This window comes from Coregonus clupeaformis, chromosome 28 (genome assembly GCF_020615455.1).
Source record: "Coregonus clupeaformis isolate EN_2021a chromosome 28, ASM2061545v1, whole genome shotgun sequence".
Classification (NCBI taxonomy): Eukaryota; Metazoa; Chordata; class Actinopteri; order Salmoniformes; family Salmonidae; genus Coregonus; species Coregonus clupeaformis.
Genome location: NC_059219.1, coordinates 21177727 through 21318073, shown reverse-complemented (window position 1 = coordinate 21318073; position 140347 = coordinate 21177727). Strand labels below are relative to the sequence as shown.

Genomic DNA, 140347 nt, shown 5'->3' with positions numbered 1-140347 from the left:
CTTCCTCTCTCTCCTGCCCACCATTCCCTCCCTCCCTCTCTCTCCTGCCCACCATTCCCTCCCTCCCTCTCTCTCCTGCCCACCATTCCATCCCTCCCTCTCTCTCCTGCCTTCCATTCCCTCCCTCCCTCTCTCTCCTGCCCACCATTCCATCCCTCCCTCTCTCTCCTGCCTTCCCATTCCCTCCCTCCCTCTCTCTCCTGACCCCCCATTCCCTCCCTCCCTCTCTCTCCTGCCTTCCATTCCCTCCCTCTCTTCATGTCTTGTTATTTCTAGAGTTCTCTCCTTTATCTCTGGAGACACTTCAACAAATGAGTCCAGTCAATTTAAGTACAGTCTGTTCTTTCATCTCTCTCCTTATCTCTTGTGTTGTTTTATGATGGTTTGTTAGGCCACCTACATAACATTCACTGATTGTGTAAGTCATAAACATTATGTTAACTTATATTACACAGTATTAATGTCCTCCTCTCACCTTTCCTCTCTCCCTCCCTTTCTCTGCATTTTCCATTCGTCTCCCCCTCCATCTTTCCTCCTTCTCCACATTCTCACCCTTTCTTCATTCTCTTCCATTCCTCCCATCCATCTCTCCCTCTCTCCTCTCTACACCCCTCCTCTCCCTTCCATCCACTGTTTCCCTCTTTCTTTTCTCTTCATCCCAGTTATGACATGTGCCTTCGGGAGCCTCTCCTCATCAACTGCTGCTTTCAGCTCTGCCGGGGCGGAGTCAAGCCCATGGACTTTGGTCTCTGTGACAACCAGCCCCGCCCCTTCTCAAAATGGCCACCCGGGTCTCCCCAGAAGGATGTTCTCCTTCCTGTCTGTGGCCTGGGGCTTTGTGTCTGACGTGGACATCGAGAGTGAGAGGTGTGTGGGTTTAAGTTAATGGGTGGCTGCGGTGCCGAATTCTCTGGAGTCCTCTTCCCGATAGCTAAACAACCGAATCGTCTGCACATGTGCGGGATTCTCTATTTTACTGTTCCCTCTGCTGCCGCACCGTATCAAACACAAGCAGAACACTGATGGGCAGTGTTTTTCCATCATCATTGGAAACATTGGCTAAGCAGGAGGCAGACAGGCAGTCAAAGTAGTAGTTGAATGGTCGGCTGCCCAGGCAAATTTCAGTCATCGTCAAATCGTGCAGTACTTGCATGATCATTAAGAAGCGAAATTACAGTTTCATTTGTGGTTTAAATACAGATTTAGTTTTTGTCCCAATGCAATGTGTAGACTGCTTCCTACTAAGCTACTGCAATATCCTTAGTTACAACCGACAGAGAAAGTTGTCGCCTACATCCTAAATTAGAATACTATATATATATATATTTGGAATGCTGGTTCAAATAGCTGCAGGTTTTATATCAGCTGTTCAGAAATATGAGGCAGAGACGTAGGCTACATCATCATGTCCATCAAAATGGTTGATAGGAAGGGTTCAGGATGAGTGAGTGAGAAATGTAAAGGGAGGTGGATGTGTGTGTAAACTAAAACCATGGGCAGAACGTGATTGGGTTCTTTAGCTCTGGGGAAGAGGCTTCCAGGGGGACGGGACAGGGCGGTTACCTTCGGTCGCTCAGCCAAGTCCTTAAGTTAAGTAGATGCAATCTTTCACTGTACTACCTTAATCACACTTATTCCTAATGAATAAGTCGTGTTTTATTCTCTGGTGTTGCCCTGGTAACTAAATGTTGTAATGGTGTGCTGTTGCAGGTACCGGGGTCTGGGCTCGGCACGGTTCACCCTGGGCACTCTGGTCCGCCTGGCCTCCCTGCGCTCCTATAAGGGCCGTCTGTCCTACCTGCCCCCCTCCATAGTCGCCACATCCCCAGACGCCAGCCCTCCGCCCCAGCGCAGACCCCTGTCCCGCAGCATCACTGAGGGCCTGGAGGGCTTCTGCCGCACCCCCATCCACCGCACCAGCTCTGACATGGGCCTCAGCGAACAGAGGAGTCTGAGGAGGGTAGACACAGAGAGGGAGAGAGAGATGGAGAGGGAGAGAAGGAGGGAGAGGGCCAGGGGAGGGGGAACGGGGGTGGTCAGGGCGAGTAGCTTGGCAGAGGATAGAGAGAGAGAGATGGAGAGGGAGGTGGGGAAGGAGGGAGAGGCGGAGAGGTCAGGGACAAGTTCGGAGTCGAACAAAGGGAAGATTGCAGGATAGGGAAGGGAGGATGGGATGACGGGGAACATAGAAGAAAGGCAAGGTGAGGAAAGAGAAGACGGAAAGATAGAGCAGGACTCAGGGGAGATGGAGGAAGAGGAGAGAGTGAGGGATGGGGAAGGCTGCAGCGGCTCGATGGATGGGGTGATGGAAGCGAAGGAGGTAGGAGAGGGGTACGTGGTGGACGTAGGGCGAGAGGCCAATGAGGACCCAGAGGGGTGTTATTCGTACCCAGACAACCTCCAGCAGACCAGACAGGCTGTAAGGAAGAACTCTGCCCCCTCCAGCCAGATAGCAAATGCCTTCTTTAGCCAGCCCCTCAGCCAGGAGGCTGACCCTGTGTCTGGAGCCTCGTACAGGGCAGAAGAGATGGATCTGAACGGGACATACTTCCAGAAAGAAGCCTACCCGCTGGACATTGCCCGGGAGAGAGCCCTCACCATATCCTCTCCCTTCAGACACTCTCCTTTCTCCTTCAAGCCCAAAACGCTGGACCAGAACGCATCCCGCCCCAGACCCTTATCCCTCCTCCACCACCCTCACTCCAACTCCCTACCCCCCAAACTCCCCTCCCTGTCCCTCTCCCTCTCTCCCACGCCCCCTTCCTCCCCCTCCTGCGCCTCCCCCCACTCTTCCTCCTACCTCGCTCCGCGCCCCAACACCCCCAACTCCACCTCCCCTTCCCCGTCTCTCCAGTCCCCCTCCCCCTCCTTTACCTTTGACATTGCCGAGCCTGCCGGGCCCCTCAAGAACCGCCCCCCCATCTCCCTCCCCTTCAACCCCCCCAGGGATGACCTCCTGCCCCCTTTGGACCAGCCCTTGCCCACCCGGGACTGGGTGACCATCGAGGGGGACTTTGTGCTTGTGCTGGCCATCTACCAGTCCCATCTTGGGGCAGACCTCCATGCCGCCCCCCAAGCCAAGTTTGATGACGGGCTGATCCACCTGACGTTTGTGCGGGCAGGGATCTCCAGAGCCACCCTGCTCCGTCTGTTCCTGGCCATGGAGAGGGGGGCTCACCTGTCTCTCAGCTCCCCGTATGTGAGCCATGTCCCAGCCAGGGCCTTCAGGCTGCAGCCCCTCTCCCCACGAGGAACACTCACTGTGGACGGGGAAATGGTGCCCTACGGCCCGCTGCAGGCACAGGTAGAGAGAGCGATGGAGTGGGGAGGGCTGGAGGGAGTGTGTACAGTGAAGATAAAAGCAGTTACTAAGATTTTTTATCTGATTTCAAAAGCTTTTCTTTTTAAGTCTTTTCACTAACAATCCCAGCTCGTAAGTGCATGTAAATCCACTCCACATCTTATAGTACTGAACTGGTGGATTGTCTTTGGTACGATGTTACCCTCTGTATTTTGCCTGTATTATATTAAACCCTTGCTGATGGCCTATCACTTCAGTGCAACAAAAGCTGTGAGACTTCTGTGTTTATCTTTCATGTTTTCTTTGGTATATTAATAATCACATTATACACTTCTGAGACCTATCTTTAGTTCCCTTCTCTAAAGTATTATACTAATCACTTTATGGGTTTGTCTCCCTCAGGTCCATCCCTCCATGTCCCGGCTCATCGTCGGCGACTCTGGAGTGAAGATCACCTGATTCTGACCAGGGATTGGCTCATTTGATCGGCTGATACGGCGCTCTCTCCAATTAATAATCTCTGTTTCCATCTGTGTTCAGAGAAAGAGGAGAAAAAATCCTCTGAGAGACTGAAAATAGCCTGAATCATTTCTGGGGTTTAGTGGAAGGGATCACCTGCTGAGCAGCGCGTCGGGCAGCATGCGAACCGAGGGATTAATAGAGAATTTTTTTAACGGATGAAAACTAGCTTTGTTGCACAGCTGTTGGATTTCACTCCGTTTCCCCTGAGAAGCGTGAACCTGCATAGCCATGGGAAAAAAGATAGGGGAAAAACAAGTTGAATGTGTATGGGGGAGTGTGTATTCAGTGCACGTGTGTGGTGTATACATTCTAGTATGCACACATGGCAGGCAGAGATGCACATTTCCTGACCTTGCCTTACAGAGATGGAGAACAAAGAAATCTGAACTATCAAAGCTGTCCTAGAACCGTTCTAGCTCTAAATCAGAACTATCAAAGCTGTGCTAGAACTGTTCTGTTCTAAATCAGAACTATCAAAGCTGTCCTAGAACCGTTCTAGTTCTAAATCAGAACTATCAAAGCTGTCCTAGAACAGTTCTAGTTCTAAATCAGAACTATCAAAGCTGTCCTAGAACCGTTCTAGTTCTAAATCAGAACTATCAAAGCTGTCCTAGAACCGTTCTAGTTCTAAATCAGAACTATCAAAGCTGTCCTAGAACAGTTCTAGTTCTAAATCAGAACTATCAAAGCTGTCCTAGAACCGTTCTAGTTCTAGAGCTACTTCAGAGGGAGCCACACCCTCATGCAAATGTAGATCCCGTTCCGTTTTGGATCCTCCGTCCTTCCCTGTAATGCCTTTAAGTACAACTCCTGTGACTTTGCCCTTTCTGTCTTATATAAGAAGCCTAAACCTACGACTCTGCAAATCTCAATTCACCAGAGGAGGCTGGTGGGAGGAGCTATAGGAGGACGGGCTCATTGTAAAGACTGGAATGGGGTAAATGGAACGGTATCAAACCCATCAACCACGTTATTCCATTCTTCCATTACAATGAGCCCATCCTCATATAGCTCCTCCCACCAGCCTCCTCTGCCATCCAGGTATATCAGAGGGGAACGTCCACTACAGGAAAAACAAAGCAAAGCTGCTGAGCATACTGTGGTGTCAGTTCAGTGTGTATGAAATATCAGTGAACAGAGGAGGTTTATTAGCAATCCCATGGAGACAATTACTCCTAGAATAAGCCAGTAAAGTTGGATCAACATTTAAATAAATATAAAGCTCATTGAGTCCTTATTCACAGGTATTCCACAATAGTAGGATAGATGGGACTGTTGAACAGTAGCCATCATGGTGTATAGTGCATTTGCCTGTTTTTCTTAGCAAGAAGGGTGCATGATGATGATGACGATCTAGATTATGAAGTTGCAACACAGTGAACACGAGACTGTTGCTTGATCGAGTTTCTTGTATGTTGTCACGGAATCCTCAAAGTCTCACGAAGACCCAGAATGCTGGTTGTATTCAGCAAACAGTCACTTGTTCCACACGTGTAAACTGCCTTTTTACATACCTCTAAGTCTGTTTTAATGTATATAATTGTGAATCGATTCTGAAGTGTTGTGCAGTTGCAGAAACTCCACTCGATTTGACCTTTTAGATAAAGATTGCTGTTGAAAGGAACAAGTGAACTTGTCTTGCTGGTGTTATTTACTACATGACAAGCAGATAAAGTTTCCATAGGAGAGTTTTAATCTTCCTTTACGGACAACATAAACTCAGAAAATGATTGATTAGCTGATCACTGACAAGGCTGTGCCTCCCAACTCAAATCATAGCCTACATTTCAGAAATGGCTTTCTCAATGGGATGTAGCCTATATGTAGTATGTCTGTTGAACGGGTGTTTTAGTTAACCTCAAAAGTATAGGATTCTTATGTATTTGTGACCGGAACAAATTTAATATGTCAGGAATTTAATCTCATGAGCATGTATCAATCAGTTATGCCATGTTTGACTGCTCGGGTCTGTTTGGTCCACAGTACCCCCTGGCCCCTTGATATGGATTAGTCATGTCTGCGTAATTCAAGGCCTCTTGTGTTCTCTTGCCGGCTGATTTTGGGCCCTGTTCAAATACTTTTCAGATGCAGCCTTTCCTCCGTTCCTCTGAGTAATCCCTGATATCACATGACTTGATAGGTGAAGGCTATGTGATACAATCCTTGCTGATGCAGTGTTGCTGATCAGTTAGTTTATCAGTGATTACTTTAAGGAAGGAATGGATCCATTTTTAAAGTATTTCATTTCAAACGGGGCCTTGGTCCCTAGACCAAAGCTGTCCATCCCTGGTCATACAAGGTAAATTGACAGGATATACACCAAGCTTCCCTCTTTCTATGGCCTGATGATAAAACATTTCACAACACAAGACTGGATTGTGGTTCTGGGCTGGTGTCAGTGCATTATCACATTTTTGGGATATAATTACAAAACTATTTACTCTCAATTTTAAAAGACTCGCTGTGACAATTGAAACCTGATGTACTGCTCAGTGTCTGTGACCAGGGTTGGGACAACAATGTGTTAGAGCAATTTGATATGACAATGTTGGGGTTTGACTAGGGTTGCAAAATTCCGTGAACTTTCAATAAATTCCAAGGAATTTATAGAAATTTTGCAACCCTAGGTGTAAACCCTTGATAATGCCAGTAAGATGTATTGTCTATAGATGGATTTGCCTGTGATAAACTTGTAATTATTACTAAACAATTAAAATATATAATGTACAGTTCATAGTTATAAAGTGTTTTTAAAAATGTTTTGTTTTACCTTAAAATAATAAAGGTATCTTAGACAGGTTTCTATCTCTAGAAAATGTTATTTTTCTTGCATCAACCCCCTCAGGAGTACCAAACATGTTTTGTTGTTTATGGAAAAGCGTGGCGTATCTGTTTAGTACACGTTGCAATGATTTGCATTAACAGAGGGAAAATACCCCTACCAACAACATTCTTAGCATATTTATCTGTGGAGACCATTGTTTGAAACGTGACTTGATAACAATGTCTAACCCTAGCGCCTGTCCTCTGTTTTTAATAAGTCTCAGTCTGCTGATAAACAAGGAAGCTGATGCCTCACACTTTTCTTCCTTTCCTCCATCCCCCTCCTCTCCTCTGATTAATCTACCCCTGCCACAGTATCTTGATATTGCCACCCCCTGGCTCCTCCTCTTCCCATGGCCTCCCTTCCTCTCTTCTTTGAAGTAGGCTCTCCTTCTTTTTGATATCATTATCCCTGAACCAGCCTGAAACTCATACATCTCTGTCTCTGTTGCATCTCAGAGAGCCTGATCAAATACATTGAAATGCTACCTTCCTTGGGTAATCACTGAATTGACAAGGTTGGATTGTAAACACGTGAGAGGGTGGGAAGCTTGCCTTCCACAATACAGTCATTTCTGGATCACCCAAAGAAAGGGAGGAGAAAGGATGCATTTCCCCTGCTTGACACTCATCCATGGTGGGGGTTTTTATAAATACCAATGTCTCATCCCTTTGTGTTGGACATCTGTAAGGCAAAAACCTAAATTAGCAGATGTTTTCCCTAGGTCCAAATTGTATTTTGAGTACTTTGACACTCCAGAGTACATTACATAATCAAGTAGCTGCCCATGTGATCTGCAGGCCTGCCCTGTGAGATAGTTCACATCTCCTGATCTTTCCTCAGTGATGATAAGGAAGTAGGTGCTGAACATTGTCCCTCACCTAATCATTAAAGGCCCAGTGCAGTCAAAAACGAGATTTTCCTGTGTTTTACATATATTTCCACACTGAGGTTGGAATAATACTGTGAAAATTATGATAATGCCCTTTTTAGTGTAAGAGCTGTTTGAAAAGACTACCTAAAATTTCAGCCATTTTTGGTGGGATGGAGCTTTGGCCTTTCCATGGTGACATCACCATGTGGTAAATTAGTTAATAGACCAATAAGAAAGAGAGTTCCAAACTTCTTTGCCAATAACAGCAAGTATTACATTTTTCCCGCCCCACTCAGACCACTCCCAGACAGTCCAATCAAAATTCTTGCTGGAGAAATTGCTCTTTGCTAAGAAGTTATTTTAGTTTATTTTTGATCATTTTAATTGAAAACAATCACAGTAAGATACTTAATTGTTACCCAGAAATTATTTGATATTAGATAAAAACGGCTGCATTGGACCTTTAATAAAAACATACAGTGACCCCTTTTCCAGGCAGTTATTGGGAAAGAAACCAAGTTCTAGTAAATGGGCCAAATCAACCTCAGATGTTTGTGTCATAGATAAAAGGGGATTGTTATCCGTGTCTTTGGTTGTGTGGCTTCTTTCTGGGTTCAAAAGTTCCTTACAAACATGGCCGAAAGTGAGGACGTGTTTATTTATTAATAACAAAAAGTTAGCGTCACTTCCTGTACCACCACCTCCTTTGTCTGTGCACCGGGTTTCGGTACGCAAGGCTGGTTATTTATTTATTTCCTTTTTATTTGGAGGATATATTTTTAATATATATCCATTCTTTTTTCATTTATTGAATGACAGTCGAATCTGAAATATTTATGCCTAAAAGCAAAGCGCCAAAAATGGATGACCTGGACTACAGTAAGTCTACAAGCTATGCTAACGTCTTATAACAACACACTCAGCTAGCCAGCTAGTTGTAGCAGCAGGTATTTCACTACACAATTAGAGCACCAGTTGTCACGAAACAATATTAACGTTGCATGCATTATATTTCAGATTGTACTGCATGGTTGTCATCTTTGTTTGTTATACAACGTTTCTCATAAGAGAGTCCCATACAGTCACAGTCCGACGTAAGCTAATAATACAGTACTAGCTAACGTTAGCTCTCTAGTTAGCGAGGTTGTTAGCAAGCTGGCTAGCTCTTTTTAGTCTTCCTGTAGGAAGGTAGTTGTAGCTAACTACTCATTGTAGTCTGACCACTCATATCCAAATAGCTAGCTAATGTTATACATTACAATATTGGTTTCTATTTGACGTTAAACCCACCCACTGTCCGTCAAAAATCAAAGCATTGAATAAGCTAGCTCGTTAGTTATTCATCTCATTCTGAGGGGCGGGGTAACTGGGTTGTTGACGTGCAGATGTCATTTAGCTTCCTAAACACATGAATCCCATCGCGGCCTGGTGGCACTGTAGTGGCTTGTCACTCTACCGAGGGAATACTGTGGTTTGCAGCAGTGTAGCTATGCTGTCCCTCTGTATTTTTCAACTCCAGTCCAGGCAGGGGACCCAAAGGACTGCACATTTTTGTTCCAGGCCGGCACTAATAACACACCTAACCTGATACAACTAATTAGATAGTGGCTTGATAATTAGTCTAACCAGGTGAGTTAGTGCTGTGCTAGAAGAAAATCTATCTCTGAGCGAAGAAGCTACATAAATCAGTGCAGCCCTGATGACACGCCTAATCCATTTAGTTAGTTGAATTGAAAACATCTGAGAATTGACAATAGCTAGAGAGAAGTGTCATTTGGAATTGATACTCTTTATGACAAATTGTCCTGCATAGTTCACTTTTTTTTTATGCAGATCTCTTCTGTCCCCAACTAGTATTTTTCATGTCTAACCGCTCCCACTGTCACGTTAGAGATTGTCAGGATTCCATGGAATGTTTCAGTGAAAGCCCTGCAGCCAGTGTTTCGGCTGATTTAATTTTAAACTAGTTTTTCCTCTTATCTACTGTACTTTTGTTCTGTGTGGATAGGCTACTTCTATTCAAGACTAGTTGGTTTTCTGAGCTCTGTGAACTTGTCTTTATCGATGAATACGCTGTAAGGTTGAGTGCTCCAGTATATCAAGGCTGCAATGAGACAAACATCATCGACCGCCAAATTTTCCACAGAAGTTTCCATTTGACCAGACAAGCAAAATGGAGGAATTAGGTACAGGTCAGTGAGCGGAGAAAGGAGCAGGAATAGAGAGGGAGAGATGCAGAGGAAATTGAACAATTGTTAGGAACATTGGATTGGATATGAATCGTTTTGGGAAAACATGTATTTTACTCAAAGCTCTTATTGTTTTCAGTAGTAAACTCAAAGCATCTTGGAAATGCACTGTAGCAAACAGACTTAGAATTGACCTGAAATATTTCAGTATTCAAACTTAGTTCTCTCTGTCTCCACCATTTTCACCTTCTATCCCAATCTCTCTTTATTCTCTCACCCCTCTTCTCCCTCCATCCCTACAGTCCCGGTAGACCTGAGTCCAGAGGAGCGCTCTGAGCTGGAGGACATCCGCCGGAGGAAGGGAGCACTGCTGCAGGAGATCCAGAGGCTCAGAGACGAGCTCAGAGAGGCCATCATAGAGGTGGAGGGATTGGAGACTAGTACAGAGGGCAGGTGAGAAAAACACAGATTGTGTGTCCCTGAATATTTCAGTTCCATTATTCAGTGTGTAGCACCTCTCCACTGGTGTATCTGAAGTTGGTGATTAATTATAATTGATGATTTGAGAGAATCCATATGACAGCAGTTAGCCCCCGGTAATGCGTTGGGCAGACCGCACCACCCTCTAAGGAGAGCCCTGCGGTTGCGGGCGGTGCAGTTGCTGTACCAGGCGGTGATACAGCCCGACAGGATGCTCTCAATTGTGCATCTGTAAAAGTTTGAGGGTTTTAGGTGCCAAGCCAAATTTCCTCAGCCTCCTGAGGTTGAAGAGGCTCTGTTGCGCCTTCTTCACCACACTGTCTGTGTGGGTGGACCATTTCAGTTTGTCAGTGATGTATATACGCCAAGGAACTTGAATCTCTGCATTTACTCAATATTGCATCTATGGCAATTTCACTTTTAAGTTTATGTAAAAATAGATAACTTCCTATTGGCTCCTTCGACTATTCTCCTCTCCCTGCAACTTCCCCAGGTCATAGCTGCAAATGAGAATGTGTTTTCAGTCAATTTCGCTGTTAAAAGAAGGATTTGAAAGCGTTTCTAAGAGCTATTTTAGTTTGACTTCCCTGCTCTGTCCTCTCCATTTCACTCTAACTGTATGTATAATTGATGCAGAGTTATTGGGTTGAATATGATCCACTCCTTGTCTTTCCTCCCTGCAGTAAAACTCTACAGAAGAACAGGCATGTGGCCATGGGAAGGAAGAAGTTCAACATGGACCCCAAAAAGGTGAAAATGGGACATGGAATGGATACATTAATCTGATCAGCCTCTATACCACTCTTTCCCCCCCCAACCCCCTCTCTTTCGCGGTCTTTCTTGTCATCAATCTCTTGAGTGTCTTTTCATTGTAGTTTCTCTTTCTCTCCTCTCTCTCTCTCTGTGTGTAGGGTATTGTGTTCCTGGTGGAGAATGAGTTGCTCAGACACACTCAAGAGGACGTTGCCCAGTTCCTGTACAAAGGAGAGGGCCTCAACAAGACTGCTATAGGAGACTACCTGGGAGAGAGGTAACCATTCCCCCTCTCTACCATTCGCTCTCTTCTTCTTTGTTATTATTGGGCTGAACAGCATCAGAAGTCTACGTCCCTCTTCTCTCCTGTAGGGAGGACTTTAATCTCAAGGTTCTGCAGGCGTTTGTTGACCTTCATGAGTTCACTGATCTCAACCTGGTCCAGGCTCTCAGGTAAGCTGGGGTGTACTCTGTGATAACCTCTGACATTTAATAAAAACCAGTACATGCATTTCAAATTATCGAGGATAAAAACCCTACATAAGCGTCTTTGTTACCATGGCAGCTAGTGCTCTCTCTGACCTTTTGACCTCTGACTTTTGACTCCTGCAGGCAGTTCCTGTGGAGTTTCCGTCTGCCCGGCGAGGCTCAGAAGATTGACAGGATGATGGAGGCCTTCGCCCAGAGATACTGTCACTGCAACCCTGGGGTCTTCCAGAGCACTGGTACACACACCTACCGTCGTTACAACACAGAGGTCTGCTAGCCACTCTTCTCATCCTATGGTTCCTCTCTCTCCTCAGATACGTGCTATGTGCTGTCGTTTGCCATCATCATGCTGAACACCAGCCTCCACAACCCCAACGTGAGAGACAAGCCTGGATTGGACCGCTTCATCTCCATGAACAGAGGCATCAACGAGGGTGGAGACCTGCCAGAGGACCTGCTCAGAGTGAGTGAGGGAGGGGAACCTAGGGGCTATGGGGAAGGGCTAGGGGAGTCTCTGTGGAAGTGAGCTTGTCGTTGGCTCGTGACTGAGTGATTGTTCGTCTTTTTAATGTGTTTGTAGGGGTTCAGTTGCATGAAGCTCTAGTTCAGATGAAATAACAGTGTGTGTGTTATAGTGAATCTCCCTGCTGTTTGTCTCTCCTCTCAATGTCTCTCTCCGCTCTGTCTACCACAGAATCTTTATGACAGCATCAAGAACGAGCCCTTCAAGATCCCTGAGGATGATGGGAACGACCTGACACACACCTTCTTCAACCCCGACAGAGAGGGCTGGCTCCTCAAACTGGGTGAGTCGGCTGTGGCAACGCCGGGTGGTGGGAGGGTGTACTGCGGCTTCTCTCTGCCGATCACCTCAAGGCGGTTTCAAAACCAAATATGTATTATTTGGATGGCTTAAAAACATATTAACATTCTGTAGCCGTCTTGATCAGCCCCAGGGTTTTTGGATAATGAGTGTAAACTTGTGTGTTGTGTGCTCTCTCTCCTAAGGCTTTGTGCTGTTATGTGCCTGCCTTCATCCTCTCTCTCAGGTTTACACTAAAGATAATGATACACCGCCAATGTTCTGAGGCAATACTGCCACACTTGTTCTCCAGCAATATTGCCTAAACCATTGTCTGTGTATTATGGTCTTAAGACTGCCATTGCATGATGGGTAAATAGACAGAATTGTCCATACTGAGGGAGCTGCCCTTGGATTCTCATATAAGATCAGTTTGTGTTTTACTCCCTAAATTAAGTTTAGGATTGGGGGACAGTAAACTGATCCTAGATGTGTCTATGGGCGACTTCTACATGGAGCTTCCCTCAGTACCTCACTCTCTTGCATCATGGCAGTCTGAACCGTCTTCTCTTGCATGGTGGGGTCTGTGATCTGTTTGTCACTAATATCTCTGCCGTCTTCTCCCTCCCTCCCCCCGAAACCTCTGGTCCCTGTTGTCTCTGCTTCTCCCTGTGATTTCCACACTCTGCTGCCGCTTGTTTCTCAGGAGGTATGTACTGGGAGAATGGGTCCATGAGAAACAATATCATTCTTATGGAACCAAAATGGCCACCAGGCAGTATAGAATAAACTTTATTGTCCACATATGCCTTTTGACAGACATTAAAGATGTTACATATTACTAATATCTGCTAGTTATTACTGAGAGATGAATTGACATACAAAATCACAGTAACATTGGACATGTAAGGCTATACAAGCTGTCTGAATAACTGTAATATCCTGAAGGTGATGTGTAGTAATGGCATATTTACTTCAGTATGTGGAGCAGTCAAATGGAATGAGTTTGTCTCCAGTCCAGTTGGTGTTCTGCTAACCTCTAGCTACCACCCTGTCTCTCATGCCTCTGTGTTGGTCTGCTCGTATTTCAGGAGGACGGGTGAAGACCTGGAAAAGAAGATGGTTCATTCTCACAGACAACTGCCTCTACTACTTTGAATATACTACAGTAAGTCAACATTATAGCTCTCATCCGCTGCCAAAGTCCAAGTGCCACTGTAGAGCAATGTGATGGAAATGGAATCCAGTACAGAGAGGGTAAAGAGCTATGTAACAGAACATTGTAATGTGGATCAGAGTGTTGTATACTACAGTGTGTATGTCTGTTTTGTGTGTGTTCAGGATAAGGAGCCCAGAGGTATCATTCCCCTAGAGAACCTAAGTATCCGTGAGGTTGAAGACCCCAGGAAACCTGTGAGTCTGTTGTCAGTACATTAGAATGTCAACATAGGACATGATCACTGCACTGTTTCTCGTGACTCCTGCCCTTCCCTTCCCAGAACTGCTTTGAGTTGTACATCCCCAACAACCGTGGTCAGCTGATCAAGGCCTGTAAGACGGAGGCAGACGGCAGAGTGGTGGAGGGGAACCACAACGTGTACCGCATCTCTGCCCCCACACCCGAGGAGAAGGACGAATGGATCCACCACATCAAGTACGGAGTAGGGAGGGAGGCAGTCAGGAAGGGAGAGTAGGGTGGATGGATGGAGGGATACATTTAGAAATGCATCAGACTAACATTCTTCTATTCTGTTTCTCTTTCTTGCATCCTCTCTCCAGCTCTGCGGTCAGCGTGGACCCCTTCTACGAGATGCTGGCTGCCAGGAAGAAACGCATATCATTAAAGAAGAACGAGGAACAACCGTAGAACATTCCCTTCTTCCTCCCTCCTCTCCTCTTCATCTCCTCCTCCACCTCTTCATCTCTCATTCCAACATGGGACACAAGCCCTTCTCTCCTCCTTCCTAGATTCATTCCTCCCTTTTTTTCCCCCCCCTCTTTCTTTCTGTGTGGAGGACTCGTTGCTATCCTGTTTAAGAGACTGGCCAGCACACACAGGCAGTTCATTCCACTCATCCACTGCTGCTAGCGGCTGATCTGTACACTACCACACTACGAAGTGTCCACTACTACCCTACATACAACACAGTTAGTTCACTCACTCAAAGCCCCCTTCTCTTCACTACACCTCTCTCTTCCCGTCTTCTTTTGTCTGACGTTGAAGTGAACTGTGAAATAAATGTGTATTTTATTCAGGGTAGCAAGCAGGGCCACTGAACCTAAAACCACCCTCTTCTTCCATCACAAACAGGCTGCAACTTATCAGTCTGAAGTGACTTCCTCTCCTTCATCTAACTGATCTAACATTGGGGCAACGGACCAGTGTGTTTGGTTCCCACCGGTCCAGTTCTATCACTGTGTGAAGGACAGAATGCACGGAGGCTGAGGAAGCCACTTCAGCTTATTAAGGTCCAGCCCTAGTTTTCTACTGCTTTATTCTAACTGCTTGGCTCCAGGTTAGTATGTCTATATCGGCATTATCAAAGTAACACTTTAATACTGTAGCCTCTGTGTGAAGGAAATGACGCTGGTCATTACTGCGTAGCCTTAGACCATTCATTTTTCATTTACATAATTTAGCAGATGCTCTTATCCAGAGCGACTTACAAATTGGTGCATTCAACTTATGATAGCCAGTGGGACAACCACCTTTTTTTTTATGGGGGGGTGGGGGAGAATTTGTGTCATTCTCATGTTACATTAGTTATTATGATCGACCATCTACAGGAAATGTTCCCACAAACTGACCAATGAGGCAACAATTGAGCAGTGAACACTAAAGAAGACAACTCTTGTCAATGACCACTGGCGTTTCCTTCACAAGACAGTTAATACACTCCCTCATACAGACACTTAAACTGTTAAACCCAGGTCTATAATATGCTACAGTGGGTTTTAAGAAGTTACAACGGCAGCTTATTACAATGTATACTTTTTTTTTTTTTTTTTTAAGTACTTGTTAGTATATTTGTTTACAACACACAGATTTAATTTATTGTTTATTTTTGTTGTGTATGAGCTACTGTAGGACTGCATGTGGAGATGACTGGAGGGTTGTTCCCCCATACACACAGATGGATCAGACTCCTGTTAGTGTTGGGTGCATTTGAGAAAGATTGTTAGTGTTCCCTGTTGGCACAATAGAATCGACCTCCAATTGGAACATTTAGATTATTCAGGACAGGAGAGTGATTACATCACAAAACCTTTTGAATAGAAATGTTTTGTATAGAACAGGCATGGTTCTTTTGTGGTATGGTTCAGGGAATCCTGTCAGTTCTATACGTTCTATTTCTATCTGCACTGTTGGTAATTTGCACCATCCTGAAGCGAACCTCTGATATTACCCTCGTAAGAGCCTGAATGAATGAGGCTCACTGAAGCACAGTCGCCTGTAATGGCTTTCTTTCCACAATAACCATCATGGATATGTGAAAGGGCTGGATAGATGTCCTTCATAATACTGATGCCCATCCAATCCTGTCAGATCTGTGATCTTAAAGGAAAGCAAACTATGCGTGTTTATTGGGACATCACCCATGATAAATCTGAAACGACCTGTCTAATATGAGAACTGAAATGACCGTTCTGAAGTTGAATCATCAGCCAAGCCTGGAAAAGGCATCAGATTCCTCTTAATGTGATTGAAGATAAAAAGGCCAACAAACACGGAACACTAGAACATCTTTAAAGTATTATGGAATATCTGCAATATTCCAATGTATTTAATTAATAACAATGTTAAGGATACATTATGCCTGAATTGACTCGTAGATATTTCTCTTAATTTCATTAGTTTGTCATTGGATTTACATTTTATTAGACTGATGATTACGGAAAATGCAGAATTAGGATTGTCTGCTGCACTTTATCAATATTTTAGCGTTATACAGCCTTTAAAGTGCTGTACCTGTAGATTGGCAATACTATCTGTAGTACCCTCCAGTGGTGGCCTGGCTGTCCTGCAACGTCCTCACTGGTTGTGATAAAATACATATTTTGATCGCTCTCACAACTACAAACACAGAAGTTTTACTCAATGTGGTTTACATACGAAAGTCTATGTACAAAAAAAATAATCTCTTAGTCTTCTTTAGTTATTCTCTGAAAGTGTTTGGTGTGACACACACAGCAGTGAGCCAACCTACAGGTAGGGCTGCTGTACACTACATGATACTGAAACACAGTGGACCTATCTGGGTATTCTTGAAGTGCAAAGTTGCCAAAATGGAGTTGGGACATCACACTGTTCCAACTCAACAAAGAGACACACTTCTGTGAGAAAGGACACTAATTAATACTTCTGTCCCCCAGACCCCAACACCACTACTTCTGTCCCCCAGACCCCAACACTACTACTTCTGTCCCCCAGACCCCAACACCACTACTTCTGTCCCCAGACCCCAACACTACTACTTCTGTCCCCCAGACCCCAACACCACTACTTCTGTCCCCCAGACCCCAACACCACTACTTCTGTCCCCCAGACCCCAACACTACTACTTCTGTCCCCCAGACCCCAACACCACTACTTCTGTCCCCCAGACCCCAACACCACTACTTCTGTCCCCCAGACCCCAACACTACTACTTCTGTCCCCCAGACCCCAACACCACTACTTCTGTCCCCCAGACCCCAACACCACTACTTCCTGGTATACTGTTTGATTTAGTATTTATTTATTTTTGATTTACAGCAAGGTAAAGATGGATAGGTCATCTGTGCTATATGTAGCAAAGCCACGGTACACGGGTGCCAGTCAACTGTTGTTAAACAATAAACCACGGTACGCTGGTGCCAGTCAAACTGTTGTGAAATAATAAAATGTGAACTGAGACAATACTCCTGTGTGTTTCTGAGTGATTAGTACTACACTTTGTTTTCAAACGTTCATATCATATTCCCCAGTCCCATTGTGACTAGGGTTGCAATATTCCGGAAACTTTTAAAAATTCCATGGTTTCCCAAAATCCCGGTTGGAGGTTTCCTGGAATCAGGAAGGAATAAGCAGGAAATCCGGAATTCTCCAACCAGGATTTCTGCAAAACTGGGGAATTTATTGCAAGTTCCCAGAATCCCCAGGACTCCAGGGCCCAAAAGGTAGTTTTAGCATGGGCGGTGCCATCAACGACTTTCACCATTTTTAAGTAGTCAACTTGGTGGGACTTCCTATTCCTATTCCTAAATCTAGAATCGGCTTCCTATTTCGCAACAAAGCCTCCTTCACTCATGCTGCCAAACATGCCCTCGTAAAACTGACTATCCTACCGATCCTTGACTTCGGCGATGTCATTTACAAAATAGCCTCCAACACTCTACTCAGCAAATTGGATGTAGTCTATCACAGTGCCATCCGTTTTGTCTCCAAAGCCCCATACACTACCCACCACTGTGACCTGTACGCTCTTGTTGGCTGGTCCTCACTACATGTTCGTCGTCAAACCCACTGGCTCCAGGCCATCTATAAATCACTGCTAGGCAAATCCCCGCCTTATCTTAGCTCATCGGTCACCATAGCAGTACCCACCCGTAGTCTGCGCTCCAGCAGGTATATCTCACTGGTCATTCCCAAAGCCAACACCTCCTTTGGCCGCCATTCCTTCCAGTTCTCTGCTGCCAATGACTGGAACGAATTGCAAAAATCTCTGAAGCTTGAGACTTATCTCCCTCACTAACTTTAAGCATCAGTTGTCAGAGCACCTTACCGATCACTGCACCTGTACACAGCCCATCTGAAATTAGCCCACCCAACTACCTCATCCCTATATTGTTATTTATTTTGCTCTTTTGCACCCCAGTATCTCTATTTGCACATAATCTCTTGCACATCTAGCATTCCAGTGTTAATACTATTGTAATTATTTTGCACTATAGCCTATTTATTGCCTTACCTCCATAACTTGCTACATTTGCACACACTGTATATATATTTTCTGTTGTATTTCTGACTTTATGTTTTTTTTTTTTTACCCCATATGTAACTCTGTGTTGTTTTTGTTGCACTACTTTGCTTTGTCTTGGCCAGGTCGCAGTTGTAAATGAGAACCTGTTCTCAACTGGCTTACCTGGTTAAATAAAGGTGAAATAAAAAAATAAATAAAAAAAACCATAGCCGTCAGGACATAACAAGCATAGCTGATTGTAGATCAGGGCTTATGGGGAACCAGAGGTAGTGTGTTGAGTTGGCTAGAAATAAGTCCTGGGTTGTTTCCTGATTTACAACAATAGGATATTAATCAATGAAATTCTTCATTGGATGTCTTCAGATATTGATACGGTGCCTTTGTGCACTTCTGCTTAAGCATATCTCCACTGTATAGGTCACAGGAGGTTGGTGGCACCTTAATGTGGGAGGACAGGCTCGTGGTAATGGCTGGAGCGGCATGAGTAGAATAGTATCAAATACATCAAACACATGGTTTGATGCCATTCCATTTGCTCCGTTCCAGCCATTATTATGAGCCGTCCTCTCCTCAGCAGCCTCTGCTGCTATAGGCCACCCCATCTTTAGCGCTGGCTGCCCTGTTGTGGTGACCTGTGGGTGCTGTAGTGTGGCCCCATTGGGTTGCTGAGAGATTGATTGTGTGTGATGGGAGTTAGTAGTAGGCTATCAGCGGTGAGGAAAGCAGACAGGTCAAACTAGACATCAGGTGCAGTCTGAGGTCAGAATGGGATTCAAGAACATAAATTGATCAATAAATCAACATTCAAACAGCCACTTCAAGGTTTTTATTTACAAATAATATCAAAAAGTTTCTGATACGTGTGCAGTATTCACAGACAATGCTCTACTGATAGAAACACAGCCAGACCAATCAAACATTTCCAAAGCCACAATGTTATTACAACAAATCTTATATTAGCCTATATAACATTTTCATAAAACAGACATTTGAGAAATGTTTTATAAATTTGGCCTTCAAACAACAACAAGATTTCAAACAGAAAGTTACATAAATTGACAAATAATGTAGTAAATGAACACAAACAATATCTCTAAATAATAATAACTTGATTTCAGTGCATGTTAATTAATTGTAAATCTGTTGCTTATCTGATTCTTCGTCTATTAGGGGTGTTGTGACTTTACTGAAACGTTCCTCCTACATTAAAAAGAGAGGTAAAGAGAAATGTGGGGTAACTCCCTTACATTTCCACTCCCCTATGTAGCACAATTTAAAATACATTAAATCAAGCTTTAAAATGGTTTGTATATACATATAAAGACTCATAAAGCACATGTATTTGCTGGGAATTCATGTCTCAGCTAAATCATTGACATTTTAATCTGAAATCAAAACAATAACACAAAGCTAGAATCCTGAATTTAATCAATAACAAAGCGGCCTCCCCACCTCTGTTTTGGTATAAAGCCGATATGGGCCTGGAGAAATGTAACCACTCTCAAATTCATAGACAGAGCTATGGATGCAAGGACTGACCATCCATTATATCAACATTATAAGTTTGAACCATGTTGAGGCTATACAGTGTTTTGTTTACATTTACATTGTTTACAAACATTGGAGTAAAACAAGCTTCTATTTTGGGTTCTGATGGGGTATGACATTTGAACTAAGCTCATGAGGCATTTATAAGTTATATTCTTCAAGAATCAATGGGTATATATCATTAATTTATAAGTCCAAAAATGGATGTAACAACTAAAATGTACTTAATGTACTTATATCACAGGAAAACAGTAAAAAAAAGAAGAAACAAAACAAATGAATGAGTCTAACTTTTCTTTGCTATCTTTGGTATAGTAGCTGTATCTTTCAAGGAATCTTCTTTCAGAGAATCCATTGGTCAACCTCACTCTCTCCTACCTATGTAACCACTTTCAAAGTCAATTATACAGGCCCACTATAAGGATGCTGTGTACCGTAACAACAATATCTATTGATCTTCATCAACTATATGACAATATGTCATATTATCCTTGTTGTAACACTAAAACAGCAGTAACACTAATAAAGGGTCAAAATATAGAAGCTAGAAAAATATATACATATACAGGGCCATAAAGTATTCACACCGCTAGACTTATTCTACATTTTGTTGTGTTACAGCCTGAATTTAAAATTGATTAAATGTAGATTTTTTTTGTCACTGGCCTACACACAATACCCAATAATGACACATTTAAAAAATGAAAAGCTGAAATGTCTTGAGTCAATAAGTATCCAACCCCTTTGTTATGGCAAGCCTCAATAAGTTCAGGAGTACAATTCTGCTTAACAAGTCACATAAGTTGCATGGACTCATTCTGTGTGCAATAATAGTGTTTAACATGATTATTTTAAATGACTACCTCATCTCTGTACCGACATACAATTATCTGTAAGGTCCCTCAGTTGAGCAGTGAATTTGGCTGTTATAGGAGAAAACTGAGGATGGATCAACAACATTGTAGTTACTCCACCATACTAACCTAATTGACAGAGTGAAAAGAAGGAAGCCTGTACAGAATAAAAATATTCCAAAACATGCATCCTGTTTGCAACAAGGCATGTTGTGGCAAAGCAATTCACTTTTTGTCCTGAATACAAGGTGTTGTTGGGAGCAAATCCAATCCAACACATTACTGAGTACCACTCAAGCATAGTGGTGGCTGAATCATGTTATGGGTATGATTGTAATCGTTAAGGACTGGGGAGTTTTTCAGCATAAAAAAAATCAACAGAATGGAGCTAAGCACAGGCAAAATCCTAGAGGAAAACCTGTTTCAGTCAGCTTTCCACCAGACACTGGGAGATGAATTCACCTTTCAGAAGGACAATAACCTAAAACACAAGGCCAGATCTACAATGGAGATGCTTACCAAGTAGACGGTGAATGTTCCTGAGTGGTTGAGTTACGGTTTTGACTTAACTCTACTTAAAAATCTATGGCAAGACCTGAAAATGGTTGTCTATGATCAACAACCAATTTGACAGAGCTTGAATAATATTTTCGGTGTGAAAGTTCTTAAAAACTTACCCAGAAAGTCTCACAGTTGTAATCACTGCCAAAGGTGCTTCTACAAAGAATTGACTCAGGAGTGTGAATACTTATGTAAATGGAATATTTCTGTATTTCATTTTCAATACATTAGCAAAAAAGTCTAAAAACATGTTTTCACTTTGTCATTAAGGGGTATTGTGTGTAGATGGGTGAGAATTTGTTTTAATTTAATCCATTTTGAATTCAGGCTGTAGCACAACAAAATGTGGAAGAAGTAATCGGGTATGAATACTTTCTGAAGGCACTGTACAGTGGGGTAAAAAAGTATTTAGTCAGCCACCTATTGTGCAAGTTCTCCCACTTAAAAAGATGAGAGAGGCCTGCAATTTTCATCATAGGTACACGTCAACTATGACAGACAAAATGAGAAAAATAAATCCAGAAAATCACATTGTAGGATTTTTCATGAATTTATTTGCAAATGATGGTGGAAAATAAGTATTTGGTCAATAACAAAAGTTTCTCAATACTTTGTTATATACCCTTTGTTGGCAATGACACAGGTCAAACGTTTTCTGTAAGTCTTCACAAGGTTTTCACACACTGTTGCTGGTATTTTGGCCCATTCCTCCATGCAGATCTCCTCTAGAGCAGTGATGTTTTGGGGCTGTCGCTGGGCAACACAGACTTTCAACTCCTCCCAAAGATTTTCTATGGGGTTGAGATCTGGAGACTGGCTAGGCCACTCCAGGACCTTGAAATGCTTCTTACGAAGCCACTCCTTCATTGCCCGGGCGGTGTGTTTGGGATCATTGTCATGCTGAAAGACCCAGCCATGTTTCATCTTCAATGCCCTTGCTGATGGAAGGAGGTTTTCACTCAAAATCTCACGATACATGGCCCCATTTATTCTTTCCTTTACACGGATCAGTCGTCCTGGTCCCTTTGCAGAAAAACAGCCCCCAAAGCATGATGTTTCCACCCCCATGCTTCACAGTAGGTATGGTGTTCTTTGGATGCAACTCAGCATTCTTTGTCCTCCAAACACGACGAGTTGAGTTTTTACCAAAAGGTTCTATTTTGGTTTCATCTGACCATATGACATTCTCCCAATCCTCTTCTGGATCATCCAAATGCACTCTAGCAAACTTCAGACGGGCCTGGACATGTACTGGCTTAAGCAGGGGGGACACGGCCTTGCACTGCAGGATTTGAGTCCTGGCGTAGTGTGTTACTGATGGTAGGCTTTGTTACTTTGGTCCCAGCTCTCTGCAGGTCATTCACTAGGTCCCCCGTGTGGTTCTGGGATTTTTGCTCACCGTTCTTGTGATCATTTTGACCCCACAGGGTGAGATCTTGCGTGGAGCCCCAGATCGAGGGAGATTATCAGTGGTCTTGTATGTCTTCCATTTCCTAATAATTGCTCCCACAGTTGATTTCTTCAAACCAAGCTGCTTACCTATTGCAGATTCAGTCTTCCCAGCCTGGTGCAGGTCTACAATTTTGTTTCTGGTGTCCTTTGACAGCTCTTTGGTCGTGGCCATAGTGGAGTTTGGAGTGTGACTGTTTGAGGTTGTGGACAGGTGTCTTTTATACTGATAACAAGTTCAAACAGGTGCCATTAATACAGGTAACGAGTGGAGGACAGAGGAGCCTCTTAAATAAGAAATTACAGGTCTGTGAGAGCCAGAAATCTTGCTTGTTTGTAGGTGACCAAATACTTATTTTCCACCATAATTTGCAAATAAATTCATTAAAAATCCTACAATGTGATTTTCTGGATTTTTTTTTCTCAATTTGTCTGTCATAGTTGACGTGTACTTATGATGAAAATTACAGGCCTCTCTCATCTTTTTAAGTGGGAGAACTTGCACAATTGGTGGCTGACTAAATACTTTTTTCCCCCACTGTATATATAGTCCATTTCATTATCAAAACATTTTAATTCCATAGTAGTCATAACACAGTCTCTGGGAATGGGGGTCTTCAGTCTTTCAGACTAAAAGGAAGGCATAGTTTTAGAGTCAGGTGGTAATATTAAGTGGAGTGGATCCTCTATCTCATGTGATCTCATACCTCCTCTGGATCGGAAAAAAATCCTTCTTCGATAGGAGCACTTTTAAGTCTGTATGTGATATGGATCCATTGGTAATGTCATAATAGTTGGTTTCCCTTAGTGACAGGGGTCGAAGGGGTATTTGGTGACCCCTCCGTGGAGCTCCACCACGTTCTCAGACCAGGTGATGACGTCCCCACTGAGGTGGCTGTTGCAGGAGGCCAGGCTGTAGATGTCATGGGCCGTGAGGACATTAGACCACATCTGGAGGTCAGAGATGTCCCCCATAAACGCCTGCGTGGCGTCGAAACGACCTCCGAGTGTGTCCTGGAGGAGAGAGACAGGGTCATGTTAGGCTCATTCTAAAGTTAGGATTTGGACTTAAGAGAGGAGCCATAAATGCATTTAAACTAAGTAATGGGGTTTGTTTGTGGCTAGCTTTGGATCACAGGATGCTGCTGAGGGGAGGACGGCTCATAATAATGTGCAGAACAGTGCAAATGGAATTGCATCGAATGGAAACCATGTATTTGATGTACAGTTGAAGTCGGAAGTTTACATACACCTTATCCAAATACATTTAAACTCAGTTTTTCACAATTCCTGACATTTAATCCTAGTAAAGATTCCCTGTCTAAGAATGTGAAATGTCAGAATAATAGTAGAGAGAATGATTTATTTCAGCTTTTATTTTTTTCATCACATTCCCAGTTGGTCAGAAGTTTACATACACTCAATTAGTATTCAGTAGCATTGCCTTTAAATTGTTTAACTTGGGTCAAACATTTTGGGTAGCCTTCCACAAGCTTCCCACAATAAGTTGGGTGAATTTTGGCCCATTCCTCCTGACAGAGCTGGTGTAACTGAGTCAGGTTTGTAGGCCTCCTTGCTCGCACACGCTTTTTCAGTTCTGCCCACACATTTTCTATAGGATTTTGGTCAGGGCTTTGTGATGGCCACTCCAATACCTTGACTTTGTTGTCCTTAAGCCATTTTGCCACAACTTTGGAAGTATGCTTGGGATCATTGTCCATTTGGAAGATCAATTTGCAACCAAGCTTTAACTTCTTGACTGATGTCTTGAGATGTTGCTTCAATATATCCACAACATTTTCCTTCCTCATGATGCCATCTATTTTGTGAAGTGCACCAGTCCCTCCTGCAGCACAGCACCCCCCCCAGCATGATGCTGCCACCCCCGTGCTTCACGGTTGGGATGGTGTTCTTCGGCTTGCAAGCATTCCCCTTTTTCCTCCAAACATAACGATGGACATTATGGCCAAACAGACCAGATGACATTTCTCCAAAAAGTACGATCTTTGTCTCCATGTGCAGTTGCAAACTTTAGTCTGGCTTTTTTATGGTGGTTTTGGAGCAGTGGCTTCTTCCTTGCTGAGCGGCCTTTCAGATACTTTTGTACCTGTTTCCTCCAGCATCTTCACAAAGTCCTTTGCTGTTGTTCTGGGATTGATTTGCACTTTTCGCACCAAAGTACGTTCATCTCTAGGAGACAGAACACGTCTCCTTCCTGAGCGGTATGACGGCTGCATGGTCCCATGGTGTTTATACTTGCGCACTATTATTTGTACAGATGAACGTGGTACCTTCAGGCGTTTGGAAATTGCTCCGAAGGATGAACCAGACTTGTGGAGGCCTACAATTTTTTTTCTGAGATCTTGGCTGATTTATTTTTTCCCATGATGTCAAGCAAAGAGGCACTGAGTTTGAAGGTAGGCCTTGAAACAAATCCACAGGAACACCTCCAATTGGCTCAAATTATGTCAATTAGCCTATTAAAACCTTCTAAAGCCATTACATCATTTTCTGAAATGTCCAAGCTGTTTAAAGGCACAGTCAACTTAGTGTATGTACATTTCTGCCCCACTGGAATTGTGATACAGTGAATTATAAGTGAAATAATCTGTCTGTAAACAATTGTTGGAAAAATTACTTGTGTCATGCACAAAGTAGATGTCCTAACCGACTTGCCAAAACTATAGTTTGTTAACAAGAAATTTGTGGAGTGGTTGAAAAACGAGTTTTAATGACTCCAACCTAAGTGTATATAAACTTCCGACTTCAACTGTATTTGTTACCATTCCACCTATTCCGCTCCAGCCATTACCATGAGCCTGTCCTCCCCAATGAAGGTTCCACCAACCTCCTGTGCTTTGTATGTATGGTGTAGTAGTAGGTGGTAGTCAGCATTCATTATATAACAAAGCCTAGCTGTTGCTCTAAAGGAGACATGGTCAGGGTTCAAAGGTCAGAGGCTAGGATTACACAGAAATAACTCTGACCCTAACTCCACCACGATCACTGTTTCTGAGAGAAAGCTGATGCTAGTGAAGTGACTGCTTCTGTGGTTGGTTACAGGGCGAGCGCACTACAGTCCCTCTGCTTGGGCTGCGTTTACACGGGTGGCCCAATTCTGATATTTTGCCCAATTATTGTCAAGAGCTGATCTGATTGGTCAAAAGACCCATTAGTGGTAAAAAATATCAGAATTGGTGTGCCTGTGTAAACATAGCCTTAGAGTCCTAGACAGCCATGGCGCGATACATAAAGGGAGGCTACACTAGGATAAGGGACTCAGTCAATAATAGGTGAAATTATGGGCTGAGGAAGGAAGGGAAGGGAAGGGGGATGCCTAGTCAGTTGCAAAACTGAATGCATTCAACCGAAATGTGTCTTCCACATTTAACCCAACCCCTCTGAATCAGAGAACCGCGGTGGGCTGCCTTAATCGACGCCAACTGCATTGGCGCCCGGGGAACAGTTGTTGTTGGGGGTTAACTGCCTTGCTCAAGGGTGTTAATGAGTGGGGTCACAGGGAAAATGGCTGAGTGTGCACTTTTATTGTCTTGTGTAATGCAGAAGCTTTTTGTAGACACTTTTCTTTGAAGACTCAACAACCAACTGAAAGAATTTGAAGATGACCTGTTCCTGTCCGAGGATGAAGACCCCTCCAGGTTTGATGGGATGCCAAGCGGACAGGTTCTCCCCAGAGCCCCTCTTCAGCCCGTCCTGGTACGCCTCCCACTCACCGTCTCTCGTCGACCATGTCACACACACATGGTGCCACTTCCCATCGCTGATAGAAAGAGGCAGGGTCACCGCCTGGGGGGAAGGGAGGAGAGGAGGGATTGAGTACCACCAAGTTGACAGTACAAGGAGATAACTTGATACCTCTATAACACATCCCCTTCTATGGCTGTCATGCATCATCCAAGCGTTGGTGTAGTAATGATCTCTGCAGAGCTCTCCCTCATGAAAAAGTACTACTGAATTACTACACAAAACCTATTTGTGCAGTAGTGACTATGTAGAGACTTGTAGGGATTGTGTAGTGAAATGTGTAGTTTATGCACTACTCAAGATACACAAGTAGAGTTTTGTAGTGTTCAGTAGGAAAACAGTAGTGTTTCCAGTAGTAATCAGGTAGAGATTTTTACTACTTGATGTTGGTAGTAAATAAGTAGTCACAACACTACAGCCAGACAACACCGGCTTTTCGCTACCACAGAAGAAGACAAGACAGGAAGTAGTTGGTTGTTGTTAGCTAGCTACTGTTTTTGACAATCCCGAATGTAATCATCTTCCATCCTTCATCCTCCTGTCTTTCATAGATAGCCCTTACAGTGGGGAAAAAAAGTATTTAGTCAGCCACCAATTGTGCAAGTTCTCCCACTTAAAAAGATGAGAGAGGCCTGTAATTTTCATCATAGGTACACGTCAACTATGACAGATAAATTGAGAAGAAAAAAATCCAGAACATCACATTGTAGGATTTTTAATGAATTTATTTGCAAATTATGGTGGAAAATAAGTATTTGGTCACCTACAAACAAGCAAGATTTCTGGCCCTCACAGACCTGTAACTTCTTCTTTAAGAGGCTCCTCTGTCCTCCACTCGTTACCTGTATTAATGGCACCTGTTTGAACTTGTTATCAGTATAAAAGACACCTGTCCACAATCTCAAACAGTCACACTCCAAACTCCACTATGGCCAAGACCAAAGAGCTGTCAAAGGACACCAGAAACAAAATTGTAGACCTGCACCAGGCTGGGAAGACTGAATCTGCAATAGGTAAGCAGCTTGGTTTGAAGAAATCAACTGTGGGAGCAATTATTAGGAAATGGAAGACATACAAGACCACTGATAATCTCCCTCGATCTGGGGCTCCACGCAAGATCTCACCCCGTGGGGTCAAAATTATCACAAGAACGGTGAGCAAAAATCCCAGAACCACACGGGGGGGACCTAGTGAATGACCTGCAGAGAGCTGGGACCAAAGTAACAAAGCCTACCATCAGTAACACACTACGCCGCCAGGGACTCAAATCCTGCAGTGCCAGACGTGTCCCCCTGCTTAAGCCAGTACATGTCCAGGCCCGTCTGAAGTTTGCTAGAGTGCATTTGGATGATCCAGAAGAGGATTGGGAGTTTTGAGTAGACATACAGCAGTAATGTGTAGACTTTGTGTAGTAATTCAATAGTGAACATGTAGGTTTTAAGTAGTAGATACCCAAAAGCTCAGTAGTTACACAGTAGTCATTAAGGGATAATTATGTAGTGATTTAAATACCAGTATTGAAACGTCCCAATTTAAATCACTCATTACTATTTAAATTACTACATAAATCACTACTGCTTTGACTACACATCTCAACAGCAATCAAATAGTTAAACCTGTAGATCTTGTGTAGATCTTGTGTAGTAGTGCTGAGTAGTAACTGAGACCAAGATTGCAAATTACTGGGGGGGTTCTCTAAATAATGCAAATTGAACCACTCTCCTGTTTGTTTAAAATGTATTGGTAAATATGTTTTACAGTGGTAAATATGAAAATAAAAGCTTCCAAATGAAACAAACACCCCCACCTCTCTGTCATGGTTTAAACCATTTATTTATATGTGGTGGCGCTGTCCACTCAGTAGTGTTGAATTTCAGCCTCAGGTGAGTTCCTTTACGCATATATTTTCCTTTGTACTTCCCAGTTTTCGCCATTTGTTTGCCATGTGTCCTTGATAAAAATAGCCTTTATTCCAATGCATTAGATTTATCGTTGATTTATCATTGTTTGCTTTTGTCAGTCAGCTGTTTAGAACGCTCATTGCTTTGTTTCTCAGGTGTGCGCTGGTACTGGTGTTCTCCGTGGCCAGAAGTAGTAGACCATTTATTTAGCTTGATTATTTTCTATCAATATTTGTTTTCTTTCCTGGATCATTACATTTTACATTTAAGTCATTTCACGCCTTATCCAGAGCACCATCAGCTTCATCAACAGATTTCACTCGTATTAGAACCACACCTTTCCCACAAGCTACCTGCCGACAACTAGCCTACAGCTAGACGCCAATGTGCATCCAATCCATCCAACAAGACAGTAGGCCTATAATAATAATACGCCATTTAGCAGACCGTCTTCTTTTTCTCGAACCACTACCTTTTCAAGTCCCAGCTGACTACAACCCACTATAGGTGACTCTTTGGTTAGAAGAGGATCAATTATTAACGTTCGGTTAGAAGCATTCCATTTTGCAATGGCATAGGCCTACATTATTTTGGATTTGTGTGCCCATGAGAACTGTTTTCACGGCGAAACATAATGAAATGTTACGTAGGCATAGTTACACTTACAGTGCACTTTCCGAGATCTCAAAAATCCATGATTTGTACAGGGTTTAAGTTCAATGTTCTAATTCAATTGTTAAATGCTTAATAATGACAAATAACACTGTCATAAATGTCATTAATGTAAGGAAAGAAAGGTAGTGTTTATGTCACACGATCTGTGAAGACTCCAAGCATTAACTAATTAATTATGGACAACTCATGAACTAGCGTGTAAAACATGTTTTGATTCATTCAACCCATGTATTATATTGAATGTAGGCTAGCTGTTGTGTGTGTTGATGTGTGTAAAGTTGCCTCTGCTGAGAGGGTAGGCTACGCTGTTGAAGGTATAGGGAGAGTTATTTTTACCGATGGGCCTATTTGAAGTTCATGGTGATCGTCTTACACATTGTAGCCTAGTCTGGTAAATTGTGTTGGGGTGACCAGACCATCCCTTGACTTTTCAGGCAACAAAAAAAGGTCAATTTGTCATCAAGACGCATCAATTAATGTCGACCTAATCAATAGCAATCGCTGAATGTCATTAGGCACACTTTTTGGGTGTTTTGTAACATGTCTATTTACATTCATCAAATGGTGCGAGTATACATGCAGTTTGGATGCTGGAATTATTTTGGAGCAGACTAACATGCACAGGTAGCCTACTTTTTGAAGTGATTTGTTTGACAATCAGATGAAAATATCATGACTGCTTGTGTTCATGTCACATTAAAAGGTAATTCATTTTTACTGTTTAAATTATGTCTTTATTATTAGTCCCATAAAATAAATCGATAGAGACCCCCGAATGTCATGGTGTAATTCGCACTCTGGCTGAGACTCTCTCCACCTGCTGTCTAAGTAAGCTGCTTGCTGCTCTCTGACTTTGTGACGTCATCGTCACGCCATTAAGATGGATCACTGGTTTCAGAGAGTCCATTCAGTTAACCTTCGGAGTTACAATGCTCTTCAGTGTAGCCTAGTTATTAGATACTGAGCATCTGAGCCACTGAGTCCAACAGGCCTTCTGGGCTAAACCTTTGGCCACAGAGACATGGCTTACATGGCTTTTATCCTTAGGTGTTAAAGCCAAGAGAGTTATATAGCACGAGCACACACACACACACTCTGGCCATGTCCGAATACCCATTCTAGTACTATACTGAACAAAAATATGAACGCAACAATTCAAATATTTTACTGCTTTACAGTTCATATAAGGAAATCAGTCAATTGAAATTAATTCATTAGGCCCTAATCTATAGATTTCACGACTGGGAATACAGATATGCATCTGTTAGTCACAGATACCATTTTTTTTAAAGGTAGGGGCGTGGATCAGAAAACCATTTAGTATCTGGTGTGACCACCATTTGCTTCATGCAGCGCAACACATCTCCTTCGCATAGAGTTGATCAGGCTGTTGATTGTGGAATGTTGTCCCACTCCTCTTCAATGGCTGTGCGAAGTTGTTGGATATTGGTGGGAACTGGAACAGTCGTACACATCGAGCCAGAGTATCCCAAACATGCTCAATGGGTGACATGTCTGGTGAGTATGCAGGCCATGGAAGAACTGGGACATTTTCAGCTTCCAGGAATTGTGTACCGATCCTTGAGACATGGGGCCGTGCATTATCATGCTGAAACGTGATGGGGGCAGATGAATGGCACGACAATGGGCCTCAGGATCTCGTCACGGTATCTCTGTGCATTAAAATTGCCATTGATATAATGCAACTGTGTCCGTTGTCCGTAGCTTATGCCTGCCCATACCAGAACCCCACCGTGGGGCACTCTGTTCACAACGTTGACATCAGCAAACTGCTCACCCACACGACGCCATACACGTGGTCTGAGGTTGTAAGGCCGGTTGGAGGTACTGCCAAATTCTCTAAAACGACGTTGGAGGCGGCTTATGGTAGAGAAATAAACATTAAATTATCTGGCAACAGCGCTGGTGGACATTCCTGCAGTCAGCATGCCAATTGCACTCTCCCTTAAAACTTGAGACATCTGTGGCATTGTGTTGTGTGACACAACTGCACATTTTAGAGTGGCCTTTTATTGTCCCCAGCACAAGGTGCACCTGTGTAAAGATCATGCTGTTTAATCAGATACATGATATGACATATCAGGTGTATGGATTATCTTGGCAAAGGAAAAATGCTCACTAACATGGATGTAAACAAATTTGTGCACAAAAGTTGAGAGAAATAAGCTTTCTGTGCGTATGGAACATTTCTGGGTGACTTTTATTTCAGCTCATGAAACCAACAATTGACATGTTGCGTTTATATTTTTGTTCAGTGTAAATAGAATGCTGTAAATATAATGTTTTATAAATAGACAGAAATGTCTAAAATAGACTCCCACCATTCGTTCATTTTGGTACAGCGCGTCAATTTATCTGATTATCAGCTTTTGTCAAACACATGAGTCGGAAAAGACGAGTGAATTCTACTAGACCAAACGCCGAAATTAGTATGCAGTTTAGGTTTGTAATATGCTAGTATGGCTATTCAGACATGGCCACTCTCTACTCAACCCTCTCTCTCCGTCTCACCTTGTCATCCACCAGCAGCTCCATGGGGTTGTTGCCCCACTCGATCAGCACCAGTTCGTTGGCCTGTCCTGGTACAGAGTAGGAGAAGGGGGTCCCCAGACCCGGGCCTGCGCCCCCTTTTATCCACAGACACAGGGTCAGGGCGAAGATCTCATGGAGGAGGGTCCTCTTCACCTTCCCATACATGTAGTTGGTTCTCATGGGGAAGCCGATCTGGAAGGCATCAGGGGTCTTGGTCTTCTTCCTGCTGTTGGTACCTGTGTGGTGCAGGTTATTCAGTAGAGAGTCCAGTTTGTTGTTGGAGTGCAGGCCAGCCCTGGGCCCTGGTGTGCGATAACCCGTTCTCTGCAGGTAACCATGGCTATCTGCCTCGTTGTCGTGGTGCCCGTCATCATGGTGATCATCGTGGTGGTCGTCATCGTGACTATCGTCGTGATGCCCGCATGGTGACCGTCGTCGTTATGCCCGTCATCGTCGTGGTCTTCATGGTGCCCGTCATCGTGGTGATCGCTGTCGTCGTGATGTTCGGGGCTGCTGCTGAGGGCAGCAGTGGTGTGGTGCATCTGCTGCTCCAGAGCGCTGATCTTCCTCTGGAGGAGCTCCTTCAGAGAGCTGGAGTAGGTGGTGGACGTGTTCCTTGACTGCTGGGGAGGGAGACACAAACAACAATAACCTTATTTACTGTTGATTACGTACATTCTTTTTTTAAAATGAGAAACAGATTGAGAGATACCTAAGTGAGATAAGTCTTGCTCTTTGACAGTTTCTACATCGTTGACTTGTGTTCTCTCTGCGGGACTGTGACGATAGACAGATGGCAGGGGCAACGGAGGGTACAGATCTGAGATCAGTGTCAATTATCATGATCTCCACTGACAGCCTGATAATCAGGCCACAAACCTGGACGACAAAGCCTGGATTACGAGAGAAATCGAGAGAGGGAGAGAGAGAAATCGATAGAGAGAGAACAGGTAGGAATGACGTGCCCAGCCCAGCTCCATCCACCTACACTAACTTGACCCATCTACCAAGCTAACCTAACTCTCCCTACCAATCTTAAACTCACCCAGCTAGCTGGGCCCTGCTCATCTCAAACCCACCAAACCATACTAAACCAACCCAACCATACCAAACCCTACCAAGCGTACTCAAGCAGAATCCATTTAAACCATCAGTGCTCAATAACCTTGTCCAGTGTGCCCATTTTGAATTAGACAGGGTGATCATCCAACCCCTAAAGCCACTTCACTGTCAGGCCAGGACCTGTTATGCCAGGGATGCCAGTCTCTCTCTGTGCCAAGACTGTTCTGCTCCAGACAGTCAGATAGGGCTGGCAGTGTATCAGAGGAAAGGGACAATGGTGATCCTTGATTGTTTTTACCAAGAAAGGATTTTGATGCCAGGAAACAAAATGTAAAACTCTGTCTGCCTGTGGCAGATGGTGTCTCGCATGGCAGGGTGGTACTTTCATGTGATTAATTAACAGATGTATTTGTACTTCAGTCTTAATTATGCAGAGCGCTTATTCGGCTTGATTTGTTTAATTGACCAAACAATCCAATGACATGTGCATCACCTGACCTGAGACAATACAAGGAAGTGACACGTGGAAACACACCACACACCCCTCTTCTTCTCTCTCTCTCTCTCTCTCATAATAATATAATAATCTGCCATTTAGCAGACGCTTTTATCCAAAGCGATTTACAGTCACCCTCACTCTGTCTCTGTCACTCATCCCTCCGTCATTCTTTTATCTGTTTCCTCATGACCCCATCCTAACTCCATTATCTATTTTCTTTACTAAACGGAACTCTCTCTCACCTGCAGGTTATCCAGTCTCTCTTTTAAGGCCTGCAGCATCCTGCCCAGTTGCTCCGGCGACTTTGATGATGTCATATCCTCTGGTGTTGCGTGTTTATCCTTCCCCCTGTTGTTATGCCCACTGTCCGACCGGTGCCCCCCATTTACAGGGTAGTGCCCGGCTGCATCCAAGGCATGGTTGTTGTTGCCATGGTGACCATTGTCAGCGTAAGTCAGATGGCTGCCAGCCCCTCCGTGATGAGAGGGAGGTCCATGGTGGTCGTCGTGAGCCCCCATGCCCGGCCCGGAGCCCTCACACAGGGTAAGCTTGGCGGTCAGCTCCCTGATGGTCTCTCTCATATCCAGGATGGTCTCTTTCTGCTGCACCAGGCTCTCTCTCAGGTGTAAAATAGTGGTTTTAGCCTCCTCTGTCATCCCCCACCAGCCATTACTGTTCGGGGGCCCTACAGGAGGCCCGTGGTGCCCTGCCCCGCTAGGCCCAGGCCCCATGACTGGCCCCCCAGAGGGGAAGCAGGCAGGGTCGGTATCGACAGGGACGGGAATGCAGATGAACCGCGGGTGGCCTCCATAGTCAGGCCCTGGCATGGCACTGGCAGAGGTAGGGGAGATGAAGTGGAAGAGGAGGAAAGTGGAGAGGATGAGTGTTTGTAAGGGCGAGGGTTTAGAGATGCACTTGTGTCCCATTTTCAGAAGTCTTTGAATATGGTTTGAGGTTGAAGAATTGTCTGATGTGAGTAAGTTTATCTCTTTTGAATTAAAAGCAGCACGTCCCAGAAAAGCTATGGTCTGATACCTCTGGAAGTTTCTTATTTTATGGTGTGGGAAGAACCAGGAAAACACCTGCAAGAAAAGGATTGGTGTTTAGAATGCAGCTGAGTAACTTTTAGTCTAAGACAGCCCACAAAGTAGCAGAGACCGGTAGTTCCCCTTCTATTGCTGTGGATGCTGTTCTACAAGCCTGCAGTAGTAGGTGTGGAGGTCTGTACTGTACTGTAGGCAGGTCCAAAATGACCTTCATTCCATTCATACTTTTCTACTGCTCCTGTAGCCAAATTCTCCATTATTTGTTTTAACAGAGGCTTTACTTTGTACCAAAACACACTCACTCATCACACATTGTAGGCCACTACCGGGGTCTATGCAGTATCTGATCGTCGCTGATGTAGGCTAGATGAATCAGCTAGTTCGCTAAACTGTGCTGTCAGAACAAGCTAGTCTTCACTTGATTCGAATTTGTTCTGCTAACAAAGAGTCTAACTGCAGTTGCCCCTCTTCCCTGCCCCTGACCGTGAGACAACACATGCTAGCAACTCCAAAGTAACCTACTACTGGCGCTACTCATTTTAAACTGTTGGCAATTCATTGCATTTTAAGTTACAAAAGAGAGAATAGACTAAATAAAATAAAAAGTAACCACGCCCGTGCCTGTAGTGTAGTATTCCACCTGCAGGGTTGATGCATTAATTGGCTTTTGAGAGATTAATCAAGGGATTGGCCTGGAATAGAACAAAACTCACAGACGACCGAAAGCACGCACACCAGATCATTACAACAAAAATACAAAAAAAGAAGTAAATCAGTAAGAGATAAAGTGAGCGTCTAAGCCCTTCACATTATTAAGAATAGTATGTTCAGAAATTATGTCGTTTTTACTGGCTGCTTAAGAAATCTCTTGATGGTCACTCACAACTTGTCATGCCAGTTCGAGCGGCTGCTGCTCTTGTTTCTACGACCAGCCTGATAGCCAGTTTTCTACGCCACTCCCCTCCCACGGGGAAAGGTTGGCAATGATCTACCGTGGCGTTACTGTCTACCGTAGCGATCAGACACTCCTAATCTCCATTGGATGTGTTTTTACGGTACGGTAAATAAAGTTGTGCGGGAACATGGGGTGACAGCTAAAACCGTGATGGCCACCTGTCGCTCCCAATCCAGACAGTGTTTGACCCAGGTCACCAATGCAGAGTTCAACTGATCGTCATTCATATGGCCATATAGAGAGAGAGAGAGAGAGAGAGATAATATAATATAAGCTTGATGATGAGTTTGTTATTTGAATCAGCTGTGTAGTGCTAGGACCGAATTTGGGAAACACTGGCTTAGAGGAGGGCCAGATGGTCAAGCCACACAACCCTTGTCGCACCCAATCTCCATTCTTTGGCCCTTTTAACCTTTTATTATCTTTCACAGATCTCCCAATTAACCTAATTGCAAATACTTATTAGGCTGACGTTTTCCTCTGCTGTGTGTGTGTGTGTGTATATGTGGGTGGTGGTGGGGGGCTTTACTTTACAGTAGGCCTATGGGCACCATATGGTTGAAGTGGGCATTAAAGTCAGTGATTACTGATACATTTAAAGCTGACGGGCACATTAAACACTAATTAGAAAAGGGCTGACCAACAAAAACATAATATCTGCTCATATGGTGGCTACGTTTGCAGTTAAGTTGAGTTTACATCGATGTTGTTCTTAAACCCATACCGAAGGCAGAAGGAGACCGCCGAAGCATGACAATATAATTTCCAGGGTTGGGTTGTCAATTCCAATCTAATTGAGCAAATTTTTTTATTAAATGATTTGAATTCCAGTCATCTCCTAGATTGAAGAACAATTGACCCCAATCCTGACCTCTATACAGCACAACCAGAGTAGATCTGATATAAGGGTAAAAGTAATATCAATTGAGTTGAATTTCACTAGACATGTTTAGAAAGTTTGTAGATGACCACTCGGTCAGTCAAAATGTAATGATGGGGAACCATAGTAACGCTTGGAGTAATGGATAGAAAGCATCCCCTTGGAGAGAAATACACCTGTATCTAACATCAACCCCTTGGAGAGAAATACACCTGTATCTAACATCAACCCCTTGGAGAGAAATACACCTGTATCTAACATCATCCCCTTGGAGAGAAATACACCTGTATCTAACATCAACCCCTTGGAGAGAAATACACCTGTATCTAACATCAACCCCTTGGAGAGAAATACACCTGTATCTAACATCAACCCCTTGGAGAGAAATACACCTGTATCTAACATCAACCCCTTGGAGAGAAATACACCTGTATCTAACATCAACCCCTTGGAGAGAAATACACCTGCATCTAACATCAACCCCTTGGAGAGAAATACACCTGTATCTAACATCAACCCCTTGGAGAGAAATACACCTGTATCTAACATCAACCCCTTGGAGAGAAATACACCTGTATCTAACATCAACCCCTTGGAGAGAAATACACCTGTATCTAACATCAACCCCTTGGAGAGAAATACACCTGTATCTAACATCAACCCCTTGGAGAGAAATACACCTGTATCTAACATCAACCCCTTGGAGAGAAATACACCTGTATCTAACATCAACCCCTTGGAGAGAAATACACCTGTATCTAACATCAACCCCTTGGAGAGAAATACACCTGTATCTAACATCAACCCCTTGGAGAGAAATACACCTGTATCTAACATCAAACTGAACTTGAAATAATCTAATTTGTCTTGGAATGAAAGTCAATAGATCCAACATGAATGGTCATAATCTACACATGATTCAACAGAAATAACGTTTCCTTACCTGAGAACCTGTGTGTGTCCTGCTCCTGTTCTGTTGGTTAGTTAGTTAGTTAGTTAATCTACCTCACCTCATGCACTGATCAGATTGTGAGAGATTTACTCCAGTGGAGTGTTAACACATCTCTCTCTTCTCTCTTGCTCTCTCTCTCCCTCCCTATCTAAATCCCCCTCCATCCCCTCTTTCCTTGTCTCACACCTACCGTTCCACAGCCTCTTTCTCTGTAGGCTATACTACATGATGCAGGGTTGGGATCAATTCGGTCAATTCTGGAAAGTTCATATCAGGAATTGAAAAGGCAATTTAATTAATCAATGTGGATTTTTCAGTTGAGGAATTGAATTACGATTAATTTAGTGAACTGTTGTAGTTGAAATGGAAATAACCCCAACAACACTGGTGTTGGTAATACATTACATTATGCTCAGAAGACACCTACTGCATTTCTCTTTTCCCGCTGTGAACTTTACAGATTGTCATTCCTTGAAATTGACCATGTCCTCATCCACAAACACAAACACACACTCTACTATTTTTACTGCCACACACGGTAGTTCCCCTACATTTTAAACAGGATAACTGGCCTGATTAATCTGCCTGAATCCTCCAGGCAGTCTGACTGGCAGCCTATAGTCTATAGCCCAGCCCTGTCCAGCACAGAGCCTTCAGACCAACAGATGGCTGCTCGTATTCAGGTCAAAATGGTCAAATTCACACACTTATTAAGAGAACATCCCTCTTCATCCCTACTGCCTCTGATCTGGTGGACTCACTAAACACAAATGCTTAGTTTGTAAATTATGTCTGAGTGTTGGAGTGTGCCCCTGGCTATCCCCAAAAATTAAAACAATAAAAATGCTGTCTGATTTGCTTAATATAAGGAATTTGAAAATATTTGTACTTTTACTTTTGATACTTAAGTATATTTTAGCAATTGCATGTACTTTTGATACTTAAGTATATTTAAACCAACTACTTATAGACTTTTACTCAAGTAGTATTTTACTGGATGACTTTCACTTTCACAAGTCATTTTCTTTTAAGATATCTTTACTTTTACTCAAGTATGACAATTGGATATTTTTTCACCCCTGATCAAATAAAATACAATTGTATTTGTCACATGCGCTGAATACAACAGGTGTAGACCTTACCGTGAAATGCTTACTGTCACGATCGTCAGGGAGAGAAGTAGACCAATGCGCAGCGTGATGAACGAACATGTTACTTTATTTAATTAAAGCACGAAACAAAACAACAAACGACTCGTAACGTCCTTGGTAACAATGACCAACACGGAACAAAAACCCACAAACACAAAGTGAAAAACAGACAGTTTAAATATGGCTCCCAATCAGAGACAACCAGCCAACAGCTGAACTCGTTGCCTCTGATTGGGAGTCACTCAGGCAAACATAGAAAATGAAGAACTAGAACCCCCAACATAGAAAATAAACACATAGAATGAACACACCCTGGCTCAACAAATAGAGTCCCAGAGCCAGGGTGTGACACTTACTTACGAGCCGTTAACCAACAATGAAGAGTAAGAAAAAACTGCTATATTAACTAAAGGAAAAATAGTAACACAATAAAATAGCAATAATGAGGCTATATACAAGGGGTACCGGTACCAAGTCAATGTGCAGGGCTACGGGTTAGGCAAGATAATTGAGGTAATATGTACATGTAAGTAAGGGTAAAGTGACTATGCATAGATAATAAACAGAGTAGCAGCAGCGTATGTGAAGAGTGTGAAGGAATGTGAATGTATGTGTGTGTGTGTGTGTGTGTGTGTATGTGTGTGGCGTCAATATGCATGTGTGTGTGTTTTGGAGTGTCAGTGTAGTATGTGTGAGTGGGTGGTTAGAGTCCAGTGAGTGTACATCGAGCCTGTGCAAGAGAGTCAGTGCAAAAAATAAGATTAAATAAGAATAAAATAAGGGGGTCAATGTAAATAGTCCAGGTAGCCATTTGATTAACTGTTCAGCAGTTTATTGGCTTGGGGGTAGAATCTGTTAAGGAGCCTTTTGGTCCCAGACTTTGCGCTCCGGTACCGCTTGCTGTGCGGTTGCAGAGAGAACAGTCTTTGACTTGGGTGGCTGGAGTCTTTGACAATTTGTAAGGCCTTCCTCTGATACCGCCTGGTATAGAGGTCCTGGATGGCAGGGAGCTCGGCCCCAGTGATGTACTGGGCCGTACGCACTACCCTCTGTAGTGCCTTGCTTTCGGATGTCGAGCAGTTGCCATACCAAGCGGTGATGCAACCAGTCAGGATGCTCTCGATGGTGCAGCTGTAGAACTTGTCATGCCCTCTTCACGACATCTTGGTGTGTTTGGACCATGATAGGTCCTTAGTGATGTGGACACCAAGGAACTTGAAGCTCTCGACCCGCTCTGCTCCACTCCCCTCCACTACAGCCCCGTTAATGTGAAATTGTGGTGACTTGAGGAACCCTGGAGTTCCTCAAGGAACCATTGCTAGTCAATGATTCATATTTGCACCTTTGGTTAGTTGAGGGGTTCTTGGAGGAACGTTTAATGGTTCAATGTAGCAACGGGTTCCTGGAGGAACCCTGGAGTAGAGGCGTGGCTTAGTAGGGGCATGGCTTTAAGATATATATTTTTTTCGCTCCCCGTTAGAGTCAATGTCATTCCTGTTCATCTGTTCTGTTGTATTGTTATCACAGTTTTGTAGCTTCAAAGGTGTATGAGTTCCTCACGAGCCAATGCAAATCCCAAAGTTGGAATAGTTATCACTTTATTACTGTATGTAATCAGCACTGTTAATATTATTAATATTATATTAGAATATATAATATGCATGAATATTCAAGAAACATTTTAATTTGCAGTGTACAAACTTAACATGATGAACAGGAATGACATTTATGCTAAGGGTGACCAAAGATCTGGAAGCCACGCCTCCAATCTGATAGGCTGCCACCTCTACAATATAATATTAAAAAGGTACAAAATTGAACCACTCCCACCACAAAAAGTTTCCGGTTTGAACTTTTACACAGGGGTTCCTCAAATAACCTTTTTCAACTGGAAAGGTTCCGCCGGTGTGGCAATCCAAAAGGTTTTTCCAGGCACCTTTACTTCCAAGAGTATAGAGCAGACACACCATATTAACACTATTAAATACTGTGTCAAACACCTGTAACACAACATGCTAACACTGTAGATTAAGGTCTCAAACACCTCAACATACGGTATGTCACATTCAGTGGAGGCTGCTGAGGGGAGGACGGCTCATAGTAATGGCTGGAACTGAGCTAATGGAATGGCATCAAACACATGGAAACCATGTGTTTAATGTATTTGATACCATTCCACTCCAGCCATTACCACGAGCCCGTCCTCCCCGATTAAGGTGCCACCAACCTCCTGTGGTCACGTTACTGATTTAAATACTGTACTGTGCAGCCTTTCTCTCCGGGTCTATTAGGCTGTCACAACAGGTGAATCAGAGCGGTACCGTATGGGGTGTATCACTGCTTCAATCACATATAGTTAAATAGGACTGTCTATACACTCAATAAACCGAGCATCTGACCAAATTACGCAAGATTTTAGCTTGGGGTTAACCGAGATTAGTCTTCAACAAGTATACATTTATTAGCTTTCTAACTGATCATGATGATGTTGACGTCCTGGCTGTCTTGACTGTTTAGGGTACTAGAAAGCACTAGAAGCATCAGCACTTTCTGGGGCAGACATCTGGTTAACCCACTTCACACAGACACACACACACGCACACACAGACTACACCTGGACTTTGGGTTTCCAAACCAGATTAATAGGGTGAACACTTGAGGGTTCGCATTAGTTAGGGTTAAGTCACATGACATGTTTATGGGACTGAAAGAGGATGTTGTCATTCACTGGAATATATAATGGAGCAGAATTGAATTATAATGATAATTCATCATAGAATTGGAGAGGTGCTTTAATCAAATTGAATTTTCTGAGTTTCACATTTCCAAGAGAGACCAAGGTTGAATTGTATCTAATAATTACAGAGTTTGATCCACATGACAGTAGTATTCTGTAGATGCCTTACTATATAAAATGCCATCTGGTCAGGCCAGATTAGGCAGATTGAAGCAGAATCCCTCTCTGAGAGGTAGTGAACAACCTGGTTAGCTTCTATTATCCTCCAACACATGGCACACTCAGGGTGACAGTTCAGAGAATACCTCACACTCAGACATACACAGACACACACTGCACTGTTACAGACACAGAGACACACCACATTGCACTGTCACAGCCACACATGACACTGCACTGTCATAGATGACTGTAACAGAAATAGAGAGAGACACACACCTACATGCACATTATATCAATTCTGCCATAGAACATCATGAGAATTCTGGAACACCAAGAGAATTTTGCCATAGAATATCACTGGTGGAATTCTGTCATAGAACTTCGTACATAGAACCCACTGAGTCAATCCCAGTGTGAAGTGATGAGTCACTCTGATCTCCTTACATAATGAGAGATGAATACCTGGTTACATACTTACAGATGGGTTAGTGAGACAGTAGGTGACATTGACCTGTAAGCCAAATTCACAATCTGAGGCCTGTGTAGTATTTATAGGTCATGTGTTTGTTTTAGTCTTCTTTACCCTCCACCTTATAATAACAGACTGTTAGATCATGTCCTTAGATACAACTCTCACCCCGGGTCAGCCATACTGGTGATTGTGTGATATAATGAGTTTTTAGTATTTTACTAGGATCCCCTGCTAAAGCAGCAGCTACTCTTCCTGGGGTCCACACAAAACATGAAACATGACATAATACAGAACATTAATAGACAAGAACTGCTCAAGGACAGAACTACATATATGTAAAATAAGAATATACGCTTTCATACACTTATACACATACTGTATACTCATAATCATCATCAATGTTAACAACTATACCATTCATTTTTCCCATGCATTTTCCAGTACATGCTCAACTTCTACAACTGTTTTCTCTAAACCAGCCCTGATATCCTGATCTCACAGCACCAGTGTTCTGTAAACACCAGAGAGAATCTCACAACATCAGGAAGTTCCACGATATGATAACTGCAACCATCCCTGTCCTTGGTCCATGTGCCTTCAGCAGTCTGACACCAATATTATCAACAGATATGAACATTGAGTCTAACATTTGAGTCTAAGATACTCAACTTAGCAACAACAGACACTGTCAGAATCATGCGTTTACCATCCGTGTCCTTGGTCCTTCCATCTGATGTCAATACTATGCATAATCATGTGATGCCTAGATACTGTTGAATGTAAACACAACATACAGTATGAAAACGAAATTGGAAATGCAATAATCATGTGGAGTCCCCCCTGCTTTGGTTTGAACATCTAAATGTGGCTTTATAACAAGATACATGAGATTGGCCTTAGGGGCACATTTGACACACTGGGACATTGTCCAGGAAAACAGCTCTAGGTGACCCACATCTAGCGCCACACACGGTAAACTTCCTTCAAGTTCCAAGAAAGATGTCAGCCTCAGTAGAACGTGACACTGATGCAGCGGATGTGTGGATCAGGATATGAACGAGAGAGGGACAGAGGGAGAAATAATAATGCTGAGCTAGTAAGAGCTAGATAGAGAGAGAGAATTACACAGACCCACAAAGAATTAGAAAACAAATCCAATTTTGATAAACTCCCATATCTATTCGTTGAAATACCCCAGTGTGCCATCACAGCAGCAAGATTTGTGACCTGTTGCCACAAGAAAAGGGCAACCAGTGAAGAACAAACACCATTGTAAATACAACCCATATTTATGTTTATTTATTTTCACTTTTGTACTTTAACTATTTGCACATTGTTACAACACTGTATATAGCCATAATATGACATTTGAAATGTCTCTATTCCTTTGGAACTTTTGTGAATGTAATGTTTACTGATTATTTTTTAGTGTTTTTATTTCACTTTTGTTTATTATCTATTTCACTTGCTTTGGCAATGTAAACATATGTTTCCCCATGCCAATAAAGCCCATTGAATTGAATTGACTAAGAAACAGACAGAGGCAGAAAGAGCAAGATAAGAACAGAGAGACAGACTGAGAGGGACTGCCTTCTGTCAATCTCCTTAATAATATATGTTCTGCGTCAGTCAGTCTTAAATTAGGACTGAGGAAGTGAACAGAGACAAACCGCTTTACAGCTCAGATACAAGGTGCCAGGGCACCGGCTCACAAGACCAGACAATCAACCACCTATACTAGTAGGCCAACACCTCAATAGAGGTAGACCTAATGACCGAGAACCACAAACCCAGTTTCACATCTATTCCCACTGTAGTTACCAAATGGACCAATTCACGAGCAGGTTCTGTTCTGCAGTCAGGCCAATAGAATCAGGCAGAATGAAGCTACCCAATTCACCAGCACAGTCAATAGTGGCCAACAAAATAGTTCTGCGAATTGTACTTCTCTCTTTTACCTGTTGTTGGCCTTCTTACCCTATTTTTATGAACCTACCTGTGTTTATTTAATATACCCATGTGTGTAGTCTTGACATAAACTCTAGACATCTATTCTGTTCTGCTTGTTGCATTCCACTGCACTGATTATCGTCATACAACTGCCACCTGTTGGTTAGTGGTAGCTATTGCAACCCAATTAAACTGACCCCCAGCTATATGTTTAACCCTAACCCTAGCCACAACCACAACCTTAACACTCCTAACACTAACCCTAATCCTAAACCATTTTGGCATAACCATAACTCTAATCTTGGCATATGAATCACTTTTTTACCATGGATTTCCCTCAAGGAATTACCTCCAGAGGGTAGCACAGGGAAATGGGATCCCTTCCCTAGCCTTGCGTAACCCCAACTCTAACCATAATTTTGGCATAACCCTAACACTAACCTTTGCTTTAGACCGATCTTCAACCCTGGCTCAACTCCTTGACATACCAAACAGATGAATCACCTGAAAAGTATTGAATGGTTTTTGTATCACATTTTTGGCATTTTAAAACGTTTTAGCCAAATATTTTAAACTCCTATTGATTTATCACTCTCATCCAAAAACATGTTTAAAGTAATAGGCTATAGGCAACATGTTTAATATTATGTGAATAATAAACCAAAGGGCTACTGCCCACTTAAGAGAACGAATGGAGGGAATGTGAGAAGGGGGTGGCGGATGTAGGCCAATGATACGTGACTGCGGGGTCTGCCATCCCTGCTTTAAAACGTTTCAACTCATTATATACCGCTATTCAGCCCGGGTCCCGTTAGCTCATTGTTATTCTGCCGGAGTGAGAGAGAGAGAGGGATAGTGGGATGGTGAGCGAGAGACTGAAAGAGAGTGAGGACTTTGTGAGAGAAAGAGAGAGTGGCAAAGAGAGACAGAGATTGGTAGAGAACTGAGGCTTCTAACTGTAGGGCGTTTGAAGCAGTGGTCGGGGGGTTATTCGCGATGAATTTTCTGTCCGGGGTGTGCGCGTGAAGGCATGTTGCTAATCGGGTCGACAATGAGGAGAGGTACAGAACGGCACCAAAAGTCTGACGCCGATTTGTGTGAGCACAAATAAAGAGAGAGAGCGAGAGAGAGCGAGAGAGAGAGAGAGAGAGAGAGAGAGAGAGAGAGAGAGAGAGAGAGAGAGAGAGAGAGAGAGAGAGAGAGAGAGAGACGGGGGGGAGATTGTGATTTAGTGCTCTGGTGGGTGAAACAACCCCCCACTAACGAAGAGGAAAGCAATAGAAGAAAAGACCAAAAGGACAAAGCCAAACGGAGTTTTGGTCATCTGTTTCTTCAACAATGAGCTCAGAAAAGGTACGATTCTAGTTTGTATCAACTCTTTTGTTGCTTATCTAACTTTGAATTAATTGCGATGAGTTTTATGTGTAGGCCTAGAGATCAACAGGTGTTGCTAGGCTATAGACTGGTGATAACTGACTTGCCGAGAGAGTTATGTCTCTCATTTCTACCACTATCACAGGCTTTAATTTACCCTACAAGTCTTGTGAATTCGTTTAACTTGGTTTAGAGAAGATGTTTTGCATTTTAGTTATGTTTTCCAATAAAAGTCAAAGGTATAAACACTGAACCTATAAATCCTCCAATCTGTTTATAATGTTCCTGTTTTACAGACATTTGTTTATGATATTTCCCCCCTATGATATTACATCTCTGTCACATTTGTAATTGTTGCCAATACTGGTGGAATCACTTAAACTCATGCAGAGCTTGTCAACAGTTTTCAGTTGTTGAAGTTATATAGGCCTAGCAGCTGTTTTGGAAACATCTTTGGCAACAAAATGTAAAAATTGTATTTAAATAGCTACATTACAAATTGCAAAAGCCATTTCAGATACTGTGATTCAGTATTCACTATACAACGCATATAATGACAGTGTACTTGGGTACTGTACACATACATGATTAGATTCCTCAAGCACATATACATATTAGCCTACATCTTGCAGTGATGCTTTGTGTGTCTATCATTGTCTATATTTAATGGAAAATATAGGCCTATTTATTCATAGAACATCACTCAATGACCTTCTACGGCAGAATGAGTAGAGAATGAATGATCATGGGTGCACCTCAGCCACGCTCAAGGTCCTAAACGATATTATAACCGCGATCAATAATAGACAGTACTGTGCAGCCGTCTTCATCGACCTGGCCAAGGCTTTCGGCTCTGTCAACCACCGCATTCTTATTGGCAGACTAAATAGCCTTGGTTTCTCAAATGACTGCCTCACCTGGTTCACCAACTACTTCTCAGATAGAGTTCAATGTGTCAAATCGGAGGGCCTGTTGTCTGGACCTATGGCAGTCTCTATGGGGGTGCCACAGGGTTCAATTCTTGGGCTGACTCTTTTCTCCGTGTATATCAATGATGTCGCTCTTGCTGCTGGTGACTCTCAGATCCACCTCTATGCAGACGACACCATTTTGTATACATCTGGCCCTTCATTGGACTCTGTGTTAACAAACCCCCAAACGAGCTTCAATGCCATACAACACTCCTTCCGTAGCCTCCAACTGCTCTTAAACACTAGTAAAACTAAATGCATGCTCTTCAATCGAACGCTGCGGTCACCCACCCACCCGACTAGAATCACTACTCTCGACGGGTCTGACCTAGAGTATGTGGACAACTACAAATACCTAGGTGTCTGGTTAGACTGTAAACTCTCCTTCTAGACTCACATTAAGCATCTCCAATCCAAAGTGAAATCTAGAATCGGCTTCCTATTTCGCAACAAAGCCTCCTTCACTCATGCTGCCAAACATGCCCTCGTAAAATTGACTATCCTACCGATCCTTGACTTTGGCGATGTCATTTACAAAATAGCCTCCAACACTCTACTCAGCAAATTGGATGTAGTCTATCACAGTGCAATCCGTTCTGTAACCAAAGCCCCATATACTACCCACCACTGTGACCTGTACGCTCTTGTTGGCTGGTCCTCACTACATATTCGTCGCCAAACCCACTGGCTCCAGGCCATCTATAAATCACTGCTAGGCAAATCTCCGCCTTATCTTAGCTCATTGGTCACCATAGCAACACCCACCCGTAGTATGCACTCCAGCAGGTATATCTCACTGGTCATCCCCAAAGCCAACACCTCCTTTGGCCGCCATTCCTTCCAGTTCTCTGCTGCAAATGACTGGAACGAACTGCAAAAATCTCTGAAGCTTGAGACTCTTATCTCCCTCACTAACTTTAAGCATCAGTTGTCAGAGCACCTTACCGATCACTGCACCTGTACACAGCCCTTCTGAAATTAGCCCACTCAACTACCTCATCCCCATATTGTTATTTATTTTGCATCCCAGTAGCTCTATTTGCACATCATCTCTTGCACATCTATCATTCCAGTGTTAATACTAATTGTAATTATTTTGCAATATGGCCTATTTATTGCCTTACCTCCATAACTTGCTACATTTGCACACACTGTATATATATTTTCTGGGGTATTTTTGACTGTATGTTTTGTTTTACTCCATATGTAACTCTGTGTTGTTGTTTTTATCACACTGCTTTGCTTTATCTTGGCCAGGTCGCAGTTGTAAATGAGAACTTGTTCTCAACTGGCTTACCTGGTTAAATAAAGGTTAAATAAAAAAAAATGAGAGTGTGCATTACCCAACTTACCTTATAACACCATTTAACGGTGCTGATGTGTTTTAGTACATTGATTATACATTTGCTGTGTAATTCTATATTTGGCTATGTTGTCATTGCAAATGAGAATTGGTTCCCAATTGACCAACCTGGTTTGAATAACAAGAAATGTATGAACCTCTTCTTAAGTTGGACCTTGAGAATGTGCCCCTATCTGCAGATTTACTGTCAGTTTACCAAACCCCAATCCTAACCATTGTAAAGTCCATGGAGAATAAGAGCACTTCCTCCCAGCTGCCCACTGCACTGAGGCTAGGAAACATTATCTCCACCGATAAATCTACAATAATCGAGAATTTCAACAAGCATTTTGCTACAGCTGGCCATGCTTTCCATCTGGCTACCACTAACCCGGCCACCAACTCTGCACCCTCTGCTGCAACTTGCCCATGCCCCCCCCGCTTCTCCTTCACACAAATTCAGACAGCTGATGTTTTGAAAGCGCTGCAAAATCTGAACCCCTACAAATCAGCTGTGCTAGACAATCTGGACCCTTTCTTCCTAAAACTACCCGCCGAAATTGTCGCAACCCCTATTACTAGTCTGTTCAACCTCTCTTTCATAACGTCTGAGATCCCCAGAGATTGGAAAGCTGCCGCGGTCATCCCCCTCTTCAAAGGGGGTGACACTCTAGATCCAAACTGCTACAGACCTATATCCATCCTGCCCTGCCTTTCGAAAGTATTCGAAAGCCAAGTTAATAAACAGATCATCGACCATTTCGAATACCACCGTACCTTCTCCGCTATGCAATCCGGTTTCCGAGCTGGTCACGGGTGCACTTCAGCCACGCTCAAGGTCCTAAACGATATTATAACCGCGATTGATAATAGACAGTACTGTGCAGCCGTCTTCATCGACCTGGCCAAGGCTTTCGACTCTGTCAACCACCGCATTCTTATTGGCAGACTAAATAGCCTTGGTTTCTCAAATGACTGCCTCGCCTGGTTCACCAACTACTTCTCAGATAGAGTTCAGTGTGTCAAATCGGAGGGCCTGTTGTCTGGACCTATGGCAGTCTCTATGGGGGTGCCACAGGGTTCAATTCTTGGGCCGACACTTTTCTCCATGTATATCAATGATGTCGCTCTTGCTGCTGGTGACTCTCAGATCCACCTCTACGCAGACGACACCATTTTGTATACATCTGGCCCTTCATTGGACACTGTGTTAACAAACCTCCAAACGAGCTTCAATGCCATACAACAATCCTTCAGTAGCCTTCAACTGCTCTTAAACACTAGTAAAACTAAATGCATGCTTTTCAATCGAACGCTGCTAGCACCCGCCCACCCGACTAGAATCACCACTCTCGACGGGTCTGACCTAGAGTATGTGGACAACTACAAATATCTAGGTGTCTGGTTAGACTGTAAACTCAACTTCCAGACTCACATAAAGAATCTCCAATCCAAAGTTAAATCTAGAATCGGCTTCCTATTTTGCAACAAAGCCTCCTTCACTCATGCTGCCAAACATGCCCTCGTAAAACTGACTATCCTACCGATCCTTGACTTCGGCGATGTCATTTATAAAATAGCCTCCAACACTCTACTCAGCAAATTGGATGTAGTCTATCACAGTGCCATCCGTTTTGTCTCCAAAGCCCCATACACTACCCACCACTGTGACCTGTACGCTCTTGTTGGCTGGTCCTCACTACATGTTCGTCGTCAAACCCACTGGCTCCAGGCCATCTATAAATCACTGCTAGGCAAATCCCCGCCTTATCTTAGCTCATTGGTCACCATAGCAGCACCCACCCGTAGTCTGCGCTCCAGCAGGTATATCTCACTGGTCATTCCCAAAGCCAACACCTCCTTTGGCCGCCATTCCTTCCAGTTCTCTGCTGCCAATGACTGGAACGAATTGCAAAAATCTCTGAAGCTGGAGACTCTTATCTCCCTCAATAACTTTAAGCATCAGTTGTCAGAGCACCTTACCGATCACTGCACCTGTACACAGCCCATCTGAAATTAGCCCACCCAACTACCTCATCCCTATATTGTTATTTAATTTGCTCTTTTGCACCCCAGTATCTCTATTTGCACATAATCTCTTGCACATCTAGCATTCCAGTGTTAATACTATTGTAATTATTCTGCACTATAGCCTATTTATTGCCTTACCTCCATAACTTGCTACATTTGCACACACTGTATATATATTTTCTGTTGTATTTCTGACTTTATGTTTTTTTTTTTTACCCCATATGTAACTCTGTGTTGTTTTTGTTGCACTACTTTGCTTTGTCTTGGCCAGGTCGCAGTTGTAAATGAGAACCTGTTCTCAACTGGCTTACCTGGTTAAATAAAGGTGAAATAAAAAAAAAAAAAAAAAAACCATAGCCGTCAGGACATAACAAGCATAGCTGATTGTAGATCAGGGCTTATGGGGAACCAGAGGTAGTGTGTTGAGTTGGCTAGAAATAAGTCCTGGGTTGTTTCCTGATTTACAACAATAGGATATTAATCAATGAAATTCTTCATTGGATTTCTTCAGATATTGATACGGTGCCTTTGTGCACTTCTGCTTAACCCAATTAGGCCCACTCCAGTCTCCTTTTCACCTCATGCAACACCTGATTTACTTAACAAAAGGCACATCTCAATAGGTGATCCAGGTATGACATGACACAAGTGGTGGCCTTTCCTCTCTTGTTCTCTATTGCTCCTCTATTGTTCCTCAAGCAAGGGGGGAGGCCGATGACATCACCTCAGACCAATCCTCCTTACGAAAAACCAGATGAATTTCACGTGATCACATGTGAATTGTTAAGAAAACCACATGTGATCTTATGTGAAGTTAATGCGATAACATGTGACAACATGGAAAGCAATATGTGAATACATGAAAACATGATCACATGTGAAGTGTTCCAAAAACAAGTTCACGTGAAATTTCACGTGAAATCTGGATTTGATACATCATGTGTTTTTTCTGTAAGGGTATCTCCTTGAATGCCCTACTCCTTGACGTTTTCAGTTGTGTCTAAAAAGTACTATTTTGCTCCCAAAAAAATGTACCCTCAAGTGTGTGGACATTACTGTATTTATACTTCATATTCAACAGGAAACCTTTTTTTTTTTTTTATCGCTGGAGGACCTCTATAAGATAAGCTCAGAGCCTCCTTGAACATTGGTAACAATAGTTGTACTTGCAAAAAGTCCATAGGAGGTCAATTGTACTGTACAGAGTTGTAACCCATACATCTGTGGAATCAAATGATATCATCAGGTCTATTCAACAGCAGCCTGACCTGTCAGTGTTACCCAACACATGTCAGTCTGCCCAATGACCATCCACTGACATCAACAAATGAGCCAATGCATGACATGCTGCAGAATGCCACACACAGGATGTTGTCTGAAAGGAGCATGTGTGAGCCTTAGTGTTGAGTGAGGTCAGATGTGTGTGTAGGTCCCACACGAGGGCCACTGTGCTGTAACACTAGAGAGAAGAGGCTTGTGTGAGTGCCATTCATCTGGCGAGAGTACTGTAGGTTTACAAAATAGAACTTGAATGACTATAATTATTTCTAAGACGTTCTATGACACAGTATTAGTGTATGTCTAGTCTTAAGCATGAGCATGACACAAGCGTTGCATAAAGTGGTCTATATTACAAACCTTCTGATTGTGTCATGTAATATGTTAGGCATTATAGTGGAGCAGTTAGAATGAGCTGTTACTCAGTGTGCTATAGCTTGCAAGTAAGCATTTCACTGTACTGTTTACACGTGCTGTATCCTGTGCATGTGACAAATAAACTTTGATTTAATTGGATTATACTTCACAGTAACAAATGATGTTTTTTCCCAGTAGGTGCTCCACCACTGCAGACACCATGTATTATACAGTGATACCCTGGTGTATTTTGCTTAGGTCATGTGATCTGTGATACATCTGGAATCACTTCTGGAGTCGGAGTTATGAAGTTAAACGTAACCCCCCCCCCCCCATATGAAAGATAACTGTTACGTTCTCCCCTCGGGTGTAGCTCGTCTGAGGAGGAGACGTAAATGCCCGTGCACACAATGTAAACTAGATGGATGAGGAAGAAATCTGGGGTGTAACTAACTAAAATAACCAGACACAACAACCAGAACTCAATGTTAGCCCTCTGGGGACGTTTAGTAAGGTACTAAACAACATAATATATAACAGCCATAAAGAAACAGTAATAAAACAAAGACCAATCAAACAAACCGGGGAAGGTAAGAGAAGGGAATGTTTGGGAACGGGGTCCAAGTAATGAAAATAAACAAAAGGTCCCTCCTCTTCTACACACCTAATCCTTCCTAACACACTCTAAGCCTTAACCCGCTTTCCTACCTGTTACCACAAATACAGGGGTGACACCCGCCCGGCTAACCTAGTGTGTAAAACAGTGGGTTATCTACGTGTGAATGTACACCCATGGGCAGAACTACCTTTCCCTTCTCCAGGACCCAGGTAGGGTGGAACACAGCAGGAGGACAGACTGGAACACAAACAAAGATAAATCAAAACAACCAATAACCAAATCCTCAGACAAACAGCCAAACAAAAAGTGCCCCCTCTCTCTCTTGAGCTCACACGGCAAACAGTTTATATACTCTAGTCAATCAGTCACTCAACCACAGCTGCCAGGACTCCGGACCGAAGCCACGCCCACCATCGTCAGCCGCAACTCAGCACACCTGTAATAACCAGAACACACAAACAGAACAACCACTCTGAACTACACACACACACTACAAAGGAAGATTGGGAGAAAGAAAAACATGTAACACGTAACAATAACATTATGACCAAAACGTGTCTTAAAACAGTGGTCAGACCCTCCTTTGCTTTGATTCCAGGCCCTGAGGTTGTTTTTCCTGCTTCCATATGGATGTGAATAACACGGCACTTCTTAACTTATGTGATTGAGTCCACCAATTACTTTATCACTACCCTACGTTAGGGCAACCCAAAGGTTTCTGCTATCAGTTTGTGCCAGACCAGTCATAACCCCTCAGATAAGAACAATGGACTTTTCCAACTCCAGGCACAAGTGTCATGGCGCTGAATAAACATCGGACCACAGAGAGAGAACCGGCGCTGAACCGACCAAGCTGTTCGGCGACAGAATTCCCCCCAGGATTAAATGGCTAAAGTCTCGCTCAACTCAGCTTTTCCCCTTACAGCCCTCCTTTGTTATCCTAAAGAGATTACAGGAAAAATGTTGACCCATATCGGATAATGGAGCAGGACATAAAGTCAACATTCCCAGCCGTTAGCTCTGGAAGGTCACCCTCTTGATGAGGAGCAGCCGGGGTTCCCAAAGACTGGCTCAGGACCCACTGGTGGGCTGTGGTTGATTCCTCTTGGGTCACGGTATAGGACTTCTAGAAGTTTTGGGAATAGACTTAATACAGTCACAAACAACTCTAAAAGATGGGTCACAGCACAAACATGTTGGGTACGCAGGGTTGTAGTTTAGGGATAAGCAGTCTGGTCCTTGCCTCCTGTATGGATCGTAGACCACTGATGAATACCCTCCATCGCACTCTGTAGGGGTGAGTTGGATTTTCAGGTCACCTCCGACCACCTCGGCCTGAATATCTCTCCTCTTGGGTGGCTGGTTAGACTTCTCATAGAAGGTCTTTATACTTTAATTAATTTTATATTTCAGTCATTTAGCAGACACTCTTATCGATAGCAACTTACAGGAGCAATTAGGGTTAAGTACCTTGCTCAAGGGCACATTGACATATTCTTCACCTAGTCTGCTCTGGGATTCGAACCAGCGACCTTTTGGTTATTGACCCAACACTCTTAACCACTAGGCTACCTGCCAACACTTATTTCTCTCCATCTTTGTTTTTCCAGGGGCCTTCAGTCTGTTGTTGTAAAGCCTGATGTCCTAACATACAGGGGAGGAGACTACAATACATAAACATTCTGAAACACCATGTCTCGTTCAGATGAGGTCAACAAGATGACAGAAAACGTGTATAAGGTACAGTGTGTAGTGTTGTTGTCTCCAAGAGCAATGAATCAGTCTGTAGATGTAGTCAGGCGAGTGCCCTATATAACGGTTTTGTTGAAACTCAGTCTGCTAGCAGCAATGATCACAGACTGTGACTAAGTGGTTAGTTGAGGAGACATGAATATTGTCTATTGTTGTCATGTGTGTTGTAGGGGATTCTGGACCAGTTCAACCCCAGTCTGAAGAACTTTGTGACCATGGGGAAACACTATGAGAAAGCCCTGACAGGTGAGAGAGAGTGGTGTGGACATACAGTATACTGTATAATTAAGAAATAAGGCCAGAGGAGGTGTGGTATATGGCCAATATACCACAGCTAAGGGCTGTTCTTAAGCACGACACAATGCAGAGTGCCTGGACACAGCCCTTAGCCGTGGTATATTGGCCATATACCACAAACCCCAGAGCTGCCTTATTGCTATTATAAACTGGTTACCAACGTAATTAGAGCAGTAAAAATAAATGTTTTGTCATACCCGTGGTATACGGTCTGATAGACCACGGCTGTCAGCCAATCAGCATTCAGCGCTCGAACCACCCGGTTTATAATGTGTGGTATAGTATATCTAGTGGAGTTGTGGCGTTGGGTGGGCATGTTTGTTTGGACATTTTAATGATGCCTCTCTGGTGTCTCTGGCATAGAAGCTGCATTCCACCCAGGCCCAATCCTAAAGCCCATTTAGAGGGATAGTGTATAGAGGGTCTTTGTTACATAGTGCCGCTCACTGAAACGGGTTCTCCTCTCAGGAGTGACGGTGGCAGCTAAGGGATACTTCGATGGTCTGGTCAAACTGGGAGAACTGGCCAGCGACAGCCAAGGGTCCAAAGAACTGGGTGAGTGACTGGGTGTGTGAGAGAGAGAGAGAGAGAGAGAGCCGGTGGGGGGGGGGAGAAAGAGGGGGTACTAAGAGAGGTAAACTAAGGGACTATGGGAAAAGAAGAGAGCTAGAGAGTGGAGGGAAGAGAGAAAGTAGGGAGTAAGTGAGGGAGGGAGCTGAGAGAGAGGGAGAGAGTGGGATCATTGTTGAGAGATTAACAACACCACATGATCTCATTGTAATGCTGCAAACAGTCGGGGAGGGGGAGAGCAGGAGGGAGAGATGCCAGACACCACAAACTACTGTGCTGTGGGAGAGAGACACACACAGCCTTTACCTCATTGGCAGACCTACAGCTGACATCATAGTCTGAGAAGTTGAAAGATACAATCATTCAGTCAGATAACAGCTCCAGGTGAGATAAAATAATACTTAATTGATCCAACACCTCAGAGATAATATTTGACATACAGACAACATGAAGTCAAAACATATGATTTAAAGTGTTTTTTTCCCAGCTCTTTTATCCCGCTCTGTATCCCTGTGTTGATGATGTATTCTCTGTATCCCTGTGTTGATGACGTATTCTCTGTATCCTCTGTAGCTCAGCTGGTAGAGCACGGCGCTTGTAATGCCAAGGTAGTGGGTTCGATCCCCGGGACCACCCATACACAAAAATGTATGCACGCATGACTGTAAGTCGCTTTGGATAAAAGCGTCTGCTAAATGGCATATTATTTATTATTATTATTCCAGGAGACACGTTATTCCAGATGGCCGAGGTGCACAGGCAGATTCAGGTTCAACTGGAGGACGTGGTGAGTGTTTACCGTGTGTGCGTGTGTGGTGATATGATTGATTGTTAAATATTGTGATGCTGTATGAATGATGGTATAATATGATCTACAGTTGAAGCTGTTCCATTCTGAGCTGCTGTCCCAGTTGGAACAAAAGCTGGAGTTGGATATTAAATATCTTACTGTGAGTTTATCTATGTATTCTCCTTTAAAATATTTCCTTCTCTCTAAAATATTTTATTCTCTGTACAGCGCAACCCCTTTTCTGACTGTAACAATTTTTCTATCTATTGCTCTCTGTTTTCTCGCTCCGTTCTCTCTCGATCTCAGGCCACGTTGAAGAAATATCAGAGTGAGCGCAAGTCGAAGTCAGAATCTATCGAGCGCTGCCAATCACAGCTCAAGAAGCTGCGCAGGAAGAGCCAGGGCAGTCGCCATCCCAACAAGTACGGAGATAGGGAGATGCAGGTAACTGGCATCAAACTACACCATTTTGTGTCAATAGTGTTTTGTATGTAACGTTTCAAAGGTGCAGTTGTGTATTGGTGAAACACTTACAATGGTGTTTTGACACAGATATTTGTGTGGGATTTTCTTGGAAACACCACCAGGCTAAAGCATCTTACTCAGCATTACAAGGCACAGTCAAGTGTTTGTGTGTGTGTACGTATGGATGAGATTAAACAGCAATCTGTCTCAGCTGATTTGGCTTCCACAGTCCTTACTGAAGTAAAACTAAATGGATAGGGAAGAGAAAGAGGAGAAATCTTAGAAATGAGAAAACAGGAATTAAGAAGGGGGTGGACGATGGAAGAAAAGGTTAAGGATTTAGTTTATCGCTGCTCAGCAGACAGGATATGATGTCACTTCTTCCTCTTGGTCCCTCTGTTGTGCCTCTCCTTACAGTGTATTATAAAGGTCACATATCTCCTTCTCCGCTGCCTCTGTTATGCTACATCTGTGTATGTGTGTGTGTTTACTAACCTCTCTGTCAGTATGTGGAGCTGATGAGTCGTCGTCAGGCTGAGCTGGACACGCTGGTTGCCGTGGGTTACCGCTCGGCGCTGACGGAGGAGAGGAGACGATACTGCTTCCTGGTGGACCGCCAGTGTTCCGTCACCAAGCTGCTCATCAACTACCACTGCAAGGTACACACACACACACACACACACTCTCTCTGTCCCTGACCCCCATCCAACGGCCAACCTGCCTCTCCTCCTCCCTGTGTCCAGGTGAGAGAGCTCCTGTCACAGAAGCTGTCCTCATGGCAACAGTCATGCTCCCAGCCAACCAGACTACCTGAACGGGCACTAAACCTGCTGCGTCACACCGCCCCCCAGGGCTCTGGGGCATCTGGGATAGCTGAGCTCCTCCGACACGCCAAACTGGGCGCTGCACAGCCAGAACAGGTGAGAGCAAGGGGTTTCAATTCATTAGTAGGAATTCACAGACAAACGTCTGAATTACATGTACTTTATAAGACAAAGTGAAATGATTATAAGATTAGGGTATTCTATTATTTAGACAGGATTCAGATGGTTTTCAGTAATTTAGCAAAATTCCATTGTCTCTTCTCATCTCTCTGTCTTCTCTCTCTCTCTTACCATTTCTCTCTTTCAGAGGCTGTCAGTACAGGAGGTCCCACCCCTGTTGAATGGTGGCTCCCAGCAGCAGAGGCCCATCCGCTCTTCTTCCCAGAGTGACACCCCCCCTCCCCAAAACTCCCCCGGACCCCAGACATTCCGCTCCCTCGCTGCCACTGGAGGGGCCATTGGAGGTAGTGGGGCAGGCTCCACCCAGCAGACCAGCACGCCTATTAGTGCCTCAGCTATCCCCAATGCTAACAACAACACAAGCGCTAATGCTATCACTACTGCTAACACTCCCACTACTTCATCCACCTCCTCCATGGTTGGCTCCAGCCAAGCCCAGCAGTCCTCTCTCCTCCTGGCCACCAGCACCTCCAGCCTCTCCCCAAGTCTCATCCCCTCCACTGTGCTTTCTCTCAGCCAGGGCTCCCCATCCTACTCCTCCCTACAGGGCCTGGCCCTGCCGCTGTCCCTCAGTGCCCCTCACAGTCCTCCACTACCCCACAGTGCACCTCTCTCCAGAGCCATAACCCCCTCGCTGCATCACCAGGGGGGGCTAGGAGGAGGGAACACACCATTGCTGTCCCATAATCCCATGCTGATGAAGGCAGCGGAGATGTATGGAACGTCTACACTGCCGTTGCCTAGGAGACCGGTCAGCGAGGCCCGGGTGGGAGTGTTTATGGGTAGGTTTTGATACCCCCCCTTCACTTTTTATTCACCATCTTGTCCTTTTCTTTCCAAATGTGATGTCTATTTAATTCATTTCACGTTCCCTCTCTCCTCTGTCCCGCTCTCTCTCTATCTTCCAGGTTCCACTCTGCCCAGAGACAGAGTTCTCCCTCTCTCCAGCCCGTCTCGTGTGGAAGCCATATTTGCCCACTCTCCTGGGGGGTCAGAGGGCAGTGGAGGGGGCGGGGCCTGCTTACTTCACTTTCTGCCAGGTGATGCTCTCAGCCTCCTCATCTCTGAGCCCAGAGACGGGTGGCACTATGGCCAGAATGAACGGACTGGACGGTAAGAGTTAGAACCCACCATTCATCTGTACAAAAGTCTACAATTCTTCAAACACCAACTGAGGACTGTTCTGAAATTACATCTTCAGGCAATCCATGGGTTTTCTAGGTTATATATATGGATAATACCAACACAATTCCTCCCTCTCTTCCTTACAGGAAAGGCTGGTTCCCTTTCTCCTACACTCAGCCCTACCCCAACACCTTGGATCCCCTCCACAGCAGGTCTGTCACCATAGAAACAAGAAACTGTTATGATCATTCCTCAAAATGTTATTGTCTTAAATGGAAGTCAACTTTGCAGAATTATGATTAAATCTTGACACTGTAACTCTAGAAATCCTTCCGCTATGGTCTCCACCCTTCCCTTTATTGACTCTGATCTAACAGCCTATCAGCAGCGTTGTCAACAACATTATTGTCTTTCAGTACCACAGTGATGTCTACAAACTGGCAGTGATGATGTTGGCTGATTCACAAGAAGCTGAGAGAGATCACTGACACTTTGACACAGATACAGTGCATTCGGAAAGTATTCAGACCCCTTCACTTCTTCCACATTTTGTTACGTTACAGCCTTATTCTAAAATGGATTACATTGTTTTCCCCCCCTCATCAATCTACACACAATACCCCTTAATTACAAAGCAAAAACAGGTTTTAGATTTTTTTGCAAATGTATTAAACCATATTACATTTACATAAGTATTCAGACCCTTTACTCAGTACTTTGTTGAAGCACCTTTGGCAGCGATTACAGCCTAGAGTCTTCTTGGGTATGATGCTACAAGCTTGGCACACCTGTATTTGGAGAGTTTCTCCCATTCTTCTCTGCAGATCCTCTCAATCTCTTTCAGGTTGGATGGGGATTCATGCCATAGAGTTCAATCTTTGTTTCATCAGACCGACCAGAGAATATTGTTTCTCATGGTCTGAAACTCCTTTAGGTGCCTTTTGGCAAAGTCAAAGCGGGCTGTCATGCCTTTTACTAAGGAGTGGGCTCCGTCTGGCCACTCTACCATAAAGGCCTGATTGGTGGAGTGCTGCAGAGATGGTTGTCCTTCTGGAAGGTTCTCCCATTTCCATAGAGGAACTCTGGAGCTCTGTCAGAGTGACCATCAGGTTTTTGGTCACCTACCTGACCAAGGCCCTCTGCCGCGATTGCTCAGTTTGGCCAGGCGGCCAGCTCTAGGAAGAGTCTTGGTGGTTCCAAACTTCTTCCATTTAAGAATGATGGAGGCCACTGTGTTCTTGGGGTCCTTCAATGCTGCAGAAAGTTTTTGGTACCCTTCCCCAGATCTGTGTCTCGACACAATCCTGTCTCTGAGCTCTACGGACAATTCCTTCGACCTCATGGCTTGGTTTTTGCTCTGACATGCACTGTCAACTGTGGGACCTACAGTGGGGAAAAAAAGTATTTAGTCAGCCACCAATTGTGCAAGTTCTCCCACTTAAAAAGATGAGAGAGGCCTGTAATTTTCATCATAGGTACACGTCAACTATGACAGACAAAAATAGAAAAAAAAATCCAGAAAATCACATTGTAGGATTTTTAATGAATTTATTGGCATATGATGGTGGAAAATAAGTATTTGGTCAATAACAAAAGTTTCTCAATACTTTGTTATATACCCTTTGTTGGCAATGACACAGGTCAAACGTTTTCTGTAAGTCTTCACAAGGTTTTCACACACTGTTGCTGGTATTTTGGCCCATTCCTCCATGCAGATCTCCTCTAGAGCAGTGATGTTTTGGGGCTGTCGCTGGGCAACACAGACTTTCAACTCCCTCCAAATATTTTCTATGGGGTTGAGATCTGGAGACTGGCTAGGCCACTCCAGGACCTTGAAATGCTTCTTACGAAGCCACTCCTTCGTTGCCCGGGCGGTGTGTTTGGGATCATTGTCATGCTGAAAGACCCAGCCACGTTTCATCTTCAATACCCTTGCTGATGGAAGGAGGGTTTCACTCAAAATCTCACGATACATGGCCCCATTCATTCTTTCCTTTACACGGATCAGTCGTCCCTGGTCCCTTTGCAGAAAAACAGCCCCAAAGCATGATGTTTCCACCCCCATGCTTCACAGTAGGTATGGTGTTCTTTGGATGCAACTCAGCATTCTTTGTCCTCCAAACATGACGAGTTGAGTTTTTACCAAAAAGTTATATTTTGGTTTCATCTGACCATATGACATTCTCCCAATCCTCTTCTGGATCATCCAAATGCACTTCAGACGGGCCTGGACATGTACTGGCTTAAGCAGGGGGGACACGTCTCGCACTGCAGGATTTGAGTCCCTGGCGGCGTAGTGTGTTACTGATGGTTGGCTTTGTTACTTTGGTCCCAGCTCTCAGCAGGTCATTCACTAGGTCCCCCGTGTGGTTCTGGGATTTTTGCTCACCGTTCTTGTGATCATTTTGACCCCACGGGGTGAGATCTTGCATGGAGCCCCAGATCGAGGGAGATTATCAGTGGTTTTGTATGTCTTCCATTTCCTAATAATTGCTCCCACAGTTGATTTCTTCAAACCTAGCTGCTTACCTGTTGCAGATTCAGTCTTCCCAGCCTGGTGCAGGTCTACAATTTTGTTTTTGGTGTCCTTTGACAGCTCTTTGGTCTTGGCCATTGTGAAGTTTGGAGTGTGACTGTTTGAGGTAGTGGACAGGTGTCTTTTATACTGATAACAAGTTCAAACAGGTGCCATTAATACAGGTAACGAGTGGAGGACAGAGGAGCCTCTTAAAGAAGAAGTTACAGGTCTGTGAGAGCCAGAAATCTTGCTTGTTTGTAGGTGACCAAATACTTATTTTCCACCATAATTTGCAAATAAATTCATTAAAAATCCTACAATGGGATTTTCTGGATTTTTTTTCCTCAATTTTTTGTTATAGTTGACGTGTACCTATGATGAAAATTACAGGCCTCTCTCATCTTTTTAAGTGGGAGAACTTGCACAATTGGTGGCTGACTAAATACTTTTTTGCCCCACTGTATATATATAGACAGGTGTGTGCCTTTCCAAATCATGTCCAATCAATTGAATTTACCACAGGTCGACTCCAATCAAGTTGTAGAAACATCTCAAGGATGATCAATGGAAACAGGATGCACCTGAGCTCAATTTCAAGTCTCATCGCAAAGGGTCTCAATACTTATGTAAATAAGGTATTTTTATTTTTTATATACATTAGCAAAAATTTCTAAAAAAAAGTTTTTGCTTTGTCATTATGGGGTATTGTGTGTAGATTGATGAGGAAAATGTTTAATTGAATCAATTTTAGAATAAGGCTGTAACGTAACAAAATGTGGAAAAAGTTAATGGATCTGAATACTTTCCAAATGCACTGTATGGCATCCTTCCCCTTTTCTGCTTTTATTTCTCTCTGTGTCAATGTCATTTTGATGTTTCCATGCCAAGCAAAAAGACAGGGCCCTTAGAGAGGAATAACAAGAAATGACCTTCACTCATTCTTTCCATCTGCCTAGGCTCTGTCCTAATCTTTTACCACCTCTTAGGTCCCCTTTGCTCTCCAAGATCAACAGTACAGTTGATGAGTTAGCATGACCACTTTCCTCCGTTCTTCCTTACTCTGAAATGTCAGAACAATATGCCTGTTGTTGTCATTAAGGATGTTGAGTTGAGCAAGACACTTGGAAAATGAACCATTTACTATGTTTCTCTCTAGCTCCCCGCTCCTCTCTAAGGTCAACAGCACCAGTACGGGTCAGTTAGACAAGCTGGTCTCCCCTGGCCTGCCTGCCCTGACCCCTGAGTCTGAGGAGGAGTGCTCGTTCCCCCCTCAGAGGGTCAGCACCTTCCGCCCGCGCCCCTACAGCATGGCCGACTCCAACCAGGTCAGCCTGAGGCCGAAGGTCAGAGGTGAAGGGGTAGAGTGGGCAGGGCCCTCTAACCGACCGGCTCTGTCAATGCTGATGCAAGAGGTATAGATGGCTTATAATGACAGAATATAATGTAGATATGATATGTAATGGGCTAATAACACTAGGATCTTTATCCCTTTTACTACAGCTCTCATCAGACTTCGCCTCTCCTCCACCAACCTGGTAAATGCATTCATTATATTATTTATACAGTAGACATACTGCACTGCAGTAGTCACCAACCCTGGTCCACTTTAGATACATTCCTGTCGATAAACGTGTCTAAGCTTCTGTCATGCCTGATATGCACATTGTCTCCCTTGCAGGACCAACCCATTTGCCCATATCCGACTCAGAAAGACGGTGACCAACGATCGCTCTGCACCAATCATCGAATAGGACATGGTCTCCTTGATCAGGCAACCAATGGAGAGGTGTTAATAAGGAAACGTTCATGTGTTTTGAATTTGTTCTCAGAGGCCAGTAACTGTGTTGGTTGAGTTCTCAACTGTTGAGCCTTAAGAGAAAGCCTTACGTTAACCTTTCTGTTCATGTTGGTTATTTACAAGGGCTGATTAGATGTGTATTAATCAGGCCTAATTCAAAATACAGACACTTATGTGGTGTTATTTTGATGATAGAAGAATCAAAGCCGAAATTTCAGTGACATTACAGTGATTGTCAAAGACCCTTTGGACAAAATGAGATGTAGCTTTCAGCTGGTGAATCAGATCTTCAATAAAAAAAAAATCCACCTTAGTATTTGAGAATTATAGCGGGAGTTGGAATATAGAGCACTGCGATGTTAGTAAAAACACAAACAGAGGAAGGCCATTTTGTCGGCATGTCCAACAGCCCTGGGCATTACTGACTATAAGATCATTTTATCATTTTATGTTTATTTTCATTTCACAACACTTTTCTAGAAGTAACCTTGGTAGAAAATGTTTTATGTTATTTTGTCTGTACCCGTTCAGGGACTGGTTCCTGGTAGCAGGCTATAGTTAGGTAATAGTTTTAATGAATTATAGCATACTTTACTTTTACCATTAGGAATTGTCTTAAAGGACAGATTTTTGAGAAGAGAGTTGTGCGGAGAGATGTGTGTGATCCAGGAAATCGAAACATGTTGAAGAATTTTCATGTTTTTTTCCATTGTTGGGATTCAATAAGAGTATTTTTAAGCACATTGTTAGCTAGGCAGATTTATTTTCACAATAGATGCAGACCTACCAATCACTCAATCCTGAGTGGCGCAGTGGTCTAAGGCACTGCATCGCAGTGCTAACTGTGCCACTAGATCCTGGTTCGAATCCAGGCTCTGTCGCAGCCGGCCGCGACCGGGAGACTCATGGGCGGCGCACAATTGGCCCAGCGTCGTCCAGTGTAGGGGAGGGAATGGCCGGCAGGGATGTAGCTCAATTGATAGAGCATGGCGTTTGCAATGCCAGGGTTGTGGGTTCGATTCCCACGGGGGGCCAGTATAAAAATAAAATAAAAAATATGTATTCACTAACTGTAAGTCGCTCTGGATAAGAGCGTCTGCTAAATGACTTAAAATGTAAATGTAAATGTTGATTTATCACATTTGTACAACTTAATTGACATGTTCTCTGAATGGAGATTTAAAAAAGGTTTATTGATGTTGCAATGGACATCAGCACAACGTTGGGTAGGAAATAGTTCAAGTTTAAACACCAATATTTTTAAAATAATAATTTGTTTTAATGTGCTTTGTATAAGGAATTATACTTTTAAGATCAACTGATCAATTTACGAAGGCAATTGATATGATTTGTTATACACAGAAATATGTTGCATTGCAAAGCTATTGCTGCAAGTTTGGGATGTGTAGATTGTATTGAACATTTACCTTCAAGAGTCTCTTATCTACTTTAAGGTATTAATAGAAGTAAGAAGGAGCAACAGTACAGATGTAGGATCTTCATTTGATCACTCTTTTGTTGCTGATAATTTTCCTGAAAAGCAGGAAATACAAACTTGTAGTGTATTTTCGTTTTTAAAAGGCTTCTAATGTTTGTAATTTCCACTTTTAAATTTCAGACTTGATTTGCCCTAACGAAAAATCTATCAACCCCTACAAAAATGTAGATTAATTCACATTTCCTGTTGCTGCAGGATTATTTTCCTGTGGTAGACAACTGGGTAAAATTAAGGTCCTACATCTGTAACAATGCATTCTGTGGTGTGTACTGTACATATATTGTATTGGACAGGTAGAAGAGGAAAGAAACAGTGGAGGGTTTGGAGGATGGGTTTTCATGGAAAATAGGTTTGAGAAATTGGCATTGTGTTGAGGGATAAAAGTATAAGAGAAGTGATGTATTCAGCTCTTGTTTGAGTTTTTACTAGTGTCTTCTCGATTTATTTTGAATTCGACTCAAACAGATTGTTAACACCTAGTAGATTTTAGCTGCACGTTTACCAATTGCAAACCGTACAGAACCTTATTTAAGGAGCGAAGACTGATGATTGTGTTGATGAAGAAGTCTAACTTTGAAAGTGTTGAGGAAAGTATTTGGAAAGTGGAACAGTGTAGTGTGTGAGCAAGTGTCAATGGTAAACTAGATGTAGAAAATAGTATTTTTCTCTCATTTTCTCCATGTCTGGTATCTCTCTAGTCTGTCCGTCATCTAGAAAACTGGAGTTGAGAGATTCAGGGTGGAAATATGTTGCTGGGTAAATTGAGATTCTCTGTATGATCTTTATTCTGATTTCCGGCCCTTAGTGTATAGTTCCTGCTCTCCTCATATTAAGTTGCATCTCTAACCTAGCCTGTGAAATGATTGACTTTCTTGCTATGGGAATTCTAACACCCAATAAATAACATTGCTGTTGATTTGAAATACTGAGTATAGTGAAATCACACAGTTGAAGCTTACTTGTGTTTGTACAAATTGCACAAAAAAAACATTTGATCTTGTTTAACTTAGTTTTTCCCTTTTAGTTTTTCCTTAACCTTGCACCTTTTATTTTCACCGTCCTACCCGCCGACAAAATATGACCTTTCAATGTCAAAATATCTAGCTATATGAGAATGGGATCCAGTTATACAAGGCAAAAGAACAATGATGCTGTGGTGACTATTCAGGATCTTATATTCAGGATTCTCTTAAATAAGTGTTTAAGAACTAAACAATTGCCTCTGCTCTTACTTTTATTTTGGTCTTCTTTTAATATTTTTAATGTTTCTTTTTTGTATTTTTTGTTACTTCATCTGTAGCTTTTTTCTCTTTAAAACAACATTGCCTTTCCGAGTCACACAACAATCATGGTCACAGTATAAGAAACCGCACAAATACACACATTCCTGATACCTGTTATTGTATTTCTTTCCAAATGAAAACTTCAATAAACATGTTAATCACTATACCCGGTGTTCATCTTCGCATTGAACAACCAAACCATTTTGCAGGTATTTTAAATAAAATCTCCTTGGCTTCAGTGGAATTGAGTGGCTACAAATGCCTTATACTCCTTATTCTATAAGGCCCTATGCACATAATCAATAGAATGTTACTGTAGGCAATAGTTTCAGTAGTCTATGTTCTTGATGATAAAGCACTCCGATGCTCTGATTTTGTTTTTATGTGTAAAGCCAAAGGTTCACTTCCACATTGGGTTGACAATAACGTTTTTCTAGTGTAATGTAATCTATTTTATTTATGTATTTCATAAACAGATTAAATTCTTAATAAGTGTGGCCATACAGTGCATTCGGAAAGTATTCAGACCCCTTCCCTTTTTTCAACATTTTGTTACATTACAGCCTTATTCTAAAATTGATTAAATAAAAAAATGTCCTCAACAATCTACACACAATACCCCATAAAGACAAAGCAAATGTTTTTGTAGGTTGTGCAAATGTATTAAAAATAAAAACAGAAATACCTTATTTACATAAGTATTCAGACCCTTTGCGATGACACTTGAAATTGAGCTCAGGTGCATCCTGTTTCCATTGATCATCCTTGAGATGTTTCTATAACTAGATTGGAGTCCAACTGTGGTAAATTCAATTGATTGGACATGATTTGGAAAGGCACACAACTGTATATATAAGGTCCCACAGTTAACAGTGCATGTCAGAGCAAAAACCAAGCCATGAGGTCGAAGGAATTGTCTGTAGAGCTCCGAGACAGGATTGTGTCGAGACACAGATCTGGGGAAGGGTACCCAAAAAATTATTCAGCATTGAAGGTCCCCAAGAACACAGTGGCCTCCATCATTCTTAAATGGAAGAAGTTTGGAACATCCAAGACTCTTCCTAAAGCTGGCCGCCCGGCCAAACTGAGCAATCGCGGCAGAAGGGCCTTGGTCAGGGAGGTGACCAAGAACCCGATGGTCCCTCTGACAGAGCTCCAGAGTTCCTCTGTGGAGAAGGGAAAACCTTCCAGAAGCACAACCATCTCTGCAGTACTCCACCAATCCAGACGGAAGCCACTCCTCAGTAAAAGGCACATGACAGTCCGCTTGGAGTTTGCCAAAAGGCACCTAAAGGACTGATGAGAAACAAGATTTTCTGGTCTGATGAAACCAAGATTGAACTCTTTGGCCTGAATGCCAAGCATCACATCTGGAGGAAACCTGGCAGCATGGTGGTGTCAGCCTCATGCTGTGGGGGTGTTTTTCAGTGGCAGGGACTGGTAGACTAGTCAGGATCGAGGGAAAGATGAACGGCGCAAAGTACAGAGCGATCCTTGATGAAAACCTGCTCCAGAGCGCTCAGGACCTCAGACTGGGGACGAAGATTCACCTTCCAACAGGACAACGACCCTAAGCACACAGCCAAGACAACGCAGGAGTGGCTTCGGAAACAAGTCTCTGATTGTCCTTGAGTGGCCCTGCCAGAGCCTGGACTTGAACCTGATCTAACATCTCTGGAGAGACCTGAAAATACCATCCAACCTGACAGAGCTTGAAAGGATCTACAGAGAAGAATGGGAGAAACTCCCCAAATACAGGTTTGTCAAGCATGTAGCGTCATACCCAAGAAGACTCGAGGCTGTAATCGCTGCCAAAGGTGCTTCAACAAAGTACTGAGTAAAGGGTCTGAATACTTATGTAAATGTTATATTTCCATTATTTTTTTTTATAAATTTGCACATAGAAATAAGAACAACTTTGTGCTTTGTCATTATGGGGTATTGTGTGTAGATTGATGAGGGGAAAAAGCAATTTAATCAATTTTAGAATAAGGCTTTAACGTAACAAAATGTGGAAATAGTCAAGGGGTCTGAATACTTTCCGAATGCACTGTATATGTGGCTGTTGGGGAAACACATAGAAAGTCAGATGTACGAAGAGCATCCAGCACCTCCTCTGAGATGAAGGTGCGGGCTGGCCTGCTGAACACCCCAGCCTCCTGGAACTCTCTGGACCAGCCAGGGGCCCCCAAGGAGGTGGCCTGTTGGAAGGGACCCTGAGGGGCCGTTCCAGGCACCAGAGTTGCACCACTTCTGTTCCAGCCCAACACACCTGATTCAACTACTCAACTAATAATTTATAGCCATTGATTAGCTGAATCTGGTGTATTAGTGCTGGACTAGAATAAGATGTGCAACGCTTAGAAACACACTGAGCTATAAGCCAGCTGAGAGAAAGCTTGTCCAGCCAGCAGCATGCCTCACCTTCACTGAGTGACCGTCTCCCTCCACAGGTGAAGATGGCCGCTCGGATGAACTCTCGACCACACAGCTGCACTCCATACGTTTTGCTGTCCATCGCCTGCAGCCCAGCCACCAGCAGACACACAGCTAGTACCACTGCTTTCCACATCATATTCCAGGAGGAAAGAGAACGGGTGAACAAAGAGGAGAGAAAAGATTCTTCAGCGGTAGATTTGGAGCAGGTGTTTATCTCTCGCTCTCTCTGTGTTGCCAAGTGGTATTCGACTTCCTCAGTGACCTGGGGTTGGTTTATAAAGGGGTCCTCAGCCCTGTGAGGAAGACGTGTAACCTGCACACACACACAGACACCCATAGATAAGAGTGAGAGAGCAGAGAGCTTTATGGGCACAAAACACAGACCAAAGGTGGCATAATTAACCAATACTGCCCAAACGGGGGATGACATCAAAGGGTTTTGTAATCTGATTAAAACATTTATTATTATAATAATCTGGATGTCAAAGCCATGTTTCATTTAAATTTCCCACCCCTTTTTTATGGTCATCCATCACCTCAAATCCAATTGACCGCCAGACATTTATTGTGTAATGTCTGAAGTGTGTGTAGGGATAGTAGTTTGTAGTTCTAAAGTGTGTTGCCTTTTGTATAAAAGTACGAAATAGGTTAATGCTGTATACATTCTAGGTTAGTAGGTTTCCTAACATTAATTTCTGAATTGAATCAAAGGTGTATTAATCCAGTGAGATTGTGAATACCTTTCGAATAAGTAATTTTATTTTAAAAAAAAAGATGTGTTGTGTTTCACAATACATTGAAACCCCTTATGCTACAATATTCATAAAAATGCCCAAATCATATTGACAACATAACATCCCAACAGAATCCAAGAGCAAAGTTGGTGGTAATAAATAAAGCATCTTTATTGAGGGTAATCTACTGAGAAGCAGACACAGAGAGACCGAACATCGGGCTGTGGTCTGTACAGGGACGGGAATGTGGACGGTTACAGGCTTTTAATCCAGTCCAGGTTTGGTCCTTTAGGGTCACTAGGGTGGCTGGGGACATCGTCCATCTTGCCATTGTTTCGCACAGGGACTATGGAGAGAGGAAAAAGGTTTTGTTTATGCCACCAACTTTCTAGGGCCAGACTTATTGATTTGCTCATAATGGTTTAATGGCTTACCTGGATAGTTGTATGGCACAGCTGCATTCATCATTCCTGAGTACTTCGTGAAGGGACTCACTAATGGAACAGTGACGGCTGGGAAGAAATACATAAAATATCAATGATATGTTACACCAAGTGAACACAAAACTCAATTCAGGGAGGGCTGAAGGGTAGTGCGCAATAGTTTATTTTATGTTTATCATGTAATGTCAGAATCCATAAGGTGTAACTACAGTTGAATTTAGCATATTGTAAGATATGAGCATTACAACCTGTGATGTATACTTTGAGAGATGTACTGACCAAGAAGTCCAATTGCGCAAGCGGCCAATACCACTGGCTCCTTATTCCACGCATTCTTCAGGAAGGCTCCAATTCCTGGCAGGAGAGGCAAATAGACATTTAAGTTACAGCGCCACAAATACACACTGTGTTATGCATTATCTATGATCCAGTGATTGATGAAGGTAGTAAGGATACAGCTAAGTACAAAATAGCTGGGCTTATATGACTTGACATGTCATATACCCATTAGTTTGAGTCTATACAGTATTGTAAATATGACAGCAGTGGGCAGCCAAATACTGAAGATGAAGCTAAAAGATCAACCCCATACAGCAGCGCTGTACACACCAGGGTAAGCAGGACACAACGTTTTGGAACAAACATGCCTCTGACATGTAGAATAAGAATCACATCAGCTCTAATTGATAGGATTTCTTTCTGCAAAGTTCGACAACTGAACGTGGCCCAGGTTTACACTCAGCTCAGTCAGAAGAGAGCAGTGGACTTCGGAATGCAACAACAATTACCATGACATGAGCGATTCAGATTGGAGATATCTAATGATCAAACTACTACATTTTGATTTGAGCTTGAGTTAAAAGAATGAAGCAGAGACGCGACATGCAGTTAAAACAAATCGGCTAACGCTATGTTTATCCAAGGTCACATTATTAGTTTGGCGTGGTAAATTAAAATATGCATACAAAATTAGAGTTCAATACAATGTTTAGTTAAAATGAATCATACACTAGCATTATCAGAATTCCAGTGTTTGCTTGACAGAGGAATCAAGCATAAAACGAGCCAGCTAGCCATCTTGCTAATATAGCAAATTTCACCGACCTGCCATGTTGCTCTTTGTAGTTTGGCTGGGGAACATGGGAACTGTTGTAGTCTACATAATGTCGTATAATTGTTGCGCCAGTAGGCCCTTTTCACGTGACGTCAGACAACTTCCGTTCTGCCGCGATGCAGGTTATGTTTACATCCGGTGTCGCTTAGGAACGCTTAGCTAGTAGCACATCATTATGGAGTTCACCCAGTCCCTTTCACATCTGCCACCAATACGACTTAACGACGTAGAACGACTTGCTGACAAGTGGTCCCTTACTTCAAGATCGAAGCTTGATAAAGGCTACAAGTTCTTCGTTGAAGGTTACCTGTTTGATTATGAAGGTACGTGTTTATCTTTATTTAGCTTAAATTAGCCCTATGCTAGCGAAGGTTACTGAGCTGACGAGTTTCTGTTTTGCAGCCTCTTTTTAATATTACTGCTGTTTGTATCGACCGTAAGATAAGAGTCAGTAATGTATTAATGGCTAATGCTGCGCCCTTTCTCCCAATCACTGTATTGAAACAGTCTCAAGTGTAGTTAACGGTGAGGTGACAGTGAGAGGGCGATGTTACAGGTCCATGAAGAAAAATGAGGAGGCTCATCGGCTTCAGGTTTCTCAGATAAACAGTTCTCTAACATTATGATAAGATAGGTTAAGATAGATAAGTTTTCTTTTTGTTGTGTTTTGCTGCGGTTGCAGATTTAATAAGAATGATTCCACAAAGTTCCACTGTGGATCAGTTTGTTTCTCAGTCTGAGCTCTGATTTTGTATCATTAAACTTAATACACAACGAAATTCTTACAAACCGATGTGGGTTGTTGACGGCAATAAAGACTGGGAAAGATTCTGTGATAACTCAAAATGTTCAAATTTTCGATAAGTGTTGGCACTACTTGTCAAAGGTTTCAGAACAGCCAATTTTTCTTAATTAAAAAAAAGAAATTGGGTTTTGAAAATTGTGTACAGTAGTTTATAATGAAACGCAGAAAAAATGTTTTGTAAGTACAGCACTAATTGTTATGTCTCTATGAACAGGTTACACTAGACTCTGCAGAGGTTCCTGTGGTACTCAATCACATGTCATGTTCCTGCTCTGCTGGGAAAGCACTATGTAATCACATAGTAGCACTTCTTTTTCAAAGTGCTCACTATGTTACCATGGGCTTTAAGACAGTGCCATTGCCTCTGTCATGCACCAGCGCACTGCAGACCTGGCACCGGCCTAGGACACAGGTCAGACATTATTTGTTACACTGATGCAGAACTTTGCAGTTTGTATTGACTTTTGACAATGTATTGTTCATCATTATTATATCACAGGGAATTGTACCAGAGGCCACCAATGATATGGCGGTGTGTAAACCAGCGGCTAAGAAAAAAACAAGTGTCAGAGCTGGTGTGAAGTGCACACTGTACCGAGCCTATGATGGTGAGTCTGAATGAGCCCCCGCCTGTACTAGAGCACAAAGACTTTAGTGCATTTCTAAAATAATACAAACATAAAAGTGATTATTATTTGTTACTTTTTATATAGACTTTCAGTGGATATTTTTTTATTTGTATTAGAAGCATGTACGAGACTGGATGAGTGTGGTTGTCTTTTTTAGTGAAAAAGATAAGGTGGCATTTAATGAAATCTAAACTTGACATATCTCACTTTTATGCCAGGGCCTATTCCGGATCCTCACGTCATGGCCAGTGCTGAGAAACTGAAAGACATCCGTCCACAACCAGGGATTTGCAAATTGCTGCACGGGCTTGAGGGCCTTAATTTGGTGGACTCTAAATTTGGCCCTGTGCCATTTGGGTCTGTGCTTTCTTACCAGTGCCCTCTAGAATTAAGTAGAGATATTATTAAACACCCTGGTGCCAGTGAGTTTCCTCAGTTGCCTATTGAAGGTTACAACTTTAAATTTCCCATTGATTTTGAGCCCAACTACATACAACAATGTCATTTGGACAGCCTGATTGTGTCAGAGGAGATGTCTGCTGCTATTGAAGCAGAAACAAGAATGCAGTCAGAATGCCAGCTGTGGAGCCAGGTACGCAAACCCCGACTGACAGCCAGCAGATTCCGTGAAATATGCCATGTTCGTGGGGGAGTTGTCTGCCAAGGCTTTGGCAACCCGCATTCTGAGAGGAACTCCTCAGACAGCTGCTATGAGAAGAGGGTTGGATCTGGAACCTGAGATACTGAGGCAATATTCTGATTTTTGTGATGTCTCTCTGAAACAATGCGGGGTCATCATCCACCCTGATTCACCTCACCTTGCAGCCAGCCCGGATGCTAAAGTCTTCTGCCCAACAGAAGCACCACCATTTGGTCTTGCTGAGGTTAAGAGTTGCGATGTTGAAAATGTTACCCAAGTTAAACACCTGATCACAGTTAAAGGCCAGGCCTGCCTTAAGAAGAGCCACAAATACTACTATCAGGTTCCAAGGCCAACTCGCCTTAAGCGGACTTCAGTGGTGTGACTTCATTACAGATACCCGCACTGACTTCACAGTTGAGAGAATCTTTAGGGATGAGGAGATTATCCACTCAATGCGACAGAAGCTTGATCATTTCTATTATAACATCTACATGGATGTCTTCTTAAGTTATAAAACATAAGGCAGAATTTTATGTGTAAATAGTGTTAAGGTAAATGTGGAAGGTGAACCTTTGACATTTTTTTCTTTAACTGCAAATTAACTTGTCATATACTGTATATCTCCTATGTACTGAAACACACATTTTGAAAAGGATTGTGATGTAAATGTCGACATGTTTTTCTTTAACTGCAAATGAACTTAATTGTGTTATATACTGTATATCTATGTATTGAAATACAAATCTTGAAAAGGATTGCGATGTTGTAAATGCTCTTACCAAAATCAAAAAGGATTGGAAGCAGTTGCTTGCAAACATATATTTAATAGTTCCATCAGTGCCATGACACATAAGCACATAACATGGTTAATAGTTGGATATTTTTACAATATATCACATTAGGTTCATTAATAGCTATGAAAAAGTTATTACCCTTAACAAAAACATACAGTATAACATTAGATCAATTAAATTACCAACAAAGTTAATTCATATTTACATTTTTTGTACATACAATACAGTAATATAAAAGTACTTCTATTTACAGCCCATCTAGCTTACTCAGGAAATATACAACTTCCAGTTGACAAAAACATCAGACTGGTTTGTCTCCTTTAATGTCAAGAGGTCCCTGATAGTTCGACATGAGGCAGCAGATGGCCCACAGCTGATTCACTGAACCCACTGTGGAAAGAGGAACAAGCCCATCCCAAATATGGTACTCCTTCACCCTCCGTATGGCCCTCTCGACTAAAATCCTCAGCCGGGCGATGGCCTGGGTCTTAAGAGTGTCCTCCCTGCTGAGCTGAGGAGATTTTTTTAACATTCAGCTTTGACCAGGAATCAATATTTATCTAGCTATCATGCACAACAGTATTTGAATAGGTGAGTTACTATACATTCATGAATAAACTAACTGCCTAACAAAGGGTTAGATAGCTAGCTAAGTAAACTTGTTACATTACAGCCAGGCAGCAATGTAACGCTACCTTTTAACGTTATCGGTATCTGGTACTAAGTTGTTGTTAGCTAACGTTAGCCCACTTTTTAAGTAACTAAGGCAGTGAACAATTATGAATTAACAATAACGTTAGCAAGTTACAAACCATTGCATATACGTAAACATTATTACTCTTAACTTTACTAATTTAACTTAAACGTACCTTTTGGAATTTCTTCAAGTAGCTAGCTTGCTAGTTAGTGGTCAACAGTTGTATTTTCGTTGAGAAGTCTCAGGTTACGGGCGAACGGAAGTGAAGTTAACCTGCTACGCGGAAAGGCGGAAGTTAGATGACGTCATCGTGAAAATGGCCTGTTGCAACAATACAAAAAGGTTGTTTGACAGCGTGAACTCTGCGGTGATGCATTGAGCGCTGCAGTCAATGGATGGGGTAAACATATATTTAAAGTGTCATTCAGACCATCCAGATACAGTAGTTAGTCGTAAATCTTCAAAAATGCTGCGCATGTTAGATGCTTTTCAATAACGTCGTTAGCAAGTTAAGCTAACGTTAGCTAGTTGAATGTGTTGTGGTCATCTCGGTTGAATCGTTTTCAGTTTAACAAGAAAAGCTCACGTTAACGAGTTGTGATTTCATTAACCAAATCAAAGGTAAGTCACCTAAATGTAATTTTATTTGGGGTTGAGGAGGGTGTAGCTGATTAGCTAACTCCTGTTGAGCTAACGCTGTCTGCAAGCAAAGTTATGATAACTAGCTTTAACGTTCCCAAAAATTAGCCCCACATAGGACGAGGCGTCCTGTAGTGTAGGGCTAAAGAAAATATGCTGTCAGTTTGAGACAAGGAATGAACCCTACCTGTTTGTCAAATTAAGTGTAGATTTGTGACACCGTCTAGGAAGTGATTTATGGGGATGAACGATCTTATTCCTCCTTCACCCACCCCTCACTCAGATGATGGAGGATTTCTCCGGCCTGGCCCTGCCGCCTCTCTTTGGGGGCCACATCCTGGAAGCAGAGCTGGAGCCAGGCGGGGTGGAACTGGGCCCAGGGGAGGTAAGTAAGAGTTCTGACTATTATGATTCCAGTGGCTCGGTTGGTTGGAAATGGAATATGGTGCTAGAGCAGGGGTATTCAACTCTTACCCTACAAGGTCCGGAACCTACTGGTTTTCTGTTCTACCTGATAATGAATTGCACTCACCAGGTGTCCCAGGTCTAAATCAGTCCCTGATTAAAGGGGAACGGGGGTGGAGTGAAATTGGCTTCGAGGTCCAGTGTTGAGTTTGAGGGAGCTAGAGTGTGTGCTAAATGACAGTTTTTATCATTAGGTAGAGCTTGGCCCTGGGGTCAGTGAGTTGCTAGAGGGCAGAGGTCAAGGGTCAGGAGCAAGGCCAGAGCAGGAGGAGGAGAAGAGGAGAGAATTGGAGAAGAGGAAGTACCTGGCTTTGATCAAGAGGTGTAAGGAGATCGAACAGGTGAGTGACTGTGTGGAATAATTTGTGTGTGATTGTAAGTGTGGATTTTTAATGCGACTTCACTATCGTATCTTCAGGTAGTGCTCTATTTAAGAACCGAGTAATACGGATGAGCATCTGAACATATAGTCTGCTGTTGGTAATGCCAGTGCACACATGTAGCATAAGGAAATGCATGGTAATGAATCCTTTCTAGGGTTGCAAAATTCCGGAACGTTCAATAAATTATCTGGTTTTCCAGAAATCCTGGTTGGAGGTTTATGGATTTTTCTGTTTATTCCCTCCTGATTCAGGGAATCCTCCAACCAGGATTTTGGGAAACCCAGGGTGTTTATTGACAGTTCCAGGAATTTTGCAACACTAATCCTTTCACCATTTTCTCTGCAGGTGAATGAGAAGATCCTTGGTCGCCTTCACCAACTACAAAGACTAACACGTCGCATGAAGAAGGAGAGAAGGTAAAAAAGGACTTAAGATCTGTCTGTCCTTTCATTGGTTCATGTCTTTTTCAGCCTATGGTCTATTGGCCTCTCCATTGTCTATACAGGCTAGCTCAACTACAACAGCAACTTAACTTTCCCACTGTAGGTTCCTAATGAAGACCCTCGACGCCCATGGAGATGACTATAGAAATGCACAGCTCACCATATTGCTTGAGGTGAGAGCAAGATTTTCTAAAAAGTAAAAAGTGTTTTTTTTTAATAATAAACCAGCAAAAATCCATGATATACAGTTATGGTATATTCAAATGTAACAACGCTTGCATTATTCAATCTTTCACCATTAACTTTGATGGTGATGCAGAAGATGTCAACTGGGCTGTTTTCTGTTGGCATGAAACTGGTGAACTGTTCTGAAAACTGAGGAGTTTTCCCCCACATACTGTATCTTTATACTAAATGCAACACTGTTGTTGTTTCAGGAAGAGTCTGGTGCCCATTTAGACATCAGCCCTAGAGCAGAAAATGATAGGCTGAATGACCTTCCTAGCTCCTCCCCCTCTGTCCCATTCCAATCCACAGTGGGATCCAAGAAGAAGAGGCATCGAGTTCCAAAACAGGAGAAAGACCCACAGGTGGGCGAGACGTACTCATAAACCAAGAGTGTGACATTAACGTGCACACCCAAACCAAATGATATTCTGTGCATATGGAACAGAATGCACTGCAGCGTTCTCCAATCAGGCAGACGACAGATCTGTCAATCTGTTTCCCTACAATGGTTCTGTTGTTAACACCATCTTCACTCCTCTCCACAGACTGAAGCAGACGTCTCCATGTTGGCAGAGACGCAGTTCAGTGACTTTCCAAGCCCAACCTCTTTGTCTCACTGACCAGGGGAATGGCCTGCTGCTAGTGGGAGGAGAAATGAAGCAGTATTCTGTTGCTCGGACTCACACTTCCCCAGACGTGATGTCACTGAAACGCATACAGCCAGGGCTCTTTGGGATGTTCTGAAAGTTGTATTGGGCTCGAGCCCTGATACGATGGAATAGGATGAAGCTACCCCTGATCTAAGGTTCTATTACGTGGATGCTGTCTACAGAACCTTTCAGATAGAAATGAAAAACATAGTGTATTTGATTATCATTTATGCACAACTGTGGTCTGTGGAAATGACTGAAGGTCTTGACCATGGTAATCCACCCATTCTGCTCGAGTAGAGAATGCATGGTCCGGTCCTTGCGAAAGTTACACTGACAGTACATTTATTGATGTGAACCTTTATCAGGATACTCTGAACATGTTTTATGATTGTTTGTCAAGGTGATGCTTACTAAATGTTCTGTATAAATAAAAAATGTATTAAAAACTTCTGGGTTTTTTACATTTTACCATTGACCTGTCATCTGATAAACCAATCACGGGAAAGTATACCTGCGGAAGTTGTCCAACGACGGTGGAGAATTTGGTCCAATCATAGCTTGGAGGTAGGGTTTAGGGCGTAATCCACATTTTGTGGGTGGGATTTAGCTACCGTCCATCTTTAGTGTACTGTACAGCCAGATTGACGAAAAGAAAACAAAAATTGGAAGTAAAGAAGACTGGGGAATTAGTTTTAGTTTTAATTGAAAGAGACAAACGAAAAGCCCAAACCCTAGGTAAATGTCTTAAACAAATGTGAATTTAGCTGGTTGACCCAGTTTCCCTAATTTTCCTAAATTACCAGCTATCTAAACTGCTAGCTAGCTAGCTAGCATTGTGATTGCAGTAGCTAGCTAGATAAATTTGCTAGCATTAAGACAATTACCAACATAACGTCAACTGTGTCCAAAATATAATCGCAATATATACAGTTCATGCATTGAATAGCAATTGCATTGGAATGAGATGTCGAAACCAGCCAACCAGCATGTGAATTGGCTATGTTAGCTAGCTAGCTGGCTAATGTTGCTGACATTTCCAGCGAGCCAGCTATTGAACTGTTTTTACGATTGATGAAAATAGTGATGTACGCTAAAATGAGCAGCATGTTAATTCTTTGCTAAGCCGAGGTGCATTTCGCTGCAAGTGTTTGTATTATCTGTAGCTAGTTGATGCTAGGAAGCTAGCTAGGGACTTAGATACCATTTCAACCATACAATGCAATAAATGTCCATTGTGTCTGTGTGCATTGTTGTGTTTTTAGCTAATCTGTTATCTCCCTCTCACAATGAAAGACGGTATGAGGACATTGTCGTAGTGAAGCCATGGCTGACAAGAGAAAACTCCAAGGTAACTGTCCCATAGAGCAATAATGCATGTAATGGACTGGACACTGACCTCTCACACTCTTTTGACTATCAGTTATTTCAATTATTGGATTAATCTTTCAGAGATTCAATGTAATATGTTAGTCCAGTAAAATATATTGTCATATTTTTATGATGACGTCTTTCTTTCCTCTCCCCAGGTGAAATTGACAGATGTTTGAAAAAGGTAGCTGAAGGCGTAGAACAGTTTGAAGACATTTGGCAGAAGGTGAGGACTCCTTAACAACACTATGCATTGCGTATTCAGTGTACATGAACCAGAATGATTTGTTCTCCTATCAAACAAACTGATCTTTGTTACTTTGTTTCACAGCTTCACAATGCAGCCAATGCCAACCAAAAGGAAAAATATGAGGCAGACCTTAAAAAAGAGATAAAAAAGTTACAGGTAAGACTAATTGCTTACTAATAGTAAGTAAAATATGAAGCTGTCTTAATATCCCATGTTGTCTGCTCACACTGAAAAAAAGCTATGAGTCTTTACTTACGTTTTAATTGTTGTTTTCTTGTCATCTTCTCTCCTGCAGCGATTGAGGGATCAGATAAAAACATGGGTGGCATCAAATGAGATCAAAGACAAAAGGCAGCTAGTGGAGAATCGCAAGGTCATAGAGACGGTAATAATCTCCAAAAATATTTATTTGTTTAACACTGATAGGAGAAAAGAGTGGATAGGTCTCCACCATATTGTGTTAACCTTTCGACAAGGGCAGGGACGATACCAGTATTGCGATACTTGTTAGTACCATGGCAAGGAAACAAAACACGAAGCGGATTTAACTTCTTTAGGAAGACATCCCTAATTTTCTAAGCAAATATCATTATGTTGTTCACTGTGACATTTATTTATTTTACAAGCTATAGCACACAATGTTCTACATACAGCAGGGTTTTAAAGGACCGTAGCCATTGAACTGCTAAATAGTTAATTATATGGTTATACGGACTATCTACATTGACCCTATCTCAAACCGGTGTAGACTAACAGTGGAACGCTTACTTGGGGCCCTTCCCAACAATGCAGAGAGAAATAATAGAAAAATAATAACACAAGGAATAAATACACAATGAGTAACAACTTGGCTATATACACAGGGTATCAGTACCGAGTCGATGTGCAGGGATACGAGGTAATTGAGGTAGATATGTACATATACACTGAACAAAAATATAAACACAACATGTAAAGTATTGGTCCCGTGTTTCATGAGCTGAAATAAAAAAATCCCAGAAATGTTCCATATGCACAAAAAGCTTATTTCTTTAAAATGTTGTGCACAAATGTGTTTATATTCGTGTTAGTGAGCATTTCTCCTTTGCCAAGATAATCCATCCACCTGACCGGTGTCTCATATCAAGAAGCTGATTAAACAGCACGATCATTACACAGGTGCACCTTGTGCTGGGGACAATAAAAAAGCCTGCTTTAAAATGTGCAGTTTTGTCACACAACACAATGCCACAAATGTCACAAGTTTTGAGGGAGCGTGCAATTGGCATGCTGACTGCAGGAATGTCCACCAGAGCTGTTGCCTGATAATTTAATGTTAATTTCTCTACCATAAGCTGCCTCCAATGTCGTTTTAGAGAATTTGGCAGTATGTTCAACCGGTCTCACAACCACACACCACGTGTAACCACACCAGCCCAGGACATCCACATCCGGCTTCTTCACCTGTGGGATCGTCTAAGGGGGAGTGGGGAGGGGTGTTGAGGAGTATTTCTGTCAGTAATAAAGCCCTTTTGTTGGGAAAAACTCATTCTGATTGGCTGGGCCTGGCAACCCAGTGGGTGGGCCTGGCTGCCAAATGGGTGGACCTATACCCTCCCAGGCCCACTCATGTCTGCACCCCTGCCCAGTCATGTGAAATACATAGATTAGGGCCAATTTATTTATTTCAATTGACTGATTTCCTTGTATGAACTGTAACTCAGTAAAATCTTTGAAATTGTTGCGTTTATATTTTTGTTCAGTATAGGTAGGGATAAGGTGACTAGGCAACAGGAAAGATAATAAACAGTAACAGCAGCGTATGTGTTGAGTCAAAGGAGTTAGTCCAAAAAGGATAAATGCAGATAGTCCAGGTAGCTATTGGATAACTATTATTATCTTGCACTGACTCTATGCACACTCACAAGACTATATATACGCACTATACACTGAGTGTACAAAACATTAGGAACACCTTCCTAATATTGAGTTGCACCCCCTTTTGCCCTCAGAACAGCCTAAATTCATCGGGACAAGGTGACGAAAGCGTTCCACAGGGATGCTGGCCCATGTTGACTCCAATGCTTCCCACAGTTGTGTCAAGTTGGCTGGATTTCCTTTGGGTGGTGGATCATTCTTGATACACACAGGAAACTTTTGAGCGTGAAAAACCTAGCAGCGTTGCAGTTCTTGACACATTCAAACCGGTGCGCCTGGCACCTACTACCATACCCGGTTCAAAGGCACTTAAGTATTTTTGTCTTGCCCATTCACCCTCTGAATGGCACACATACACAATCCCTCTCTCAATTGTCTCAAGGCTTAAAAATCCTTCTTTAACCTGTTTCCTCCCCTTCATCGACACTGATTTCAAGTGGATTTAACAGGTGACATCAATAAGGGATCATAGCTTTCACCAGGATTCACCTGGTCTGTCTGTCATGGAAAGAGCAGGTGTTCCTAATGTTTTGTACACTCAGTGTATACTTACTCACACACACTACACTGACACTCACACAGCCCACACACATTCACATACATTACATACGCACACACGCACATAACACACACACGCACATAACACACACGCATACCAACACAACACACACTTTCACACTCATCATTTGCTGCTGCTACTCTGTTCTTTATTCTTTGTTCTTATTCTGATGCCTAGTCACTTTGCCCTTTATGTCACATCTACCTCATCTCTTTCACTGTACCCCTGCACATTGATCTGGTACTGGTACTCCCTTTATATACACAAAAGTATGTGGACACCTCTTCAAATGAGTTGATTCAGCTATTTCTGCTACACCCGCTGCTGACAGGTGTATAAAATCGATCACACAGCCATGCCATCTCCATAGACAAATATTGGCAGTAGGATGGCCTTACTGACGAGCTCAGTGACGTGGCACCGTCATAGGATGACACCTTTCCAACAAGTCAGTTCGTCAAATTTCTGCCCTGCTAGAGCTGCCCCGGTCAACTATAAGTGCTGTTATTGTGAAGTGGAAATGTCCAGGAGCAACAATGGCTCAGCCGCGAAGTGGTAGGCCACACAAGCTCACAGAACAGGACCGCCAAGTGCTAAAGCGCGTAGCTTGTAAAAATTGTCTGTCCGCGGTTGCAACATTCACTACCAAGTTCCAAACTGCCTCAGGAAGCAACGTCAGCACAATAACTGTTCGTCAGGAGCTTCTTGAAATGGGTTTCAATGGCAGAGCAGCCGCACACAAGCCTAAGATCACCATGTGCAATGCCAAGCATCAGCTGGAGTGGTGTAAAGCTTGCCGCCATTGGACTCTGGAGCAGTGGGAACGTGTTCTCTGTAGTGATGAATCACGCTTCACCATCTGGCAGTCCAAAGGACGTATCTAGGTTTGGCGGATGCCAGGAGAACGCTACCTGCCCCAATGCATAGTGCCAACTGTAAAGTTTGGTGAGGCTGTTTTTCATGGTTTGGGCTAGGCCCCTTAGTTCCAGTGAAGGGAAATCTTAACGCTACAGCATATGACATTCTAGATGATTCTGTGCTTCCAACTTTTTGGCAACAGTTTGGGGAAGGCCCTTTCCTGTTTCCGCATGACAATGCCCCCGTGCACAAAGCGAGGTCCATACAGAAATGGTTTGTCGAGATCGGTGTGGAAGAACTTGACTGGCCTGCACAGAGCCCTGACCTCAACCCCATCGAACACCTTTGGGATGAATTGGAACGCCGACTGCGGGCCTAATCGCCCAACATCAGTGCCCGACCTCACTAATGCTCTTGTGGCTGAATGGAAGAAAGTCCCCACAGCAATGTTCCAACATCTAGTGGAAAGCCTTCCCAGAAGAGTGGAAGCTGTTATAGCAGCAAAAGGGGGACCAACTCCGTATTAATGGCCATGATTTTGGAATGAGATGTTCGATGAGCAGGTGTACACATACCTTTGGCCATGTAGTGTAGCTTCATTCTTGTGTATTTTATTCCTCCTGTGTTAATATTTTTATGATAATTTTTAAACTGCATTGTTGGGAAGGGCTCGTAAGCAAGCATTTTACGAAAAGTCTACACCCGTTGTATTCGGCGCATGTGACAAATACAATTTGATTTGACCAAACGGTTTGGTCTGCTTAGTTCTTTTTTTCATTTTTGCCATGGAAAATTATTGCGACATTGGTATCGTCACAGCCCTACTTTCAACTCCTTTCAGTGCTCATGGAGAGGGTATTTCACTCTGTCTGACATAACATCTGACATTCTCTCCTTAGCAAATGGAGCGGTTTAAGGTGGTGGAGCGGGAGACAAAGACGAAGGCCTACTCTAAAGAAGGCCTGGGGCTCGCCCTGAAAGTGGACCCAGCTCAGAGGGAGAAAGAAGAGACGGGAAACTGGCTAACGGTAACAGCCTAGCCTCTGAGCCGTTGGTATTTTGACTCATGCATAATGGTAGTGTCTACCGAGCAATGGGTCAGGGGTGGATGGTCCACACTGGGTCTGGCTTATTTTATGGGTGGTGAGGTCTGTTCTTCTTTTTCACCCACTCTGTCTATTCTTCCCCCTCAGAATACGATAGACACTCTAAACATGCAGGTTGACCAGTTTGAGAGTGAGGTGGAATCCCTCTTCATTCAAACCAGAAAGAAGAAAGGAGAAAAAGAGGTCCGTCTCCTTCCCTCTCATTCCCTATACATGAACTATTGCTATGTAGTCTAATTAACCAATAAGGCCCGGGGTGTGGTATATGGCCAATATACCACGGCTAAAGGCTGTTCTTATCCACGACGCAACGCGGAGTGCCTGGATACAGCCCTTAGCCGTGGTATATTGGCCATATACCACAACCCCCGAGGTACCTTATTGCTGTTATAAACTGGTTACCAACGTAATTAGAGCAGTAAAAATAAATGTTTTGTCAAACCCGTGGGTATACCGTCTGATATACCACGGCTGTCAGCCAATCAGCATTCAGGGCTCGAACCACCCAGTTTATAATAATGAATCAGGTAGGTATTGGGTTGGGAGATGTTGCTCCTAGACTCTGATCAAAGGTCAGTCTTGCAGTTCCCCCTAAAAGGATTTGGGGAAGGCAAGTTGACCTGAGATCTGTTTCTAAGAATGACTTCTACCTGCATTACAAAAGACACCCGAACAGTTTATAACCACGTGTGCCTGTTTCTCTGGCTGTCTCGTAGAAACAGGATCGCATTGAGGAGCTAAAGAGGTTTATAGAAAGGCATAGGTACCACATACGCATGCTGGAGACCATCCTACGCATGCTAGACAACGACTCGGTGCAGGTGGACTCCATCCAGAAGATCAAGGACGACGTGGAGTACTACATGGAGTCATCACAGGACCCAGACTTTGAGGAGAACGAGTTCATTTACGACGACCTGGATCTGGAGGACATCCGTGAGTCGCCCATGGACAGCCAGGAGCTCGATGACGAGTCCTGGGATGATCATGATGATGATGCTCATGCTATCAGCTGTGGGTCTGGATGAATGGTCCCTCATGAACGTCTGTTGGGTCTGGGTGGATGGATGTCCTCTAATCAACATCTGTTAGCTCGGTTGGCTGTCGGTTTAGAAGACAGCCAGGACAACCTTGATCTGTGGTGTTTCTATGAGTCTGGATGATGATTGTAAAAAAATATTTACCATATATTAGCGTTCCCCTGAAAATCTTTAACATTGAAATAAACCAGTAGTCTTTTCTCTCTGATTTATTCCTTTCTCTCTTTTGTGCTCCCTCTTTCTCTCCCTCTCTAGCTGCAGCGCTGGTGGCCACCTCTCCGACGGGCATGGGGAACATAGAGGATGAGATGTTCCTCCACTCGAGCAGCACTCCCACCTCCACCACCTCCTCTTCCCCCATCCCTCCATCACCGGCCACCTGCACTGCTGTAAGCACACCTGCCTTCACTGATTGGTTGTTTGTAAAGAAAATACAATCACTTACTTGATCAGTGTCATAAAACATGTACATTGATACTTACACAGGCCCTCTGTAGCTCAGTTGGTAGAGCATGGCGTTTGCAACGCCAGGGTTGTGGGTTCGATTCCCACGGGGGGCCAGTATGAAAATGTATGCACTCACTAACTGTAAGTTGCTCTGGATAAGAGCGTCTGCTAAAATGACTAAAATATTTTAAAAAAATGGATATTTACTGTTTGTGCCTGAATGTGTTCTGCAGGAGAACTCGGAGGACGATAAGAGGAGAGGGCGGTCGACAGACAGTGAAGTTAGTCAGGTGAGACAGAGCTTGTATAATATATGTTTATAGCTCAACAGAGAACTAGATCTCTTCAGAAATGTAGTTTGACTGTTTCCATGTTCTGTTTGTACTAAACTGATGCTGTGTCATTTTCAGTCTCCTGCGAAGAACGGCACTTCCTCCTTGTTGTTGTCCTTTTCCTCGTCCGCCAATTCCGGGTCGTCCTCTTCTTCCTCCTCTCTTGTCTCTATGGCCGCCGTTGTCGGAGGCAACCCTGTGGTTCCCACAAGCAACAGTCTAATAGGAAGCTTCAGCAGCGCCGTGCAACATCAGCCTCAACCTCCACAGCAACCAATCCAGCAGCCACAGCAACAACCACAACAACCCCAAACAAAACCTTGCACCCCCAGCCCACCCAACCACCCCCTCCTCTCCGCCTCCCCCTCTCTCCCCACACCCACCACACCCATCTCAGCCTCCCCAAACTCCCTGCCCCAGGTCTCGTCTGGGCATATCCTCACCTCCAGCCTAGGCCTTGGGTTGGGCCTGGGTAAAGTTGGCATGACGGGGACCAGCAGTGCCAACTCAATGTCTGGTCTGGGCCTGACTGGCATGTCTGCCTCTCTGAACACCATGGCAGGCCTGCTCTCTGGGTCCACCCATGCCCCTTATGCCCAGGCAGCCGCGTCGGGAGGCCTGGGTCTGAGTACCACCACCCAGTCCAGTGTCTCAGTGGAGAGCTCCTCCATCCCCACCTCTTGCTCCAGTGGAGTGACCATCAACGGGGCTGGGACAGGGCTGGGCCTGCTGGGGTCCAGCCCAGCACACGGCTCCCTGACTGGGGGGATCCTGGGCCTGGTACCTGGGCAGAGTGTGATCCCTGGGCCCCCTCAGATCCCTCTCAGCCCAGTCGGTGCTGCCCCTGGAGGGGCAGTGGGGATAATGGGAGGAAATGGAGGAAGCATGGGGCCAATCGGAGGAGGAGTTGGGTCGAATGCAGCCCCTGCCAGACCGCCCAGTGGACTGAAGCAGAACGGAAGCACAAGTATGTTCACTGTGTCTGTGTGGCTGTCTGGGTTTGTCTGTTTCTTTTTCTGGATTTGGGATTGAGCATTAGTAGTGATGTTTCCCCCCTCTTTCCCATGGCCCAGGTTACAGTGCTGTGGTGGCAGAGAGCACAGCAGAGTCCGCCTTCAGCACACCCAGCCAATCACAGAGCAGCCAGCCTTCCTCGTTGACCTCCTCAGCCAGTCAGCCGTAAGTGATGTCAAATTCATCCAAGACCGCAATCATCTGTTCAGTTTTTTGGATGATAAAAATGTCCATATCTCTTCTCTCTCCCTCTCTCTCCCTCCCTCCCTCAGTATGGACAACGGTCCCAGCCTCATCAGCTCCATCACCTTGCCCCCCAGCTCTCCGTCCCCCTCGTTTTCGGACAGTATCCCCGGTGGTGGGAGTCTCCTCAACGGACCCCACTCCTACACACAGGCCTCTGAGGGCCTCAAGGTGAGAGGAGACAGAGTGGAAGGACAGACAGCCAGACAGGGGTGTGAGGCTGAGAGATGAGCACTTTGTCCTGGTATTGTTAAATGGCCTCCTCTACAGTACAACAGATGGATGGAGACAGTTGGCCATTTAACAGTATGAGAACACAGTGTTTGGTGAACACTAGAACCTCCACGGCAGCCATTCTGACCAAATTGTGGTTGTCTTAAATACAAATACAACTTGGAAACAAACAAACTCACAAAAATACTGATTTTTTAAAAACTTTAAAGAAAGAAAAAGAAAAGAAAAGAAACTCACAAAACGTGCTGTACATCACAAAACTCCCACACCACATAACACCAAATATGTTTTTGTCAGCTATTCAGGAGATTTACAGTGATGAAGCCTCTCCTAAATGACTATGTTTCTGTTATTTCTTAGTTAATGAACATGTATGATAGCATTGTAATACCGTTAGAATAACCTGTAGAGACTGCCCTCTGTCCCCAGCTTCCTACAGACCTCCGTCAGATACTGATGGAGACCAGAATGTCAGCGCAGGCCCCAGAGCCGCCAGGGGCCATGGCTACAGCCACAAACACACGAAAGAGAAAGCAGTGTCAGGTAGAGACCCACACACACGGAAATATACACATTCATACTCAACTTACACACACACACACTCCTAAATACAGCCACAAAGCCACTAACACAGGAAACAGAAAGTTTTGACACGTAGACACAGATTTAAATCAATCTCGAACTCTGACACAGACACGCATACACACAAAAATTGAAAGAAATCTGAGGTAGTCAGATATCAGTGCTAGCCAAAAATGTCTGTCACGGGGAAATGGACATTGCCAAGTGGCTGGATTAGTTCCCCCACCAAACACCAAGAACGTACGAAATATAAGATTGAAGGTGCTTATATTCGCTCTGGATAAGAGCGTCTGCTAAATGACTAAAATGTAAAGATTGTGTATAGTGTTGAATTAGCAAGGATTGGCAGATTTATTTCATCAGTGTTGGTGCAGTCACTGGCTGGCCGTGGGGGTTCTAGCTGAAGGCATGAGTGTTTTGCTTCACACCATACAGGGAATGGATGGTGGCATGGTACCAAGCTTGTACTAGTATCTCATGGTGGAAGAACTGTTGAATGGGTGTATTGGTTTTCATAAATTCACTGTTTTTATCTTTGCCCCTTGCTCTTCCAAACTCCCTCACCCCACTCTCTCTGTCTGTTCCATCCATCTCTCTCCATCTCTCTCTCTCAGGCCCCGGAGCCTCTGAGTTCTCTGAAGGCGATGGCTGAGAGAGCAGCACTAGGATCAGGTCTAGATGGAGAGATCCCCAACCTGCACCTCACAGACAGAGGTCAGAATCAATTCAATTAACAAATTCCAAATCACATCTTTAAGGCAATACACAAATAAACATTCATGCAATTTGACAAAGCACATGCCAGTAGCAGGTGACATCATTTCTAATTATCTGTCTGTGTTGATGATATCCCCACCAGCTGTAACTCAACCAATCCCTCTCCTGTCACTCCTCAGACATCTTCTCTGGTTCGTCGGCTGCCCCCGGCACGCCCGCGGCCCCCCAGCCCTCCCTGTCGGAGGTGAGCATCCCCCCTTCCCTGGGGTGTGTCCCCTGGGTCCCACTCCCCTCTCCAAGGACCAGGTGTACCAGCAGGCCATGCAGGAGTCTGCCTGGACACACATGCCGCACCCCTCAGACTCAGAGAGGATCAGGTAACAGAACGCCGTCCGCCGGAATATTGGTCTGTAGACACTGGGATATCTCTGAGTAGATATTAACATGCACATCTGTGTTACTCTCTCCTGTAGGCAATACCTGATGAGGAACCCGTGCCCCACCCTGCCATTCCATCATCAGATGCCCCCCCATCACTCAGACTCTATAGAGTTCTACCAGAGACTGTCCACGGAGACACTCTTCTTCATCTTCTACTACCTGGAGGTAACACACACACACCACCATCCCCCCCCAGCTGTCCACTCTTACTTAGTCACTGTGGGGTCCAATTGCTCACTCTCTCTCCTTCTCGCTCTCTCTCTCTCTCAGGGCACTAAAGCTCAGTACCTGTCAGCAAAGGCTCTGAAGAAGCAGTCGTGGAGGTTCCACACCAAGTACATGATGTGGTTCCAGAGGCACGAAGAACCCAAGACCATCACTGATGAGTTTGAACAGGTACAGTAGAACCTTTGTACCTCCTCTGCTGTTAGTGTTGGAAGCACCATGGGTCTGTATAGAACAATGAGCCAATGTTGAGCCAACATGTACCTGATGGAAGGTTCAACAAATAACAAATAAGGACTGATTTTAATGCTGTCCTCCTCCCTCAGGGCACTTACATCTACTTTGACTATGAGAAGTGGGGCCAGAGAAAGAAGGAGGGGTTCACCTTTGAGTACAGGTACCTGGAAGACCGAGACCTGCAGTGACAGAGGAGCGGAGAAAGAGGGAGAAAAACGTGCTGCTGTTGACATTCCGAGACTGAACTAACTCCATGCTGTGGATAGAGATTGTGATGTGTAGTAGAACCCTGCTCCTAAAATGGAGGATGGCGTCTGTATAGGATGCGTCTCAAATGGCACCCTACTCCCCACATAGTGTACTACCTCAGACCAAATCCCTAGTAGTGGTCTACTGTATGTAGGGAATAGAACCCCCTACCTATATAGGGCTCTGGCCAGAAGTAGTACACTATATGGGGAGTAGGCTGTCATGACAGATCTGTGCCTGTCTGTGTGAGCACTCAGAATGTGGCATTACATTAGGAAGCTCCATGCATGTTCCCCATGTTATGTTTTTCTTTCCGTTTACAACAACAAACTCTGTACCACCCCCAACTGGAGTATAGAAGCCTTGGACTAAACAACAAGCAAACAAACATTGGATTTGGTTACAAGAGAAAAAAGCCCATCTTGCTTGAATTTACTGTAATTAGTGGTTTAGAATGGAGACATACAGTGGTCTAGCTAGCCAGCAGACAGGGCAAACTGGGCTCCTTTTAAGATGTTATGATGCCTGTTGAATACGGTCACTATTAGGGATAGTAAGTGATTATCAATAGTTTTATTGATGTTGTCTTGGTCGATAAAACGCTCTGATTGAGAATGACCACGTGACCTCTTCCTTTTGACGGGGATAGAGAGGCCTTATTGGACATTGGATTAAATTGCTATGCAATTGAACTGGTCTCTGCCTCCCTCTCTCTTTACAAATAAAATATTTTAAAGTTTAACTGTAAAAGGAAACGCATCTTCATTGGGGCATTATGTTTGTGAGATTATCTAATAAAGGATTTGTACCTGAAAGAAGCAGAGGTGTGTTGACATGAAGTCTGCCTGATAATGTTCATGGTTTCTATACCATGAAGCACCAGCTACTATTGCCCTTCAAAGCATAACTACTAGTGGAAGGATGAGAACAGTAGAAATAGGATAATTCATTTTGAGTCGGTGTATATTTACTCAAAAGTGTGTCAACAGTTCTCAGCCTTGCATGTAGTAATCTGTTCAACTCAACCCTATCCTGTGTTATTTTAAAATCGCTTCCAAAATACCCTTATTTAGACAATACCTCCTGATTCCGCCATTTAAGGCTCTATTCAATCCATATCTCGAAAGTTCAGCGCTAGAGCTTAATAAAAATGTAAAGGCAATGTAACCACGTTGGCAGAGACTGCATTCGCGGTAAATGCTGCACGTCACATCAATCGGAAATTACCTTTTACATTTTTATTGCGCAATTTTTAACACTTCAGCGATAGATTGAATAGATTCACTGAATAGCAACACTGCGTTCAATTTACTACCCGTTTATACCAAGTGAAAAAATAATTTACTGAAATACTTTGTTTTCATAGAATATGAAGCATGCATCAACCATTCAACCTAGAATGTTCTGAAAAAGCTGGTGGTGAATTGAACTTGGTTAGATGGATTAATAACTTGTGTATGATTAAACTATCATGAGCTGTCTCCAGTGATTTAGTTAATTTAGTGGTTGCTCCTGTGAACATAGACATTTCAGTTCTTTCCCGAAGGAGAGGAAAGAGATTTTTGGAATAAGGAATGGAGAGAAGTTGAGATTTGCCTTTTTATAAATTCTATTTTTGGCCATTTGAGAAAGGGAAGGCCAGAGATGGCTGAAATGTGAATTTCTCAAGAAAATAAACTATTTACAGGTTGTTTTATCATATGAAGTTGTCACGTTTCTGCATGGGAGATGTCATGTTGGAGTAAAAACAGGATTGTAAAATTTCAATAAAATACTTTTCTGAATATGTGACAACTATAAGTGATGTCTTCATGTGTAACGCCAATTATTTTGTATTAGAAGAACCATAAACCTATTTCATAAATAGCAAATTCCTAAAAACACTATTCTATGTTGCTCAAAGCAATCCAACGCTACAGTGCATTCGGAAAGTATTCAGACCCTTTCTCCACATTTTGTTACATTACAGCCTTATTCTAAAATTGATTCAATTATTTTTTCCCCTCATCACTCTACACGCAATACCCCATAATGACAAAGTGAAAACAAGTTTTTCAAAATGTTTGCAAATGTATTAAAAAAACAACAGAAATACCTTATCTACATAAGTATTCAGACCCTTTGCTAGGACATGGAGCGCAGGTGCATCCTGTTTCCATTGTGGTAAATTCAATTGATTGGACATGATTTAGAAAGGCACACACCTGTCTATAAAAGGTCCCACAGTTGACAGTGCATGTCAGAGCAAAAACCAAGCCATGATGTCGAAGGAATTGTCCGTAGAGCTCAGAGACAGGATTGTGTCGAGGCACAGATCTGGGGAAGGGTCCCAAAACATTTCTGCAGCATTGAAGGTCCCAAGAACACAGTGGCCTCCATCATTCTTAAATGGAAGAAGTTTGGAACCCCCAAGACTCTTCCCAGAGCTGGCTGCCAGGCCAAACTGAGCAATCGGGGGAGAAGGGCCTTTGTCAGCGAGGTGACCAAGAACCCGATGGTCACTCTGACAGAGCTCCAGAGTTCCTCTTTGGAGATGGGAGAACCGTCCAGAAGGACAACCATCTCTGCAGCACTCCACCAATCAGGCCTTTATTGTAGAGTGGCCAGACGGCGCACCGCTCCCATCCAACCTGACAGAGCTTGAGAGCATCTGCAGAGAAGAATAGGAGAAACTCCCCAAATACAGGTGTGCCAAGCTTGTAGCGTCATACCCAAGAAGACTCGAGACTGTAATCACTGCCAAAGGTGCTTCAACAAAGTACTGAGTAAATGGTCTGAATACTTATGTAAATGTGATATTTCCATTTTATATATATATACACACACACTACCAGTCAAAAGTTTGGACACACCTACTTAGTAGGACTATCATTTGTTTTTCAACAGGACAATGATCCCAAAACACCTCCAGACTGTCTAAGGGCTATTTGACCAAGGAGGAGAGTGATGGAGTGCTGCATCAGATGACCTGGCCTCCACAATCACCCGACCTCAACCCAATTGAGATGGCTTGGGATGAGTTGGACCGCGGAGTGAAGGAAAAGCAGCCAACAAGTGCTCAGCATATGTGGTATCCTTCAAGACTGTTGGGAAAGCATTCCAGGTGAAGCTGGTTGTGAGAATGCCAAGACTGTGCAAAGCTGTCATCAAGGCAAAGGGTGGCTATTTGAAGAATCGCAAATGTAACATATTTTGATTTGTTTAACACTTTTTTGGTTACTACATGATTCCATGTGCCATTTCATAGTTTTGATGTCTTCACTATTATTCTACAATGTAGAAAATAGTAAAAATAAAGAAAAACCCTGGAATGAGTAGGTGTCCAAACTTTTGACTGGTACTGTATATATAAATATATATACACACTCACACATTTGCATACATTTCTAAAAACCTGTTTTTGCTTTGTCATTATGTGTGTAGATTGAGGGAACATTTTTAAAATCCATTTTAGAATAAGTCTAACGTAAACAAAATGTGGAAAAAAATCAAGGGGTCTGAATACTTTCAGAATGCACTGTATACATTCAGTAATGAGACGAGGCAGTATTAGTTTCATTTTATTAAAATGGAGTCAATGTTTTTTTTAAAAGCACAACACGCTCTAAAACAAATATACAATCTAAATAATATATTTTTCTTCACTGTCATGGTCGATCTTCTCCCCATGGTTATGCAATGAGGCCTTTTCCATCAGTCAGTGTTTATGTGTGTCACTCCCCATCTGTGCATTCACTTGGAAATACACTGCTCAAAAAAATAAAGGGAACACTTAAACAACACAATGTAACTCCAAGTCAATCACACTTCTGTGAAATCAAACTGTCCACTTAGGAAGCAACACTGATTGACAATAAATGTCACATGCTGTTGTGCAAATGGAATAGACAACAGGTGGAAATTATAGGCAATTAGCAAGACACCCCCAATAAAGAAATGGTTCTGCAGGTGGTGACCACAGACCACTTCTTAGTTCCTATGCTTCCTGGCTGATGTTTTGGTCACTTTTGAATGCTGGCGGTGCTTTCACTCTAGTGGTAGCATGAGATGGAGTCTACAACCCACACAAGTGGCTCAGGTAGTGCAGCTCATCCAGGATGGCACATCAATGCGAGCTGTGGCAAGGAGGTTTGCTGTGTCTGTCAGCGTAGTGTCCAGAGCATGGAGGCGCTACCAGGAGACAGGCCAGTACATCAGGAGACGTGGAGGAGGCCGTAGGAGGGCAACAACCCAGCAGCAGGACTGCTACCTCCGCCTTTGTGCAAGGAGGAGCAGGAGGAGCACTGCCAGAGCCCTGCAAAATTACCTCCAGCAGGCCACAAATGTGCATGTGTCTGCTCAAACGGTCAGAAACAGACTCCATGAGGGTGGTATGAGGGCCGACGTCCACAGGTGGGGGTTGTGCTTACAGCCCAACACCGTGCAGGACGTTTGGCATTTGCCAGAGAACACCAAGATTGGCAAATTCGCCACTGGCGCCCTGTGCTCTTCACAGATGAAAGCAGGTTCACACTGAGCACATGTGACAGACGTGACAGAGTCTGGAGACGCCGTGGAGAACGTTCTGCTGCCTGCAACATCCTCCAGCATGACCGGTTTGGCGGTGGGTCAGTCATGGTGTGGGGTGGCATTTCTTTGGGGGGCCGCACAGCCCTCCATGTGCTCGCCAGAGGTAGCCTGACTGCCATTAGGTACCGAGATGAGATCCTCAGACCCCTTGTGAGACCATATGCTGGTGCGGTTGAACCCTGGGTTCCTCCTAATGCAAGACAATGTTAAAAGTGTTCCCTTTATTTTTTTGAGCAGTGTACAAGTTGGTATGTCTGTATATCAGCACCGCTGTGTGGAAGTATATGGTGTGTATGATGAATTGTATGTGTACTCCTCACTTTCCCTCTCCCTCCTTCTTGACCTTGAGGAACTCTGCCATGTTGGAGAAATATTTCTGGTTGGCCTCAGCCACCTTCTTCTCTGCTGCATGCGGGTTCACGATCTCCAGCCCCTGAGGAACAGAGTTGAATTACAGTACAATTCCACCACAAACAGAAACGAGGAGGCCACGCCTGCTGGTCAATGCTCACGTTACTGGTGATTAAGTGCTTTGTTTGTTGAAATAATAAAACCAAATACCTGTAGCTTTTTTCATGTGAAAACAAAACCAATTAGGCCTACCTGTAGTGGAGTGAAGGCTACGCTGGAGCTGGTTCCTGAGGAGTTGTCTCTAACCGAGGACCTCCCGCCGACTGTGGACCTCGCGCCGACTGTGGACCTGCTGCCAACTGTGGACCTGCCGCCAACTGTGGACCTGCCTCCGTACGTCATGTTCTGCTTCTGCAGCTTCCTCTGTAGGGACTTTGATATCCTGGCCTTGGTGGCCTCGTTGACCTGAGCCTGTCTGATGCGGCCGCTGCCCGACTTCCCCAGCTGGCCCAGACTGAAACCCAGGTCCTCCTGGTACGCATCATCCTCAATCTGAGAGAAACAGAGACAAAGAGGGGGTGGTTGGTTAAAAAGACCAATACATATTATTTGTAATTAAACATAGTAAAATATAGTAAACAGCTGTCCTGAAAGATAGATTAGATGCTCTGACCTCTGCGAAAGTCATCCTGTTGGCGTGTTTCCTGATCTCTGTCAGACCCAGACGCTCCTTCATTTTACGATACCTGGACAAGGACAGACAAGAGATGAGACCACCAATACTGTTTAACATTGCACTTAGAAAAAAATTACAACTCAGGACCACAGTTATCTACACATCCCTAAAGTAAATACCTCCGTCCTCCTCTCTTCTTCCTCTGTCCATCCAACGGTGCTGGCAGGGGTTTGACAGTCTTCACTGGTGGAGGCTCCTGCCATTTATCAAACTTCTTCTCAATCTCCTCTTTCAGGTCATAGCCCACCTGCACAGAGAGAGAAAAAAGACCAGAGTTAATATATAACAGACATTTATATACCCATTCTTTCTTCCCTCTTCCAGCCCTCACCTTGCCGTCTACACTCTCGTGGAAGCTGTCTACTCGGGATGCCAGGGTGCACTTAGCTGAAACCAGACGTGCTGCCTTTCTCCTCAGGTCCTATAACAACACAGAGATAACTCTTGTTAGCTTAGGTAAAGCCACAGTCAAACAAAGCTCTTGGGAACACAGCTCCAAGTGTGGTACACTGACCGGGGGTAGAGTCTGGACCACATCACAGTGGTAGATGTAGCCGGTGTGTGGGAGCAGAGCGGTGCTGCTGAACCCTGACAGGGTCCTCTTCTGGGCTCCCAGTAGCATCAGGTTACAGGCTGGCATCTTAGACAGGTTGGTCAGGCCCCCAGCAATACCTACCACCACAGGGAGGAAGAATACGAGATTATCATTATGTGAGAGAACGTGAGAATCCTGTAAATTATATACAAAAACAAATCATCATAATCACTGACCCATGATCTTGGCTGCGGTCGAGGCTCCAACGATGACTGACAGATTAGGAGCGATGAATGACATCCTGGACTCCACATACTCATAGATCCTGTGTTTTGATTGGTTCAGCTCTAGCGCCATGTCACAGGCCTCTTCCAACCTCTTCAGTTCATCCTCACCCAGCATCGTCCTGGAAATAAGTCATGTTGATATTTCAACATCATTGAGATAGAAACAATATATGGAAAGGTAGTCTGCAACCAAATGGATGTTAAGGTTCCCTGTTGTGTATATAATGTAAGGTCTATTTATCATATTTCTATCTGAACATTATGTAAATGTGTACTCCACCGAATAGGTACTCGGTCCCATTGGTGGACCTGTCCAACTGAATCAACCCCAGGTGTCCCTGCTCTTACCCCTGTGTGGTGGAGGCTGTGATGTGTCCCTGCTCTTACCCCTGTGTGGTGGAAGCTGTGATGTGTCCCTGCTCTTACCCCTGTGTGGTGGAGGCTGTGATGTGTCCCTGCTCTTACCCCTGTGTGGTGGAGGCTGTGATGTGTCCCTGCTCTTACCCCTGTGTGGTGGAGGCTGTGATGTGTCCCTGCTCTTACCCCTGTATGGTGGAGGCTGTGATGTGTCCCTGCTCTTACCCCTGTATGGTGGAGGCTGTGATGCGTGTCCCTGCTCTTACCCCTGTGTGGTGGAGGCTGTGATGTGTGTCCCTGCTCTTACCCCTGTGTGGTGGAGGCTGTGAGTGTGTCCCTGCTCTTACCCCTGTGTGGTGGAGGCTGTGATGTGTGTCCCTGCTCTTACCCCTGTGTGGTGGAGGCTGTGACGCTGACCACCATGATGGTGGCGTTGGTCAGGATCTGCTGCAGATTCTCGTTGTTCTTACACTTGTCCAGGTTGTTCCCCAGCTCCTACACACACAAACATGGTGTTCAGCTCAACAGCAGGGAACAGAGGGAAATTAATATTGACAGAGTTTAAATAATGTAGACACATTTTGATTTGGAGGTGAATTATCCTCAAACATAAGCTCACCTTGACAGTACGGACGTAGTCCAGAGAGTTGGGCACCAGAGACTCCAGCTCAGGGAACCTCTTGGAATACTTGTCACGGACAAACTTGTGAATGATGTCTGACGCAAAGACAAACAAAGATTACAACATTAGACATAATGCAACCAAGCAAATTACAGCGGCATATTGACACACAATCACTTATGGACATAGTGGACTCACTCAGTTCGTTCTCAATTTCTACTGTGAGGTTATTGGCAGAAACGATCAGCCTGTATTCTGGGTCTGCCTCAACTGGACCGGAGACTGAAGAGAAAGGGAGGAGAGTCAGTAAAACCACAAGATGGAGGATCAGAAACCATTCAAGTAGAATCAGAATCCATTGTACTCAGAGTGGAACATAAACCCCAGAACGAGACATCCAAACAGCCAATTATAGAGCTGCCCGAGCAGACTAGGTGAAAAATCACACAATGTGCCCTTGAGCAAGGCACTTAATCCTAATTTGCTCCAGGGGCACCGTACTACTATGGCTGACCCTGTAAAACAACCCTATTCGGTGTATGTGACAACAAATACATAAAACAGTAAATAATCACCTTCAGAGTTCTTGCGCTGCTTCTCAACATAGATTGCAATTTTGTCCATGATCTCTGAGAACTGTAAACAAATAAATTGTGGGTTTTCAAAACAAACCTTGGGAAATAGCTTATTTGTTCTAGAACAGGGTTTCCCAAACTCAGTCCAGGCCCCCTTGGGTGCATGTTTTGGTTTTTGCCCTAGCACTACACAGCTGATTCAAATAATCAAAGCTTGATGAGTTGGTTATTTCAATCAGCCGTGCAGTGCTAGGGCAAAACTAAAACATGCACCCAGGACCGAGTTTGGGAAACCCTGTTGTAGTATATTGACGGTACGCAGCTCCACACACACTACCCTGACCTGTTTGCTGTTGCGTAGTTTAGCGATGGACGAGACACTCTCAGCTCCGCTGTAGTCCACTTCCATCTCCTCTGGGATGTCCTCCAAACCTCCCTCTACCTGTCCCTCCCCCGCCTCCCCATCACTCTCCCCCTCTTCCCCCGGGTACAGCCCGTCCTCCCCCTCATCCCCCGCCTCCTCCAGATCAGCCAGGAGTTCATCAGCCAGAGACATCTGCAGGAAAGGAACGACAATGTGGGACAAGGCTATGTGACATTGGGAGGGATATGGAAAGTAAATTCCTAGCTAGCCCACAGCTGAGCGCGCAACACACACAGTGTAAATTACCTAGAGCAAAAATGTGTGCAAAGGCCAAATGAGAGAATCTAGAATCTTTACCATAAAAACAGTTAACTATGGGTTTTAATTTATTCATTTATAACTAGCTAACTTTAGCTGGCCTCGCTGGATAACCGTGGCTATAATAGCAGTTAGCTAGCTAAATCTAGCTAGCTAGTTAAATAACAGGGAAACGTTAGCAAGTTAGCTGAAATTATACGGCACAAACATATGAGAACTTACCTTTCGGAGTTTGAAACTCCTGCCGTCAAAAGAAAACTACAAATCCAACAACTTTCGAAATGCGTTCGACGTTTACAAATGTTTGCTTGTGTTATCAACGTTGCCCTCTGTAGCGAGTCGCAGACGAAATGCGTCATCATAAATAATCCAATGGGTGGTCAGAGGTTTGTGACGTTATGTTGAGTCTTGAGCAAGGCTTTATGGGAATTGCTGTTTTTATCCGTAGTACAGGCCACTATCAGACATGGATAAATGTGAATGGTCTTCATCTCACTCATATTTCCAGTCTTAATGCTTTCTATATTCAATGGCAAGTCATTCTGTCTTTTATTTTGGAGATTAGTTATTCAACCTATCCTTGACCATCCTTTATCCCAATTTCATAATAGGCATCAGGCCCCCATAACCAGAGATGGGGGATGGGAAATAAGATTAGCTATTGTTATGCAACATCCCTTGAGCCATCCATTGTTAGCTACATAATACAGTAGTTTGATCCTTCATTTCAGACAAAAGGCAATAAAGCATCTAGAGAAGACCTACTGTTTGAACACCAGTCCAGTCTCCTTTGACAGCAAAAGGAATACTCTGACTTAAGAATATAAGACAGTACAATTTATTTTCATAAAACAGTTCAATAAATGTTTCACAGTTTTTATGTTGTTTTTATTTCCCCTGGTTTTATACAGTATCCCATGAAACCCATTCTTTAAACAATACAGGTTTTAAACGGATGTTGAAACTGACTAAACAAAGGGACTAGTTGGAGCTTGACTGCATGATGGGTTGTTATTAGTAGAAAATGAATGTAAATCAACAAATACATTAACTTTTGGAGATATTTACCGATGAGAAGCTTCCATTTTATCATGCTAAGCTACATCAATTGTCCTCAAACAAAGTAAAATTATGACAAGACAACTATACATTGAATCATATTAGAAAATATTGAAACATGTTATAGATACATTAGAGCAGGGTTTCCCAAACAATATTTACATAGCATGGAAATCATTTTTAAATAAATAAATAATCAATTAAATAAATAATAGCTAGACATCGTCTTTTAGAATAAAAGTATATAGAAACAGCTTGTTTTCATCTTTTCGTGCAGTCTAAGAATACATCTAAATTAAACAGCTCTAAAATGATATTGTATACACTTGTATCACTATATTTGTACAAATGTTGAATGAGTATGCTCAAATACTTAGTTAGGATGTTTTCTGGCCCCAACTGCTGCCTAAAATATGACTTACTGCAATGAAAATCGTTTTTTACAAACTTAAGATTTAAATCCAAGCTTACACATAGACAGATACATGACTAAAAGAAAGTGCATCCCCCAGTACATACTGGGTAAAGACAACCGAAAGAAGCAGGTAAAGAGAAGGTAAGCTGGTACACAATGACTCCCATTGCATAGCCGTCAAATGCGTTTCAGATTTTACAAAGCTCCAGACTCTTCTTTGCCTAGGACAAACTGCCTTTGCCATCAACCACTTCCAGCCAGTGTCTATAAATCGACCCTTGGATACAGTGGCAAAGGGAGGAGTTATTGTATCAACAACCTTTCTCGTACAAGGACCGGTAGCTGGTAAAACCTGGAATGTGTCCAGCTTCTAGAACGGGAGTCTTTTCTTTCCGTTGCCTGATCGATAAAAAAATAGCCTCTGAGAATGGTTATGGTTGGGGTGGGAATCCACTGGCCACTCTCAGAAGGTTCCTGTTCTGAGGGTTACAGAACAACTCTGAGGATTCCGGAACCCTGCCTCACACCAAGTGGGGGTCATCGGCTGGGCTGACGGTAAAACGCGAGGATGTCACTGGGTTGGCCCCCATGGGCGACCTCGGTTTGACTGACAAGTCCCCTTTTCTTTTGAGTCTTTGCCTTTGCTGTTTGCTCCTGGTAGAAAGACAGGAGCATGGTGTAAGTAAGGGAATTACGGAATTACTGTACTACAACTATGACATACACAAACATACTGTACTAGGGTTTGGAGAAAATTCCATTTGAATTCAGGGGATACATTATAACACATTTCATAAAATCGAATTGACCCCTGCAACATAAAACATAAACAAAAGCATAAAACAGTAAATGTTATTTAAAAATATATGTAATATTTTTTTTTGACATAAATGGTATATAATTAGTTAATATACTGTATATGTGTGTACAAACATCCTCTTGCAGAACCGAAGCACAAAAAGGCCCACACTCCCAAGTTAAAAATACACTTTCTCTCCTTGCAAAGCTTTGAACTGTTCAACTCTGCATGCTGACAGAGATCATGAAAGTATATTATTTTGGTGTTGATGCTTTTCTATATACAGTCTATTCAAAACACCCAGAGGGGATCAGCCAAAACTCTCATTATTCTGTGAAATGAAGCGATCAGTGGGAGAGACTGAGAGCGGACGGCTTCTGGAGATAGGGTGGAAAACACATTTAGACGTGCATTGTTGAGCACCATATTTATGTCCCCACTCAATTCCCCATGTCACAGTGTGTGGGGGATTTTTATTTTTGTATTTTACCTTTATTTAACTAGGCATGTCAGTTAAGAACAAATTCTTATTTACAATGATGGCCTACACCGGCCAAACCCGGACGACGCTGGGCCAATTGTGCGCCGCCCTATGGGACTCTTTAATCACGGCCGGTTGTGATACAGCCTGGAATCGAACCAGGGGGTCTATACAGGGGATAATTACAAGAGATACATTTTGGGGGTGAATATTTAGAAAAAGGGTTGGTGTGAGGTGTTCTCAATTTCAGTGGGTGGGGATCAGATGGGAGCTTTCCAATAGGTGCTCGCTATTGTAGTGATTTCGTCAAAACGTTTTCTATTGGCTCTCAGAAGTGAATGATGTACAGGACCGTTATATGGTTTCTAATAGCAACATACATGCATACGTAGTACGTACCATGTAAATCTAATTTAGTGCTTTTGCCAGGAGCTGGAGCTGGAGCTGGACTAGTGGGGGTGGAACTACTCAGCTCACTGGTTGGAATTTCCTGTTTCAGAAACAGAGATGAAGAGTCAGGGACTGAAACAGAGCTGAGACAGTACATGTACATCCAATATAGTGAAAGTGAGTAACTTGACTCAATATATGAGGGGGGAAAAAACTAAACAAACACCTGATCAAAGAGATAGACAGTGACATCATCAAAAAAGGAGACATTTCTCCCTCTGTCTTTCTCTTTGTCTATCGGTTCCCTTGGCGACTTCAGCAGACTCCTAAGCCCCACCCTTTTGCCAACGTCTGTTTCCGTGACAACAATCACCCTCCTGGAGCCTTCGTCTTCCTGCTCTTCTTCCTCATCCTCATCGGGGTCACTTCCTGTGGACACACCCCTCCGTCTCCCACTCCTGTCTCTGTGTAGCCCCCCCTCCCTGAACCCTCCCTTGGGACTGGAGGAGAGAGGGAGAGCAAGAGGGAGAGGAGGGAGGGAGAGGGAGAGGGACAGGCGAGCCAGTTTGGCTGTAAAAGAAAAGAGAGGAATAGATAAAAAGTGAGACATGAAAGATTGTGTCAAAAAGCAATCTATCCATTAGAACATGTCATTTACACACACAATTTACACACCTGCAGAGCGGGTGAATGTGAACAATGCTGCATCCTATTTCATAAAAATCTTCACACACAAAAAAAGTCTGGAGGTACCTTTCATTGCTTGGTTTGCCACAGGCTGAAGGGGTGTAACTTCTGGCTGCTCGATCACAGTCAGTGGTTCACTGTCAGTCGAATCAGACTCACTCTGGGGTTCAGAACTGGGTTCGGGGTCCGGCTCCTCTTCGCTAAGAACAGAAAAAAAGACCTCTTATTTTATTATCTGTCTGTCTGTCATCATTCACCACAATAGTTTGATAAATCTCAAAATACATAGAGAGCAGTGGAGGCTGCTGAGGGGAGAACGGCTCATAATAATGGATGGAACGGAGCCAATGGAATGGCATCAAACCATGTGTTTGATGTATTTGATGACATTCACCTATTCCGCTCCAGCCATTACCACGAGCCCCTCCTCAACGATTAAGGTGCCACCAACCTCCTGTGATAGAGAGCGCATACCTTCCTACATCCTTCACACTGACTGTGTCTCCGCTCCCATTTAAGGGCTCGTCCCCCCATGGGCGGAGAATGACGCTGTCGCTCACTGTCGCCCCCCGAAGGATGTTCGTTTTAACATTCTCACAGAGAGAGAACTGCAGTCTCTCCTCACACACCTGAAGAAAGGGAAACAGATAATAGGGGTATGAACGTTAAAACATATTCAGGAAAATTGATATTGTAAATTGTGTAGGCTTATACTTTCATACATGTACAAAGTTGTGCAACTTGGGGTTAAAACGCAAGGCTAATGCTCACCTGCATCATTAGGCCATTTTTAGTGGGCATCTTGGAAAGTGACCTCTGGTCCTTGGAGTCAGGAGAATGACATGGTGAAAGGGCTGATGGGAACTGTAGTTCACGCTTCTCCTCCTGAGGTGAAAGTTTGGCCCCAGTTGGGATATCCTGGACCGCCGATGGAGCCAACCTGGCCAGCCAGTCAGCGCTCTCAGAGATTCCGTCAACTTCCTCTTTCAGTTCCACTCTCCTCTTCCCTTCAGGCATGAAGGTCCCAAAGGTCTCTTCACCTTTATCACTCTCCCCAGCGCTCTTAGCTTTCTGCTTAGGCGCCTTCTTCATAGAATCCAACAGCTCCAGATTCCCCAGGAAGAGGTCACCCAGGGTGTCCTCTTCATCCCCGGATATGCAGCACAGCTGCTCCAGTTTCTCAAAATCCTCCAAAGGCTCCTCGTCCAAATCCTTCCACTCAGAGATCAACAGCTCCGGGATGGTGTTGAGGGGACTCTGGGGGAATGACGGGAGGGTGGTGGTGGTGGCGGTGGTTGTGCTTTTCTGGGACAGGTTATTTCTGTCATCCTCGGACATGTTGGATGTGAGGCGGCTCTGGTTCTGGCTTTCGTCTGAGAATAATGGAAGTGTTGGACGCACAGGTGAAAGGTCGAGGTTTGCAGAGATCCCTCTGCTGTGGGTTGTGGTGGGTGGTAAGGGGGGCGGCTCTGGGATATCAGTGTGAGGAGTGGGGGGCATTGGTGGGTCTGTCTCAGCACTGGTAATGAAATCTGAGCCCTAAATCATCAAGGTTTATAAGACCGCTATCGTCCTCTATTTCTACAACAGAAGGTGGGGGACTAGGAAAAGAATCATCCAAACTCTGCAACCTATCTTCTTGCGTATCAAGGTCTATGCTAGGAGGAGGGCTAGGGAAAGTCTACAGAACTGAACTGAAAGTTGTCTCCTTGTGAACCAGACATATCTGTACAAGAGGCTATATCCTCCAAGCCATTATCATTGGGATAAGACACAGGGTCACATGGAAGAGATATGTCTCTCAAATCCACACCTGTGTTTACAATGACTACTCCCCCTTCTCTGTCCTCCCCCACAAGCTGGTGAGTAGAGTCAGCTTCTTCAATGCGTATCCTTGCTCAATATCTTCTAATCCTGACAAATCTACCTGTGGTACTCCAGTGAGGCAGATAGATACACCCAAATGTATACTCTTTACTGTGGGAGCAAGATGGTTGTCTAATTCAAAGTCCTGTTCTTTTTGCTATGTTATTTTTGGCCATTGCCCCTTCTTCCATTTGGACTTCACTGAGATGATTCAACCTGTTGAAGTTCTGATTTCCCTCGTCTAGAGCAATGTTTCCCTCCAAGTCGTTTAGAAGAGATGCAGTTTGACTTTCACTGTCTCCACCCGTCTCCGTGAGTGACCTGAACTGCTCCCTCCCTCTTGCAAAGGTCTCATGCTCTGGGATTTCTCGGTTTTCGACCTCAACCGCCAGCTGATTACCTTCAACATTTTGCTCATCATCGTCAAACCTATCTGGATTTTCTATATTTCTCCTCTTGCTGTACATCTAGTGCCTGGGATAGTTGGCTGTCAATGCTAATGGAGAGAGCCTGTTTCTGGGACAACTCTCCCTCCATTTCCAGGTAGGCTGCCCGTCCCTGCCTCTCGTCATTAGAAGTATCTTCACTATCTTGGAGGACGGCTGGATGAGGCTCACTCCCCGCCAGTTCATCGTTCTCCTCAGCCTCCCAGAATTCCCGGCCTACCACCAGCTGCTCCCTCTCCTCCCAGGCCTTTCCGAACCCTGAGAAGAATTCCAACCCGAGTTCAGCTTCCTGGTTTCTGTTCTCCGGCGAGGCCCACTGATCGTTCTCCGATGGCCACAGGTGCAGGTCTCCCTGCTGGAAGCGATGACAGTCGAACTCCCCCCTCACCGCTCCTCCCCCTCTCCCCTCGTCCTCCTCCAAAGTGTTCCACAGCTCTTTAGCCTTCAACTCCAGATCCTTTGACGACTCCCTGTCCACAGTCTCAGCAGACCCATCCCTGCTCAAAGACCCACTCTGGCTCCCTGTCACTGGTCCTCTCTGAGGAGATTTCTCCTTCATGGCGTTACACAGCTCTCCAGCGGCAAGCTGTTTCTCTGTCTCTGATTTGGCCTTGGCCCTCTCGTCTTCGCTCTCCTCTGAGTAACACAGGTTTCTCAGGCCAAGCTCATTGGCGTCTGTGTGTTGAATCTCCAGACCTTTCCCTTCTTCTCTTTCAGACCCCTCAGTGTCCCCCTCGGCCCAGAAAGAACAGGCCAGTTTGCTCTCTTCGTCATTGGTGCTCTCTCCATCATTGGGCTCCAGTACTACCGGAATATCGTCACTGAGTTTGACCTCGCTGGTTTGAATACCGTAGAACCTAGATAGCCTGGACTCTCTGTTATCATGGTCACCGTGTGACGCTGTCACTGGTTCCGTAGTGTCATTTACGGAATGATCATTGTCTCTCTCTTCAATACCTAGAAGTTCTTCATTCTCAAGTTTGTTATCCTTTGTCTGAATGCCAGATATTGATTTCAAACAATCTGTCTTAGTGGTATTATTAGAAGGCAATGTCAAGTCTTTGTCTGTGGAATCATGGAATCTAAAATCATTTGACTCCACATGAGAAATCACACCTTCTGTGTAATGATTACCAATTTGAGTTCCATCATTGTAAGGGAACCCTTTGTGAGGTTCATCATCTAAATTAGAGAACAGCTTAGCTATAAACTCATTGTTATCCTTGCTCTGTGAGTTATCAGACAGTAGTCGCGAATGGACTAGCCTCTTTTCATCTGACTCTCCCCTCTCATTGTGGAATATTCCAGAATCTTCTCTCTGTTCTGATTCTAGCCCTGTTTTATGTTCTACTTCATTCAGACTGAGATCGTTCTCTTGAATACTTGACATGTCTTTATATCCACCATCACTGTTTTGAGAGATATCCTGCACATGAGCATTCTGTTCAAGAACTGTCTCCTTTTCCCTCTCAATTTCAATTTCCCTTATTTGAAATCCTCTTCAAGGGACTCTTTCCCCCGGTTTCTCCCTCATCCTCCAATTCTGTCTTCTCTTCTATTCCTGTCAGCGTCCCCCTCTCTCCACCTCGTCCGCTGCTGGGTCTGGTCACGCTCAGTCCATCACTGCCCTTCCTGCTAAGCCCCTCCCCTTCCCAGTCACTGTCAGAGAAGTAGGCGGAGTCTCTGTGGGGGGTTTCTGTCCCCAGAACCCTCCAACCACCTGGTCTTTCCCCTCCAACACACGGGTCACCTGGAGTCAGACAGTCGGCTGAACTGGGGGTCAAAGATGAGAGGAATGAGTCTGAGGGGGTCATGGTGGATAGAGAGAGGTCAGAGGATGAGTCCCAGTCTGGGGTGGTGGGAGCGGCTGCAGGGCTCTTTTGACTTGGGTCTGACCTTCCTTCTTGGTTGATCTGTGAATTCTGTCTGTTGATTTCTAAATAGCTTTCAACATTTGGGTTGTGTGACTGACCATTAGAACAATGTGATGTGTCGCTCTTCATTTGACTGTCACAACCTTTTGAACTCTCTGACCCTTCTTCCTTGTGATCTTTAGATTCAATTTGACATGCTCTATCTGTTTCTGATGTCTCTGTTTTTAAGTCATGTAAAATTTCATCAACAACTTCCTGCTTCTGACATCCTTGCCCTGTATCTCTGACCTCAGCATCACCTTTCATTCTCTCACAATTCCTTTTCCCAACATTATTCTGACCCCTGCTCTCCGTCTCATCTACAGAAATAGGTGACTCATCATCACAGGGTTTCTTTTCAGATTCTTCCACTTCTCCAGTAACGCTGTCCTGAGATGAAGACTGAACTTGTGATTGTCTTGAGAGCTCTACCCTATCTCTAACTCTCTGTGTTTCTCTTACAGGTAAGGCTGGACCTACTGAAACGTCCTCCTCTGTTTTCGTACTGGGGGACGTTTGGTCAAGGAGGAGGCCGTTTTTGGGCTTTATCTCTGAGAACACAAAATCACCAGGCTGGGGCTGAGAGTCTGGGTGAGAGTTGGTGTCAGCGGTGGGATCTGTGAGTGAGCTGGGTGAGTCGTTGAGGCAGGTCATGTCTGTGGGAGATTCCTCTTCCTTTTTGACAGACTGCTTATTTGATCCTATTTGCAGTACTGGGATCTCAGGCCGTATAGTGACCTTTATCTCACTCTTTTTTGCACGTTTGGTCACTTGGGCGTAAATGGCCTCCGGTGCTGCATCGTCTTTGCCTCTGTTTGACGCACGTATGGAACTCTCTGATTGGAATCTGATGGTCTGAGAGGAGTCAGGATCTATGCATATTGACTCGTATTCTGGTGACATTGGAGTGGGTGACTGAGACAAGTCCTCGCAATGCTTGTTGGAGGCGGTTGCGTTTTGTCTCGATATGATCTCCGTCAAAAAGGTCTCTGCTGATTGGATCTCCTTCAGGAACTCCTCTCTGGTCATCTCTCCCTTCTGCGTCTCCTTCTCCATCTCCTGTGACTCTGACTCCTGCCTCCCCACAGTGATTTCGGAGAGGAGGGATCGGGATCTCCTCATGCCCCTGGAGTATGCCTCCTCGGCCTCGGCGTAGGACGGGAGGCCGGGGGCGCTGGTATAGGTGTAGGTGTAGGGACGCGATCTGGAGCCAGGAGGGTGGAGGAACTTCACCGGGTCTCTCTCCGGATCTCCCTCCATGTCTGCATCTGTCCTTCCTATGTCTGTGATCTCAGTGAGGAATAGATCTCTCTGGATGGATCCTTTCCTCACCCTCTCCACCTCTGTCCCCATCTGTGTGTTTCTGTCTGGCCCCCATGTCTGTTCTGCAGAGCCCAGCTCTGTGACCAACGACCGGGACCGACGCATCCCCCCTCTCAAGGGCTGGAGGAAGTTCCCTGAGCTCTCCCCATCCCTTTTCTTCTCCCGCTCTGTCTCTCCCTCCCATGAGGTCCTTCCCTCCTCGGACTTGGCATCATTTGACTCTGACACACTAGAGATCTCAGTCAGAAACAGGTGCATGGGGGATTTCTTGGCGTCGGTTCCGCTATCCGCCTGCAGTTCCGCGTCCTCCCTCCAGATGGCAGGCAGGATGGTGGCTAGGCGCGACTGGGTCCTCTTCATACCCCTGGAGAAGAGCTTGGCTGTGGCCGGGTCCGTATCCTCTGACACGCTAGAGGTCAGGACGGTCGTCCCTCCCCCACTTGGTTTCTCAGGGGACATAAAGGGGGAGTCATCCTCATCTGAATAGGTGGGACTGGAGGATGAGTGCCTCTCAATTCTGGGGACCCCGGACTCGGAGCGGGATATGTTACGGTAAACAGGGCGAAATACGTTCTGGCGTCGTACGGGAGAGTCATAGTCTTTTGAGCGGAAATTGGATGTTCCCTTTTGTGTTGTGCAAGGATGCTGCGCGCCGTACACCACCTTGTCGGTCTGAGTAGTCACAGGATAGTGGGTCTCTTTGAGAGTACATCTGGGGCTTACTGTATCTGGAGTAGCTACCTACACCATAGCTGTGATACAGGCCCCTTTGGGGCTTGTAGTGGGGTGGGAGAGGGGGAGGATATGTTTGGGGAGTGGGGTAGATGGGGTGGCTGGACTGGGGTAGGGAGGGGGAGAGTGACGGGGAGGGGGGCATGGTCTGACGAGGACGGTGGAACCCTAAGTGATTATATGATGATGGCAGGCAGCTGCCCATCAGAGGGTCCATCGTTTCTATCTTACCACTCATGGAATAGTGACCCAGTCCAAGCCCTACTCGGTGGTAGCCCAACGGAGGCGCAGGGAGGGGACGCGAGTGGAGATGGTTGCCCGAGGAGATTGACATAGAACGGGGCTTGGGAGGGAGGACAGGAGCCTGAGAACCAGTGGATGACCTTCTGTCTCCTTCACCCCCCTCCTCCTCATCATCATCTCCTAAATCCACCACAGAGAAGTCAGTCACTCTACTGGAGGTGTCTTTGAACTCTGCCACCCCAGTGTTGGGGACCCTTAGCTGGACCTCGCTGGATCGGACGGTCTGGATGGATTTCCCACCTCGCCCAGTGTACTCCTCATCAGAACTGTACGGTGCACGTTCTTTCCCCAGCATTCCACTGCGTATCTCCACTAGCTCCAGATCTCCAGGACACAACGAGTCAGAACGGAAAGAGTGCGTTTTCCCTTTAAGAGATGGGGACTTATCCTGAGGGGTGTGCTCCTCCAATCGGATGAAGTACTCGCTGGCGAGTGAGGGGCTACGTGCACTTATCACCGGGACAACAGTGGGTGTGTCCAGAGATTGTCTGTGGGAGGGGTTGACCGTCGGGATGGGCTGGGGAGGAGGAAGGGGTTGGTAGCCCCGCCTCGCATGGGCCTTCTCCCAGAAGTATTCGAAATTTAACCCTTTGCTGGTCTCCGTGACTGTCAGGATGTCGTCGAGTTCTGTGGAGGATGGGGTGATGCAGTTCCCCACGGGGTCCAGTAGAGGGTAGGAGTTCCCCCTGTCATCCCTCCCATACTCCCTCACTCTCTGTCGTTCACTCGCTGCAGCTTGGAAGGCCGGAGGACGGAGAGAATCCCACCGTCTCTCAAATGACTCCTCGCTCTCTCCTCTTCTTCCTCTCCCTTCCTCATACTCCTCGTCCTCATCCTCCTCGTCCTCTCCCACACTCCTTCGGGACATCCCTCGCTCAGCGGCCAAGAGGGAGGAGAGGAGGAGGAATACCTCAGCGATGGAGGGGCGTTGGGAAGGAGGGAGCCAGCAGGACTGCATTATCTCATACCTGGAAGAGGAAAGACAGGAAAGACAAACACAAAGAGAAGGGGGTTGGAAATGATGCAGACAATTACATTGATGGAAGCTAAAATCTCTCTGCAATATTAAAGCTGATCTACCACCCCAAAAAATAAAAAAATAAAAATAGAAGGTTTGTGGGGATTGCATATATTAGCTTTGACCTTAATGATTTATTGACAAACGAGGCCTTTAAAGTAACACATCTAGACAAGTGATCGACCACTTTCTTCATCAAATACATACAGTACCAGTCAAAAGTTTGGACACACCTACTCATTCAAAGGGTTTTTCTTTATTTTTACTATTTTCTACATTGTAGAATAATAGTGAAGACATCAAAACTATGAAATAACACATATGGAATCATGTAGTAACCAAAAAAGTGTTAAACAAATTCTTCAAAGTAGTCACCCTTTGCCTTGATGACAGCTCTGCACACTCTTGGCATTCTCTCAACCAGCTTCATGAGGAATGCTTTGAAGGAGTTCCCACATATGCTGAATACTTGCTGGCTGCTTTTCCTTCACTCTGCGGTCCAACTCATCCCAAACCATCTCAATTGGGTTGAGGTCGGGTGATTGTGGAGGCCAGGTCATCTGATGCAGCACTCCATCACTCTCCTTCTTGGTCATTACTACATGATTCCATATGTGTTATTTCATAGTTTGATGTCTTCACTATTATTCTACAATATAGTACAAAATAAAGAAAAACCCTTGAATGAGTAGGTGTGTCCAAACTTTTGACTGGTACTGTATATCATTAGAGAGCCAAAAGTCAAGAAACGGCCCACTGACCAGTAGTCAGCATGGGAGAGTTTGAGCCGTGGCTGGGCCAGGGTGATCTGCCTCTCTCTGATGACGAAGGTCAACACTTCCTCATCACTCAGGTGTCTGTGAGGCTGAGAACCAAACTCAAACAACTCCCAGATCACCACCCCCAGAGACCTGGGAGAGAAGGGAGAGAGGGGGGAGAGAGAGGAGAGAGAGGGGAGAGAGAGGGGTGAGAGAGGGGAAAGAGAGAGAGGGGAGAGAGATAGGAGAGAGAGGGGAGGGGAGATAAGTGGGAGAGAGAGGGGAGAGAAGTGGGAGAGAGAGGGGAGAGAGGGGGAGAGAGTTAGAAAATAGGAGTAGAGAGAGAGAGTTGGAGGATAGAGAAATAATCAAATTAGATAAGAAATACAGAATACAGCTTATTGAAATATTCAGTTTATTTGTCCGTTTTAGAGGCAGGTTGTGTTATGGTACGTACCACAGGTTGCTGGTCTTGGTCTGGTCAGTGAAGATCAGAGATCCTCTGTACTCCTCCAGCAGCTCTGGGGCTATCCACCTCAGAGGAATCCACAGCTTGTCTGGTGTTAGGTAATAGTCATCCTACACAGATAAACACCAACACACAGAGGGATGCATGGACTTGAAGATAAGCCATTAGGGACATGCAATACGTAAGGGATAATCAACGAGGGGTTATGCGTTCTCTGGAAAATAATGAACGACCTGGAAGCTGTGTTCCACGACACGCTAGCGGAGTGGAACTAACCTTCCACGGAGTTGCATTATTTTGCAGAGAACGCATAGAGCCCCGAGTTGATTATCCCTTTTATACCATGGCTATAATCTAAAATATTTACTGCTAGAATTTTTTTCATTTGCAGGTAGAAATGTGTTCAACATCCACTGAAGTAGCTAGCAAGTTCACTAGATAGAGACAGTAGTTGCCTTGGTAACCAAACAAACAGACTTTCTAGTTTTGCTAACCAAACTTGAGTCCTAGCTTGCTTTTATGAAAATCTAATCCAACAATGCCAATAATGTTTTCAATTCGCTTTTGCTTTCAAAAGCAGCTCAAGTAAGAACTATAGCCAATTAATTATACCGTGCAAATATACTGTGCATTATAGAGAAATAATGCACACTCTAGAATGCCCTTCAAGCCAATTAGAAACGAGTATTCAACAATAACATGGTATGATTAAGCAATAAGGCCCGAGGGGGTGTGGTATATGGCCAATATACCACGGCTAAGGGCTGTTCTGGATACAGCCATTATCCATATACCACAAATCCCCAAGGTGCCTTATTGCTATTATAAACTGATTACCAACGTAATTAGAGCAGTAAAAACAAATGTTTTGTCATACCTGTGGTATACGATCTGATATACCCGGTCTGTCAGCCAATCAGCATTCAGGGCTCGAACCACCCAGTTTATAATGTGGTATAACTAGTCTACAGATTGTGGTGGTTCAAGCAAAGTACATGGGTAAGCGTGCATGCATGTGCACACACACACACACACACACACACACATACCTTGTAGTGGTTGTGCGACAGCCCATAGTCTCCGATTCTGACAGTGAGATCAGAGGTAAGGAGACAGTTCCTCAAAGCCAGATCACTGGAGAGAGAAAACAATCATAATCCATTTATTATCAATCACTCAATTGCCAATCAATCAATCAATCACTGGAGCTATTGGAACCCCACTGGAGCCAGATGGAGCCAGGATATGACCTCACAGACCTGTGGATGTAGTTATTCTCGTGGAGGTGCCGCAGGCCTGAGGTGATCTCAAACGCCATCCTCTGCAGGGTCAGCATCTCCCGGGTCAGAAGGTCAGGGGTCATCCCATCTGACTTCCTCTGGGCTCTCAGGTACCTCTTCAGGTCGCCCTGGTAACATATCACAATTATAATTCATTTATTACAAGATCAATGAGTATTACCAATATCATGTACAGTATGTGATCCTTAAACCAATCAGAATAACAATTAACATAGTTTATGACTATGACCGGACATATCGAGCTATATATCAAGTACATTTGTACATTTATGCTGGAAAAATACCCTCTCCTAAGTGTTTTCCTGAACCTGGATGTCCTCAAAAGCAGAAGGGGAATTGGTAATGAGTTAATATCATTATAGAGAGAGAGGGTTGTACTGGTGGTAGGACAGGAGAATAAGATACTTAAAATGATAAAGGGATATGTGTTTCAATGTACAGAGGATTTATTGCATATGTTCTTCTGGTAAAGGGCTGCGGTATTGTTTTACTGCCCTCCCTGGTCGTTAATTGATCTGTTTGAGTCATTGATTGCCCAGAGAGTCCAATCACTTGGGATTTCAGGTCTCAATCAGTCTTTGATTAAAGAGCAAGAATGAAAGCAAACAAACAGAGGCAGCAGGTGTTGAGTGTTATGGCTGGGATAACATTATACTACAAAAGGCATATCTAAGTGTGAAACGTCACCAAGTATTTACATGGTTATTTGATGAGGGAAAAAGGAAACTAACCAAACATATGTTTCCATGTACGGAAGCTATAGTCTGGTGTTTGTCACTTAATTGATCCATTTGAATCATTTATTGACCAGTCACCAGACAGTCCAATCAGCTGGTTGCTCAGGTATCAATCAGTCTCTGATTGAAACACAATGAGGAGACCAAACAATCCTAGAGGAATGGAGTAAATGTATCCGTTCCAAAACAAAATGGCCTCTCTTTGGATCTCCTCTACAGTGGGCCCTCCACTTCTTCTCCATCCCATAATAGTAGTAATAACAACATGGCCCTCACCAACTGACAGAACTCCATGACCAGCAGGAAGGGAATGCTCTCGCTGCATTGGCCCAAACACTGAAGGATGTTGGGATGTTGGAGACTCCTGAAGGCAAGAAAATAGAGAGGGAGAGAGAGGGGGGAGAGAGAGAGGGAGAGAGAAAGATTATGAAACCGAGAGAGGCAATGCAGCAGAGGATATGCAGTTAAAGTGAGCGAGGGAAGAGCAGAGAGGGGGATAACATCTGGGCGCATTTGTTTGTGTGTGTTTACTTAGGTGGGTGTGTTAGTGAGAAAGTGAAGAGGACGAAAGAAAACAGACAGAGCTAGAGAGAGGAGGAGTGAGAGAGAAAGATGAAAGAGAAACATGTGTTTCTATATGTGACAGATAATAAATAGGTCAGACCAGTAGTCACCCACCAACATCCGGCACTCCAAGTTACAGTTCTAACATTGCAACACTTGTATGCAGCATGCAGTCTCTAACTACCAGCATCTCAATATGACACACAACAATTAAAACACATCTACTGATGTGACTTGGTCCACAGCACCAAATCAATCAGAGTGATATACAGGTTGGGAGTTAACTGTGAAGTTACTGTGATTTATATACACTGAGTGTACAAAACATTAGGAACACCTGCTCTTTCCATGACATAGACAGACCAGGTGAATCCAGGTTAAAGCTATGATCCCTTATTGATGTCACTTGTTAAATCCACTTCAATCAGTGTAGATGAAGGGGAGGAGACAGGTTAAATAATGATTTTTAAGCCTTGAGACATGGATTGTGTATGTGTGCCATTCAGAGGGTGAATGGGCAAGACAAAGGATGTAAGTGCCTTTGAACGGGGTATGGTAGTAGGTGCCAGGCGCACCGGTTTGAGTGTGTCAAGAACTGCAACGCTGCTGGGTTTTTCACGCTCAACAGTTTCCTGTGTGTACCAAGAATGGTCCACCACCCAGAGGACATCCAGTCAACTTGACACAACTGTGGCAAGCATTGCAGTCAACATGGCCCAGCATCCCTGTGGAACGCTTTCGACACCTTGTAGAGTCCATGCCCCGACTTGAGGCTGTTCTGAGGGCAAAAGGTGGTGCAACTCAATATTAGGTAGGTGTTCCTAATGTTTTGTACACTCAGGAAACCACAAAAACAAATAACTTAAATAAAAGTGTCTGATGACACAAAATGGCAGTTTCTCTGACCTGTATGGCTCAGACTCAGCCAAGAACTTCCTCTGCTCCAGAGGGCTGGCACTGACCCGCAACTCCTTCACCACGGCCTGGGAGGAGCTGCAGTCACACAGCACCTCCGCTAGGATCACCTGAGGGAGGGAGGAAGGAAGGAAGGGAGGGAGGGAAGGAAGGAAGGAAGGAAGGAAGGAAGGAAGGAAGGAAGGAAGGAAGGAAGGAAGGAAGGAAGGAAGGAAGGAAGGAAGGAAGGAAGGAAGGAAGGAAGGAAGGAAGGAAGGAAGGAAGGAAGGAAGGAAGGAAGGAAGGAAGGAAGGAAGGAAGGAAGGAAGGAAGGAGAGAGAGAGAGAGAGAGAGAGAGAGAGAGAGAGAGAGAGAGAGAGAGAGAGAGAGAGAGAGAGAGAGAGAGAGAGAGAGAAAGAGAGGGAGGGAGGGAGAAGGAGGTGAGAAGGAAAGGAGGGCGAGAGAGGAGAGGAAATGAGAGAGAGAGGAAGGGGGAGAGAGATGGAAGGAGAAAGAGAGATGTGGGACGGGGGAGAGGAGGGAAAGAGAGGAGAAGGAAGGAGAGCAAGGGAGAGAGAGGGAGAGGGAGAGAGGGGGGGGGGTATCAGAAATATAGTGGTGTAGGAAGAAAATATAACTGATGAGAACTGGTAGGAAGCCAACATTAGATTTACTGAGAAGCTGTTAAAAGGATGTGTCTTTTAGAGGAAACATGGGGTTGAGAGACATTTGGAAGAACTGCCAGATCCAGCTACCACCATTACATGATGACGTCACAACTGAGGGTGGAGGTATGAGATGGTGATCTCACCTTTCCAAACCAGCCATTTCCTATTTCCTGAAGGTAGTTGAGAGTGTGCCTACGGAAGTTCTTCGACTTAGAGTCTTTAGAGACAGAATAGAGAGGAGATGGAAAGAGAAAGACACATTATTTGGGGCTTTCTGATATTCATCATGCTCGTAATATTAATGTGTTATATACTGCCATCAGCTCCAGCTACAGAGAGTGGGCCTTAGTTACCTGAGCCATCCTGCAGGGCAGGGCAGTTAGCCCTGTCCCTGAGTGGGAGGGTATAGACCTCCGGGAGGGAGGGGCAAGAAGACAGACTGTCCTCCTGGACGGGGCTAGAACCCCCAGAACACTCCTCCCCCTCTGCATTGTCAAACTCCTGATTGGACAGGAAAGAACAGAGGAAGCGTGGAAGCTTTAGAGATATTGTAAGTTTGAAAAGCAGTAATCACCAAGCCTGGTCCCGGAGATACAGGGTTTACAGGTTTTTGTTCCAGCCCAGCACCAACACACCTGATTCAGTTTATCAAACTCTTGCTGATTACTGTAGTTGATTAGTTGAATCAGGTGTGTTGGTTCTGGCCTGTCCTGGAACAAAAGCCTACACACCCAAAGCTCTCCAGGATGAGGGTTGGTGACCGCTTTTCTAGTGGGTGTGTGTCAATAGTCTAAAGTGGTTTACGTTTCTAAAGAAATTGGGCAAGTGTAAACAAATAACTGGTGGGAAGACACCATATTACTTTCCCCTTGTTGCCTGTGTTTTCACATCAGTTTAGATGAAGGAGGGGAGCGACTTTAGATAATTGAGATGCACCCAGTGTGCTGGCTGAAATGTCACAAAGAAAGACCTATCTGGATTTATAATGAGGACACCTTTATAGTCCCTTTTTAAATCTATTAAATCTAAACAGACCCTAAGCTTTCTGGCTCATGCAACATCTGTAATACTTGTGGTAAAATGTGGTGCCGCACATGCAGCCAAAGAACCAATGAACCATCTAAAGATCACACATTCAAAGACAATAGATCCATAAAGGGTTTGAATGACGGGGATGCCCACTGTCCCTGTGGTGCTGGGCCCTTCCATGACAAATTAGGACATTCCCATACGCTATAACATTGTTACAGCCCTCAATGTTTACGGTTTCCCTAAGGGTGTGATATGAACCCTATATCCATCGATCTACACAACATGCATGCAAGACAGTGCAACACAATAGACAAGACGTGTGAATAAGTCTCTTACATGATGGAGACTTACATTGAATCCCACTCCTCCCTTCTTACAGCACAGACAGGTGAGGAGCAGTAAAACAAAGGAGACGAGCCCCGAGCAAGAGATGAGAATGACGACGTAGGGCGGAGAAGAGAGAGACGCAGCCCTGGATTGAGAGACTGAGATATGGCAGGAGAGAAAAGGAGCAGAGGAAAAGGTTAATACGGTTAATCGGCCAGATAATACTTCCTGAAGGAAACACACAGTTGTTAGGTCTGGAGTGCTGGTGAGTGGATGAGTGAGTGGGGGAAAGAGAGGCTTCAGAGAATTGGGTTGAAAAGGGTCAAAGTCATTTTTACATATTGAGATTGAGGAGGAAAACCATTGGAATTGTTACAATCGAGGTAAGTTTGAGACAAAGCGGAGGATCCCCAATGAACAACTGTCATTGGGGTTTTGGGAGAAGCAGGAAAAGGAAATTAACTTTGGAGGAAAGTCAGGAAACCATCTTCGGAATCAATAAAAGAGAGGAGAGATCGGAATTCAAGTTAAAATCAGGGAAGTCTACCATTCCGGTTAGGAAAGAAGGGGGAGGAGGGAGGGGGTACCAAAAAACAACATTCCTTCCAGGAAACACAGTTGAAAAGAAGGGAGGGGTGGCGTTGTCATTTTGGGGAAATTGATACCGGGGCCAGGGTTGGAAAATTGGAAAATAATCACTCAAATCAGGGAGGTAGTCTACCTAGGTGAGAAGGAGGAGGTTGGGGCGTTTTTTAGTTTTTTTTTGTACCTCAACTTGGCCGTTTGTGAGGAGCGAACCATCTGTGAAAAAGAGAAGGGGGAGGGCAGGGTGGTTAAAAACCCTTCACAACAGTGAACTACTTACTTGTTTGTTGTACCTTTAAAGTTTAAACCCTCAAATCAAAACCAGCATCGTTACAATTAAAACTGTAACAGAAATTATTGAGAAATATGCATATTTCTAGATGAACTTGTTGCCAATATTATTTGTTTTTCCCCATCTACAATTTTACAAAAACACTTCTCAAACTCCCAAAGGTGAACCTCTGAGTACACGTACTTGTCAATACACTTGCAGGTCAAGTGTCAATCCAGTACAGTACTTATGAATATCAACCACAATTTGAGCATTTTCAGTGTCATTGGTACCTGAAAACACAAGTACCAGAACTACTCTGTTTTCCCCTCATCATCCTATTCGATCATGCCCCGTATTCGTCACTACTTCTAGATATTGACTCACTATTACGACACAGTAATGAATAATGCAAAACCAAATGTACGTCTCCCCATCCATTTTATGAGATCATTGATTCCTGAAAGCATGGCGTGAAGATGCATCAACAGTCCAATAATAGTCAAAACAAAAGGCTATAATTGATGTTTACCCTGTTGGTAGATCAATGTGTAAGCCTAACTGTGATTAACAATTTTGGCACATCCTCTCCTCTGCCTCTCCACTCTAGATAGTACACAAATCTTACAGGGACGTCCAATAACACACTGAAAGGGAATCCAATCACAAATAGGCTTTTCTGATCAATGGAATATTTTCATGAGGTCATTCATGAGTGGGAAATGCAAGTTACCCTAAAAAATGCATTTATGAAGCGCTTTGAGCACTGCTTTATAAATAACATTTTTGAACATTATAATTAGCATTAAGGATGTGTTGAGCTCATAAATTATATGTTGTATGATTCCATCCTCCAATGGCTGTTTTCTGAGAAAAACCCTCAGACCTCTATGAAGGCCTAAAAACATAATGGTCTATGTTATTCTAACAAATGCAAGAGTATGTAAAGTATAAGTCAGAAAAGCTGCTAAAAGCCATGAGTATGAATTTTAGAGAAAGATACATTCATTATTGGCTCATCATAAACGTGTAATAATTTCCTTGACTTATGTACTGGACTGCAGGTTATGCAAGCCTATGGCCTGGTGGTAGAATTACATTGGAAACTGTTAAAATAGGAAAAACATGTTGGCCTATATTAAATTATTTTACATGAGTCTATGTAGAACACAATAATATTTTATGTAGCCTACCCATCGGCAGTATAGGTGCACAATTCCTGGGCAATTCTATTCTTCTATCCCTAGACAGCTGTCCAGACAGACACTGCATATAAATAGGTACACATAGCCGGGGCCTATTCCACCAGCTCCAGTGAATAGCTCTTATCAAAACAATACACCAGAACACCATGACTGCAAACTACAATACACAAACAAAACACTCTGCGATGCCTAATAAAAGGGGGACAAAATAAAACGGATCTTGTGGATTTCAAATGGAAATTCAAAGATGCTAATTTTAATCATTAAACCCAAGTGGGCTTATAATAGGTTTGATATACACATGAATGATACAGTGGCGATTAATTTAATATTCATTGGTCGAATTCCCGTTTTCACATGCCATCGATGCTATTGATAAATATCACCGAAATAGGGTCGCAGATCCTACCGAATTCTCCAGGCTACTTGATGATAATAATGTGGCCATTGTCTTTTTGACTTCATCCCAGTGTTATAAAGGCATATAGCCTACCATAGCCTAATCATATCAGCCAAGAAATATAAAATATTTCGTATTATTGTTATGAGGCTGTGTCAGTGTGGTTCGGCCGTAATATTTCCCAATACCTATTTATAACCCTCTCATCTATCCCCTCTCCCTACCCCCCTCGCTTCTTTCTCCCAGCTTCAATATCATTCCATCCCTCCGACACCACTCACCTTCTCTCTGCGGGGCTCCAAGGGCTCTCTCCGGGTTCAAGTACGACAACATCCCCGCCAGCACTATCACCCAGCAGTGTCGTCGCATCGTCGCGGGATCCACCACGGCACAATCATTCGAGCGATGCTTTCGGTCTTCTCCTTCTCTCCGCTACCGTCTCCTGGTCTGGCGCTGTCTTCCCCCGCTAATAAAGAACGTCTCCTTGTTGTTGTGTTCCCCTCTTCCCCTCCTCCGTTTGATCCCCCTCTCCTAATCTGCAACTAAACACCGTGTAAGAGACGCTCTTTTGTGCATCCCGTCCTGCCAACCCAACCCATCGCATATCAAATCCAGAACCGTTACATTAGTGGTCTCTCGACAAAAACGGCGACGAAAACAACAAATAACCCCAATGAGGTCAAACCATCCGCTATTTTTCCCGTTTCGGCTCTTTCCCCTCCGACACCAGTGTGAGGGCGACTGTAGTATTTTTCTCCCGTTAAACTTAGGCTACGTCAGACAAAACTGAGCTTGCATTATCATGGTTCGCCCGCGGTTTCATGCGAGTGCGTCGGTCTCGCTTCTACCTCTGCTGTCTCGGGCCGATTTATTTTTCGCTGCTTTGCGTCTATGTATGTATGCACCTGCTAGACAATTTAATTTATTATACTGGCGCAACTCTGTTTTGTATTACAATCTCTTGTATAGTTAAATGTTTAGGGTTAATAATTTGGCTGGTGCATGGATATGGGGTATGTATAAAATAACCAAAATAACTGAGCATTCAGGATTTTGTTATTTGACAGGCCTAACATTTTTATTGAATTAAATGAAATGGAAAATGCCCAATAATAGTTGGGCCAACCACACTAAACTCTGTCTACATCAGATAGTTAAATAGAACAGATGCCAAAAATGGCACATGCTATTATCAGAAACAAAATAGACTTGACAGATTTGAATTGACACAATTACATTTGTGACACAATGTTGCCATCAATAGTAAAACATCTAACACACTCAAACTTGAACAGTGGTCTTGTGTTGTGGAGCTAAATGATCTCTGTATTGTCTCACACTTGAGCAGGGTGCCAAACAGACACCAACACTCCGCTCAGCTGTCCCAAATCTCTTGACTGGTTCCCTTTCTTTTTCTACCTCATCAGCAATAATATTGATTATTCAATGACAACAATCATCAATAAGTCCACTTAGGATCCTCAGGATAGCCTAGATGTAAAATAAATAAACAATGTGGCATTTTGAGCAATTTTTGTACACATCTTCACAAGTTCAACAACCTACAGTATGTGTCTACATACATAACTCCTCCATGTTACTGCAAGAATAAGCTAAAAGCACTGGCTCACATTTCACAACAATACAACTGAATAACCTTCCAGGCTCTCTGGTCCTTGTCGAAGTCTTCTGTGTCTTTCACATACTAATAAATGTATCTTGAATGCCTCAATGTTCTGTGTCTGTTGCCAAAACAATGAGACTGCATGATGTATGACTTCAAAAGATGCCGTCTCTCCAGGCATCTCTGTCTTTCCTCTGCCTCTTGCGGGCCAGCTCTGGGAAATAAGCGCTGTTGTACGGCATTTCCCTCTCCTCTGTCTCCCTTGCTCCTTCTCTTTTCCTGTTCCGTTCTTCTGGTCCAGCAGGGCCTGGGTCCTCCTCTTTCTCCTCCGCCTCTCTCTGCAGTCGCTCTGCTCGCAACCTTTCAATAGAGCTAGGAAAGAGAGAAGAGGTGGTTACCATCAACCATGCATGTTTATCCAGAGGCTCAGTACACTTTGTTGTGCACTTGTCCACTTGGCTCAGTGTACTTGGTCTCTTGGTTATGGATTCAAGTGGAGTGGACACTTTCAAGGGGCTTACTCTTAAAGCGGCAATCCGCTGTTTCTGTAAAAAGCTCAGGGATGGGGCTGGAGAAATGTAACCACTCAAATTCATAGACAGAGCTATGGATGAAAGGACTGACCATCCATGAAATCAAAATGATAGTTTTAACCATGTTTTAAGGCGATGTAGTATGTTTACATTTACTTGGTTTACAAACATTGGAGTATAAAACAAGCTTATAGTTTGAGTTCTGATGCGGTATGACAGTTAAACTAAACTAATGAGTCATTTATAAGTTATATTCTTCAAGAATTAATGGGTACACATCATTAATTAATAATTCCAAAAAATATATGTAGCAACTGCTGATTGCCCCTTTAGGTCAAAGCTAATTGGTTTTATGATTGATCAAAGAAACACAAACACCCCCAGACATACAGATAAGAAGACACCTAGTCTTGATAAAGACAAACTTCTCACCTTTCTCCACCACTGCTTCTCCTCTCCCCTCTATCCCTCTTCTCCTTCTTCTTACTCCTACGTTCTTTTCTATCCTTCACCGCCAGTGCTTTCTTCATCTCTTTCAAGGGGTCCAGCATGTCTTTCAGTCGTCTGTCTCTCTTCTCCCCTCTTGACTGAGTGGCAGTCTCTTTCCTTTGTTGTCTTTCTCTTTCTCCTTCTCTTTCTTCTTTCCTTCGTCTTTCTCTTCTTCTTTTTCCCGGCCTGTTTTCATGTACCATGGAGTTACCTCTGTCCCAGGTTGGGGGCCTAAGGACACTAGCAGACCAATAGCACGCTCCTCCCGCTCCTACAACAGAAACACCATAGCATTAGAATAAGTTAAATATTCTAATTTCAAGTAATGATCTGTGGTGGGAGGAATCAAGACCAGCGACCATCCCGGGTGTACTATTTGGAAAGTTCAATACATTTATTCACATCTCATTCTTTGATCCTTCCATTGATGTGATAAGCATCAGTCCATTAAAACTGTTCAATAATCTCCCATATTGGCACAGAACACTATGATATTTAGAATTCTAATTTGCATTCTCAATTGCCAACATGGCACCCAATTAAATTCAAAATCTTAAACTGAATTGGCCAATCTCTGTTTAGAAATGGCCCTGGACTAAATTAACCAGCCACTGTCATTGGCTGGCTAGATCCACTAGAGAAAGGTAAACACTGTTAGGTAGAGAGGGATGCAAAAACCAGAAGCTATGTGCACAAAGAAACTTGATTTCAACACAGGTGAAGCGGAAAAAGCACAACAGAATGACAGCAAGGTCACCTTTTCATCTTTCTTGTCTTTGAGGTACTCTGCATTTCCTTTCTTCTCAGACGACTCCTCCAGAGGAAATAGATTGAGGTGTTCCACCACTCCTCCACTCCCCTCCCCTCCTCTCTCACCTCCTCTCTCACCTCCCTCTCCTTCATTCTTCCATCTTCCAGACTGTTGAAGGGCAGCTCGCGACTTCTGTCTCAGGTGCTCTGTTCGCGCCTACAGCAAAGAGATTACTTACCTACATAACATTCAATGGCAATAGCGAAGTACATGTACACATTTGTATGCACTTTTATGACTTGAAACTATTTTAACAATGCCTCTTACAGCACTTCTCTTTAAAAAATTGCACCTGTCATACATCATAACATTCCTGTATCACACAAAGTTTGGTTGTCACTTCAGACCATGCTAAATCAATTATGAGGAATGTATCAATTTGCAATTTGGGGATGGGGGGGTGTGGAGGCAACGTTGCTATGGTTACCTCCTGCTCTGCTCGCTCCACACGGCGTTGGACCTCGCGCTCCTCTTCTGCGGCTTGTGCCTCGTCCCGACGCACGCGCGCGACGTTGTCCTTGTTGCGAACATGCCAGCTCTTTTTAGGTAGAATATTCATTTTTCTCCTGAAGTCGAGTGTTTATGTTTTGACCAGGGCTTGTACAGTTAAACAGAAATCTGTCAAAACAAAGTAACATGCACTGACTTCTGTTGTTTGCGATTCAGTCAGTCTAAGTCTGTACTGTAACTCAAGTTTGCTAGCTAGCTAACGTTAGCTAGTCTTAACCTATTTCCTCTCAAATTTTAAACATTTTAACAGCTATTTGATTCACAGATATTTAATTCTGACGCTGGGTTTTGTACAGCTGTTACCGCATGAATAAAATATTTGCAGAAAACCGAAGAAAATATATTTTAAACACATCTGAAAGGTAAAGAAGCAACCCAAAAGATCTTCAACCACAACCGGATACACACACCCGAAAATGTTATCAACGTCATCACGTCTACGTAGTAAATCAATTTTGTAGACGTTCTCTCACGGGTTTTTTTCTCGAGACTGGAAAAAAATGTCGGATGCGGACGATGAAGTGGATTATGAATCCAATGGCGGTAGAATCAAGGAGAATTGTCCAAATGAATGGAAAACTGAGCAAAGTAGTGTACAGTGATGTGAATGTCCCTTCGTATCTAGTAGCAGTACGGTTTGATAATGAGGAGCAGATTACCAATCTTGAAGAAACCATTTGAGATATCCAAACTGGTGGAGAGAGTGCTGGGTAAAGTGAAGGCTGTGAGGATCACGAGAGGCGGGCTTGTTTAAATTTTTTTTGTGCTTCTGCGGATCAGAAGGAACGTGAATAGCGTCTAACCCCATTTGATACGTTTGATGTGTCGTGTGTGTCTCTTCGGAACAGGGCACCGCTCAAGGGGGTTCTATCTGGCGTCTCGTGGGAAGTCGATTTGGAAGATGAAAAATATTCCTAGAGTTATTGATGCACGTCGGATGAATCGTGAAGTGAAGAGTCTATCTGTTCTTTTGTTTTTTGATATGGAGTCTCTCCCTACTCAAGTGCAGTTGGGGTATAAAAACGACAGAGTCAGAGCATTTATCCCAAGACATTTACATTTTAGTCATTTAGCAGACGCTCTTATCCAGAGCAACTTACAGTTAGTGAATGCATACATGTATTTTTTTTCTTCATACTGGACCCCCGTGGGAAACGAACCCACATCCCTGCCGGCCAAACCCTCCCCTACCTTGGACGACGCTGGACCAATTGTGCGCCGCCCATGGGTCTCCCGGTCGCGGCCGGCTGCGACAGAGCATGGACATGAACCAGGATCTCTAGTGGCACAGCTAGCACTGCGATGTAGTGCCTTAGACCACTGCGCCACTCGGGAGTCAGACAATGCAGTGTGATCATTGTGAAGCTTTTGGTCATGTTTTAAGTGTTTGGAGAAGCCGAGATGTCCAAGTTGTGGAAAAGATGTGTCATGTGTTTTAAAAGTGAGGAAAATGTGACATGTTGCAATTGTGGTGGGAACCATGAAGCTACATCTTTTGATTGCCCGACAAGGGTGGAAGAGAATGAGGTGGCCAAAGTCAGGGCTGTCCAGAACATTTCATATGCAGCAGCTGTTAAAAGGGTTGAGGGTTTGAATGCTGCTCCTCAAGATGGCGTAGTAGTGCAGTCCTGTTTTTGTCGTGTGTCTGTAAATAGCCTGTAAATACCCTGTTTTTTTGTATTTTTCGTACATATTTCCCTATCAGACTTTTCATCCTTCTACAAAATATACTTTCCTGCAACCCGCCTCACTCAATGTGGAACGGATTCTATTATTGACTTAACTTTTATCTAGAATCTCCAGTTGAAACTAGCTAGCCAGCTAACTAGCTACTTGTTATTAGCCACAGTTAGCGGTATTTCACCCAGAACATTGGATTTTTCTGCGGGAATAATTTAATCACTGGACATTAATCACCGGATCGCAACTAGCTAGCCGCAACCGAATGAATGTTGCTGTCTGGCTAATCACCACTGCCCCCGATGCAAGCACCAGTTAGCCTTGAGCTAGCCTAGAGCCAGGCTCATATCTACCTCTAGGTCTACCGGACGGGAGTAGCCAGCTAACTAGCTACTTGCTATCAGCTACCGTTAGCGGTTTTTCACCATTGTCCGTGGCCTGCACCACCCACCAGCCAGCTCTAGTCTGGACTATTATTCAGCCAGTCTGCACTGTCTGCACAGCGCGTTATCGACCCAGAACATATCAGTTTTTCTGCCGGAATCACTGAATCACTGGACCTTTAACTCCGGATTCACCGCTACCAGCTAGCTGCAACAAAATGGACGTTGTGGTCTGGCTAATCATCCTGAGCTAGGCCCATCTCCCGGCTATCTACCTCTCTGTCAACCGGACGGGACCACCTAGTGTTGACACGGAGCCCCGCTGATCCTACACGACTGGTCTGCCGACGAAATCGTCTGATGTGGTTACAACAGGCTTCCCGTTACGACGTCGACCACGAAGATTCCATCTGCTAGCCCCGGCCCGCTAGCACACGCTAGCCATGGCCTCTTGCTCGCTAGTGCTTTAGCAGCCCCCGAACTACCTCTGAACTATCCTATTGCTGTTCACCGGACCTTATGATAACTCAGCTATACAGCTGATGTCTGCTGGACTGTTCCTTTTTACGGTACCGCATCCTGTTTATGTTTAGCCTCAGCCCAAACTGTGTCGTCATTACCAGCTGTTGTCTTAGCTCTCTCAAATTACACCTGTGATTGCTTTATGCCTATCTCCCATCTCAATATGGTTAGCTTATTGTTGTTTCGGTTATTTCTAATTGTACTATTTCACTGTAGATCCCCCAGCCCAGCTAAACCTGCCTTAGATAGCTCCTTTGTCCCACCCCCCATACATGCGGAGACCGACACAATTGGTGCCTCCAGTGATGCTATCTCTTTCATTGTTACCCAACGCTTAGGTTTACTTCCACTTTACTCATATCCTTCCATATCGCTGTCTGTACATAATGCCCTGAATCTTTTCTACAACGCCCGGAAATCTGTCCCCTTTATTCTATGTACCCAACGCACTAGAAGACCAGTTCTTAAAGCCTTTAGCCGTATCCTTATTCTAGTCCTCCTCTGTTCCTCCGGTGATGTAGAGCCTAACCCAGGCCCTGCAGCCCTCAGTATCACTCCTAATCCCCAGGCGCTATCATTTGCTGACTTCTGTAATCGCAAAAGCCTTGGTTTCCTGCATGTAAATATCAGAAGTCTACTTCCTAAGTTTGAGTTATTCACTGCGTTAGCACACTCCGCCAACCCTGATGTTCTAGCAGTGTCTGAATCCTGGCTTAGGAAGGCCACCAAAAATTCTGAAATGTCCATCCCCAACTATAAAATTTTCCGTCTAGATAGAACTGCCAAAGGGGGTGGAGTTGCAATCTACTGTAGAGATAGCCTGCAGAGCTCTATCATACTATCCAGGTCTGTGCCCAAACAATTTGAGCTTCTACTTCTAAAAATCCACCTTTCCAGAAATAAGTCTCTCACTGTTGCTGCTTGCTACAGAACCCCCTCAGCCCCCCAGCTGTGCCCTGGACACCATATGTGAATTGATTGCCCCCATTTATCCTCAGAGTTCGTACTGCTTGGTGACCTAAATTGGGATATGCTTAATACCCCGGCCATCCTACAATCCAAACTAGATGCCCTCAATCTCACGCAAATTATCAACGAACCTACCAGGTACAACCCTAAATCCGTAAACATGGGTACCCTCATAGATATCATCCTGACTAACTTACCCTCTAAATACACCTCCGCTGTCTTCAACCAGGATCTCAGCGATCACTGCCTTATTGCCTGCGTCCGTAACGGGTCCGCGGTCAAACGACCACCCCTCATTACTGTCAAACGCTCCCTAAAACACTTTAGCGAGCAGGCCTTCCTAATTGACCTGGCCCAGGTATCCTGGATGGATATAGATCTCATTCCGTCAGTAGAGAATGCCTGGTTGTTCTTTAAAAGTAATTTCCTCTCAATCTTAAATAAACATGCCCCATTCAAAAATACAGAACTAAGAACAGATATAGCCCCTGGTTCTCCTCAGACTTGACTGCCCTTGACCAGCACAAAAACATCCTGTGGCGTACTGCATTAGCATCAAATAGCCCCCGCGATATGCAACTTTTCAGGGAAGTTAGGAACCAATATACACAAGCAGTCAGGAAAGCAAAGGCTAACTTTTTCAAACATAAATTTTTATCCTGTAGCACTAACTCCAAAAAGTTTTGGGACACTGTAAAGTCCATGGAGAATAAGAGCACTTCCTCCCAGCTGCCCACTGCACTGAGGCTAGGAAACACTATCACCACTGATTAAATCTACAATAATCGAGAATTTCAACAAGCATTTTGCTACGGCCGGCCATGCTTTCCACCTGGCTACCACTACCCCGGCCACCAACTCTGCACCCTCCGCTGCAACTTGCCCATACCCCCCCTGCTTCTCCTTCACACAAATTCAGACAGCTGATGTTCTGAAAGAGCTGCAAAATCTGGACCCCTACAAATCAGCTGGGCTAGACAATCTGGACCCTTTCTTTCTAAAAACTAGCCGAAATTGTCGCAACCCCTATTACTAGTCTGTTCAACCTCTCTTTCGTAACGTCTGAGATCCCCAGAAATTGGAAAGCTGCCGCGGTCATCCCCCTCTTCAAAGGGGGTGACACTCTAGACCCAAACTGTTACAGACCTATATCCATCCTGCCCTGCCTTTCGAAAGTATTTGAAAGCCAAGTTAACAAACAGATCACCGACCATTTCGAATCCCACCGTACCTTCTCCGCTATGCAATCCGGTTTCCGAGCTGGTCATGGGTGCACTTCAGCCACGCTCAAGGTCCTAAACGATATTATAACCGCAATCGATAATAGACAGTACTGTGCAGCCGTCTTCATCGACCTGGCCAAGGCTTTCGACTCTGTCAACCACCGCATTCTTATTGGCAGACTAAATAGCCTTGGTTTCTCAAATGACTGCCTCGCCTGGTTCACCAACTACTTCTCAGATAGAGTTCAGTGTGTCAAATCGGAGGGCCTGTTGTCTGGACCTATGGCAGTCTCTATGGGGGTGCCACAGGGTTCAATTCTTGGGCCGACTCTTTTCTCTGTGTATATCAATGATGTCGCTCTTGCTGCTGGTGACTCTCAGATCCACCTCTACGCAGACGACACCATTTTGTATACATCTGGCCCTTCATTGGACACTGTGTTAACAAACCTCCAAACGAGCTTCAATGCCATACAACACTCCTTCAGTAGCCTCCAACTGCTCTTAAACACTAGTAAAACTAAATGCATGCTCTTCAATCGAACGCTGCTGGCACCCGCCCACCCGACTAGAATCACCACTCTCGACGGGTCTGACCTAGAGTATGTGGACAACTACAAATACCTAGGTGTCTGGTTAGACTGTAAACTCTCCTTCCAGACTCACATTAAGAATCTCCAATCCAAAGTTAAATCTAGAATCGGCTTCCTATTTCGCAACAAAGCCTCCTTCACTCATGCTGCCAAACATGCCCTCGTAAAACTGACTATCCTACCGATTCTTGACTTCGGCGATGTCATTTACAAAATAGCCTCCAACACTCTACTCAGCAAATTGGATGTAGTCTATCACAGTGCCATCCGTTTTGTCTCCAAAGCCCCATACACTACCCACCACTGTGACCTGTACGCTCTTGTTGGCTGGTCCTCACTACATGTTCGTCGTCAAACCCACTGGCTCCAGGCCATCTATAAATCACTGCTAGGCAAATCCCCGCCTTATCTTAGCTCATTGGTCACCATAGCAGCACCCACCCGTAGTCTGCGCTCCAGCAGGTATATCTCACTGGTCATTCCCAAAGCCAACACCTCCTTTGGCCGCCATTCCTTCCAGTTCTCTGCTGCCAATGACTGGAACGAATTGCAAAAATCTCTGAAGCTGGAGACTCTTATCTCCCTCACTAACTTTAAGCGTCAGTTGTCAGAGCACCTTACCGATCACTGCACCTGTACACAGCCCATCTGAAATTAGCCCACCCAACTACCTCATCCCTATATTGTTATTTATTTTGCTCTTTTGCACCCCAGTATCTCTATTTGCACATAATCTCTTGCACATCTAGCATTCCAGTGTTAATACTAATTGTAATTATTTTGCACTATAGCCTATTTATTGCCTTACCTCCATAACTTGCTACATTTGCACACACTGTATATATATTTTCTGTTGTATTTTTGGACTTAATGTTTTTTTACCCCATATGTAACTCTGTGTTGTTGTTTTTATCGCACTGCTATGCTTTATCTTGGCCAGGTCGCAGTTGTAAATGAGAACTTGTTCTCAACTGGCTTACCTGGTTAAATAAAGGTGAAATAAATAAAGAGTCCATGGTGGTGGATAGGCCTTCACTGCAGGCTGCAGGGGATGCCTTTCACCAGCAGGACCCTGACATTTTAAAGGTTAAGAATGTGGCCTTTATAGCTATGGTGATTAATGCCACTGCCAAGGTGGAGAGAAGGTCCAAGAAGATAATCATTGTGGATGCGGCGGAGTGGTTCCTGGGTTGAAAGATTTCTCGGTGGAGGAGTTACATGGAATATTGTCACAAGCTGTACCACCCTCTCAGGCCCTAGAGCCTGAGAAGGGAGATATGGAGATTTGAAAGAAGGAAGAGATGGTGGTTTTGTTTTTGTCAATTTACTATTTTTATTTGGGTGGATTAAGTTAGTTTCCATATCACAAATGGATTTTCTTTTTACCTTGTTTTGGTTTTTCAACCCGTCCAGTTGGTGGCGGCAATACACATTTTTGGTTGTAGTCCGCCATAAAACCCACAGAAGAAGAAGTTCTCTCACGTGTCAGCAGGGGGCGTACGTTGCACATGACAGAAATAAGAGCATTTTGTTCATTATAATTTTCCATTTATTTCAGAGATAAAAGTACATACACAAGATACTGTGTATATATAACTTAGAGAAATAACTTGTTGAATTGAAGAACATTAAAAAATATATAAACACAATATTTAAATCAATTTAGAAAAATAAACGCATTCAATGTTCTAAAGGTGGGGGTGAGGTAGCCTCTTTTAGAATCCGAGATTGAAAGACTTACACTCTTGTCTCTAACATGTAGGCTCAGAATTCCCGAACAGTCCCATTACAAGTCAGAATGTTGAATAAACTTCATTTTAACTTGCTTTACCAGTTGTCCGCTGATTGTGTCCTTATGTCGGAAGTAACTGAGACAAAATATCAACAGGGAGGTGTTAACCTGACTTTCAGTACGCTGGACAGGTCTGTATATTGGTTAGTATTTTTTGTATTTTCAATACTGACACAATTCACCCATGACAAACGTAAGCAATGGCCGAGCTTAACAGAACCACAGACCGAACGCTGTCCCACACAATCAACTGGCAAATTTCACAAGCACTTCCAGCTGATTGCAAAGGGAACGTGCTTCGGTCGACAACGTTCGGTTACATTCGGCTATTGTTTACATATTGTGCATCATGTGCAACGCCTCAGGAGATTGAAAATACAAGTGACAGAACCTACCAGTGCCGCAAAAAGTCGGGTAAACAATACTTTCCTGTGTATATTTTATCTCCACTCCCTACGGTGAAAAGGACCAACAGCACCGACAACCGGTAAGTGTAAATATCATTTTATTCAACATTCTGGCTTGTAGAGATCTTTCTTTTTTTAGGGCGACTTCTTTCACACCGAGTAACCATGGGGTAACCATGGTAACAGTGACGTTTAGGCAAGAGGTGAGGAAGAGGATGCAAAGGCAATGAACATGGCAATTGATGTTACAGGTATTATGAGAGCGGAATAGGGTAAACACATCTAAAGCTTTGTTATACTAACCCTTAGCCCCATGGTAATCTCCACATTTAGATTTTAGTAATTTAGCAGACGCTCTTATCCAGAGTGACTTACAGTTAGTGCATTCATCTTAAGATACTGTAGCTAGGTGAGACAACCACCACTCAGTCATAAGTAAAAAAAAAAAAACTCAATAAACGTAGCTATCATACACTAGAGAGTGATAATTGTAAAGTGCTTTGTGAAGGTGTAGATATGTGCTTTGTAGATTGCCACATGCAAAACCTATCTAAGCCTATCAAATCTACAAGAAGTGCCTTGGGCTGGGATATGGGCTGTGGGTTTGAGCCTGGTGACTTAGTCAGTTTGCTGCACCAGTGTCAAAGGTGTCCGCCTGGGCCCTTGTTGGAACCCCCATCTCTATACTCAGCTCTTCAATCTGCTTGACCAGGAACTGCTTATCACGTCCCTCCTGTTAGAGTTAAATACACTGTTATACAAGGTTAGGCTTGAGTATGGGTCATGGACATGGTTTTGTTTCAAACATATTTTTTGCATCATGATCATGTCATGTAGGACTTCTCCCCCATCCATCACTTACCAGTTTAAGCTGGGCCTTTAGCAGATCAACACTCTTCCCATAGACTGCAGCTAGAGCTGCTACGTAACACAGCACCACACTATCAGGCCAGGGAGAGAGAGGAGAGCCATGTTTATGCAACAAACACAGTCAGAGTCTTATGTACAGCACTCAGCACACATGGAAATAACACATGCTTACCATATGGGTCTATGCAGATATGGTCCTCCCATATGTAGAGTTACAAAGCAATATTAAATCATCAAACACAAGGTAGACAGCAACTACATAGAGACAGTAACACACTGACCCATGTACCTGCAAGGTGAGTTAAAAATAAATGGACAATCGGATAAAGAGATCAGTAAGACAAGGGGACTCACCAGGAGAAGAAGAGATCAGTAAGACAAGGTGACTCACCAGGAGAAGAAGAGATCAGTAAGACAAGGGGACTCACCAGGAGAAGAAGAGATCAGTAAGACAAGGGGACTCACCAGGAGAAGAAGAGATCAGTAAGATAAGGGGACTCACCAGGAGAAGAAGAGATCAGTAAGACAAGGGGACTCACCAGGAGAAGAAGAGATCAGTAAGACAAGGTGACTCACCAGGAGAAGAAGAGATCAGTAAGACAAGGTGACTCACCAGGAGAAGAAGAGATCAGTAAGACAAGGTGACTCACCAAGAGAAGAAGAGATCAGTAAGACAAGGTGACTCACCAGGAGAAGAAGAGATCAGTAAGACAAGGCGACTCACCAGGAGAAGAAGAGATCAGTAAGACAAGGTGACTCACCAGGAGAAGAAGAGATCAGTAAGACAAGGTGACTCACCAGGAGAAAATGAAGAGGGGGATGGAGAAGGCCTGGGAGCCCATGTAGAAGATGAAGTCCTGTGTTGTCAGGGAGAGAGTGTAGAAGGTGTTGGGAACGATACTCCACATCATAGTGAGTGAGCGGAACGGACCACAGCTCATAGAGGGATGGATCCTGAGGATGACATATCAACACCATCACCATCTACCACCACTACTAAACCTGGTCCATTTGCCACTCTACTATCCCTGCACTGTATAACTCCTTCCTACTGCAGTAGAGATAGAGGCTGCGTCCGAAGTGACACCCTATTCTCTATATAGGGCACTACTTTTGACTATAGTCCTTGGTCAAAAGTAGTACACTATATACTGAATAGGGTGTCATTTCAGACATAGCCAGAGTCAGGCACTCACTGGGCCAGACTGTATATCATGGCGACGAGGGCGAGGCCCCAGCCGAACAGCAACACCACCAGGAAGAAGATGGTGGAGGTGGTGGAGCGGAACGTCTTCACCGCCGGACGACAGTTAGAAAACAGAGTGACCTGGAGAAGGAGGAGAGATTAGGAGGAAGGGGGGAGAGAAGGGGGTTACTGTGGTTGTGTAGTGAAGGGAAACTCTTCTGGGCCAAACTTTAACTTGAGAAACCTTTCACAAAATGAATTGATTACATTTCCATTATTGGTACAGTATTGAGAGCAGCCTGACCTTCTTGCAGTAGAAGAGGATGAAGAACTTGAGTGTGTTGATGAGAGGCAGCAGAGGGCAGAACAGAGCTCCGGTCCACACCACTGTCTGACCATAGACCAGACCCAGCACATTGGGAGGCACCAAGAACTCCTGACGACCTACCCACCGGGTCAGTGCACAGGAGCAGTGGTCCACAAACAACCTGCCACAGTATGAAAGAAGATGTTATCAATAAATGTGATCGAGGATGACTTGCTCATAGATTGAGTTACACCACAGTAGGGTGTACAGTGTACACTACCTGCGTGGAAACTCCACCAGAATGAGCATGGCGATGGTAATGAGGAAGTCAAACAAGGCCAGTTTGTACATCTCCTGTCCCACACGCGTCTCCCAGCACTGGGTGGCAGCAGCAAGACAGACAGACATAGCATGTGTGGTAAAAGAGAAGAAAAGATTATGCAACATGGTTGATGCATGTACTGTACTGTAGGTATAATCGGATGGAGATATAATCTATTTCAGCCTTCTGAAGACAAGTCTGCTAAAGTAGAGCCTGACTGCTACCCAGGCTACCCATGCTGTTATAAGAGAGTGGTTACCGGATATTCCTTGTTGTTGTACTGGCAGAGCTGACAGTCTTTACTCTCTTTAAAGCAGGTGATCTGACTCCACAGAGTAAACAGCAGCACTCCCAGACTTATCATACGCAGAAACACTGACCTGAACATAGGAGGAGGGACACAGGAAATAATCACACGCACGCACGCATGCACACACACACACTGGGTAAGTGAAGATCTAGCAGAGTGATAAGGTCATACACACGCTAACCTAGCATAGCAGGCGTAAAATAAACGCCTGAAACTAGGGACTCGGCAGAGGCTGCACACACACACACACCTGAACAGTGCCATGATGATGGTGGTACTAGGAGAATATCTCTCAAACAGGGCTATCTGGTCACACATGAAGGGCACAACAAAGTTTCCTGTTGTGATGACGATGGAAGGAAGGTAAACCCAGAACAGGCCCAGAATGCCCTCTGCTCCAACCTTTGCCTAGAAACCACAGGGAGAGGGGGCAAAGGTCAGCCAGAAAAGGTTAGAACAGCCCCAGGATACCCACCTCCCTGTACTGACTCAATATGACATGGAGAGGATGAAAGGCCAAACATCCAGTCAATAGTTTTTGTTTTGTTTCTGACTGACCTGGCTGAAGACAGTAGCCTGGAAGATGCCAAAGAAAGCTCCTCCTATGAGGGCGAGGGAGACGAGCATGAGGAAGATGCGTAGAGAACACAGACCCACTGTCTGACCTAATGTTAGAGACAAAGCCTTTTTCTGTAGCCTCTCCTCCTCCAGGTCCACCTGACAGAGGAAGGAGAGAGAGAGAGAGGGGGAGAGAGTGGAGACGGGAGGAATAGAGGAGAGAGATCATACAGAGAAATTAGAGGGGAGGAAAGAGGAGTGCATCTTCAGAGACTCTGCAGTAAGAGGCAGAGCTCCTACCTGTAGCTGGTAGTGGATGCTTTTCTGTTTGAGTTTGGTGGCCCGGTATCCCTGGCAACCGTAGTCCCAGCCAGTGAACACCATCTTGCTGTAACTGCCGGCAGCGCCACTGCCTGTTGCCACGGCAATGCGAAGTGCGCTCCCCATGCTGTATAAGGGACCAATCGGAGTGTGTGGGTGGGGGGGGGGTCAGTGAGTCATTAGGGTTAATTCGCTTCCAGAATGGTTATGTCCATTCTATCCATTTTATCTATGCAGATGGAAGCGTAGGGCATTCCAGAAGGTACCGTGCGATGATGCAGATGAGACAGAAGGCGAAGTAGAAGACGGTGGTGAGGAGGTAGGCCAGGGGCAGGTTGTAGTGGAAGCCACTGCTCTCTGCCACGGTGTTGTTATAGTAACCATAGAACATGTAGGAGTACTCCATGAAACCCTGGGAGAGGGAGAGAGGTGGAGGGTGTGAAGTGGTGAGAGTGTAGCCTACTAGATTAGAAGCGTACTAAACTTAAAGTGCACAAAATGACACAAACCCACAAGCAGACACAGACTGTACATGTTATACACAGACAGAAAGACAAGTGTGTGAAAGGCCAAGGCCACTTAAAACAGATCAGCATTGTTTTGCAAACTGAACTTCAGAGAAGTGTTGTTCTCTGTGCTGTATTCAGTATATCTATAACCAGGACTAGATTACACATGTTGTGTTTTCTCACCGTTCCAGAGAGTAAGTCCAGGAAGTACTGGTAGAACACCACCAGACCTTGAAGATTTGGATCATAGACCCTACATGCCTCTGGACCTGAGACACACACACAGTTGTTTGAAGATACTCCAAGGTCACGTTTGATCAAGTTTCCCACCGTACCTGAGTTCTATAACTTGCTACTTTGTGAGGGCCTCCATTCTCAAACCCCTGAGAGAATACCAGTAACAACTGCTGCAATATTTTCAGTTTCAATCACTCAATTAAATCAAAACCCCATCCTCTAAGGCAGATATGTTGCTATGATACTGTTACAGGGAACAGTGAGAAGACATTGTTTTATATTGGAGACCGACAGAATAATGGAAATAGACTGGACTGGAATGGAGATTGTGAATGTCACTCCAATGCCATCACCCTTTAACCAATCATAGGCCTGGTTTGAAAATGCATCCTCCAGTGCTGTCCTTACCAGTGCTGTCCACTGTCATGTTACTGTTGCTGGTGGATCTGAACACGATGCTGGGGATGAAGATGAACCCAGCGATCAGCAAGAATGACAGGAAGTTGAGCACCACCAGGAAGCGCAGGAACATGAAGTAGGACTGGACACCACCGCCAAAGTGGCCTACAAAGACAGGGGCCACAGGGCCATGTTGTGAATGTGAAGGCAACATCATTGACAACGACAGTAGCCCTGTAATGTTATTAATATTTTTCAGAATTTCAGAATTAATAAAAATAAATAAAAAACGTATATAAAGGGTGATATTGGGATGCAATCTCAAAATGTAATACATTTAAACTCTATATGTGACATGATACAGGTGTCTTCTTTCTTTAAGACCATAACCATGTGTGTGAGGTGTATGCTTTTGTTTCAAAGTCGATTTGTTTGACTACCATGAAACATTATGTGTGACCCTGATTTAGCCCACTGCATTAGACGTGTGGAACCGAGACCTTTTAGATATTGCTGAAAGCCTAGAGGAAAACTTTATCTATAGTGTGAGGTGAGTGTGTATGCATTAACAAATGCATATAGTTAAGTTCTGTATATGTCACATACATACAGCCCAGGATATAGATGTGTATGTAGTTCATATTGCATTGATTTAACCATTGCCTGATTTGATTGAGTGACAGTATGATTGAATCTGTCACCTCCTATCTTATGCAGAGCCTTTCTCCACAGAGCTATGTAGGACATGGCTCCCCCTGCATCTGCTCTGAACCTGCTCAGGGACTTGGCCTTGCTCCGTTTCCACGACTGCCAGCTAGTCACCACAGGCACACGCATCTGCTGCACCTCCCTGGAAGGGAGAGCAGGGGGGAGGAAGAGAAAGAGGAAGTATTTTGAGAGAGAAGAGAAGCGAAGTGAGGGAGATAGTGTACAATACATTTGCTCATTATAGCATAGTAAGTTTGCCAGCTTCAGGACAACAACAAAGGAATTGCACAGAGGCAGAGACGCTAGTGACCACTATGACCACTGAGGTCCCATACCGTATCGCTCTCTTCAGGCGCATGGGCATAGGCCGCTCTCTGAGGTCCTTAGGGGGTCCCGAGTCACCCTCCTCTCCCCCCTCTGAGGGGGGAGAACCCCAGTTGAACTGAGGGCCATTCTGATTGGACACTACCGACTTACTCCGTAACCTCACCGACTGCTGGGCACCATGGTAACCGTGGGCTTGGAGAGGGCAGAGGAGGGCAAGGATATATACAGAGAAAAATTATGAGTGAAATCATGAGTCAGCCCAAAGAGTCAATGTAGTTGATTGGTTGTAGTTTTGGGAGAGTTGCAATCTGTTGGTGCATTATACTTTTGTGGTACACATAATTCAAGCATATTTTAAAGTATACATTCTTGGAAAATCTCCCTTTACCATGTAATAGCATATTTTGTATAGTACAAAACAAGTAATCCTAGGTGACCAGGAAGCAAATCACTGAACACAAAGACACACCTGTACCGATGAGACCTAACATACCACACCTACAAAACAGTAGTCGCACAGCTTACCTATAGTGGAGCTCTGTCTTTGTAGCTCACTGAACTCCATGAGACAATCAGAGAGGATTCCACCAACACTTCAGAAACACTACAATCAAACAACCAGTCCTCCGTATCTCACTGCTGATTACAATGCTAATACATAGTTAATCCAGCATACAGGGCTAGCTCTTTTATAAGGTAGTAGATATCCAGGAATCACTCCCCCTCAGACTTTGCTCCATGCAAATAACCATCTCTGCCACAGGTACTTCCTTGTACGTTTAACCCATTTACTCCCGGTAGACCGTTAGGTTCCACTCCGCTTACGTCAAACAGAACACGACAAGCTGGGGTGTTACAAGACATTTGATGACTGGTTACAGGGAAGACCCATTACTTTAATCATGTATGAGTGTTTACTGTATGTGCTTCAGTTCATAAACCTGTCTGTGCACTGATGCGACATGTTGTTAGGTAACCATAGAGGCAAGCCAGTGAACAGTGGGATTTGTGTGTTTGTGGCTGTGCGTGTGAGCATGTGTAAGGGGATAGGGGAACGTTGACCATTTTCCTATAGTAAGTAAAGCCCATAGAATGAACCATGTCAGATCAGAAATGGCAAGAGAAATGTACACTAATAAAAAAAACTACAGCCAACATCCATGAACAAAACATCAATAAGGAACAAGACTTTAGACGTGTTGAATCGCTGAGACATGTATTCCGTTGGTAACACTGTGAACTGTTACAAGGCAGGGAGAGTTACAATCATCATAGTATCAAGGTGAAACCAATTAGAAACAAACAAAATACACAAGAAAACAAAATATTGCATGTGATAGAGAGAGAGAAAGATGGAGAAGCAACCATCAAGGAATGTTTTCTATACTGGTCATGTACTGAAATGAGTTGGCTGATAAAAAACACAAGGGAGTCGTTTCTTTGGGGCTAGGGTTTTGGCACAAGGAAAAGGAGGGAGGGTTTGGCTGAAACAGTGGGAACAATGGAGGCTATATCAGATTGTGGTAAACAATCATAATAAAAATGCTTCCATGCTAACTTGTAAATTAAATAACAATAAATATAATTCCAAATAACTTTTTTTATTCTACTGTCAGCACAATATATATTTTTTTAAATTATATAGTAATACCATTAGATTTATAATAAGATGGCAGTCAAACATTTTGGCAGTAACTGAGGACTGACCGGTAAGGTAGTAGCTTGGTCTACAACCTTACCTTAGCAGTCAGTCCTCAGTCACTGCCAAAATAGACTGACTGTGGGAACTTCTTTCCTTATATAGTGCACTACTTTTGGCCCAGATCTGACCAAAAGTAGTGCACTGTATGGGGAATAGCCGGTGTCATTTGAGAACTAGCATGTGACACACAGACAACAATTAAGAACAATAAATAAATATTCACCATACAGTATAGAATTACATCTCTAATCAAATAATCTCTGACACCCAGAACTCAATTCTCGCATAATTGCATCAGATGCTCAATTTATGTTACGTGCATCTGTCCACAAGAGATTACTAATCAAATAACTAAATAATGACTATGGAATGCAGGACAGATCATTTTTGTAAAGAAGAAGAGATAAGATGTAAAATGCTCATTTACAGCCAAGTCAAATCAAAAGAGCACATTTCAGAAGATCACCCAAAACAACATTTTAAATAATGCTGAAAAATAAATTCAGATTCAAATCAACATAGCAAATGCCTCAAGTTATTTTCATGTATTTTTCTAAACCACATAAATCCATTATGAAATCTGCACTGGTCTTTTTGGTTCCAGTAGCCCCTCCCCTTGACACAGTGAATGTTATTTCAAGTTTCATGGCATTCCTCTGAGAATAAATCACTGAGGATGGTTCCACTTAATAATGACAGAGCATTTGTTTTCCTCTCAACTTGGAGCTAAGGGAGAAATTATAATCTTCTTACCATAATACAAAACAACACAGAACATAATAAGAATGTTGAGGATAAGAGAACATGTACAACTGCCACATTCATTATGAATGGATCCTCTATATATTTTTTTATTTAACCTTTATTTAACTAGGCAACAGTGAACACTATTTAGGCCTACACCGGCCAAACCCGGACGACGCTGGGCCAATTGTGCGCCGCCCTATGGGACTTCCAATCACGGCCGGTTGTGATACAGCCTGGAATCGAACCAGGGGGTCTGTAGTGACGCCTCAAGCACTGAGATGCAGTGCCTTAGACCTCTGCGCCACTTGGGAGTGATATGCGTTTTAAAACTAGACAAGTATAACTCAGTATGTGCTCATGGTCATCCAAAGTTCGTTTTCTGCACTATTCTATAATAACTTATCATAGGAACAACCTGATCAATGAAAACGTGAAAATATAAAGAAGCGGAAAGTCTTGTTGCCCCGGAAAAATAATACATTGTTGCTCTGGTCATGACTTGAGATAAATGCCCGTAACTTGTATTTAACTTTGAGTAAATCGTGCATTGATATCAATGGGATTGGAGATTTAGGCAAAAGTACAGACTCCAAGTAACATACTTAGATCCCAGTTCAAATTCAGCCCTTGCTCTATGAATGGATTCAAGTGATGTGCCTTTACAGTACTTTCTACTCTGTTTCAAGTCAGCATCTTGAACCTACAGCCTAAGAACATCCAATTTTGTGTCCTCTAAACTAATTTAAGTATATTTATTATGAAAATTGGCTTTGTGTTTTGAAACAGTTACACACATATATACATAAGCACAAGCGAAGTAGCTGAATAATCTCCATCTCCCCAGAACTTTTTTGCCACTCACGCATCAGAAATGACATTCATTAAGCTCAAACATTCTTTTACCCAATTATACCTGTATGTATACATGGTTTATAATGTAATATCGACATGGCAACTGTTACTGGGTTACAACAATGTTCATAAGAGCGTCTGCTAAATGACGTAAATGTAAATGTAAATAAGGATTCACTGTATTCAGCTAACAGTCCAATGATGTCTCCTGGATAGGAATCCTACAACTTAATCTACTCTACCTCCCAACTCCAAATCAAACCCTAGTAGGGCCTAGGGGTCAGTTCGGGATTGAACATAACTCTTCTCTACCAGGTGAGACATCACTGGACCTAACTGACAAAAGTGACCCATACAGATCAGTGACAGACAGTGCATTGTGGGAATTGTAGTTCTTTAGTAAACCAATACTCCCCAAACAGGACATCCTCCCATCTCCCCCCATCAATCCATTCTCACTCTGTCTTCTCTCTCACGTCCTCTTGCTTCACCTCTTTCTTCTCCCCCTCAATTTTCTCCTCCTTTTCACTCTTCTTTCCCTCCCTCTTTCCTCCCTTCATCAGCCTCCCGAACAGAATGCAGGCCAGGGCGATGATGTGGATGATGAAGTAGATGGAGGTCCAGTAGTGGACGGTGTCGCTGGCCTTCAGCAGGACGAAGCCCATACACATGTAGTCATAGGCCCTCATCTTGAGGAACCAGTGGACCCAGTCGAAGGCACTCTGGCCCCGGGGCCCCAGCTTGGCCCTGACCGACGACTCCATGGCCGACTCAGCCGCAATGCACAGGGGGATGGTGAGGAAAGACAGGTAGTAGCCAGCATGAAGCCCGTGCCAGTATGCACTGATGAACATGGTCCATCCAGCCCTGAGAGAGAGAGAGAGAGAGAGAGAGAGAGAGAGAAGTAGTACTGTGAAACATGCATCAAATGACATTCAGGGGACATCTTATCTGGCAGTTACAAATACATTGAAAGTTGACTGTAGTTTTGTAGTTTTTAACAGACTGCTATGAGACAGTTTATTTACACAATACACATGCCTTCTCTAGTGAACCTGCATAGGGCCCTTACTTGAGTGCGTAAGCCTTGAAGGGGTGAGTTGGGGTAGATGTAGTGATGCAGCCACCACTGCACAGTCATATTCCAGTAGCGCATCCCGTGGCGGACCTTCACACAGAAGTCAGTGTTGTATGGGTCAATGTTCTGGATGGTTTTGAAGTCGTACAAAACCGGACTGTCAGGGTCAGGGCTGGAGAGACAGAAAAATCAAAACCAAGATTAGCAGGTAGCCTAGCGGTTAAGCGCATTGGGCCTGTAACTGAAAGGTTGCTGGTTCGAACCCCCGAGCTGACTAGGTGAAAAATCTGTCAATGTGCCCTTGAGCAAGGCACTTAACCCTAATTGCTCCTGTAAGTCGCACTGGATAAGAGCGTCTGCTAAATGACTAAAATGTAATTAAACACAAATAATTATGAATTAACGTACTTTACTGTTTTCCCCAACTGGACTGAATATCCTGTGTGAGACTTGCCTGTAGTTGACAGTTGGACCCCCTCCCGGCTTGGAGAGCGCCCCCTCTGGGTAACAGCCCAGTCCTGCGCTGATGCAGCCAGCCTCTGCCCCACACCATGCAGCGTAGAACCGCATCCGGAACACAAAGAACACCACCGTCATGTAGAACAACCTGGAGGGAGGGACAGAGAGAGAGAGACCTCATTAATATTTAACTACAAGTGAAAGGCAACATTGGTCTGGAATACTAAACAAACAGAGTTCTGTCTCCATTCTGTTTAACTGGAATTGGCGCTTGTCCTTCGATTGTTTTCAGTCATCTGGGAAATCATTCCGAGACATTTTGCCCTCTATTATTTTATGGTCTAAAATCCCGTAGCTCTTTGGAGAGAGAAAGACAGCGGTGAATGAATTCACAATTTTGTTATGCCAACTCAAAAGAAAGAAATACATGAAAAATAAATCAACCTTTTTTGATGCAAGCAACTATATATTTTTTTCCCAAAATCAGGAGTGCTGTTTTGCTACCTGAAGAAGAAGTGATGTTCCAGGAACTCTTCAGTGAGGACGTATGCCAGGGGGAAGTACGCGTTGGCGGTCAGGAACAGAGCTCCGTAGACGGGCACCAACCTCAGCCTCAGCATGCAGGGTACCCGGCCAGGAAGGTCCAGGGAGCTGGGCTGCCTCAGCCAGTCCACATAGGTTTGGAACCGGAAGAACGGGCCTTTAGGGAGATGCAGGGATAAAATGAAGGGATGAAGAGAGAGCATTGAGGGACAAGTGGTAGGATAGACAACAGGGGATGGTATGAGTTAGAAAACATAATGAGGAGAGAGAGGGATCATTGGAGGACAAAAAAGGGATAGATTGTAAGGAGGAGGAGTGTTATTGGGTGATGGACGAAGGGGATGAGTAAAAAAAGGAGGGAGAGTTACAGGAAGGTCGTGTAGCGGAAGAGAAAACGTAAGCAGACTCACACAATATTTTACTAGTGGCAGATAGAAAGAAAGACAGAGAGAAACAACAACAGTTAAAATGGGTGCAAAAGCAAATTAGTGGCAAATCATACTAAATACATGATACGTTTACACCACACACATACACACTGAAGTCATTCATCTGTCTCCATATCAAAAAGAGATCCAGAGAAATGGGTGAACTGTGGATATGTTGACAGTAGCCCTGTATGATGAAACAAACTAGGGAATGGGGCTAGA

The 140347-nt window shown here is 44.0% G+C and overlaps 13 protein-coding genes across 21 annotated transcripts in view; 5 read left to right on the top strand and 8 right to left on the bottom strand.

Annotated features, from left to right (window-relative positions):
* sphk2 (sphingosine kinase 2) overlaps positions 1 to 6622 on the top strand; it is a 12415-nt gene extending 5793 nt beyond the window's left edge. Inside the window, 6 exon segments of the mRNA XM_045208351.1 lie at positions 663 to 773; positions 775 to 867; positions 1711 to 2149; positions 2408 to 2659; positions 2753 to 3304; positions 3704 to 6622. Of these exon segments, the coding sequence (XP_045064286.1) occupies positions 663 to 773; positions 775 to 867; positions 1711 to 2149; positions 2408 to 2659; positions 2753 to 3304; positions 3704 to 3760 (1504 nt within the window). The 3' untranslated portion in view covers positions 3761 to 6622.
* Positions 6623 to 8209: 1587 nt separating this feature from the next.
* Positions 8210 to 14306, top strand: cyth2 (cytohesin 2). Of its 2 annotated transcripts, none has more exons than XM_045208742.1 (12): positions 8210 to 8400; positions 10013 to 10163; positions 10874 to 10940; positions 11102 to 11220; positions 11316 to 11396; positions 11556 to 11668; positions 11747 to 11895; positions 12127 to 12238; positions 13326 to 13402; positions 13576 to 13647; positions 13734 to 13888; positions 14014 to 14306. In XM_045208742.1, exons 1-12 carry the CDS (start codon positions 8334 to 8336, stop codon positions 14099 to 14101), a joined length of 1251 nt encoding a protein of 416 aa, XP_045064677.1. In that variant the 5' UTR covers positions 8210 to 8333; the 3' UTR covers positions 14102 to 14306. The 2 variants fall into 2 exon arrangements, with proteins under 2 accessions (XP_045064677.1, XP_045064678.1); XM_045208743.1 differs by lacking the exon at positions 8210 to 8400 and adding an exon at positions 9531 to 9713 and having other exon boundaries at positions 12127 to 12239; positions 13324 to 13402.
* Positions 14307 to 23107: 8801 nt separating this feature from the next.
* On the bottom strand, positions 23108 to 33990 carry si:dkey-283b15.2 (neuronal pentraxin-1). Its single transcript, XM_045208350.1, has 5 exons — positions 33307 to 33990; positions 31975 to 32126; positions 31483 to 31927; positions 26237 to 26416; positions 23108 to 23623 (listed from the first exon to the last, which is right to left on the bottom strand). The coding sequence occupies exons 1-5, from the start codon at positions 33988 to 33990 to the stop codon at positions 23414 to 23416; spliced, it is 1671 nt and encodes a 556-aa protein (XP_045064285.1). The 3' UTR covers positions 23108 to 23413.
* Positions 33991 to 44585: 10595 nt separating this feature from the next.
* LOC121542896 (brain-specific angiogenesis inhibitor 1-associated protein 2) lies at positions 44586 to 62530 on the top strand. 3 transcript variants are annotated; one of them, XM_045208739.1, is made up of 15 exons: positions 44586 to 44722; positions 52952 to 53081; positions 53264 to 53339; positions 53859 to 53945; positions 54686 to 54747; positions 54839 to 54910; positions 55057 to 55194; positions 55722 to 55874; positions 55959 to 56135; positions 56347 to 57001; positions 57128 to 57332; positions 57491 to 57556; positions 61019 to 61274; positions 61363 to 61397; positions 61541 to 62530. In XM_045208739.1, the coding sequence occupies exons 2-15, from the start codon at positions 53034 to 53036 to the stop codon at positions 61611 to 61613; spliced, it is 2103 nt and encodes a 700-aa protein (XP_045064674.1). In that variant the 5' UTR covers positions 44586 to 44722; positions 52952 to 53033; the 3' UTR covers positions 61614 to 62530. The 3 variants fall into 3 exon arrangements, with proteins under 3 accessions (XP_045064674.1, XP_045064676.1, XP_045064675.1); XM_045208741.1 differs by lacking the exons at positions 61019 to 61274; positions 61363 to 61397; positions 61541 to 62530 and adding an exon at positions 57761 to 57899; XM_045208740.1 differs by lacking the exons at positions 44586 to 44722; positions 52952 to 53081; positions 53264 to 53339 and adding an exon at positions 54534 to 54568 and having other exon boundaries at positions 53930 to 53945.
* A 5230-nt stretch (positions 62531 to 67760) lies between these two features.
* LOC121542898 (NADH dehydrogenase [ubiquinone] 1 alpha subcomplex subunit 3) lies at positions 67761 to 69256 on the bottom strand. The gene is made up of 4 exons (XM_041852503.2): positions 69162 to 69256; positions 68337 to 68411; positions 68049 to 68126; positions 67761 to 67960 (listed from the first exon to the last, which is right to left on the bottom strand). Exons 1-4 carry the CDS (start codon positions 69196 to 69198, stop codon positions 67869 to 67871), a joined length of 282 nt encoding a protein of 93 aa, XP_041708437.1. The 5' UTR covers positions 69199 to 69256; the 3' UTR covers positions 67761 to 67868.
* A 3783-nt stretch (positions 69257 to 73039) lies between these two features.
* tfpt (TCF3 (E2A) fusion partner) lies at positions 73040 to 75990 on the top strand. Of its 4 annotated transcripts, none has more exons than XM_045208735.1 (7): positions 73040 to 73139; positions 73662 to 73763; positions 74038 to 74184; positions 74572 to 74642; positions 74773 to 74842; positions 75207 to 75259; positions 75443 to 75990. In XM_045208735.1, exons 1-7 carry the CDS (start codon positions 73131 to 73133, stop codon positions 75639 to 75641), a joined length of 651 nt encoding a protein of 216 aa, XP_045064670.1. In that variant the 5' UTR covers positions 73040 to 73130; the 3' UTR covers positions 75642 to 75990. The 4 variants fall into 4 exon arrangements, with proteins under 4 accessions (XP_045064670.1, XP_045064673.1, XP_045064672.1 ...); XM_045208738.1 differs by having other exon boundaries at positions 75107 to 75259; XM_045208737.1 differs by having other exon boundaries at positions 73044 to 73360; positions 73606 to 73763.
* A 141-nt stretch (positions 75991 to 76131) lies between these two features.
* On the top strand, positions 76132 to 88190 carry cnot3a (CCR4-NOT transcription complex, subunit 3a). The gene is given in 20 exon segments (XM_045208734.1): positions 76132 to 76285; positions 76844 to 76898; positions 77077 to 77144; positions 77250 to 77324; positions 77464 to 77553; positions 81402 to 81530; positions 81696 to 81791; positions 82325 to 82544; positions 82904 to 83037; positions 83329 to 83385; positions 83506 to 84394; positions 84501 to 84606; positions 84714 to 84855; positions 85348 to 85461; positions 86115 to 86214; positions 86397 to 86483; positions 86486 to 86594; positions 86691 to 86823; positions 86929 to 87054; positions 87210 to 88190. Coding segments are annotated over 19 exon segments (2799 nt in total). The 5' UTR covers positions 76132 to 76285; positions 76844 to 76873; the 3' UTR covers positions 87309 to 88190.
* Positions 88191 to 92106: 3916 nt separating this feature from the next.
* Positions 92107 to 96433, bottom strand: prpf31 (PRP31 pre-mRNA processing factor 31 homolog (yeast)). The gene is made up of 13 exons (XM_045208427.1): positions 96308 to 96433; positions 95745 to 95958; positions 95402 to 95462; positions 95025 to 95108; positions 94824 to 94921; positions 94593 to 94699; positions 93797 to 93966; positions 93540 to 93697; positions 93357 to 93446; positions 93145 to 93272; positions 92963 to 93035; positions 92542 to 92841; positions 92107 to 92371 (listed from the first exon to the last, which is right to left on the bottom strand). Exons 2-13 carry the CDS (start codon positions 95955 to 95957, stop codon positions 92255 to 92257), a joined length of 1599 nt encoding a protein of 532 aa, XP_045064362.1. The 5' UTR covers position 95958; positions 96308 to 96433; the 3' UTR covers positions 92107 to 92254.
* A 472-nt stretch (positions 96434 to 96905) lies between these two features.
* Positions 96906 to 101422, bottom strand: LOC121542901. Of its 2 annotated transcripts, none has more exons than XM_041852508.2 (6): positions 100686 to 101422; positions 100389 to 100543; positions 99981 to 100114; positions 99454 to 99797; positions 99237 to 99327; positions 96906 to 98211 (listed from the first exon to the last, which is right to left on the bottom strand). In XM_041852508.2, the coding sequence occupies exons 1-6, from the start codon at positions 101412 to 101414 to the stop codon at positions 98129 to 98131; spliced, it is 1536 nt and encodes a 511-aa protein (XP_041708442.2). In that variant the 5' UTR covers positions 101415 to 101422; the 3' UTR covers positions 96906 to 98128. The 2 variants fall into 2 exon arrangements, with proteins under 2 accessions (XP_041708442.2, XP_041708441.2); XM_041852507.2 differs by having other exon boundaries at positions 96906 to 98201.
* Positions 101423 to 106053: 4631 nt separating this feature from the next.
* LOC121542902 (serine/threonine-protein kinase LMTK3-like) lies at positions 106054 to 117597 on the bottom strand. 2 transcript variants are annotated; one of them, XM_045208733.1, is made up of 11 exons: positions 117008 to 117597; positions 114275 to 114423; positions 113260 to 113407; positions 113050 to 113123; positions 112251 to 112369; positions 111057 to 111144; positions 110002 to 110150; positions 109792 to 109876; positions 108731 to 108852; positions 108277 to 108426; positions 106054 to 107465 (listed from the first exon to the last, which is right to left on the bottom strand). In XM_045208733.1, exons 1-11 carry the CDS (start codon positions 117093 to 117095, stop codon positions 106055 to 106057), a joined length of 2583 nt encoding a protein of 860 aa, XP_045064668.1. In that variant the 5' UTR covers positions 117096 to 117597; the 3' UTR covers position 106054. The 2 variants fall into 2 exon arrangements, with proteins under 2 accessions (XP_045064668.1, XP_041708443.2); XM_041852509.2 differs by having other exon boundaries at positions 114290 to 114423.
* A 188-nt stretch (positions 117598 to 117785) lies between these two features.
* Positions 117786 to 121755, bottom strand: leng1 (leukocyte receptor cluster (LRC) member 1). Its single transcript, XM_045208426.1, is given in 7 exon segments — positions 117786 to 118615; positions 118618 to 118672; positions 118674 to 118722; positions 119316 to 119503; positions 119506 to 119643; positions 120130 to 120339; positions 120611 to 121755. Coding segments are annotated over 7 exon segments (882 nt in total). The 5' UTR covers positions 120743 to 121755; the 3' UTR covers positions 117786 to 118505.
* A 6588-nt stretch (positions 121756 to 128343) lies between these two features.
* tmc4 (transmembrane channel-like 4) lies at positions 128344 to 135037 on the bottom strand. The gene is made up of 16 exons (XM_045208425.1): positions 134842 to 135037; positions 134325 to 134508; positions 133983 to 134131; positions 133291 to 133446; positions 132829 to 132914; positions 132403 to 132548; positions 132116 to 132263; positions 131816 to 131974; positions 131508 to 131665; positions 131207 to 131327; positions 130906 to 131003; positions 130623 to 130806; positions 130329 to 130459; positions 129931 to 130086; positions 129125 to 129203; positions 128344 to 128995 (listed from the first exon to the last, which is right to left on the bottom strand). The coding sequence occupies exons 1-16, from the start codon at positions 134879 to 134881 to the stop codon at positions 128885 to 128887; spliced, it is 2106 nt and encodes a 701-aa protein (XP_045064360.1). The 5' UTR covers positions 134882 to 135037; the 3' UTR covers positions 128344 to 128884.
* A 2407-nt stretch (positions 135038 to 137444) lies between these two features.
* mboat7 (membrane bound O-acyltransferase domain containing 7) overlaps positions 137445 to 140347 on the bottom strand; it is a 5090-nt gene continuing 2187 nt past the window's right edge. The window contains 5 exon segments of the mRNA XM_045208424.1: positions 137445 to 138484; positions 138690 to 138712; positions 138714 to 138867; positions 139150 to 139302; positions 139659 to 139854. Of these exon segments, the coding sequence (XP_045064359.1) occupies positions 138073 to 138484; positions 138690 to 138712; positions 138714 to 138867; positions 139150 to 139302; positions 139659 to 139854 (938 nt within the window). The 3' untranslated portion in view covers positions 137445 to 138072.

Bases quoted from the DNA above. Each gene is read 5' to 3' on its own strand.
- cyth2 (XM_045208742.1), top strand. From the start codon at position 8,334: ATGACAGTCGAATCTGAAATATTTATGCCTAAAAGCAAAGCGCCAAAA. The intron at 10,164-10,873 runs GTGAGAAAAACA...TCCTCCCTGCAG, and splicing joins GAGACTAGTACAGAGGGCAG to TAAAACTCTACAGAAGAACA. The intron at 11,397-11,555 runs GTAAGCTGGGGT...TGACTCCTGCAG, and splicing joins AACCTGGTCCAGGCTCTCAG to GCAGTTCCTGTGGAGTTTCC.
- si:dkey-283b15.2 (XM_045208350.1), bottom strand. From the start codon at position 33,990: ATGGGACACAAGTGCATCTCTAAACCCTCGCCCTTACAAACACTCATC. The intron at 32,127-33,306 runs GTGAGAGAGAGT...CTCCCTCCCCAG, and splicing joins AGAGACTGGATAACCTGCAG to CAGTCAAGGAACACGTCCAC. The intron at 23,624-26,236 runs GTCATCTTCAAA...TCTCTCCTCCAG, and splicing joins TCATCCTCGGACAGGAACAG to GACACACTCGGAGGTCGTTT.
- LOC121542896 (XM_045208739.1), top strand. From the start codon at position 53,034: ATGTCTCGTTCAGATGAGGTCAACAAGATGACAGAAAACGTGTATAAG. The intron at 53,946-54,685 runs GTGAGTGACTGG...TTATTATTCCAG, and splicing joins CCAAGGGTCCAAAGAACTGG to GAGACACGTTATTCCAGATG. The intron at 57,333-57,490 runs GTAAGAGTTAGA...TCTTCCTTACAG, and splicing joins CAGAATGAACGGACTGGACG to GAAAGGCTGGTTCCCTTTCT.
- LOC121542898 (XM_041852503.2), bottom strand. From the start codon at position 69,198: ATGTTCCCCAGCCAAACTACAAAGAGCAACATGGCAG. The intron at 68,412-69,161 runs GTCGGTGAAATT...CTCTCCTGCCAG, and splicing joins TACAAAGAGCAACATGGCAG to GAATTGGAGCCTTCCTGAAG. The intron at 67,961-68,048 runs GTAAGCCATTAA...CTCTCTCCATAG, and splicing joins TGTGCCATACAACTATCCAG to TCCCTGTGCGAAACAATGGC.
- tfpt (XM_045208735.1), top strand. The intron at 73,764-74,037 runs GTAAGTAAGAGT...TTTTATCATTAG, and splicing joins TGGAACTGGGCCCAGGGGAG to GTAGAGCTTGGCCCTGGGGT. The intron at 75,260-75,442 runs GTGGGCGAGACG...TCCTCTCCACAG, and splicing joins AACAGGAGAAAGACCCACAG to ACTGAAGCAGACGTCTCCAT.
- prpf31 (XM_045208427.1), bottom strand. From the start codon at position 95,957: ATGTCTCTGGCTGATGAACTCCTGGCTGATCTGGAGGAGGCGGGGGAT. The intron at 93,273-93,356 runs GTGAGGGCTGGA...CTCTCTGTGCAG, and splicing joins ACGAGAGTGTAGACGGCAAG to GTGGGCTATGACCTGAAAGA. The intron at 92,372-92,541 runs GTAGGCCTAATT...TCTGTTCCTCAG, and splicing joins TAGCCTTCACTCCACTACAG to GGGCTGGAGATCGTGAACCC.
- LOC121542901 (XM_041852507.2), bottom strand. From the start codon at position 101,414: ATGCCCCCCACTCCTCACACTGATATCCCAGAGCCGCCCCCCTTACCA. The intron at 99,798-99,980 runs GTACCTCCAGAC...TTTCTTTTACAG, and splicing joins GGCAAACCAAGCAATGAAAG to CCAAACTGGCTCGCCTGTCC. The intron at 98,202-99,236 runs GTACGTACTACG...AGGAGCAAACAG, and splicing joins CACTAAATTAGATTTACATG to CAAAGGCAAAGACTCAAAAG.
- LOC121542902 (XM_045208733.1), bottom strand. From the start codon at position 117,095: ATGCGACGACACTGCTGGGTGATAGTGCTGGCGGGGATGTTGTCGTAC. The intron at 113,408-114,274 runs GTAAGAGACTTA...CTGTCCAATCAG, and splicing joins TCAATGTAAGTCTCCATCAT to GAGTTTGACAATGCAGAGGG. The intron at 112,370-113,049 runs GTGAGATCACCA...TCCCTCCCTCAG, and splicing joins GAAATGGCTGGTTTGGAAAG to GTGATCCTAGCGGAGGTGCT.
- tmc4 (XM_045208425.1), bottom strand. From the start codon at position 134,881: ATGGAGTTCAGTGAGCTACAAAGACAGAGCTCCACTATAG. The intron at 132,549-132,828 runs GTGAGAAAACAC...TCCCTCTCCCAG, and splicing joins TGGACTTACTCTCTGGAACG to GGTTTCATGGAGTACTCCTA. The intron at 131,328-131,507 runs GTGTGTGTGTGT...TCCTATGTTCAG, and splicing joins ATCATCATGGCACTGTTCAG to GTCAGTGTTTCTGCGTATGA.